This window comes from Maylandia zebra, linkage group LG3 (assembly GCF_041146795.1).
Source record: "Maylandia zebra isolate NMK-2024a linkage group LG3, Mzebra_GT3a, whole genome shotgun sequence".
In the NCBI taxonomy this organism is placed as follows: domain Eukaryota; kingdom Metazoa; phylum Chordata; class Actinopteri; order Cichliformes; family Cichlidae; genus Maylandia; species Maylandia zebra.
In genome coordinates this window covers 22,550,991-22,692,650 of record NC_135169.1, presented here as the reverse complement: position 1 = coordinate 22,692,650, position 141,660 = coordinate 22,550,991, and the positions used below count along the sequence as shown (strand labels likewise).

General features: G+C 39.0%; 11 protein-coding genes and 1 long non-coding RNA gene across 20 annotated transcripts in view; 8 read left to right on the top strand and 4 right to left on the bottom strand.

Moving 5' to 3' along the window:
* Nucleotides 1-13,704, top strand: part of LOC101473094 (GRB2-associated-binding protein 1) — a 22,693-nt gene extending 8,989 nt beyond the window's left edge. For both annotated transcript variants that reach the window (XM_004570109.3, XM_076881005.1), the window contains 12 exons: nt 549-677; nt 1,658-1,823; nt 2,729-2,921; nt 4,510-5,189; nt 7,387-7,469; nt 7,605-7,714; nt 8,511-8,800; nt 9,161-9,232; nt 10,685-10,781; nt 11,244-11,373; nt 11,658-11,792; nt 12,081-13,704. In XM_004570109.3, the coding sequence (XP_004570166.3) occupies nt 549-677; nt 1,658-1,823; nt 2,729-2,921; nt 4,510-5,189; nt 7,387-7,469; nt 7,605-7,714; nt 8,511-8,800; nt 9,161-9,232; nt 10,685-10,781; nt 11,244-11,373; nt 11,658-11,792; nt 12,081-12,266 (2,271 nt within the window). In that variant the 3' untranslated portion in view covers nt 12,267-13,704. The remainder of the gene's footprint in view (nt 1-548; nt 678-1,657; nt 1,824-2,728; nt 2,922-4,509; nt 5,190-7,386; nt 7,470-7,604; nt 7,715-8,510; nt 8,801-9,160; nt 9,233-10,684; nt 10,782-11,243; nt 11,374-11,657; nt 11,793-12,080) is intronic.
* Nucleotides 13,705-31,641: 17,937 nt separating this feature from the next.
* LOC101472798 (uncharacterized) lies at nt 31,642-36,622 on the top strand. Its single transcript, XM_004570108.4, has 4 exons — nt 31,642-31,693; nt 34,883-34,938; nt 35,046-35,405; nt 35,525-36,622. Exons 1-4 carry the CDS (start codon nt 31,683-31,685, stop codon nt 35,785-35,787), a joined length of 690 nt encoding a protein of 229 aa, XP_004570165.2. The 5' UTR covers nt 31,642-31,682; the 3' UTR covers nt 35,788-36,622.
* Nucleotides 36,623-45,540: 8,918 nt separating this feature from the next.
* On the bottom strand, nt 45,541-48,344 carry LOC143415689 (uncharacterized). The gene is made up of 4 exons (XR_013096119.1): nt 48,160-48,344; nt 47,051-47,106; nt 46,600-46,953; nt 45,541-46,305 (listed from the first exon to the last, which is right to left on the bottom strand). It is a non-coding gene; the product is annotated as an uncharacterized LOC143415689 (long non-coding RNA).
* A 10,705-nt stretch (nt 48,345-59,049) lies between these two features.
* On the top strand, nt 59,050-63,602 carry LOC105941375 (protein NLRC3). The gene is made up of 6 exons (XM_024799093.2): nt 59,050-59,208; nt 59,304-61,089; nt 61,211-61,384; nt 61,476-61,649; nt 61,787-61,833; nt 62,834-63,602. The coding sequence occupies exons 1-6, from the start codon at nt 59,172-59,174 to the stop codon at nt 63,373-63,375; spliced, it is 2,760 nt and encodes a 919-aa protein (XP_024654861.2). The 5' UTR covers nt 59,050-59,171; the 3' UTR covers nt 63,376-63,602.
* Nucleotides 63,603-83,496: 19,894 nt separating this feature from the next.
* LOC143415682 (uncharacterized) lies at nt 83,497-87,115 on the top strand. 3 transcript variants are annotated; one of them, XR_013096118.1, is made up of 4 exons: nt 83,497-83,550; nt 85,337-85,392; nt 85,500-85,859; nt 86,034-87,115. XR_013096118.1 is itself a non-coding variant. In XM_076881052.1 (3 exons), exons 2-3 carry the CDS (start codon nt 85,344-85,346, stop codon nt 85,874-85,876), a joined length of 426 nt encoding a protein of 141 aa, XP_076737167.1. In that variant the 5' UTR covers nt 83,497-83,550; nt 85,337-85,343; the 3' UTR covers nt 85,877-87,115. The 3 variants fall into 3 exon arrangements, 1 of the variants encoding a protein (XP_076737167.1); XR_013096114.1 differs by having other exon boundaries at nt 86,031-87,115; XM_076881052.1 differs by having other exon boundaries at nt 85,500-87,115.
* Nucleotide 87,116: 1 nt separating this feature from the next.
* Nucleotides 87,117-90,903, bottom strand: LOC143415666 (uncharacterized). Of its 2 annotated transcripts, none has more exons than XM_076881020.1 (4): nt 90,699-90,903; nt 88,975-89,030; nt 88,508-88,867; nt 87,117-87,759 (listed from the first exon to the last, which is right to left on the bottom strand). In XM_076881020.1, the coding sequence occupies exons 1-4, from the start codon at nt 90,731-90,733 to the stop codon at nt 87,632-87,634; spliced, it is 579 nt and encodes a 192-aa protein (XP_076737135.1). In that variant the 5' UTR covers nt 90,734-90,903; the 3' UTR covers nt 87,117-87,631. The 2 variants fall into 2 exon arrangements, with proteins under 2 accessions (XP_076737135.1, XP_076737140.1); XM_076881025.1 differs by having other exon boundaries at nt 90,723-90,902.
* LOC143415673 (uncharacterized) lies at nt 90,801-97,081 on the top strand. 3 transcript variants are annotated; one of them, XM_076881042.1, is made up of 4 exons: nt 90,801-90,975; nt 94,065-94,228; nt 95,819-96,105; nt 96,257-97,081. In XM_076881042.1, the coding sequence occupies exons 1-4, from the start codon at nt 90,938-90,940 to the stop codon at nt 96,278-96,280; spliced, it is 513 nt and encodes a 170-aa protein (XP_076737157.1). In that variant the 5' UTR covers nt 90,801-90,937; the 3' UTR covers nt 96,281-97,081. The 3 variants fall into 3 exon arrangements, with proteins under 3 accessions (XP_076737157.1, XP_076737154.1, XP_076737149.1); XM_076881039.1 differs by having other exon boundaries at nt 90,801-91,080; nt 96,260-97,081; XM_076881034.1 differs by having other exon boundaries at nt 90,801-91,080.
* Nucleotides 97,082-99,631: 2,550 nt separating this feature from the next.
* On the bottom strand, nt 99,632-105,282 carry LOC101470977 (uncharacterized). The gene is made up of 4 exons (XM_004570106.3): nt 105,047-105,282; nt 101,934-101,989; nt 101,467-101,826; nt 99,632-100,612 (listed from the first exon to the last, which is right to left on the bottom strand). The coding sequence occupies exons 1-4, from the start codon at nt 105,265-105,267 to the stop codon at nt 100,419-100,421; spliced, it is 831 nt and encodes a 276-aa protein (XP_004570163.3). The 5' UTR covers nt 105,268-105,282; the 3' UTR covers nt 99,632-100,418.
* Nucleotides 105,283-110,242: 4,960 nt separating this feature from the next.
* Nucleotides 110,243-113,838, top strand: LOC106675405 (uncharacterized). Of its 2 annotated transcripts, XM_024801635.2 has the most exons (7): nt 110,243-110,395; nt 110,960-111,104; nt 111,427-111,476; nt 111,587-111,937; nt 112,022-112,108; nt 113,227-113,295; nt 113,571-113,838. In XM_024801635.2, the coding sequence occupies exons 3-7, from the start codon at nt 111,434-111,436 to the stop codon at nt 113,702-113,704; spliced, it is 684 nt and encodes a 227-aa protein (XP_024657403.2). In that variant the 5' UTR covers nt 110,243-110,395; nt 110,960-111,104; nt 111,427-111,433; the 3' UTR covers nt 113,705-113,838. The 2 variants fall into 2 exon arrangements, with proteins under 2 accessions (XP_024657403.2, XP_076738792.1); XM_076882677.1 differs by lacking the exon at nt 110,960-111,104 and having other exon boundaries at nt 110,259-110,395.
* Nucleotides 113,839-117,274: 3,436 nt separating this feature from the next.
* Nucleotides 117,275-122,830, top strand: LOC101470688 (uncharacterized). 2 transcript variants are annotated; one of them, XM_012924372.4, is made up of 10 exons: nt 117,275-117,434; nt 117,704-117,772; nt 119,114-119,194; nt 119,298-119,419; nt 119,741-119,790; nt 119,901-120,251; nt 120,332-120,418; nt 120,790-120,867; nt 121,008-121,137; nt 121,229-122,830. In XM_012924372.4, exons 5-10 carry the CDS (start codon nt 119,748-119,750, stop codon nt 121,239-121,241), a joined length of 702 nt encoding a protein of 233 aa, XP_012779826.3. In that variant the 5' UTR covers nt 117,275-117,434; nt 117,704-117,772; nt 119,114-119,194; nt 119,298-119,419; nt 119,741-119,747; the 3' UTR covers nt 121,242-122,830. The 2 variants fall into 2 exon arrangements, with proteins under 2 accessions (XP_012779826.3, XP_076737102.1); XM_076880987.1 differs by having other exon boundaries at nt 118,651-119,194.
* A 5,254-nt stretch (nt 122,831-128,084) lies between these two features.
* On the bottom strand, nt 128,085-129,603 carry LOC143417036 (uncharacterized). The gene is made up of 3 exons (XM_076882676.1): nt 129,513-129,603; nt 129,046-129,405; nt 128,085-128,479 (listed from the first exon to the last, which is right to left on the bottom strand). The coding sequence occupies exons 1-2, from the start codon at nt 129,559-129,561 to the stop codon at nt 129,059-129,061; spliced, it is 396 nt and encodes a 131-aa protein (XP_076738791.1). The 5' UTR covers nt 129,562-129,603; the 3' UTR covers nt 128,085-128,479; nt 129,046-129,058.
* Nucleotides 129,604-137,345: 7,742 nt separating this feature from the next.
* Nucleotides 137,346-138,390, top strand: LOC143417035 (uncharacterized). The gene is made up of 3 exons (XM_076882675.1): nt 137,346-137,515; nt 137,623-137,982; nt 138,155-138,390. The coding sequence occupies exons 1-3, from the start codon at nt 137,467-137,469 to the stop codon at nt 138,373-138,375; spliced, it is 630 nt and encodes a 209-aa protein (XP_076738790.1). The 5' UTR covers nt 137,346-137,466; the 3' UTR covers nt 138,376-138,390.
* Nucleotides 138,391-141,660: the final 3,270 nt, after the last annotated feature.

Below are 141,660 nucleotides of genomic sequence, written 5' to 3'. Positions count from 1 at the left end.
GTCCCTGTACTGTTATGAAATTTAAATCCTTATTTATGCTCTGCTTCACACCTTTAAAAAAATATCATGACTTCTCTTTCACACTCTGCCTACACACTAATGGCACAAATGCACTGGTTGTGAGTCATGTCTGAAGTATGAGATGCCTTCCTGTGGATCATTTGTTGGAGATAGACCCTACCTGTAATGCCCAACACCTGATGCCAAACGACCGGAGACAAGTGTCAAACATTTAGCAGTTCAGTGGACGTAGGCGTGTGTGTGATGTTTAGTTAGCATTCAAATTCACTGAAGTGTAAAACTTAGGACATGGAGGAAGACAACAGTATTGCGTTTAATGAGTTTGTGTAACGGAAGAAGGACAGAAAAAAAAAACTTCATATAATCAATAACTCACTCAGGAAGAAGACTGAAGTTCAAAGTCCAAAGTAAAAGTCTCAAAAAGATCTCAGCAGTTGGCACACAGGGGTTGAGTGCTTGCATCTTGTCCTGAGATTATTTTTACACATAAAAACCTTTTTTAGTAATAAATCTTTTACTCTGTCTAGGCCTGGAAGAGGCGCTGGTTTGTGCTGCGAAGCGGTCGACTGAGTGGAGAGCCGGACGTTCTGCAATACTACAAGAACCCGCATTCCCGTCGGCCAATCAGGAACATCAATCTGAATCTGTGCGAACAGGTGAGATGACAGATATATTACTATCTCACCTAATGTTGGATTTATGTCTTTAAACATTTTTTTTTTGTAAATATGATCTTATTTGCAAAATAAAGAGAGAGTGTGGCAACACAGATTTTGGTAATAAAATCAGTTCCTGAATTTTCTTTATGAGAAAAGAGAAAATTTCTCTTATTTCAACTTTGACTGATCTTCTTTTCAAGTTTCTTTCTTTGAGCAGTGCAAGACTTGTAGCACAGAACTACTAATTATTAGATTACACCGAATCACACACTGTGAAAGTCACAACACTAACATTGGTTTGGTAATAATACTAAAAAGATTGTGTTGGCATGGCCACACATGTCTTGTGTGCAGCATAAAATGTGATTTATTTAAGGTGGTTTCTGCTGAATGATCTTCCTTTGACACATCGGAACATTGCAGTAAAGTCGAACTTTGATAGTCTGTCCACAGGGGACGAATTCTTGGCGCACAACCTTGGGATTGTCAGAAAATAGATCATTGTTGTGTTCCTGACCTGGTGCAATCAATTCAGGTCTGGACATTGGGGACACTTTGATTAAAAATTGCTGTTGGGCCAGTGATCATTAGCATAATGGTTGAATTACTTTGACACGGACTGTGATATTTTGTTTTTGGGAAAGTTTGAAATTACAAATCCGCATGCCTGAGTGTCTTCTAAGATGCAATCCAAACATAGCATGTGTGTTGGGACTCGACGGCCCATAGGGGAAGGTTGACCAAATTTAAATTAGGTATGATTTTTCACTTTTTGAGAGACACAGGGAACTTTATGATCACATCTCATAATTTATTTTTTTTCTTTCAAATTCTTTTTGTTTGTTAAATGCCAATTGAATGTATGTATATCATGTACATAGATACTCAACTATGTAAACACTTACACTTAATAAATCCTAAGGGTTGCTTGACTGTTTGACAGTAACAAGTCTGCTCCATTTCTGCCTCTCCGTCAGGTGGATGCTGGCCTTTCTTTCACAAAAAAGGAGCTAGAGAGCAGCTTTGTTTTTGACCTCAGGACAGAAGAGAGGATCTGGTACTTGGTGGCTGAGTCTGAAGAGGACATGAACCGCTGGGTGACATCCATCTGCCTGCTCTGTGGCTTCAACCCTACTGATGATGGTATGCTAAATATCCAATTATTAGACAAGTGAAAAATGCTCCGTGTACCTTTCTTGTTTTGCATTTGAAGTGGATGTTTGCCTGCGTGGGCTGTGGTTGAGTCAGTGTGAAAAGTAGGAGGAGGAGAGAACATGCATAAAGAAAAGTAGACAAGTATGCCTTCACGATTGTGGCTGCCATTGACTCAGACCTGTACAGCAATACATTTAAACAATATAAATATTATGATATTGTTATAGCAGCTTGCCCTTGTACATTTGAACTTTGTGTTCACACGTGAAATGGATCCTTTGAGTTAAACAGTCTTATTTGTGTTTATAATAGATGGATGTTTTATCAGAGGTTTCATATTCTGAATAAATTTGATATAACAAATATAAATTTGATTTTTTGATATAAATTTGATATGATACAATGCAACAAATCAGTTATTTTTTTTCCATATGTTGACTGTAAAATCAATGGTTTCTTTGTAATTAACATAGATCTCTTTAGGATTAAAGTTATAGAAAAAAACATGTAAAAGAGCTTCTGTAAATTCACACATGAAGTAAGTCACCGCTTTACTAAACATCTATTGTAATGCAATATAGTTTTTGCATCATCAATACTGCACCACACTCCAGTTTATTAAGGTTTTCCAATGTTTTGCTCAGATAATCAACAAATGTATGTTAATATATAACATATAAATGATAAATATATTGGTAGCATTTCAATAAAATGCACTTCAGCACAACAGGAAGAATAACAAACTGCTGGTAAAATATGCATTAAAAGTATTGAAGTGGCGTGCCTAATAAACTGACATGACAAATACTGGCTGAGCTTTGGGACCTTTGAACAGATTGTCTATAAGGTTTTTAATTCCTGAATTAGCTGATTTATTTTCTTTCATTGTACAGTTCCAGAAAGACCTCTTGTCTCCTCCTCCACCTCTGCAACATCTATGACCCCAGTCAGTCACACCACCACCATCTCTACGATGACAGGGTTAGTCCCACCACCATATGACCCGGTGAGTGTGCGGCACATGGAGCCTGACCGGAATTCAGAGGAGGATTACCTGTGGTTATCACAATGCCAGAGTCACATCAGGTAAATAAATGAACACAAAGATACAATAAGACAAAAAAAGCCTAGTCATTAATGTCTTAAAGCTCATTTTCCCAGCTTAGTCTTAGACCAAACATGTTTTCTAGGAGGTTCAGGCTTAATCCATGCCTGCTAAACTCTACATCTCAATTAAGATAGATTAAGTTACAATAGGTTACGGCCAGATTTTTTTTTCACCTAAGTCTAAATGATTTCCAACTACTTAGTAAAGGTTATCTGGTGAATTTGTCTGTAAACAATTTAATCCTCTTTTAAGGATAGTTTTAAAATATCATAGAAAGATATTTTTCTGAAGATTTAACTTTAATTAAATAAGCAAACATGTCATAGATGGAATATCTCCAACATGTAGTGGATGGAAAAATCGAGATACAGAACACTTGAAACAAACCTGATGGATATTGTATATATAGTATATTGTATGTATACAATTACAATATTGTTAGGGTTTTCTAACTAGACATCGCGAATGTATGAGGGGACATGATTGTGCAATTGAGGGCCATTGCTCATGAAATGACTTGTCAATAACTGAGTAAAAAATTCCCAGCTTCATCATCCTTTTCTACTTCAGTGCATTAGGACCATAATCTACAAGTTAATCTTCCATTCAGTATCACTTGAAACTCACGATCGAGACACTAAACTCATCAGGAAACTACTGAAGGTCATAGATTAAGGGATCTTATGGCCATTTTCCCATAGATTTCTATGCACCCAGAAGTCTTTTTGCATTAATTAAGTTATTTAACTTTGAAGGTATACTTAGAATTCCTAATGTGTTAATAAATCCTGTTGTTAGCAATATCATTTAAGGTAACAGAGCAGCGAATTAACTTTAGACGTCTTCTGAAGCCTTTAGAATTTCGCTAAAATTTTAACCTCATAGAAAGATTTGCAGTTTCTGTAAAAACTGAGTTAAAATGCCAAAATGAGTCCAGAATCTATACTTAAACTCTAACAAAACTAATAAAAACACAATGATAGAAAACAGAATTATAAAAGACAGCCTGTCAGATCTGCAAGCTTTGTTTAATATATCTAGTTAGTTTTTGTTTTAGTCATATTATTGCTCAAAACAAAATCCTAAAAATGCAAAAAAAACTTTTCCACTCTGACTCCAGTTCCACTCCAGTTCAGACTAAAGAGAACCAGCTGAAGATAAATCAGCGAAACTACCAGAGTTACAGGTTCAGACGTGTTGACTCTAAGAAAGGGGATTTGAGATTTATCTTGGATCACACCCACGGAAAAGGTTGACTTCATGAAACTTCATGGGAGAGTTCCTCAGAACAGCACAATAAAACCTATTTTCCTCCTCAGTTGGAAAATGTTTGATCTTTCCAGACACGTTTAGTTGTTGAGGTTTGAACCCAAAGCCTTGAGTGGACTATGATGGGAAAAATCAACAATAATTGTAATGCAAAGAAAACCTTTCTATTTTATTCGTCTTTGTTTTTGACCAAAATAAACAGATAAACTATACAACTTAATAAGGAAAAAAAAAAAGAAAAAACAAACTCTTTTTATTCAAGTATTTTTGTTGATATCTCTCTCTTTCTTTTTGTAGGGCTCCTTTAGGGTCATCCACATCTCTTGAAACTGACTACAATGACAACCTTTACCCGCCTCCCTCTGCAACCTCCTCCTCTTCTTCTTCTTCTTCCTCTCCTTCCCTCCTCCCCAGCAGCCTTCCAAATCCATCCTACTCCTCTTCCTCCTCTTCTTCTGGCTTTAGAGTGGTCCCTTGGACAGTCACTGCAATGTCGAGCCCTCTCAGCCAGTCTTTAGATGCCAGCACAACCCCTGACTCCCAGAATCGAGCTGGCAGACCCCGCTGTCACCCCTCTCCGCATCCCAGAAAGCACTCCCTGGATTTTCACCTTCGTCCAGTAGCAATACCTCTCAGTGATAATGTGCACTCCAATGTGCATCCAAGCACACACTCATCCACCACTAGTGGTTACCAGATCCCACGTCCAGTATGCACTTCACAACCGCCGCCCCCTCGCCGCCCATCTTCTACCCCTAGTGTGGACTCCCTAACCCAAGCAGAGCTTCATGCCTCCACCCCTACTCCTCCTCCGCGCCCACCAAAACCTCCTGGCATTGCAGCCCAAGGAGAAAGCTCAAAGCTTGCCACACTCCCCCGAACTGCCTCAGAGCCAGAGAGGAGGGATGAGAGTGTGGATGGAGGAGGACATCTGCCAAGGAGCAACACCGTCACTACACCAGGATGCATGCATACAAGTAAGGAGACAATACTGTCCTGACATTGATAATTCAAACAAATAATCCTTCAGATTTCAATGCCAAAACCAACATTTCATTCATTAGATTTTTTATTTTTCACACATTCAACAAATCAGATTTAGGGAGTTCTTTAAGGAGCCTTTGAGATGCCAGTTGATGCATTTTATTTCCTCTTGATTAACGTCAATACACACAACACCTGAATATGAATAAACATAATGTGCAAATAACAGACGAGAAGATGTTTCTGTCTGTCTGCAATCTGAGTCCCACTGAGCTGTCAGTTTGAGCTGGCATTGATTACACATGGGTACCTAATCTTTGTACAGAGCCAAAGACAGACAAAATGAACCTGGTAGTTTTCATGTGAACATTTCTTTTCTTCAGTCTTATATAGTGACCAGCAGAAGTCTTGATCTAGTTATCTCTTATCTGGTATCCACATGTTCGGGCTATAACAATAGCTCTAAAAATGTAGTTGTTGTCAAAACAAGTCGACCTTCTGGCTGGTGTGTTCCATGCTGCATTTGGATTCAACCAGGCTCGCTGTTTTTGACATTTTATAGTCCTTGTGCTAAGCCAATCTATAAGTTCTAGCTGTAGAACTAAAGATAAATCAGTGCCAGTGTAAGGCATTGATTTAGCTGCCAAAATGCTTTACCGTGTGTACCATGTTTAGTGGATATTAATCAGCTGTATGTAACTTAGGCTGCAATTTAAAGCAGGATAGGTTTTACACAGCAGGTTCATTAAGGTTTTATTGCTGCTGCAGGAAACTTGTGATGTAAAAGAGACTTTATGAATCTGGAGACTGACAGCGTTGGATGGTAATTCTCAGTTGGTTCTTCAGATCTTTTTGTTTTAATTGCCATTATGCAAACTTGTAATGATCCAGGTTTCATTATGTTTTATTGTAGCTGACTTTTAAAACTAAACAGTTTTAAAATTTGTTGCTCTAAACAAAGTTACTGTGATGTCACTTCTGGATTTGCTGGCTCTTACTTTGAAGGCTTTTGGTGTTTCGAAACCTGATATGAGGAGTGAGATGTAGATATGACTGAAACCCTATGGAAGATTGTGATCTCATGCTTTTTTTTCATCAGTTGAACATAAATTTAATGCTGTATTCAGAGAGATAGAGATAGACCTCCCTTAATTTAACAAACAAGTCAGGCTGTTTTACCACTAATTGCCCTGCTAGTTATTAAAAATAACGCAGCTTTAATGCACGTCACTGGATTCATTTTTCAAACCAGAAGACAATGTTCTTGTTCTTCATGAATTTTATTGAGATAGCATTTTTTTTCTACACTTCTAAAACACCAACCACTAACATTTTTACCATTTTACATTTGTCATTAATTTAATCATCAAAGTGTCAGATTCAGAGTAATAATCCCACAAAAGGTGCAAACTAATGAAAACTGGTTCACATGAGAACACCTTCTGGTACCAGCTGTGCCTACTTAGTAATATTCAGAGACAAGTTCATGCACATTAATGTTGTACTCAGTTCAATGCTAAATCATTTTAGGAGGCTGCAATCACTGTTTGCTATCTGATTTTTAAACCTCGTACCTGAGGGAGATTATGCAGAGCTAAGAAGCTTTGTTGTGCAGAGCTAGCAGTTCTGAGGGATTATATTGTTACAGCTGAAACTGTTTGTGCATGATTGCTCCATAATTTGATTCATTAATCAAACGTGAACTTTGCCCAACAACAGCAGAAGGAGATTTCTTTTCTTTTGTTTTTTTTAATCCACATTCTCTTTCCAGTTCTATGAAGTTTCCATCATAAAGAAACAGCTGCTTTCAAGTATATCTAAGATAGATTCATGCAAGCTCAGACTTGTTATTTCATGCATGTGGTTGTCCCACCTTCTTAGATTACCCGCCATGCGTATTCAGTTTCACATTTGGTCAAACCCACTGTACAAATGCTGTTTGTGTAAATGCGTGTCAGCAGAAGTCTACGATCTGCAAAGGTATACAAGTAGTTGGCAGTTTACTGGAAGAGCTTTGCCATTGGAAAGAAAATCACTTTCACTTTCACATCTGTAGACAAAAAACAAAAAAAACAACAAAAAAAAAACAGCAAGAAACAAATAAATAGAAAGCCAAAACAAGTTTGTCTGTTATCATTGAACAGAGGATTGAGCTACTCATGGATTTTGTCTCAATACTTTCTGTTTCAGGTAGCGACTCTTTTTACATCCCTCGGTCTTTGTCTGACAGAGCAAGCATGTTTGATTTCAGTGAGAGCTTCAACAGCTATTTTGTAAGTTGAAACCTCCAAAATAAAATAAATGTTAACTTTGAACGACTATTCTATCTTTTATCTCTTTCTGTTTTATCATGGATTTATAATTTTACAATGAAAAACAACCTGCATTCTTGATCCATTCTTTCTCAGTTTAACAAAGGCATGGTCCCTCTGGGTAGTGTCTGTTCTGAAGATGATGATGTGGATGAAAATTATGTTCCCATGAGCGCTGCCACCTCTGAGCCACCGGTTGCACCCAGGTCTGTAAGAATTACGACACGTAAAATAAAGATTTCTTTCTTAAAATCAGCCTCTCAAATTGTCATCTGCATGATGAAGCTGTTTTAGGTCCTCTCTCTTTAAGATCCCACTTCGTGAAATTCCACTTTCTTCTAATAGGCTGCCCCTTACTTTGTAGTACTCAAGTGGATGAATTGGCCAAATCTGGCACATTTACATAGTTCATGAGCCCTTAGTAGACTATCAATCAAAGACGCACAGACACACAAACAACTTAATGTGAAAAAAAATACAGGTATGACAATATTTCAAAAACATATTTGTATTGTGTTGAAGAGCTATCAAATGAAGATGAACACAGTTCAAGGTGCAAGGAGTTGATGTAACCTTTATTTAACAAAGCAAGTCATAAAGACTGCTTTGTTAAATAGCAGTCTTTATTAACAAATAAAAGCCTCCCAAGCAAACACACACTGAAAAAAAAACACACACCTGCTGATAAAACACTAACCCCTGGTGGTGGCTTGATGTCAATCAAAATTTTCAGAGAGTTGTTACAAAAGGCACCTTTAATCTTTGGACTAAAACACAAGCTAACATCACCTCACATGTAAGGAACTACTTATAACTATTAGTAACTACTTCCCTCACATGTGCTGTACCAATGTACTAGTAATGTGACGTGACAATAAATTTGATTGATTTGATAAACCTAATGACAGCCAATGCTGTGATGAAAAGAACATCTGGGACATTTGAAATTGGAATTTACAATTCAGTAACGTTAATTTCTGATTAATTTTATTCTTCTTCCAGAGTGCCTCCACCCTCAGACCCCTCTGCCCAGCTCCAAGAAGGCAACTACGTCCCTATGACCCCTCTGACATCTTCATTTCCTACACACCCCACCACTGTCATGACCGACATGGCATCTCTCGGGAGGCAGGTGCCTCCCCCTGCGCACATGGGTTTCCGTAACTCCGCCCTGACTCCCCTTGCTCCTCTCACTCCGCCGCTCAGGAGAAATACCATGAACACTTCTGCTGGAGGCGAACAAGAAGCCGTGCCCCCTCCGATCCACCGCAACCTGAAACCACAACGGAGAGGTTAGCGGAAACTTAGTGGGAAATTAAGTTTTGTGTTAAATTTAGTATCATTCTACTGTGAGAGCTGGAAGCTGTAACAGAGCCTTGATGTAAAAAAATAGAAAAAAAAGAAAAAAAAAGAAAAACTCCTTACCTTGAATTAAATAATGTTCCCTTTAAAATATTTTGTATTTTCAAGCATTTTGGTGATTTGTAAAATTCACCTAAATAACCACAAGCATATTTCTAAGGAAATGAACTAGAGTTTAAAAACCAGATTCTGTCTGTTCATAGTAAGCATTAATGTAGCATTAGCTGAGTTGCTGTTGCAGCACTCTTTGGTAAATGCCATCTGTTTTGCGGTGTTGCGTGTCTCTGCAGGGGTTTGTGCCAATCAGCCGGTGGACAGAAATGAGAGCCAAACTCCTGAGGAGCTGACAAATAAAACAAGAGGTACAAACTACAACACACATTTACATCAACACTTAGTTTTCTCTTGATATTTAAGACAATATTAAAATGATATGGCTGAATAATAATGAAAACAAATAGAAAAATCAAAATTTTGCCAAATATTTAAAATTCTAGATATAAAATATTTGCTAAGCATCAAAAAGTAAACATTTTGCATGATCAGCGAACAGTCCAGCAGAGGTGGAAGACGTAAAAGAAGCTTTAAAAAATGATTCAAAGTGTACAGGTGTAATCACACCAGCAGAAGCTGATGCATCTACTGAAGCAAGTAAATGCAATAAAATATCTGAACCTTAGAAGCCATGAAAAACACTGGTGAAAGGGGCTTTCCATCAGAGCTTCTTGTAATTACTTCCCACTTCATGATTCCTCTTTTTGCTTTTACTCAGCTTGTCTTGTTCTGTAAAATCACATTTTGTTGTTTGTGCTGACAACTGATTTTTTTCTTTTAAATTGTGGTTTGAAGACAATACACCCACTTATAAAATGAAACAGTTTTCAAACTTTGACCCTAAGCTTTCTGTTCCTGAAACACTTGGCTGTTTCTCCTCTGTGGTGACTCTTTCTCTCCCCCCCCACCCCCTCAATATATGTCATTTCATTTTGTTTTAATTATTCACCTGCTCCCACTTTGCTCAACAAGCCTGCACTACAAGAGCACGACAGCCACACACACAGCGACACGAACCAGCTGCTGCTTATAGAAACGTTCACATTAAATTTTAAAGTCTTCACAGTCAGGAAACTGTTTCTGGACACGCAAGGAAAAATCCCCCACCTGATTTTACTTCCTATAAAAACTTTATTCTGTTTTTAATTACAATAATAAACATTAAAAGCCAACATTAAAAGTATTACAAGGATGCTTTGGCACCGTTTACAGTTTTTAGTTGTTTTCAAAGAGTGGTTTGTCCAGATAAAAGCAAAATTTCTGTCAAATTTGTCATATATGTGACTGCTGGCTGGGTCACACATTAGATAGTAATCTGTCTTTGTTTTTTTTCCTCAGCCTGCAGGTCTGCGTCAGCCTGCTTTCAGTTGGTCAATACAGCAATAAAACAATGAAGTACACGTTTTCACTCAAATCTCCCAAATTCAACAGCTGAACTGAAAAAAAAGGGGGTTTGAAATGACTCAGCAACTGAGGAAGACAATGAATATATTTAAAAAATCAGACCTCAGGTCTTACTTTTTTATGTTAAACTGTGAAATTTTTCAAACTCGAGGCTTAAAATGAACAATGCAATGCTCTTTTTTTTTTACTGCTGACTAAACAGCTCTAATCACAGATATAAAGGAAGGACAAGTGGAAATACAGTTTTCTTGTTCTCATATCCTGAAAACAAGCAGCCCCTATTTGAGCTAAGCCTTACATTATTTCAAACTGTAATAAGTAAAGCCGCCCTTTTCTCCCCATCTTTTGTCACCCAGTAAAACCAGCTCCTCTGGACATCTCTTCAGTGCAGCAGGACTGGCAGGAAGTCCCCCCTCCAGTGCGCTCGCCTGTAACACGGACCTTCACCCGTGGGTATGTTTGTTTGCGTGACATGATCACGTTTACTGCAAGGTCAACAGAAAACTACAGAACACAAATTTACTGCCTGGAACGCTTTCAGAGTAAGAGAGAGGAAGGATGTGTTAATAGCTGAGCAGCAATCTACTGCCACCCTGTGGTGCTTAAGGGTTACTACAAGGACTTTTAGATCATCTTACAACAGCAAGATGTTGTAATTTAAGTTAATAAAAGAAGAATGGAGTAGAATCAGTAAATATAAATACTAATTAACAGTAAGTAGTTACTCTGTAGTAAAAACTACAAAGTAAAAGTTTTCTTTACTCAGCCATCAATAGAATAAATATTGATTGATTTGTCTGACCAACAATCTATAAGTCAGCAAAATTGAGATGAAGTTTTGCTTTAAAAGCAAAAACTACCTAATCTTAAATCATCATGTAAGATTCATTTTATATTTATGTGTTTGTGTGACAGACCCTCCAGTCGTCGGACGGTCACGCCGAGCTCTGCTCACAGCTCTTCACCGTCCTCTGATTCCGATGACCCAGATGACAACTATGTTGCAATGATGACCTCTAGCCTCAGTTTCAGTGCCGGCGAGCAGGTAAAACACACACATCTCCCCTGTTTTGTTCCATTTTTTCACAATGTTCCAACTATTCTTGCTTTCTTTTTCCCCATTTATTCTTCTTCATCTTTTATTCTTATTATATTGAAAACATTTGGCTCATGTTTTGTTATTTGGGGCATTGTTTCCCTTCTTTCTTTGAAATATATTCTAATACCTGATTGTGAGTACCTTCCATCTCTCTATCATGTCTTAACATTTTTTTCTTTCTTCTAGATTTCATAACTCCTTTACTAAACTCTCTACGTTACGGTTTACAGTCTCTGAGACTTATGATGCACCGAGCTTCAGAGGGCGGAGTCAACAGCCCTGTGTTACGACGAGCCAGAGATGACAAGCAGGTGGAGTACCTGGACCTTGACCTCCACACTGGACAATCAACACCAAGCAGACAGGTAAACCATCTCTCGCTGTTTCACTCTGTCATTCCACATGAGTCATAACATTCAATTAAATGTGCTTTTATTTCTTTTACTGTTATACTATATAGCATATGCATTATTTAATTAATAATTTGTCATCAGATATAAATAATACATTTTGACTGTGATCATTTTGTCTGACCACCAGAGGGCACCAATGGATTACTTTCGTTTTTCCGAGTAAATAATCTAAAAAACCCCAAAAACCCCAAACTCCCAAAAATCATATAAATCTTTCTCATTGTGTTTCTGTGCAACCAGAAACGCTGCACTGGAGAAGGTTTAACCGGGGGCAGTGAGCACGCTGGAGACGGCGAGGATCAAGCACGAGGCCAGCGTACACGTGTGGACTATGCAGTGGTGGACCCCAAAAGGACCAAGGCCCTGAGGAGCACGCGAGAAGCACGGCATGCCGGGAGGATGTCTACGGAGAAGAATAAATTATGAAAAACGCACAAACACACACACAAAGTTCAAAACGTGCTTCTTATCCAGGAAAAGAATAAATATAACTGCAATCCATTGGTGGACAAAGTGACTGATGGACTGTTATAATCTTAGAATCATTACGTTAATATCAAGTATCTACTTAGGAAAGTATTCACATCCTCAGACTGTTTGGCAGATCTGTTAAAATGAGCTTGGGGCATGCAGGAACCATCTACAGCCCAGTATATCAGCTGATATACATCCCACTGGTAAATATCGTATAGGGCTCATATTTAAGTTTCAGCACAGCTAGAAGCCACTTCACTTAAATACACAACAGATTACTCTGGATTTTTTTTTTTTTTTAACAAAGGTATGTTGATGATGTGAATGCCTTGATTGGCAGGTCTTGCAGTTAGTCATACAAAGCTGTTGTCATTAAAACATGAATATCAGATAGTTTAACTAAGTTATTATATAAAATGTACAGTAGTTTATAGTAACAGTTCCTTTTTTTATTTCCTCTCCACACTACAAAACCACACCACACTACCATATTTTATTATTTAGTTATTTTATATAAAATGAAAAATTTTCCTTGGTTATTAAAACCTTCAAATACCCAGAAATCAAAGTCACATTTGCAGAAATAAAGGACATGACCCTGTTCTCTAAGATGACTTTCAGTGGCAGCGTAGAAACCCTTAGAAAAGGCAAATATTCTTTGAATTTTAGAGTTTAAATCACCAGCAGGCATTTGAAGATAAAAAAATCTAAAAATAGAAATGTATGTTAAGCAACACAATGTCATATTAATATGCGCGAATGATCTGTCAAAGGATGGTGATGATTCGACACAAAACTGCCCCTTTCAAAACCACAGGTCGACTTGTCAGAGTTTTTGGAAAGCCCGTTTTTACTGAATGGAAAACACCACACTTTGAATAGAAGGCAGGGCAATGAGGAAATGCAGTCTTACTCAGATCCTACATAAGCAAAAAAGAATATAACAGCTGCTTCTCTAGAGCACTGGAACTTCTTCATCTACTTCTATTCAAAACAGGTGACAACATCACTTATTTCTCCAGGGTAGTTTTTGCTGCACCGTAATATAAGTAAGATTTCAGTTTTGCTTTAAATCTACTGAGAAAAACTGTTTGACTTGTTTTGTGCTGTGATATTTTTTTAAGCCAAAAATCTCTGGTGACTTTAATTTTGTATGTCTATGTTAAGTTTCCCTAACGACATGCATTAGTTAGATTTGCTCCTCTGAGGGAGTGATAAACGTGGCGGGAAGTTTGTGTTTTCCTTGTGACTAACACACAGTTATTTTCCAGTGTATTCATCATCGCGATGTGAAGCCTTCTGTCAGATCCTGTCTGTCCAGATGATGGATATAATCTGTTAATGCTGATTTATGTGATCGTAGTAAGAATGGAATAAACACTATACATCACTAGCAGGGCCAGGGCCTGGTGTATTTTTCATTCATTTCCAAAGAACACAAAATTGTTCAAAAACTAAAACAGTGTTTTGACAATCAGGAGAAAATAACGACTCACTTTATCAAGTCCAAGTCTCAGTGAGATGCCATGTATTTGTATAATTCAAAGACAAGACACAGACAAAACCAGCGGGTGCACATTTTGCTGTAACCACTGCAGCTCCATATTCTGAAACTTCAAGATTAGCATACATGCTGCCATGATGGTGGCCTATTTTTGGAGTCAGAAGTAATCTTATTTGGATTGGAGGGTGGATTAGCAAGCTACCAGCTAATATTAGCAATGCTGGGTTAGCATGCTGCACCCACAAACTCCATGAGTTCATCAGGCACAAATAACAGACTTAGCCCATAGTAGATCATACTACAGTTTTACTCAAAAAAGATGAAATTGTTTGTGACAGTTTTACAGTGGCTTAATTTTTGCTCACTTTCTAATCACCCAGAATACCCTCTTTTTCACTCCCACTGTCACACTGTCAGTCATTAGGCTTGATCTACAGATGTTTTAGCCTTGAAGGGGTGGATTGTAAAAAATCAAAAAGGAGATAAAATCCACATTCCCGGGGGTGAGCTACTAGACATTTTAGTTATGTTTGCTTAATATACTTCAGTTAAAAAAAAAGAAAGAAAAGACAATAAGTGTGTGACAAATACAGAGTTTAGTAAACATACAGTACAAATGGGAAACTTTGCATCTTATAAAGAATGACCTTTTTTTGGCCATGTTTCTTTCACTCTTAGTCTGGGCTCTTGTTGTCATTGACCAACTTCCTGTTTCTGTTTTCCTGCACATTTTGCTCTGCGGAAATGCTGATGTGTGAAAGAAGTGGACTTACACAAAACTGCTACACTTACATTTGAATTAGGTGGCTTTGTAGCTATGTGTTATTAGCTGTGGTAGTATACAGTAGAAATACATTTTCATTTACATTTTCCCTGATAACAACTAATGTTAATTCTGATCATATGTTATTTGCATATCAAAATATTGACGTATGACAGTAAGTATGACGACAACAACAACCCAACAAACCTCATAGCTCAGAATATGCAAAATAATTATTCCGGATTTGAGAGTAGGTTTTTTTTAGTTTTAGTGTATTTCTGTAGTCTGTAGTAATATGGCCAATATAATGCTATTTTGATGATTCGTATTATATCAGATCTTACTGAAACACTTTGAATGGAAACCTCAAAGATAAGCAGTCTCAGATGAGTCATCGTCTGAGTAATGTGCTAGCCTTTCTTAGAACTCTGAAAAATATTGTTTGAACTTACAAAGGAAAACCACTGTATGTAATTTTGCTTAGGAAATGTTCACTGTTAAACTGGTTTCTCTTTTTGGTGTTTGAGAGGGAGTGTCAAACTAAATGTGACCGGCTGATGTCAGATAAGGAAAACAGTTTGCAGAAAAAGAAAGGAGCCGTGGAAGACACACTTGCTGCTGTAACAAGCATGTAAGCAAAGCAAGAGTTTATCGTGGAACTTATTAGCTGGCTGAAGGTTTCAGAGGGACTTGAGAAATTCTATTGAACAGAGAACATTTGGTAAGGGCTATATGATATGTCATGTGTAATATGTAAGTGAAGCTAGGACTATGTGTGGATGTCTGTGGAAACAAGTCACTGGTGCTTGTTGTAGTATTGTATAACAGCAAAATTAAAAAGCAGTGACTGTGTATTTATAATTAGACAACAGAATTTGAACTTTCTTTGTGGATTGTTAACAGTATTTTCAGTGTAATTATTCAGTGTTTTATAGTACTGTCATTATTATTCTGTGAACTACCATCATGTGTGTTCATTCACAGGGAGAAGACCATGTGTAGGAGCTTTCTCCTCATAATTCTGACTTCATGTTTCTGCGGTTAGTTGAACCTCCATGAGGACGCTGATTTAGTACCTTTGTGAATTTATATTTTACATAAACATTTAGTAATGGTTAGAACGGTTGTTTTTAATAGTTTAGCCATCATCATTCCCAGAGGAAAAATTGTGATAAACTCGAACTTTTTTGTCTGTCATCTTGCTAATGCCATGCAGTGGTTAAAAAATTTAGCTAGCATAGAATAGCCCAGATTTGAATTTCCACTGCCTGCAGTTACCTGAGCTGAAGGTTTTCTTCAACATGGACACTAGTTCTGATGAGCCTCAGCACGAGCAGTTTGCTGGACGTGTTCAGTGTGACAAAGACGCTCTGACGACAGGACGAGTCAGACTTCAGCTGTCCAGAGTTAGGAGTAACGACTCGGGCCGCTACCTCTGCAGGATGGCCACTCAGTTTGGAAAGAAGGTTAAAGAGTTCAGGCTCAACATCACTGGTAAGCTTTGTATGTGTGTGTGTGTGTACGACTACTATTCCTATTTCTGCTACTGGAGTAATGACATTTATTTACATATCACCTTTACAAAACTAAAAAAGGGCCGGAAAAACAAATTCATATTGAAAACACAAAACTTTAGAATACACAAATACCTATTTACAGTTAAAATAATGTAAATATAATAACCAGGCTTCAGGGTGAGAGAGGATTTTTTGTGTTAATGGAAATAATCAGGAAAGCAGGATTCCTTGATGGATCCCACATCTTCTCAAAGTTATAATCCACAGGGGGCACCTTGGAAGTCTGCAGAATCTGCAGTCCACTTGGAAAATGATGGAAGTCCAAATCCTTCTCAGAGTTATAATCTAACATGGCATTGATAATGATGATCATGATGATGATGAGGGAAATGGAGACAAATCCAAACCCTAATCCCCTTTAATCCAGATACTTTTCTCTTTAAAACTGTGTGTCAATTACAATAATCTCAATACAATCCCCCTTTTCACTAAACATACACTTTGAAAGTCAAACATTCAGAGATCATAGTGTACTCTATGTGGTCATTCACTCTCACATTCACTCTCATATCGTTCAAGGATGTTTCTACACAGGCTGTCTTCTAGACCCGAGTTACGCCTGTATCTAAAATAATTATTTTCTTTTCATACTTTTATTCTTAGTCATCCTTTTAGCCAAACTCAAACATCTTTATATTTACTAATTATGTTCTGATCATTATTGAGCATAATTAACTTTCACCATTTAACACTGTTTTTCTTGATCAAAAGTATAATGATGGTTTGGCAACACGGATCTTATCTTTTCAAACTAAGACATGAATAAAAAGTCTGCACACACAAAATCGGGACATTAGAATAGACATTATCACTGCTCAGACTAGATCTGTCTGCTAACATAAAGATACATTTTAAAGTGCGTCTTAAAACTTATTATTTTATTGTGGCTTTTGATTCAAACTAGTATGTTAATTCATGGCTATTTTTTTTTTGTTTGTTTCAAACAATTGTCATATTGTGTCCTGCCCTCCTTTTAACTGTTTCTTTTATTCTGTCTTATGCTCTTGCTCTGACCGACTGTGAAGCATTTTGATGTCATACTGCTTTTATGTTTTATTTAACTGCTTTCAAGTTGAGTTTGCCTCTCCAGCAATGGACATCTTTGGTCAAATCTACTTGTTTTTAAGTGTTAAAAATGAACTGAATTTGAAAATACATTTATTTGGTATATTCTTTCAGTAATCCTAATCAGTTGTATAATCAATACTTGTTTTTCACAGCAGCCACAGTGAAACCCAAGCCAGTGACAGCAACACGAGAACCAAACCGAAAACCTGAGAGAGGAGAAAGAAGCCTTTTTTCCAACTTGGCATTGGGTGCAGGATTGGCAGGATGTCTGGCAGCCTTTGTCATACCAATCATTTACCTCTTTACTCTATACAGACAGGGGACAACTTAAAGTATAAAACACAGTACACTCAGTCATACAATAGCTTCTGTAGACCTTGGTAGTGACTCTGCAGGGCTCTGGAACTTGGCTAGAGATCGTCTGATCACTGTCAGCGAGTTTATTGGATCTGGGTGATTGTCCTCCTGGGAGAGACCAATCTCATCAGGATGAAGACGATTACTTAGAAAAACTGCAGTAACACTTCACTCTCAAGGATTAAGTGGAAACAAAGAATGGAAGCAAAGTGCCTGCTCAAGAAAGTGCAATGAGGAACATACATGTTCTTCTGCTGCCCCCTGCTGCTCTGAAGAGAAATGCAGGAGCTCAGTGACAAGCGCTGAGCAGGTCCTTCTGAGCTTTTGAAAAAGGTTGGACATAAATCACAGAAGTCTCTGAATTCTCACAGTTTTCTACCTTATTAGTGTTACAGCTGAAATGTGAATTTAAAAAAAGAGTAACATCTATATTTAGTAAAATAAGAGAATACGGGTTTTTAATGACCTTTTATGTATTGTTGATAGTGACTCTGTTGTACTTTTATTACTGGATCTTAGTCCTGCATTTGACACACTGGAAAATAAGTTTGATTTTCCATGATTAACAATAAAATGTAGAAATCATGTAGGAGAGTCATGCCAGCAATTAAAACCGCTTCCTGTATCTCGTTAACCACACAAACACAAATGAGGAATACCTTACAATAATCATCAATCTTTCTTAGACTCAAACACATGGAAAGAGTGATCAGCAATCATTTTTGTCATTTCAAGTCACAATACCTAAATTTTTATTTTATTGTTGTTAAGGAAAGAAAGTTTACCTCATTTTTTCATGTTAATTTCAGTCAGGTTACGCTATAAAATTAGATCACAGTCTTAAGATAATTGTGGATCTGGGTCATTGTCTGAAAACAGTTTTTTTAAAAATGAGGCTTGGGGGGAAAATGTGACAGTGATATTGAGGCAAGTTGAGTCAGTGGCTGGAATATAACCCCAAAGAGTTTATGTAGACTATGTGCCTAGAAACGTCTGCGTTTAAGTGTTCATTTCCAGTATTCCACAGAAAAGCTAAAGATGGCCAGACAGTGCAAAAGATAAAGGCTTTGCATTCTTAGATGATCTAAACAGAGCAGCAATGCTCTGCAGCAATTGATGGAAATGAAACTGAGCTCCATACACATATTAGTCTTCCCAAGGGAGTATGTAGTTGGTTCTGTTTGTTTTTCTGATTGTTAGCAGTCTAGCTCGACAGTTGTCAGTATTATATTATATCACATTATTTTGTGATGGTAGATACCAATAAGTTTGAGTGGTTTTGATTTTGGTGAAAATGAGGTCAACATAAAGATCACACCAAATGTGAAAATCAGTATAAAAGTTTATGTTACCCACAATGTTTTATGAATTGTCTTCAAACTTCACAATATAATATGCTTCTGGGGACATGAGTACCTAGGACACCTGAACATTTGACCTGGACCCTTGTTAGCAGTCTACCATGGAAAAAAAAACTTTAAAGAAACCACAATGTCATTAGATATAGTATGAAATATCATACGAAAGAACATGGAGAGAGCTGCACAACACGCGTTATTTTACGCTACCCATTGCCTTTTGGGGGAGTGGTGTTCTGAGTCCTCTTGTCCATCTTGTAGCTAACACACTAAAATCACAATTTAATATTTACTGAAAATGTTTCTATAGTATGAACAGGAAACAAATGTATTTTTACCTTTATTGAACTGAAGGCTCAATAAAGTTTGAAATTATCTCAAGCCTTAATGTGCAGTTTTATTTACCCTTGTAGGGCCCATTTTACCCCAACATCGGGGCAAGTTGAGCCATGTGCCTAATGTTTTGATAGGTCATTGTTCTAAAAGCAAGGTGTTTGATAACTGGACTGGTTCTTATATAGTGTCTTTGTCACTACTCAAAGAGTTTTATCCAACTTGCCTCATTCACAAAAGCACTTTTTTCCCTTTAAGCGCAGTTTAACATTCACACTAATGCATCAGAGAGCAACTTGGGGTTACATCTCTTGCACACTGCAGCCAGGGATTGAACCACCAACCTTCCCATTGTTAGAGGACCTGCTCTACCCATGCTTTACAGAGTTCCTGTTTCACACAGTTAATTGGCTGAGTTCCCTTTTTTGTTTACATGGTCTGAAAAGGCATCACTGTATCACCAGCCCTGCAACTTTAGAAGCACACATTACAGACAGGTTTCACTCTATCCCACCTTTACCAGGTTTTGACAGAAACCTGGTAAAACACACATATTTGTGGTGAGACTCCGCAAGAGCCATTTAATTTGCGTATTTTGACACTTGTCCACTTGTGTTGAATTTTTGTAATACACTTCTGTATTTACAAACACTATTAAAACAGTCTATTTAAAATCCACAGATTGAAAGCATACATTCAGGAAGGCTGTGCATTTAAAAGGCCATAAGTATTGTCCAAAGAATCCAGTTGATGGATAAAACTTTGATCATGTTGTGAGGCATAACAAACACCCCCCCCCCCCCCCCCCCAAAAAAAAGCCACCGTCCCCATTGACACTTTAAAGTGAAAGGTGGGGCATTCGTAAGATTAGTGGCTGTTGCACCAAGCCTGGAAGTTCATACGTGTCCAGCTGATAGAGATCACGTCCTCTATCATTAGGCAAAGGTTCTTGCTCTGTGCAGCTCTGGAATAGCTTATTTCGCCATTCCCTCTTAAATAAAGGTGCATAAAACAAAGCACAGATGGCCAGTAAGATGGTTACAACTAGTGATGGCCAAATGAAGCTTTCCGAAGCACTGAAGCTTGTATTGAAAAACGGTTCATTACTCGAAGCTTTTCAACACAGTCCTCTCCGGTGACATCTGGTGGTGAAAATTTTGAAGAGCAGCTTGAATCTGCAAAATAAAACGGACTGCTCAATTATCACTGCTCACTCAAGAGTGGAGTTCTCTCTGATATTGGGCCACCGTTCCGTTGCTTTGAACATGTAATTAGTTTGTTTTCTCGATTGGGGGGCTGAAAAAAATGTAATGCGTATCTGCGTAATACATTTTGATCAATAAACTTTCCCTATTTAAACATGCACTATGGTGTGGCCTTTCTTTGCTCATAACTCCTTGATGTTGGTAAATACAATAAGTGAGCAATATATACATTATACATATGATAACACACAGCACATTATGGAGTATGCCCCTGCTGTGAAGTCCTGCCTCCATCTACTTGTCGTTTAATCACTGGACAGCTGGACAGGTTCATACAAAATATTAGATGAGGCCAATTGTCCTATACATATTTTTGACCTAGGAGTGGGATTGATTGTGAACTGGAAAGGGAAAATGCTTAGGGGGCTGAGTACGGCTGCATCGTCACTGATTTGTAGAATCATTTTTGATTCGATACAGGATCCGATTCAATTTGATTGGAATCTGGAAAGTTTTGCCTCAGTCAGAAATATTACAAGTCTGATCATTTAACAGTATATATCCATAATTTCGTATCTATTAAAAGAAAGCTGACACATGTGAGACTTAATTAGAGATGTAAACAGAGAGTTATGAAACCTGCAGCTGCAGAAGCCAGCGGGAAAAAAAAAGAGGCAAACACAGCGCGGACCCGACGACACATCAAAATCTGATTCTGACGCGTCGGGTCCGCGCTCTGTGTTCACGTTTGTATGCAGAATCCGTAAACCTGCTCCCAGTTACTGTTTTAGCTGCATGGTGTTTGACGACATGTTGTGAGGTTTAACCTGAGATGCTGGCGTTTCAGGCATAATAACGTTAATTTACAAATCGACACGGGATTTTAATGAATCAATATCACTTTATTCAATTTAGCATGGATTGTAATCAGAAAGGCGATAATCAAAACCCACCCCTAATCAAGAACTTGCAAAGTAAAAACATGATCAATGTAAGGTAGCCCTTTTGTTATTTACATTTAAAAAGAGGATTAGTGTTACTGTGCGCTGGCTGAGTCTGTTTCTTTTCTTAGAAATAGTTTCTCCTGCCCTGGAGAAAATCCACTTGCATGGAACAGAAGAGGCTGTGGAGTGCAGGAACTACACTGCAAGCTGGTAGATATGCAGGTATTCCTGGGTCCTGCAGACTATCACCTAAAAACAATAAACAAAATGATTTTCTAAACTGTAGCAATGTAATGTACGTATAGTGTCAAATACATTGTTGTAGTCTTCATTAGCTTTAATTCACATGGAAGTGTTCCTAAAGTCATATGCTGTAATGATATTTCCATTATGAAAACATGATTTTGGACATTTCAAGTTTTTCACTTCGGCAGATAAAATGAATTGAGCAAAATCAACTCAAAATATTCCCACACGCCAGAATGTCCTCTCTTCCTCGCTGGCTCCATATCTGTCAGTGGAATGATCACCTCTTCGCTCTCTGTCACCATCAACACACTCCACGAATCCCGTGGATGATTCACTTCCTTATATCCGTTTGAATCAGGTACCGAAGCAGTTACGTGCGTAATGAAGCTTCGGACGTCACTGGTCACGTGACTTTTGCCAAACGAAGCAAGCCTCGACACAGTGCTTCTGAACCAGTGTGTTGTTTTTTTCGACACACGCTCCGGAGCGTCAGCTTCAAGCGGGCCAACACTAGTTACAACTATTATCGCACCATAAGGGCTCACTGAGATCACGCAGTAGTAGTGGAAATAGAGTATATATAGTATATGTATAGAAGTTTGATCTATGATATTTAAAATAAAACTGACGAAAGAATAAAAAAAATAAACAGGCAAAATGTTCGATCCAGTGAACTGATGGTTGTAATATATGTGTAATTTATTGGCATGGTTCAGAGGCTTTTGGATAGTAATCCTGTAGCACCACCATCTGGCCAAAAGGGAGGTATTTAGTTGTTATTGAATAAATAAAAAGTAAAAGAGAGGGAGACAAAGTTTTAGGGGTGTCCAACTCCAGGGGCCCGTTCTTCGTACGTCGCTCACTACATCCAAGATCAAATGACACATCCAAGACCAAACCATCGCGCTAACCGTGAGCTCGCTAATCCGGTTCCCCGAACACACCTGCTGTTGACGATTAGTACGGCTGGACGCAGTAATGGGACATCACTGGGTGTCGTAAAAGGGGCTACGCATCGATAGTAGAAACATTGATCGGCAACCCGCTGATTGGTCAGCGAAAATGTCGAAGGAGCGCGCTCGGTATTTTCCGGCAGCAGAGCAAGAACTCTTGAGTGAGGGATTTCAGGAGTTTCAGAGTTTAATTAAAACGCAAGGGAACACTGCAAAGGCTGCAAAAGCAAGGAGAGAGGGCTGGCAGAAAGTTGCTGACAAATTAAACTCGTAAGTAATTTAATAATAACAATAATAATGGAGTGGGTTTATATAGCGCTTTTCAAGGCACCCAAAGCGCATGACAATGCCACTATTCAGTCACTCTCACATTCACACACTGGTGGAGGCAGCTACGGTTGTAGCCACGGCTGCCCTGGGGCAGACTGACAGAAGCCAGGCTGCCATATTGCGCCATCGGCCACTCTGGCAAACACCAGTAGGCGGTAGGGTAGATTTATCATATCACACTATATTATCCAATATTATATTACATTATATTATATTATAATATGTTATATTATATCCCCTTTCAGATTAGAGCCACAACAGGACCCACTAGAACATGGGAACAAGTAAAAGTAAAAGTAAAATATAAGAACATTCTACAGAATGGTAATATTTATCACTTATATTGCTTTTCGTCTCTTGGAAAGAGACCCTGGAATAATCTGTTTGTTTGTTCATAACAGCAACCAAGAAAAGGGCAGAGCAAAAAAAGACAGGTGGTGGTCCTGCACCCCCTCGTCAACAAGTTGGTTAAATAAATAATACCCTCACGGGAATATCGATATCTCTCTATGAGCACACTGTCGCGCTGAGCTAAAGGATCCTGTCTATTCCGCAATATACGCTGAGTTCTGAAAACTCTCCTTATCAATCTTGCACCTTCCGCAATGGGTTTCTCGCGTATACGGACAGGACATGGCTGCCACAGACTTCCCAAATCCACCTTCGCTTTTATAGCCGTGGTCTCCCATCTTGATTACACGAAGTAATTTGCAATTACTACTCTGAAATATGAATTACATCTGTAATAATCACATACATGTAATAGAATGTTAATAGTACATTTCCCTTTTTTAGGAAATGACCTGTATGTATCTGTGTGAAATCAATAAAAGGATCAAGTGCTGCATTATCTTTAGTTACATTGATAATATTTATTTATGGTGAAACAGTGGTGGAATATCGCTGTTGCTTTCGTATAAATGAAGCGGACATACCTGCGTGGCCGCGATCTAATCCTGTTTACATAAAGTAAACCTGCTCCCGAGCAGGTTTACGCTTACGGCTCTGTTGCTATGACAGCAAGTCCCGGATGAGCTTCGGGGAACCGAACGATCCAGGATCACGCAAAATCGTCAACAATCTAATCCAGCTAACTTACTTAGCGAGGTACGAAGAACGGGCCCCAGGCCTCAAGGGCCTCAAGGGCCGGTGTCCTGCAGATTTTAAATGTCAACACATTTAAATCAAATGATTATTTCACTACCAGGCCTCTGGAGAACTTCAAGACATGTTGAGGAGCTAATGTAGCCATTGAAATCAGCTGTGATGGATCAAGGACACATCTAAAACCTGCAGGATACAGGCCCTCGAGGCCTCGATTTGGACACCTCTGAGGGGGGGGGTTCTGCTTCTGCTTCTCAGTTGTGGCCCCATGTGTGCAGCTGAGGAGTGGTAGAAGGCACTTTCTGGTCCAGGTTATTCTTCCTCTGGACTTTCTTTTTTTCTTTTTTATTTATTTAACCTTTATTTAACCAGGATGATCCCATTGAGATTAAAAACCTCTTTTTCAAGGGAGACTTGGCTAAGATAGGCAGCAGCAAGTGTCTCACAGTTACAGAAATTACTCAATTAAATACAGGCAGCAACAAAACATATGCAAAAATAAATAAAAAATGAAATTCAATGAAATTCAAATAAATGAAAAAAAAAAAAACTTTGGTTAAAATGACAATCAATCCAATTTAAACAGTTGCATGTTATGGACTTGGCCTCAAGGATTCTTAGTTTAGATTTAAAAGCACTTAATGAAAGGAATTCAGTCATTTCCCAGTCGTTCTGCAGTTTCTTCCAAGCCAAGGGTGCTGAATGGACAAAAGCTCTTTTACCAAATTCAGTTTGGGCAAATGGAACAGAAATGATAATAATGGATTGGATTTATACAGCGCTTTACAATACCACTATTCATTCACTCTCACACACTGGTGGAGGCAGCTACAGTTGTAGCCACAGCTGCCCTGGGGCAGACTGACAGAAGCGAGGCTGCCATATCGCGCCATCGGCCCCTCTGGCCAAGACCAGTAGGCAAGTAGGGTAAAGTGTCTTGCCCAGGGACAGAACGACCAGGACAGAGAGCCCTGGGATCGAACTGGCGACCTTCCGGTTACAGATGCAATTCCCAACCCCCTGAGCCACGGTCGCCCATGAAAGCAACAAGTAACCATGTGGATGAAAAGAATACTGACCAGCATGCTTCACTGCAAGCAGGGACCATAAGAAGGTAGCAACCCAAGTATTGCCTCATATATAAAACTGTATAAATGAGAGTTCCTCTGACTTTCCAAAGCAGGTTATCCTACCTGAGAGTATTACTCACAGTGGTGAGTCTGAGATTTATAGTTAGTGATGAACCTGAGACAAGCATGATACACAGTATCAACCATTCAAAGACATTGAGCAGAAGCAGAAGAGGAAATTAGGACAATATCTGCATCTGTTGATTGAACCTAAATCTTGATCATATCCATCTTGGGTAACAAACTGCGCATATTAAGATGAACTATCTTCAACCCAGGTGAGTATTCAAATTGAGATGGTGTCTGACTACACTGGAGCTCAGGGCCTGGGTTAGGTTGCACATTACCAAATAAGAGCAGTAGTAAGACAATCAGAAGCCTCTGCTTTGTAACATTACTTATTGAGTTTGGCTTGTGAAATGTTGAAACAAAGCAACATTTTTTGATAACTAACTTTGTAATCGTACAAAGCAAGACAGTTTTGAAGGTGAAGTAAATCTTTGTGTAGATCAAATGATAAATTCATATTCTGTTCCAAATACAGTGTACAGGCTCAGGGTGATATCTAAAACCTGCAGCCATTGAGGCCTGGAGTTGGACACCCCTGCCTTAGGCAGTATCGTCAGAAGGCATAGCATGCATTTTCACAATTATGCAGATGACACCCAACTTTATCTATCCATCAAGCCAGACAGCACACACGAATTAGCTAAATTGCAGGAATGTCTTACAAACATAAAGACGTAGTTCATGCATTTATTACTTCTAGGCTTGACTACTGTAATTTGTTAATATCAAGATGTCCTAAAACCTCCCTGAAAAGCCTTCAGTTAATCCAAAATGCTCCAGCAAGAGTACTGACAGGGACTAGAAAGAGAGAGCATATTTCTCCTATACAGGCTTCCCTTCACTGGCTCCCTGTTAAATCCAGAACTGAATCCCAAATCAAATTAATTGAATTTATGTCTGTCACCCCCAGCTCAGCCTGCTGTCTTTTTGTCAGTACGACCATCTCCAAACCATACATAATGGTCATTCTCACAACCATCTCTTAAATCTTCGCTTTCAGTCTTGCTGCAATCCTGTCACAAATCACCCCCGTCCATATGTCCACCCACTCTCTGTCTTGCTTCTACTTACCCTACCTATTCTCACTACACTATTTAGTAGCATGTGGATCATGGACCATAGAGACTCCTGCCTTATTTCTTATCTATCAACCTCTAAGTCTTCATCGCAAACAAGAAGGGGTTTAGAGCAGATTCCTAATGTAAACCCACCCCCATCTTGAATCAATCTGCCACTCCTACTGTAAATCTCAACACTATCTTGCTCTCTATATACAGTATATGTCCTACATCACCTGCACATACTTTTCTGCCGCGCCTGACTTCTTTGTAGATTATCATAGTCCTTCATTCCTATATATGCATTTTCTAGCTTCACAAACTCTTTCTAACCTTATTCTCTATCAACAATCTCGAAGGAAACATCCCATTTGTAGTGTTCTTTCTCAGGATGAAAGCCATACAACTGCTTACTGAACATCACCTGTCTTAGCCCAACTTTCCTTATTCATCAGCTTCTCAAAGTATTCTGTTGATCCTCTTTCCACTATCTTTCAGAGTTGTTAGTACATTTCTGGCTCTATGCTTAATCACTCTTCAGCTTTTCATTTTCGTCTATAGTCACTTTTCAGCTTGATCTCTCTACCAAGCCAAAGAATACAAGTCCTTTTTTCTTCCTTAGTTTCCGTTTCAGCTGCATACATACATATATGCATCTCACTAAAAGGATTTCCTTTGCATTTGCCACCTCTCTTATTACAATATCGCTAGACTCCCAGTGCTCATGCCCACTTTTTCATCTCACTTTTTATTTTTTACTTTTTGTTTCACTTACCTCATCCTTTGAATACTTTCCTATACTTTCCCATCCATCCTTGTCCTCTTACAGCTAAAGATGATATGTGAAATACAGGTTTTCCACCTTTTTAGAAATTCCACAACCATCTATCCTTTTTAAATTCCCTTCTTAATTTGCATTACACCCACCCAACACTTCCTCATCACCCCTGTTCACTTCACCTACATGTCCACTGAAATCTGCTTGAAACACCAATTTCTCCCTGCCCACTGTTGACACTCTCTACCACTTCATGCAACTTTCAGAATTCTTCTTTATCCTCTCACTGATATCGAACTTGTGCAGCATACGCACTGCCTTCAACTTCAAACTCATGATCTTGTCTGACACATATAATCATCCTTCAAGATCAGCCTTATCAAGTTTCTCTTCCTATCTACACTATGGTAGAACATTTTGAATCAAGTGCTCCTGACATTCTTCCCTTCATCCAAGTCTTCTGTACACACAGTAGATATACCTTCATCTCTCCATGTGATCAGCCAGTCTCTCCTTTTACAAGTCATACTCCCCGCATTTAAAGTCCCTATTCTAACCTCTAAACTCCTAACGTTCTTCTCGCTCGCCCCCTCCTAGCATGCTCTCCCCAAATAGCATAGTCTCCAGCACCATGTTGGCCAACAGCACTAGAGACAGTCATAGTTAACCTGAGCCCTGAGCATTTTAGTACAGAGCCATTCTTTATGATCTGCATGTTTGAATTGACCATCATTTTATACTGGATGCCCGTCTTAATTCAACTCTATCCATTTATCTTAGCTTGGGGCCAGCAGCCCTACCTTCACTGACTGGTAGGGGACTCAATGGTACTGCACCACTGGATGCCAAAATCAAGAGACACACTTTTGAATATGGAGTGAAATTAAATCCCCTAAACTCTCCAGACTCTAATGAGCTAAGCTGAGGGATACAAACACCCAAATAAAACTGAAATTATTGTTATCTACAAAATTTTACATGACAGACTAAGGGAAATAATGTTAATCTCAGTAAACACTGAGATTCCCAACTTAAATAAGCATTTAACGAAGAAAATGTATTTACCTGAAATTCTAGTTCAGACCAGCCCATATATGATTAGGGTTAAACCTTAATTAACAGAAATCCAGCTACACATGAGCTAGATGACAATACTGTTAGCAATTTTAAACTGATGAGCCAGTATTACTTATAACTCTACTCAGTATCATGAGAATCCATCTTTTCACAGATCAGTGAACACTCAAACAGTACAAACAGGAAACTGCAAACTGTAGGTTACATAACCTGTAACCTACAGTTAGCTCTGTACAGCAGCTGTGGTCCACTCAAATGACCTGATGTAACATTTAAATCTGGTAAAATAAAAATAAATCACAGTATTACACATTAAACACAGCAAATTCCTTAATGTGTCCAAGCCTTTTACAATTTCCTGTTTATGCATTTTATTTGATAATAAAAGTGATTAAATGCATATCTACACACTAAAAAATGGTTGGTTAAAAATAACCCAATTTCACTTCGGAGGTGGGGTGCCCCCGGCCTCTCGGCCTGGGGCTCGGTCACTCAGGCACAGCTGGCTGCCGGCGGAGCTCACGGGCACGTCACTGCAACCCCCCTGGCTTCTGCTCCGCGGCTGCTGAGTGAGCCCTCATCTGGGACTCTCCTCAGCTCTTTCTGGGACAGTGGCGCAGCTGCCCCTCTGTTGGTCTTCCTTGGTCTCTTGTGTTCTGGGGGCCTCTGGATGTCTGGAGTTTTGATCTCCTCCATACCTGCTTCATGCCCTGGAGGACGGGGCTGTGGCCCCCCCACACCCTCTAGCAGATCATTACATGAAGGAACCTTTTAAAAAAACAAGCGCGTCCATGCTCACAGGTGTACACACGGGTGATCACACCCACAAACTACACCCTTTTTGGCTCCTACCTCAAAGCACACTGTGTTCTGTTGATCTTATGTGCTGCACAATAATGTTTAACATTTAGTATTTACTGTCATATTCCCATATATCATTGTGATGTTGTTTATTCTATTACTCTTGTTCTCTTCTGCTTGTTTTCTTTTTTCTTTCTCAGCAGGTGATCCAGGTGATTGATATATGCATTTTTTTTTCTTTTTTTCTTCTTTTTTTTCTTTTTCTGCTCATTCTGTTGGTTTTTGTTTTTTGCCCTTCTCCCCCGTCCCTCTTCTCAGCTGTTTCTCTTTCCCTCTTTCTTTCTCCCCTTCTCTCCCCCAGTCAAGTCTGTCCCATATTCAGTAAGTGAAAATAAAATAAACAGTAAAAGGTGAATCAAATGGACCATTATGGCAATGCTGGGATGGTCAATTTGGTAAAGTAAATCCGTTGGGCATCTTTCTCTGCCTTTAGACAACAATTCTTATGGCAAAAGAGCCAAACGGGACAGGCACAAAAAAAAAGGCCAAGGCCAGGAGAAGTATCTCGAGTCGCCTTCAGAGCTTCCTGTGAACAATCATGCCACTGTGCGATGCCACTGTGCGATGTGCAAAAGATACACATGTGGTAAATGCAGACTACAGATACCATGGCAGTGCCAGGATTGTGAGTGATTGCTGAAAATGTTGAATTGTACTCACTCACTTTTTATTATTATTTGTAAATATGTGTACAAATGGTTGGTTTTTTGTACTGTTTTTATCAATAAATCTCAGCAACAAAGGGCATACACCCATGTGTGTTGATTTCTCCCTAAGATGGCAAACTGAAACACTCCAAGTTGGTGACTTTTGGAGATTTATTTCCCTGGATGATTGACAATGCATCAAGATGAAACACAAAAGGAAGTGCACAGCTTTTAGCAGCTCCCCCACGCCCTCAATCACACACCCCCACTCCCCTCCCTCCAGAATTCCCAGGTAACAACCTAATATACATATGAATGACTAGCCAATTTAGCTTCCACTTGGCTGAAGCTAAAGCTTAGCTAAAAGCCATTTGGCTGCTCTCCGGGTTTTAAAGGTAGAAAAGCCAAATGGCAGTCCGTGGGGGTTTAAGTGTAAAGTAAAATTTCACAAATGTGTTGCAGTTGTTTGAATAATGTCAAGTTGTCTGTAATCCTGGAGCGGTGAGCTTGAACACTGTGCTTGACATTTTTTCAGAGAGGACAAAACAACAATGAAGCAGACCAGTGGTTGTGAATGTTTGCAATTAATTGTTAGGAGATGGACTATGTCAAGATCAAGTATCATGTTTCACACACTTTATACTGTCACAAGGTTGTAGAAACCTTTTTGCCAACTTCTTCATAGATTTACAACAAATGTTATTATTTATGCATCTATAGTGTGCATATGACTGAAGAAGTCACTTGGATGAGTGAGGAAACGTTTCTCCCACTGAAAACGCTACGTCCAGATGAACAGAAACAACCTTTCGGGATTTACTTACCTGGATGATTGAGCATGCATCGAGATATATAATGTGCATTCATTTGTTAAAGATGTATGTTGCCTATGTTGCTGTCGCCATCACAATCTAGCTAAGCAAGGGGATGTGCGTGCCCTTTGCGTGGTCTAGTGAACGAGGGGGAAAAAAGGGGTCAAAGTATTAGTGCTATCTATCTTTTTTTAAATCTAAATTGGACGAATAATATTTGCCTTTAAAGTTTAAAATGAAAATATGCTGTTATTACCATAGATAGTTTAGGGTAAATTAAATAATTAAATGAAATAGTTTAGATAGAATGGGTTCCTTTTTCTTTTCTTTTGACCTTTTTTCAACAAATGCAACACCGAGTCTAATGCTTTCTTTGTTCTAGATACAGTGATCTCTAAATTGTTTGTAAAACAGAGCAACTTCAACCTCATTTCAAATAATATATTTAAAAGATGATATCAAGCATTTTTAAGTAGAAATAACTATAGCTTTCTCCATCACAAGCTAGCTGGTGTTATCTGTACAAATGGCTCCAATGAGTAGGTAAAGATCTAGAATAAATCAGTAAATTGTAATTATTAAAAAAAAAAACTATGATTTTCAGACTGTTAGAATTCACTTTTTACTTACTGTTTTTTATTTCATAGTAGTGGTCCAGTGAAGTCTGATCTGGTCACAGTCTAGTTGAAAATGCCAGTTTGTGAAGAATGATGTGGCTTTTTCTGAGGCTTATCTTCAACCCAAGCAATTGGGTAATATTTTGACCCAATATCTCATCAAAGCTACCCAACCTAATTATTCAAGCCAGGGAGGCCATTAAAGAACCCAGCACATTGTCAACCCAACTCCTAAATCACAATTTTTGAACCCATTTTTGGTCAAACTAACCCAACTTGTTAACCTAAGGCTTTTACCCAGAAGTCGAGCTATGAAATTAACCCAGCATTTTTTAGTGTGTATGGGTATAGAATTCAGCAAACCATGTTTAGGTTTAAAACTTTAAATAACACATTGCTAAGTGTTAAAAGTAAGTCATGAGGAGTTGGACTCAAAACTAACACATTTTCTGTTCAACCAACGCAGTATAAACCACGAAGGCGTGTCGGCACCTGCAGGCAAAACATAAAAATCCACAGAGGTTGCGCAGTATCGCACAGAAGAAAGTGAGCTGCAGACTGAAGCACGGTGGTGATGAACATTTGGTAAGTTTCAAACAATTTCATTGAAGAGAAATTGTTTCATGAAATATTTACAGAATTACATAATTTATTTTGTTAGAATATTATTTTAATTAAAGTTTTAATTGTAGCTATTAGCTAAGTTTCAGCAAGGCAATCTTAACATTTCATCTTTGGAAAGTTAAAGATGATTAAAAAAAACAGGAATAGTTTAAGTACAAAATGAATGTTATTTTAGGAATGATAAAAAAAAGTGGTGGAATTTTCATTCATTTCATTAGATTTCATTCTTGGCCATGATGTGTGTAAAGAATAAAATAAACAACAGTGAGGGAAAAATCAAAAGAAATAATGTTGATGATAAACATGATGTATAGCTAATTTGCTTTGTATTAAAACATTATGACATTGATTTTAAATGCAAGGGTCAAACTGAACATATCTGAAAAACACTTGGATTGTCAGTACCCTTACAAAAAAAAACAGATTTACTTATTTATGTATACATATGTACCCAGATGATGATGTGAGGATCTATAAACATAATTATGTTGAGAGAGATCGTGGTCAGATTGGAAAACTGGCCTGACAGGAATGAACGAGAAAAAAAAAGTTAACTCAACAACATGACAGCTGGGTAGATTTACTGTTTCTCCTTCTCAGTTCTCCTTCAGTTCTTTTTCACATATCTGCTTTATATGTTTATATAAGCAGCTGTCCACTGAGACTTTTTTCTGTGTGGCTTTTACACAGTACATTGGGTAAAAAAGTATTCTGCCTCCACCTTAGACCTTTATCATATTAGTTAAGTAATATTTAAGATGAAGATAAATCTGATGTAATCATCAGATTACACATGCTTGCACACAACCACAGAGCGACATAGCTCTTTTAAAACTTTACAGTAGCCTTTGCATCAACCTTGAAGGAGCCTTTTTTAGTTTGCTCTTTAAGTGCATTTTGCTGCGGGTAAATATATCCTGCTATGGAGGGTGGAGGCTCATGTCGTGTTAAGAGCTTGATTAGCAACCACCAGCATGTTTTTAGCTAAAACTAAGCACAGGGAGAGCAAGTATTTTCATTAATGGAGGCTGACTTGTGTTTAATTCCCAAAACAAACTGTTTTATTTTGGCAAAACAAAGCAGCTCCCAGCTGTCAGTGCATTTAGCCTTAAATAGTCACTGAGCCTTGTGGAGTGTTTCATGAAAGCTCCAGTGATAATAAAAGGCATATGCCCCTATATACGCCCTCATCCACTAACCAACAACAAGTTTTAGTTGTGTTTGAAGACCTGTCACCACTTGTCCTATGCTGCTGTAAACACTGAAAGTACCTCATCTATCACTTTGGACACGTCCACACTTAATGCTATTCTTGAAAATATCCAATACATGGTGAGCTGAAGTTTTTTACTCTTACATTTGTTCATTTGTGTGTATGTTTGGTGGTGATGTTATAGGTTTGAAGGTAGTGTGTGTGTGTGTGTGTGTGTGGGGGGGGGGGGGGGGGGTCTTTTTGTCTTTGTTCTTGTGGTGACCTCTTCTGGTTAATATGCATTGAAAACCTAGAAAGATCACAGGTGTGCTCATTAATGGGTTTCCTTTTAGCAAAATTGCCACTGAGAGAGGAATGTGATGGACAAAATCTGTTGATCAGTTTTGATGTGACTCCCCCACCTCATGCAAAGTTCTTATCCTCTGAGTCATTTTCACACCAAACCACCTACATAGGAAAGAGCGACATTTTGTAATATTAACTGCCAATAATCCTTCACCTTTAATTAAAATACAGCTGGAAAACTATTCATTTCTAAGTGACAGAAAATGTTTTTTTTTCTTCATTTTTCGGTCTAAATATTACATATCCAGAAAATCTATTATGTTCAACAATACAACTTATCTGCAGAAACTCATCCAGAAAGAATGAAGGATTTGAGTCGTCTTCCATTGGTGTTAAAAAAAAGAACAGATATACTTCCGGGAAGGACGATGTATTTACTGCCTGTGTATTATATTTCCAAAGTATGCTCAGGATTAAAGCCCTTAACAACTTACCTTATGCACTGCAGTCAGGTGTTCAGCAAAAGAGACTATTATAAAATTTTCATTCTAAAAAATTAATGCTCATTGTTTTAAGTAAACTTTTCATTGTTATTAAATGTGTAGCTGTCAATAGTGTGAATGATTGTTTCAAAGTGAAAATAAAGAGTGACTAATGGCGATTTATTAAAATAAAACAGAAAAGAAAAGAAACACACATCAAGGTCACATCCTAATGGTTTTTCTTTTTCTTTTTTTTTTTTCAAATAAAATTTGATGCTGTTGTGTTGACAAAATATTAAACTCCATTCACGGTAGCTTATCCAAAACAGAGTGACTTTGTGACTCATATGTTTTTCAATCTGTCACCCTGAAAATTTCACATGTGACTGGATGAATGAAGGTGGGGGTGTTAGTCAGCAGCATTAGTGGGGGTCCAGGCAACTGTACTTCCTCAGCTAAACACCTATCTTAGGCTTCTATAACTATATATGAAATTAAGTCTGGTTTAGCAATAAAAAAGTTGAACACCACCACTGCTGATTTGTTACTCCAACTAAAATCCAAATCAGTTATTTGGTTAACATAAGTGTAGTGCTTCTGGATCAGTCATATAACCCTGGCTAATGAGGACACTGACTTTCGACCGGATGAGTCTATATAGGGCAGGTTTTGGAAGTAATCATCATATCTCTTTAACACTGAAAGACGCCACTCAAAAGTTTTTCAACCCTTAAGTCACACGTATATGAAATCAAGCATCTAGCCATAGAGTCTGCCTTTAAAAGCATTTGTGAAACAATGGTTTGTTCTAAAGAGCTTCTGTAATAAGATCCCATCGTTGCAACAATTCAGTTGGTGAAATTTCTTATCTCCTACAAATTCCACTCAAACTGTTCTACGTGGCATATGTTTCCATTGCATAGCAGCTCTTGCTGGTGTAGTATTTGGTAGGCTCAGTATGTTTCTTGATTGTAGTTTAAAAGCATGATGTACGGGAATTCTAAAAAATTTAAATAAATAGAAACATGATAAACTTAAGTGAGCTTTCTTTTTTTAGAGGATACTATCATGTTTTTTCCAATCAGGATCATAAACCAGATCAGATATTGTCATGAGTGATGTCTTGAGTCAGACTGTAGATTTTCTTTCTTGCTCTGTCTCCTCTCACAGGGAGAAGATGATCTGCAGGATCCTGCTACTCATCATCCTCACCTCATGTGTCTCTGGTTCGTTTACAGCTTCACTTTATGAACTCCAAATAAAGCTCAACAACAGATTTGTTCCAGTTCTCAGTGTGTCTGCTCCTCTCTTTCCCTCTCTGTCTCCTCAACAGGATCATTTGTAGTCAATGTGACACAGACCTGCTATCAGGCAGAGGAGAACCACAACATCACACTGGAGTGGACGTTCACCACCAAACCTAACAGATCCACCAAAACTCTCAACGTCCTCTGTGAACTGATAACTGAGCGTACAGATTCAGTCCTGTATCGTGTTCAAGAAGGTGTTGAGGTGTCAGAGTCTCAGGATGAAAAGTTTTCAGGACGAGTTGAGAGTGACAAAGACGCCCTCAGAGAAGGACGAATCAGACTTCAACTGTTTAGACTCAGGACTGATGACTCGGGTCTGTACCTGTGTGAACTGAACACAGATTATGGCTTTGGCTCAGCCAGATGTAGACTCAGCATCAGTGGTAAGTTTTTTAGTGGAATGAGTATCAAATTTGACCTGAACCTTGGGATAATTTACTTTGGTTGATATGTAGACTAACTATTCACATTAAAGAAATGCATCTTGTGTCCTTTTTGTTAGCTTCGGATGACCCCAAACGTCCAAGTCCAACAGTGAACACACAACCAGAGAGTCGAGGATGGCTCAACCTGTATCCTTTACTTATACTGCCAGCAGCAGCTTTATTGATCAAACTCTGTTATAAAATCATAAAACGAAAACATAACCTAAATCTAAACAGTCACCGCCTAGGCAGCGAATGCAGTGAAGCAGTAGTCAACTTGAATAATTCAGATGCCACTCACCTTGCTGCTTCATTAGAAGCCACGTCCATCATCTTCTGAGTGTGGACATGACTTCCCTGAACTCCAAAGATTGTCATGTTAACAGCTGGGTCTGCAGTGGAAGATTTGTGGGAGCATCAACCTCAGTGAGAGCTGAGAAACACTGTCTGCAGTCTGCAGCCATCATCAAAAACACTGATGGAAACATTCAAAGCTCTTGTCACGTATATCATTAATAATATTTCCTTCCTCTTTTGGTTCTAACATTTGTTTTTGTTAGATATGGTATGAGGAATCTTTAATTTTTGTCCATTAGCATCCAGAGTGATTGAAATCACTTGTTGTTCTCCCATCAGCTGTTATAAATTATTACTGGTTAAAATGTGCCTGAACTCAAGTTGTTAAAGGAATTCTAAGTGTTACAGTGAACTCCTAATAATTTGACTATGGATCACCATAGGTAGAATTTACTTTTTCTAACGTTAATGTTTATGTGTATATATTGTAAACAAGTCCTTATTTATATGAAAGAAGTTATGATTCTTCTGTATATGTGTGTGTCCAAATCATTTTATCAAAGGGTCAGACGATCTTAAAGAGGTCTATAATACCAAGTGTAATCTAACATGTTTGGTACTATTACTTTACAAGGTGTATTACAAGAAGGACAGGAGTTTGATAATTATTTAAAATATATAAAACACTGAATGTGTACATATAAAGCAACAAAGTTGTTTACGCCAACTCTTAATCGTAACATTATTCTACTTAAAGAATATTTAGTTGGCGTTGAAATGACTTTTTCTCTCTCAGCACTGAAAATCTAACACTTGATTCTGCTGAGTTTTTCTGCTATCAGCTTCTGTCTCTGCTTTCATAAAATAAAATGATCGATCTTTTTGATCAACAACACAAACAATGGTGGTGACACTTTCTGTCGAAAAACACTGCGGCATGATGGGAACAGCTGCAGTTGTTTACATAAATCAGGGGTGTTGAACTCCAGGTTTTGAGGGCCGGTGTCCTGCAGGTTTTAGATCTCACCCTGGGTCAACACACCTGAATCACATGATTAGTTCATTACCAGGCCTCTGGAGAACCACTTTAACTGGTTTTGAACTGGTTCTAACTGGTTATAGTTGTTGTCAGCCAGTTGTGGCAGATGACTGCCCCTCCCTGAGCCTGGTTCTGCAGAAGGTTTCTCCCACTTTAAAGTAGTGATGGGCAGATGAAGCTTCATGAAGCACTGAAGCTTTTCATCCAATTGGTTCATCCCAGCGCAAAGCTTCTTGAAGCTTCATTTGCTCTAGTAGGACACCTACTGGACGTAAAAATATTAGTTGGCATGAATTTGAAGTGTGTGGCCTTTTGCACACAGCCTGTAAATGTCAACAACAAAAGGAGTGTGTAAAACATGTATATTGTAGTGATGGCAGTATACTGTGTATATTTATACTGGCAGTATGGAAAATGATCATTTGGAAATGCTTAAAATGGAAATAATCATTTACTGTGAGGTGAGGTGTGGTTGGGGTATGGACAGTGGTTGTGCTCTTGTAACGTTGAGGTATGGACAGCTACACACTGAGGCGTCAGTCCTGCCCATATTCTATTCAGTAAAAACTAAATTTTCACTGCTTTTATAACCTTTAGTGGGGAGAGCATAGCTAGGATTTAATGATTTAACAAATCTTTTGAATCCTTTGTCCTCCACAATGCTAAATGGCTGGGAGTCCTCAATCACCATGCTGACCAGGTCTTCATCTATTTGAGATTGTTCTCCTGAGGAAAGACAATAAAACAAAGCACAAATATAAATATCACACACGTAACTTATTACAGCTGTATAATATTGTTATATCATTTAGTAACATTACAGCATGCTATATTATGATGGCATTTGATGGCTCACCTGGTCTTGCTCCACAATCGGTGTCCCCCTTATTCTCATGCAAAGCTCTGTAGTGCCTAAGCATGGATGAGGTGTTGTTGCTATATCCCAGCTCCCTGGCACATAGCAAACACTTCACCTTGTACAAAAGTAAAGCTGCTTAACATAAATTGTATTGCACCATCAGTATTATGAAAATACATCTTCTGTAGAAATTTACATACCTTGTTGGGAGGAATAGGATCAAAATGTTCCCACACAGGGGAGGACATCCTCCTCTTCTTAGCTGGCTCCATTCTCTCCTGACTTTCTCTCCTCACTCTCATAAACCTCCAAACTGTCTCCAAACTCTCACTAACCCCAACTCTCCATCAAACACCTACATTTTGAATGAAGTCTGAGGGGTTTATATCTCAGTCATAGCTCACGGCAAAATTCGAACCACTTCATGAACCAGTCACGTGGTACAGCCGGGCAGCGAGGCTTCGGACGTCATCATTTTCAGCTCCTCCCATAAATGAAGCAAGCCTCGATACGCACATCGCGGAAACGCCCCCTCCATTACTCGACACAAGCTTCGAAGCCTCGATACAGAACGTCACATCACTACTTTAAAGGGAGTTTTACGTTTCCATTGTGACAAAGTACATGCTCAAAGGGGGTTTAGTTGAGTGTGAGCTCACTTTGTATTATTTTATTATACTATACAGCACATTGAAGCAACTGTTGTTGTGATTTGGCGCTGTATAAATACAACTGAACTGTACTGAACTTTGCAACACCTCATAACAAACTCCTGACGTTGTAGTGAAATTTCAAATTTATGAAAATTTTAAAGATTACAACACAGAAGGTAAAAAAGATTAGTCTTAAGTTGTCAGTTTTGTTAACTTTACATTTAGACCAAAAAAATCGTCATACTTTTTTTTTAATACAAAAGATCCATCACCAAATGGTCTTGGAATTGTCGGCCAGAATGGCGGTAAACTTAGCAAGCTGCCTCACATGGTAAGTCACAAGCACAATGATGACAACTAAAATGGTATTTATTGTTAACTTTTACAGACAACTTTAAAAAGACTAGTAATAGAAGCTTGTAAAACTGAGTACATTCAGGACAATAAAAATCGCTGTGAAGAGCAGTTAGAGTACTTAGCTTCCACCAAGGAAATAAAAAGGATGCAAGAGTTCTGTTTGTGAAAAGTGGTTTGTGGGGACACACAACAGAATATGAATGACAGAGTGAATAACACAAACAGGTCTCCTCCCGGTGGGACATACCCAGAATACCTCATCCACCCCGGGAGGCATCCTTGTCAGATGCCCAAACCATCTCAACTGGTTCCTTTCTATTCGGAAGAGCAGCGGCTCTACTCTGAGCCCCTCCCAGATGGCCGAACTTCTTACGCTATCTCTAAGGGAGAGGCCAGCCACCCTTCACGATCTCGTTCTTTTGGTCACTGTCCACAGCTCGTGACCATACGTGAGGGTAGGGGCGTAGATTGACTGGTAAATTGAGAGCTTCTTTTTAACACTTAGCTCGAGGGACCAGTGCAGCATCACTACCTCTCTTTGAGGCAGTCCAAAAGTCTTTTTCATGGCCTCTCCAAGCTCCTCCCACACACTCCCATGTGCAGTTATGGCCAAACTTATGTTCAAACATGGTGCTCGTCATGGCCAAACTGTGGTTTGCACAGAAGTCCAACAACAACACACAACTTGGTTCAGATCCGCGAGGCCGTTCCTCCCAATCACACCCCTCCAGGTCTCACTGCTGTTGCCCACATGAGCATTGAAGTCGGCCAGTAGGACAACACAGTCCCTAGGCGGAGCACCCTCCAGCACCCCAACGGGAACTCCAACAAGACTGAGTACTTTAAACCTCTACTAGGCGCATAACCACAGACCCATTCCCCAACCTGAAGCCAAGGAAACAAAACCTCTCATCCACTAGGAGAAACCCCAACGTACAGACAGCAAGCCAAGGGGATACTAGGATACCCGCCCCAGCCCACCGCCTCTCACTCCAGTACCTGGACTCTGTCTCAGTCTTGCAACTCCAGACTGAGATAGAGTCCAGCCCCTCTCCAGGATACTGGTTCCAGAGCCCAAATTATGGATTGCGGTGAGCCTGACTATATCTAGCCGGTACCTTGCAACCTCAAAATGCAATAACTTCTCCACCAGAGAGGTGACATTACTTGTCCCAATTGCTAGTATTGTTAGTCCGTCACACAATGCACCCCAGCCCTACAGGGCCTCCTGTGTGTGAACTGAACAAATCCAAAATGCATGCAAAACTGATAAAATACGAAGCCCATTTGCTTTTTTATACATACTTATCCTAAATGTTTACGTTAAGACCAGAGTGGTGGCATATTATGAAAAGAGCCTGCTTAAGATAAGATAAGATAAGATAAGATAAGATAAGATAAGATAAGATAAGATAAGATAAGATAAGATAAGATAAGATAAGATAAAACTTTATTAATCCCTCAGGTGGGTTCCTCTGGGAAATTCAGTTTCCAAAAGCACAGCACCGAAAGAAGTTACAACAGGTAAGGGAGCACAACGTGAGCAGAATATTATATATACACGCACATATATAAATACAGATACATATATACTTGCAGCAACAAAAATATAATATTCCAGAAACACACTTTGCTGATCTGATCAGCTGTTCATAACACTTCCTACGTTGGAATAGACGTCAGCACAAACTATTGCATGTCCGCCATGAACTGCCCGAAACCAGAAGTGACGTCATTTTTGCGGAAATGTAGTTTTTTACCATCAGGGCCTCAGGGCCTATACTGGTGCTTGTAAAAGTTATGTTTGACTTTATGACTTTCTGTGTCGCTTCTGGGATGCTTAGGACTCATATTGCACTGCTGGGAATAGTTTATTTTGATGCATATGCTGCTTTTTTGCAAATTTGCACTATAATATTTATTTTCGTTTTTCCTGCAGTATATAAAAATTGGTGTATTTCAAAAATAAAACTATGAAGACACTCAAAATAAATTTCCTGTGGTGGGAAACTATTTTGTGCAACTTTTTTGTATTTACAGTTTTGAGGGATAAGCCTCTTAAATTTCTCTAACTAGAAATATATGTTAGAAAAACAAAAACGATTTTCAATTTTTTTGTAGTTTATTGCACTTTTTTGCAATTTATGTAATTACTATGCACTTAATGCATACATATTATTAAAATTTAGGCTGGAATGGTTGTATTGATGTATAGCAACTTGAAATGCTCCCACAAATGGCTCCACAGCATGTAAAAATATAATATAAGCTCTGGCGGACTTGGTTCTATGGTAGGTCTTAAAGGGTTAAAAGGCCAAATAGGACCAGATTGATTATAATGCAGGTACAATAAAACAGATGATGAACACAGGGTGAGGATACTGCTTTTGAGCCATGAGGCCTGGGTCACATCAACACCAAATGTCAGGAGAGGAACTGGCACCGGGAGTCTCCCCACAGCCAGGAAGCTAACCTCCGGTACCTTCTCAGTTTCACCTGGACTACAGCTCTCGTTCCCCTTTTCAGTCTCGTGGGGGCGGGAGTCCCGGTGGGTTGTGCAAAGTAGCACGCACTTAGTTGAGGAACACACAAAAGGAGGAGGGAAAGTTTTTCTGTAGCTGTCCCAGCTGTCACAGTAGCTCTCCATTGAACCTTTAATGTTTATCAGTGTATCCCAAGCATAAATAAAAGCAGCAGAAGCAAAGTCAGAACACAAAAGAATCATTCTCAACTTTTATAGTTTCATGTATGTTTAGCATTTATGGATAGCTGTTTTATCCTATACATTGTTAAAGGTATGCAGTCTTGAGACACTGGGCGTAGAAACAGCTGTTATGTCGCTTGACTGTCAAAAAGACAACTTAGAAGGACATGAAGTGAGCATGGAAGGAGCTGCTGCTTTTTTGGATTCAACAGACATGCTCAACAGTTTTGGTTTGCATTTTGAAGGCTGACAGAGATAGATAAACCTGCATCAGATTAATCTGAATTTGTTATATGCCACAGTTAACTCACTGTTCAGTGGTTTTCCACTACATTTTCAGGAAGTTTCTTAACTGTTTCTGCTGCCAAAGAATCAGTTTGTAACACAATAAGGAGAATTCTTGAATAGATTATATTAACGGACCAATAGGTTCAACTATAGGAGCACAGTGGTGTGTTTAAATAAGACACATAGAGAGGAATTTAACTGGAAAGAACCAACTGGCTTTTGTAAACCAAACCATAGGTTTGACAACCACAGGTTTTGGGCATTTTACACAACTGTGGAAACAAAAATTTTACATTTTTTAAAAAATGAAACTAAATAAATAAATAAAATAAAATAAAAACACATTAAACTGCTAATATAGAGACTTGGCCGAGTGTTAGTTCTCAGTTCTCGATTCTGGGTGCACCCTGGTAACCTGACTCTTAAGCCGTTATAGAAAACAAGTTACTTAAATTCAATTTTCATTCAAATGAAGATCTCACACACCATTCACATATGGAGAATATTCTACACAGCAGTCTATAGTGTATGTGACTAAAAACCTGAAACAATTCAGTTGTGCTTGATTTTAATAAAACACTGGTAATAATACTTGGATCAGAAATGGGATGAGCTCTTAAAAAGCTGGTAGTGGACTGAGTGAAGGGTTACAGGACAGTTTTACTACTGTGTCACAGCGATCGAGCCAACTCTGACAACATTTCCTCCTTTTATTCCAAGGAAAGGAGAGTTTCAGTTTCACACAATCTTACAATGAGAACAGCACACGTTAAATTGGGCATTAACTGGTGCTCAGGGACTGTGCAGACCAGCTCTGTCAGGTGGCCCTGTACATCTTCAACCTGAGCCTGAGCCTGGAGAGGGTTCCTGAACTGTGGAAGACTTCCTGTGTGGTTCCGGTGCCAAAAATCGCACACCCCAGGGAGCCCAACCACTTCAGGCCTGTTGCCTTGACTTCTCATCTGATGAAGACCATGGAAAGGCTCATCCTGCATCACCTTCAGCCACTGGTGGGCTCAGTGTTGGACCCCCTGCAGTTCACCTACCGTTCTGGAATTGGGGTGGATGACGCTGTCATCTACCTGGTACACCGATCCCTCTCTCCCTAGAGCAGGCGGGGAGCACTGTGAGGATCATATTTTTTGACTTCTCCAGTGCTTTCAACATCATCCAACCCGCACTACTGAGAGGGAAGCTGGAGGGAGCCGGAGTAGGCAAACAGCTGACTGCATGGACCATCGACTACCTTACCAACAGACCACAGTATGTGAGGCTCCATGACTGTGTGTCCGAGGTGGTAATCTGCAGCACGGGGGCACCACAGGGCATGGTTCTCTCACCTTTCCTGTTCAGCCTTTACACTTCAGACTTCTGTTATAATTCGGACGATTGCCATCTAAAGAAGTTCTCAGATGATACAGCCATCATTGGATGCGTATCAGACGGGAATGATCAGGAATACAGGGGGGTCATCAGTGACTTTGTTGGCTGGTGTGAGACCAACGTACTCCAAATCAACGCGGCAAGACAAAGGAGATGATCATAGACTTCAGGAGGAAGTCACCCCCTACAACACCGGTGAACATCCAAGGGAAAGACATTGAGATAGTGGACTCTTATAAGTACCTGGGTGTTCACCTCAACAATAAACTGGACTGGACTACAAATACAGACATCCAGAGTCGACTCCACCTGCTGAGGAGACTGAGGTCCTTCGGAGTCTGCAGGACTCTGTTAAGGACATTCTATGACACTGTGGTAGCATCTGCCCTTTTCTATGCAGTGGCCTGCTGGGAGAGTGGGTGCACGGACAGGGACAGGAGCAGGATTGACAAACTGGTGCGGAGGTTTAGCTCCGTGCTGGGATGTCCCCTGGAGTCTGTGGAGGTGGTTGGTGAGGGGAGGATGTTAGTAAAGCTGACATCCATCATGAACAACCCACATCACCCACTGCATGAGTATGTGAGTGGGCTGAGCAGCTCCTTTAGTCAGAGAGTGAAACACCCTCGCTGCAGGAAGGAGCGCTTTCGCAGATAATTCGTCCCAACAGCAGTTAGACTCTATAACTCCTCAATCACGATGTCATAAGTCACTGGACACTGTGAACATCCACGGTCACCACTTCATGCATAATGGACCTTCCATGACCTTCCAAGCTATATAGTTTATGTCTTCCATATTTCCAACTATATCCATAATCACATACTGTGTATGCTACCATTGTATATAGTGTATTATCTTGCTTTTTTTCATTGATAGCTTAATTGTATTTTTGTATTTCCTTCATATATCTGTACCTGAGCTGAGGTGATGCAAAAATTTCCCCGTTGTGGGATCAATAAAGTCTTATCTTATCTTATCTTATCTTATCTTATCTTATCTTATCTTATCTTATTTCAAACATAAGTAAAGAACTGAGTCATTCAAACTGTCATGACAAACATTTGTGAGATTAAAGGCATATTCCTACAAAAGCCTTGGCAACCAGGTCACTAACCCAAATACCTATCGTGTCCACGCCTTTCAGTTGCAAAGCTGACACTAAGCCTGTTCATTAAATATAAAATGATCAAAAATTAATGAGAATAATCAATAATTAAAGCAGTATTTGAATTATAATTTTGCTGAAAGTTTCATGTCATCTAGGTCTGATTCGATAATTCAGAGGTAACAAGTGAAAATATAATTAATAGGAATAAAAACTAAAAAAAACATATAAAACATTGCACGGCCACGCTGTGCTAATTATATATTTTAAAAAATAAATGTAGAGGTGGGAATTGCAATTAATATAAATCTCAAAGTGTTCACAACATTCCTGAACAGAAATAGGCCTCTGCACCTGGGGTGAGGGTGTGGCCATGAAAACAATGTGACATGCCATTGGATGTTGGGACACATAATAACATGACGCTAAGCATCGGCCAATGAATGTGAACTAACAACCACAAGGTATGGCTGCACTGTAGGAAAAAATCTTAATATAAAAGCATTTTACAGTTTTGTTCTGTTCTTCTAGAATATCATTAAAGTTACGTAAATAGACTGTGATTTCACATTTCAAATGTAAATTAACATTACATCACTGTAATGTAATAAAACATAATTTTCATGATTATTAAATGTATCTGTCTGTACATATGCATATTTAGATTGTTAAAATACATTCACAAATGTATCATGATTGAAAGATTGAACTTTTGAATTCAAATGTAGTGCTATGGAAAAGTATATAACATGATTCCTATAAGCTTGTGTTACATCACATAAGTATTATTATCACTGAAATTTAGGGCCATTGTGGCTCAAGAGTTGGCAGTTCACCTTGTAATCAGAAGGTTGCAGGTTCAAGCCCCGGCTCGGGCACTCTTGGTATTGTGTCTGTGGTCTAGACTCTTCGCCTACTGTTGATGTCCAGAGGGGCCAATGGTGCGATATGGCAGCCTCTCCTCTGTCAGTCTGTCCCAGGGCATGCAATCCATTATTATTTAAACCAACTGTTAACTGTATATTTCTGTACATTTACGTATTATGATTCATATTGCCACATTCATTGACCTTGCTTATAGGTAATTTCATTGTTTGATCACGTTAAAATGTAATGTCTAAAAGCACTTGGAAAAGGCAGAATCCCATGTAAAATTAGCGCAACAAACTGTATTACTGGGAATAACTGTATTTTTATGAGGAAGTTATTTTCTGTTATTTTACGGTAGTATTTTGGCGCCCCAGCTGCCGGAATATTACTGTTTTTTAAAGATGTTTTTTTTTAACAGTGCAGTCACTCAGCTCAACAACATCACAAATCACTTCATTAAGTTTTTCTCGTCACAGTGATCTTTGATACACAACATCTAAATAGCTGTCAAAATGCTTCAATTAATGGGAATCAGAAAGATTGGAAGTGTCTTTAATTAATTCCTGAATCTTAAAATGCATATAATACTGACTTTGATAAATAGCATTGCATGGCATACAGGACAAAAACAAAACAAAACAGAAAAGATGTTGCATACATTCACGCGCACGGCCAAGTTACAGTTACTGTGCAGCCTGCAGACAGCGTTTCTCAGCTCACACACTCCCAACAATGTTTTTAAAGAAGGAGGCTGCTCATTGTTAAGTTATGCTGAAGTTTAAATCATTAAATGGCAGTTACATCATTTAAACTTACAATAATATGAACATAAAACATGAATGTCATATTACAAAGTCGTTTCCTGACACTTGAAACATTCACACTCTTGGGTGGTTTGTCTTCAGGTTTTCTCACTTGAGTTTTCGACTAATGCTCTGACAATTAAGGCTGTTAGAAATGGCTCCAAGAGAGTTCTCTTAGTCCTGGTTTCAGTTTAGGTCAGTTCAGTTTTATTTATGTATCGCCAAGTCGCAAAAGTCACCTCAAGGCACTTTAGTTTCTCTCAGTACTTAGAGACAGTAGGAGTAGAGAAAACCGGTCTGGCTGGTTGTGTAGAGAAAAGTATGCACATCATTGAAGACCTACATAAAACCTTTATGCCTTCTGAGTCGATTATGGCGTCTGCAGGCAGAGAAGAGCACAACCAGTAGAGGTACCAGTCCCAGAAAAGGGTAGAGGGTGGCTCTTTCCCATCTGTCTGATTGGGTACTCCAAATTGATCTCTTGTGTTGGGAATGAACAGCTGCTGGTGCAAAGGACAGAAAAATGTAGGTGATTAGTCTGTCAAAGAGAATAATTTTATCATTAATGGTAGTTGTAAAAGTAATTATTTGCTTCACTGCCTAAATATATATGCAAGACGACTGACAGGATCTACTGATACACATACATATTATTAGTTGGTTTCTAAAAATCAAATGAGATGAATTCACACTGTTTTATTTACTTTGCAATTGCTTTGCAATGTTGTTGTTTTGTTTTTTTATATATGCATTTTTGGACTGTTCTGGATTGAATTCACCTTTTGTTGACTTACCAGTGACATTGAGTTGACAGCTCTCAACGTGAAAGTGATAACCTGTGCTCACCTCACACAGGTACAGACCCGAGTCATCAGTCCTGAGTCTGGACAGTTGAAGTCTGATTCGTCCTTCTCTGAAGGCGTCTTTGTCACTCTGGACTCGTCCTGAAAACCTTTTATTCTGAGACTCTGACACCTCAACACCTTGACGAAAATGATATAAGACTGAGGCTTTATCATCATCTTCCTTTTCACAGATGATGGAAAGAAAATTGGAGGGGGTATTAGTTGCAGTTTTGAATGTCCACTCCAGGGTGACAGTCCCACTCTCCACTGCATGATAGGAGGTCTGTGTCGCATTCAATGATTCTGTTGAGGAGATATATCGGAGCAGACACACTGAGAACTGGAACAAATCTGTTGTTGAGCTTTATTTGGAGTTCATAAAGTGAAGCTGTAAACTAACCAGAGACACATGAGGGGAGGATGACGAGCAGCAGGATCCTGCAGATCATCTTCTCCCTGTGAGAGGAGACAGATTGATTTTATTCATTCCTTGCAACTGTTGATCTTGTTCATTATCCTGTTAGGAAACCCAAGCACTAGAAAACAATTTACTGTTACTGAAGATATAAAAAAAAAACAAAAAAACATGTAATGAACCAACTAAGTTACTCACAGCATGTTTGGAAAAGTAAGAAAAGGTCTTTTTTTTTTTTTGAGCTAAAGACATTAAAAACAGTCACAGCTTTATTCCTGTCCGCTGTGCAGAGATATAAACAGAACAAAAGGTGACTCCATAATTTCTATTTCATAGGGCATTTTAGGGCATCACCTAGAATGTATAGTCTCCTGAAAGGGCTGTTAAGAGATATGTTGGAATAGTAAATTGTTATCTCCTGTCTCCCTTTCTCAACCACTTTAACTAGAGCCAGATGGAAAATCTTGCACGTTGCAGGACTGGTTATTAGGAGAATTTGTAAGGACTTGAACAGAGAACAGACATCTGTTATTGTTTCTCTGTTCAGAACAGTGAACAGAGAACTGTAGTGCAGATGTAATACAAATGTGTAACAACATAAACAATAGCATAGAAGAAACAGACTGAAATGGAACAGATACATTCAAGTAACAGCAATATTAGATACAGCACAACATTGTAGGTGAATTCAAAAACAATTAAAACACCAGTTACCCGAATTTAGGACAAATAGGCATAGACTGCACAAACATGGGAGGTCTGAGTCCTCTTTTAGACTGGGGTCATTGGTGGCCTTAAGACCATAAATCCATACTCACATATTTACAGATTTAGGTTTAAGTTGAAAGCCAATGATATGAAGTACAAAGAGAAAGGTTTTAGTGAACTAGAAGTAGAAAGTAGCATAAGATAAAATAAGATAGAAGTACAAAAATGTAGTTGAAAAACAATAAATGTCAGCTGGATCTCAATTAGTGGTCCACACAAAACACAAAGCCAATTTAGACCCAACGCAGCAGCCTTCACTGCAGAAGCTGAAGGTACAAATAGACTGCAAGAAAAAACAACACAGAAAATATCACTGTTTAACTTACAATTGCTTTGGAAACCGGATTTTGAGAATCAACCCTGGACTTAGAGCCGCACAGATATCAAGGCGCTGCTGATGCTTCAGCTCCGGTACAGTAAAGAGATCCTGAGGACAGATCTATATCCTGAGAAGTATGAAGAAGGAGTTAAAGAAGCATAGTAAAAGATCAACTGCGTACTCCTGCTGTTTCCTCTTATGTCAGGTAGTGTCAGGTCTTCAGTAATCCTGAGGCAGTGAAGCCCCGCCTTCTGTTTAAGTTGGCAACAAGTCAACTATTCAGATGACGTACCAGATTCCACAAAGGTCAAAATTTTAATTTCTCCCTCATCATCCATCCATTTGCTTATCCTTTTCAGGGTCGCTGGAGCCTATCCCAGCTGTCATAGGGCGAGAGGCAGGGTACACCCTGGACAGGTTGCCAGTCTGTCGCAGGGCCAACACACAGGGACAGACAACCATTCACACTCACATTCACACCTAGTGACAATTTGGATTATCCAATTAACCTATCCCCACAAGCTGCATGTCTTTGGACCGTGGGAGGAAGCCGGAGTACCCGGAGGGAACCCACGCAAACACAGGGAGAACATGCAAACTCCACACAGAAAGACCCCGGCCTGATGTTGGAATTGAACTCAGGACCTTCTTGCTGTGCGGCAACAGTGCTAACCACCGTGCTACCGTGCACCCTCATCGAGTCTTAATAATTTCCCAGGTCTTGAAATATCAGAAATTCATTTTTGAATTCCCCTAAGTCTCTGTGAGTTTGTTTACTAAGACTTTGGATCTTATTTTTATAAGGCTTGCCTCTTGTTAACATGCTGAGTAATACTGAATATAATTTAACACATTTAAGACCAGAATGAGCTGTAACGCAAACAGGATTTAAGGGTTGGGTTGAGAATATTATTAATAGAAGCTGTCAGGAGGAGCTAAAGTTTACCTTCGTTATATTTCATTTGCATATGACTGGAATGCAGTTTGTGAAGTTATGTTACATTCAAGTGTTCAAATAGCGTACCTTCCCACCCAGTATTACGCCAGCAAGATGAGTCACTGCGTCATTGTGATCGTCATCAAAAGAAAGCCTTCGACTTGTTTTCTTGGTGCCTGGGTTTGAGGTGCTCATAAATCACCATGTGCTAAAATCCATTTGTCCTTTAAACGTTTAAAGAATCCTCCAGCATGTGACAGCTCAGGCTGATTAGTCTAGACTGATTCAGTTTTGGTCATTAAAGAAAGACGTTGTGTGAAGTTAACTTGGCTTTAAGAATCCAAGCTTCATGTCATGTTCTCTTGATTTTTGTTGTAAGTCTTCATATTGTGGCCTTTGAAATTTTTGATTCATATGTGTTGAGGTTTGAATGTTTATTTTATCTTATACTCTTGTATTCCATGTCTTTAGTCTCTGTTGCATTTCATTTCTTGAGTTATTGTTTTTGCAGAATTTCAATTTGTTGTTTTGTTCTCATCTCTGATTGTTTTGCAGTCTTGGACTTTGATGTTTCTGGATTTGCGGTTAGCAATAATGGAGACAAGACTGACTGAATGCAGGGAGGAGACACAGAGACAGGCCAAGAAAAGAAATGAAAGGGAACTGATTAAACTAAACAAGGAATTAAAAACGAAACACCTAGATCACTGGTCTAGGCACTTGGGAAAAATACTAAACATCAGAGGACTAAGGAAAATAAAAAGTATCACATACAACTCCAGAAACAAATCACAAATCCACAATATTAAAAAGTACAAGGCAGAAACCCTGAGATCCTAATAGTTACTAGTAAGACTGGATATAGTGTAGCTCTTTGTAATGGGTATCTTCCTGCGTTGTCTCTGAGAAGATACAGCAGTTGATCAGATGGAGTCCAGTCATTTATTCAGTTTGTACAGGTATTCCCACAGCACAGGAATGAACACTTTGTATGCTTTGTGTAGAAATAATACACAACAATAAGCAACATTCATATTAATATTACAGATTACATGGGTTTATACAACAGCCTGCTAAAACCAGGAGAAACCTGGTGTTAAACCAACTAACACCTACTGCTGTTACTACATGATTGAATGCAATCCAACATTTCCATCTGCTGGTTATAATGGTTAACAGCAGAGCAAATTTGCAGCTGCGGCTTTATGTTTTGTCAAGCTTCTTTATGATAGTTGTTCTTGGACTGTAGGTTCCTGTCAGTACTGATGGGTTTTTACCATAAGAAGCTCAGCATCTGTACATCTGCTATAGGATTTTGTATCCTCTCTTCATTTCTGAAAACAACTAAAAGTATTGCAAACAGTGCCAGCAGAGCTGCCAACACTCCCATTAAAATGTAGAAACCGGTCATTCCTCCAATGTCTGTTGTCGTTTTTGTTGTTGGTCTGTGAGGTTGGAGCTGATCAGCAGCTGCTGTAAGAACATGGAGACACTAACGTTAATGATCAGAATCAAAATGATAACAGTTCAGCTCACAGTGATAGAGTTACGGATCACAATAAAATAATAATGATCTCCAAAAAATAATAACTTTAATGTGTAGAATAAAACAGAAACTGAAGGGGATAATCCTCCTTCCATAATTTATAAAATGAAGCTCCTGTTTTATTCAGTTTGAGTTCAGATCTAGCCTTCAATGTTTAGACGAATACATGAAAGAGTTTTGTGTTTAACTGGTCCATCAAAGTTTGAATAATAATCTGCAGGTTTTCATACATCATTCCAGACATAAACATGATAAACCAATTATTTTTTAAAAATGCAATATTTTAACTAAATAAAGATACCAGTTATGTTGAGTCGACATCTTCCAACACTGAAGCCATAATCAGTGTTCACCTCACACAGGTACAGACCCGAGTCATCAGTCCTGAGTCTGGACAGTTGAAGTCTGATTCGTCCTTCTCTGAGGGCGTCTTTGTCACTCTGGACTCGTCCTGAAAACTTTGCATCCTGAGACTCTGACACCTCAACTCCTTGACGAACCTGATACAGGATTGACGATTTATCACTAATGAAGAGTTCACAGATGATGTTGAGAGTTTGGGTGGATCTGTCAGGTTTGGTGGTGAACGTCCACTCCAGTGTGATGTTGTGGTTCTCCTCTGCCTGATAGCAGGTCTGTGTCACATTGACTACAAATGATCCTGTTGAGGAGACAGAGAGGGAAAGAGAGGAGCAGACACACTGAGAACTGGAACAAATCTGTTGTTGAGCTTTATTTGGAGTTCATAAAGTGAAGCTGTAAACTAACCAGAGACACATGAGGTGAGGATGATGAGCAGCAGGATCCTGCAGACCATCTTCTCCCTGTGAGTGACACAGCAAAAATGAAAATCTACTTCATTCACTGATGACAATATCTAATCCTGTTCATGATCCTTATTACACAGACTCACCAAAACTACAAGAACTACAACCACGGCAACAGAAGCATCTAGAAGAAAAACCTGCAGTGTTCAGAGCTGAAAAAATGCTTTTTTCTGATACAAGGTAGTGATGTGGTTCATTTTCTAAATAGATGGAAAAAATTTAATCTGTTTCTCTGAACATCTCCTCACAAACAAATGCGATGCTGCTACAGAAAGAAATGAATGAATTTATTTTTAAAAAGGTAAAATACAAACTCTGCAGTGTCCTCTTCTTTCAGATGAGTCAGCTCTGCTGCATCTCCATAAGAATTTGGAAATCTGTAGTTTCACTTTCACATTTAGGTGAGATTTTGCCAGTTTAATCTTACCCTACTTCTTATCATGATAGTGCAATATTCATAGATGCCACATGATGGAGCTAAGTGCTCATCTCATCCAACGGAAGTGTGGTTTCTTTTTATTTGATTTTTTTTTATTACAGTTTTTCTCCATTGGTGATATGTTTTGGAGGGAATGATCATTAGACTGAGAATCAACTAATCAGTTTAGATCTACAAGATCTATTCATTTGGAAAATGTGCTAAATGTGGGCTAACTGTATAACTGTAGGCTACTTGTACTTAATCATTTGCAAAGATGCACTGAGACAATTGAGACATGTACTAAGGCATTTGCCATTTGATAAAATGAATGAGAAATGCCATTCTGTTGTGAACATTTGCCAAGAGGTTTGGAGGTTTGTCCATGTTATTTTGAGAATGTAATTTCTGTTTCAAGAAATGAGCCAAAAAAATGGAGAAAAAGTGTAAATCAAGAATTGAATTCAAAATCCTGCTCCTCCCATACAAGGTCAAACACTATGTCAGTTTTTGAGAGCAGGGCTCTGAGATGTAACTTAGCCAGTTATTAGTTTCAATTTTTCTTTAATACCACAGGACTCTATGCTTCCCCTCACATTTCACATTTCATTTTTCTGTTAAAACTTTCTGACTTTCTGTTTAAAAAGACATCAATTTAGACATCAATAAAAAATGTCTGTATGCGCAGAAAAAAATATTTCGAAAACTAAAAAAGGGTTTAATCTATAAGTGAGGTTGCTGTGTGATATTTGTTGTGTTTGATTTTGATCTGTTTTGTACTATCAAGTTATTGTTCTGGGGTAAAGGTTATAAATTGTGATGTAGCTTTAACTGGGTATCGTAACAGCAGTTTTTCACCCATTGTGTGTTTCTGTGTTTGTTTATTGTCTTTAAAAGTCACTTTCTATTATATGACTTTTTATAAAGTGTACCAAGCTTTTTGATTGCACTTAAAAATGACCGCTAAACAACATGTTTTTAGTTCATAGAGTTGGTGGCATTTGGTTCATTTGGATTGTTTGATTGTTGTTAGATGATTAAACAACTATAACAATAGTATTATAGTATGGTGTACACATGGACTGAAAGGATTTTAACATATTAATAAAGATCTGTGAGGGAAAGGTCATTTTCAAATATATACATATACATATTATATTTTTCATGTTGAAAAGCTTTTATCTGATCAACAGGCTCAGAGGAGGGTTTGATCCACTATTTAATCTTAACATCTGCCTTCACTCATAAAAATGCTCCAAACGAATAACTACAACATTTCTATAAACGTACTGAAAGCATAACCAAAAGGAGAAATGAACTGAAGCTGAAGTGAACACAGAAAGAGAAACAAACTAATGTGACATGATCCGAGGAAGCCAGGTGTGGCAGCTGTGTTTGCATATGCAGTGAAACTACACTTCTACCAGTTTACTGTAGGTACTGATGAAACAGACAGGTACCGAGTGAAAGAAGAAGACATAGCAGACGTATGTATTTCATCTTTTTATTGATTTCATTGTAATTCTGTGTTTTCTTTCCTGCTGTGATGTGGATGATGGGTCAGCTTGCTTCCTGTGAAATTAGTTCAATATTTGAGTTACTACATATTATTAAGTTGAGCTAAGACCAAACCAATTGATTATACATGATAATGTTCTCCTCTGTAACGGGACCCTGACACAGAACATTTAAGAACCTTTGCTCTGGACAGAGAAGACTGAGGGAGACCACCCTGTGCACTGTCTCTGTGTCTGTTGGTTGGACTGAACCATGAATTTGGTCTTTTGTATATTGAGACACGAGTTATTTAAGTATATGATGGCCTTAAGTACTTTGACACAACCTGTTAATGCCACGGCCTCTGGTGATGATCTCTTTTAGTAATTTATCATGTTTCTGATTCAGAGAGTTGGATCAGTCATGGTAGTGAAACAGGACAGAATATTCAAAACTTTTTAGGGCTGCAGACTCGCACAGTCCTCAAAACAACTGTTATTATAGATTAATATGCTGCACATCATTTATGTAACTAAATCATCAATATTTTGCAGTTCAAACATTTCACTTGATAAGAAATTCAGTAGCCAGTGGCAGGAAACTCATCAAAATATCAGAACAAAGTAGTGAGACTATGAACTTGTTTAACCAGTCGAGCGGTGTAGGCATGTAAAATCATCAGTACAGTGAGCACCTGTATTCAAATTATTAGTATCTAAGAGAAAAACAAGGAAGTGAGGTACAGTATAAAACACATTGAATGTGGACATTTGGTGAGCTTTAATTTATTTTATGTTTCTGTTAAGAATGTGCAGATGAAACTGATTTCTTATTTCTGGGGTATGACAACTTTTTCATTAAATTATTATTTGAAGATGTTTAAAGCCGGTTGGAGCGGTAACTATTTTTAAATCCCGGTAGCACTGCAACCACCTAAGCTAGCACAATAATTTTTTTTGCATATGAAACCGGAGGAGTTGTACTTACATCTTATACCATCAGCTTGTCCTCGGTCACAGTTTCCTTCAACATATACCTTTGCAAAAACTGCATAAAAAGCACTTGCAGCAACAAAAGCATAATATTCCAGAAAGAGGCTTTGCCGATCCGATCAGCTGTTTGTAACACTTCCTACGCCCATCAGCGTGAACTATCGCATGTCCGCAATGACCTGCCCGAAACAGGAAGTGATGTCATTTTGCGAAAATGTGGGGTTTTTTTTACCATCAGGGCCTTATGAGCCTATACTTGTGTTTTTAAAAGTTATCTTTAACTTTATGACTTTCTGTGTCGTCTCTGGGATGCTTAGGACTCATATTGCACTGCTGGAAATAGTTTATTTTGATGCATATGCTGTTTTTTTTGCAAATTTGCACTATAGTATTTATTTTGTTTTATTCCTGCAGTATATAAAAATTGGTGTATTTCAAAAATAAAACTATGAAGACACTTAAAATAAATTTCCTGTGGTGGGAAACTAGTTTGTGCAACTTTTTTGTATTTACAGTTTTGAGGGATAAGCCTCTTAAATTTCTGTAACTAGAAATATATGTTAAAAAAACAAAAACAATTTTCAATTTTTTTGTAGTTTATTGCATTTTTTTGCAATTTTATGTAATTACTATGCACTTAATGCAGACATATTATTAAAATTTGGGCTATAATGGTTATATTGATGTGTATCAACTTGAAATGCTCCCAAAAAAGGCACTGCAGCATGTAAAAATATAATATAAGCTCTGGCGGACTTGGTTCTATGGTAGGTCTTAAAGGGTTAAATCCTGCTGCGGTTACACACAGTCAACAGTTTCTCTTTGGTTAGTTAAAGATTTGAAAGAAAATAATAAATGAATAAAAGAAAAAATATTTTAAATAGTCTCAAACTCTTCAAACACTGAGTGGAAAAAAAGAGGCCTTAATAGAAAAACAACAACAAAACAGGAACAGGTCATATCGTGGTGCAGACAGAGTGACGGAAATACAGGAAGTCTGGACCAGATCTCAGTTTAAAGGAATCTGATTCTTTGGGTTTTACCCGACAGATGAACAGAAAATAATGCTAATTTGAACAGGTTTAGTTCAGTGTCCTGAGAAAAAGGTTCTTTGGATCTGTTAATTTTAAAGCCTGGAGGAACCTGTAAGAACAATGAAACAGATGAAATATTTATTCACAAGTTTAACCTTTACTGTTTTACAAAGAACAAGAAAGACGGTTATGTAAAATTTAGCCTTTTGAACGTATTACTCCAGATCTCTTATTTGACAAAAATATTATATTATATTATATTATATTATATTATATTATATTATATTATATTATATTATATTATATTATATTATATTATATTATATTAAACACATTAGTACCTTCATATCAATCAAAAATCTCAATAAACAGAAATGAAGCAGAATTATTCTCACTTTTCTCTTTCATCAGGTGACTGCAGGTGTTAAAAAACATGGAAAGGTATCACACTCAACACCTCACATTAGATTCACTGCTACAAGAACAAATACAGAAAATATTTCCTTCATGCAGTAACTATACAACACATCTGTCTACAAGATAATCATCTGTTCTTTCTTATGTTATCAGTTTATTTTAACCCAGCACTGTTAGCAAACACTAAATGCTTTTATTTTGTTTCATTTAACACAAACATAATAAAAAATCTGCAGCTGTTATTATAAATTGTTGTACTACAGCAACTCATTGAGATCCAGTCGACATGACAGTAACTGATCCATCTCATCTGAAAGGAGACAAAACTCTGAAAACTGCAAAGACGTTTTTTACACAGCCTGAAATGTAACAGTTTAAAACTAGACAGACTAAAGAGGACAGAAATCATTCAGTGTGAAGAGCTTCAGACTTTATAGGCTTGTTGTTATATATATTCCTCTAACTGATGTTATTCCTCAGACCAAACTCTCCCAAACCTGAGCCTGAGCCTGAGCCTGGACTCAGCTCTGTGACTATGAGGGAAAGATCCAGTCTACAGGGAGTCCGTCCTGACTTTAAAAACAGGAAACTGTCTCCTGATGAGAAGTAAGATTTAACTGAATGTTAAACGTATCTTACAGCTGTCCACTTCAACTTGCCTTCCATGAATAATAAGTGAGAGTTCTTCTTCTTCTTCTTCTTCTTCTTCTTCTTCTTCTTCTTCTTCTTCTTCTTCTTCTTCTTCTTATGATTATTATTAATATTCACCTGGTAATTGGTCAAAGGATGACTTAATCTACTTTAAAGGAACAAAATCTGTTGCTGCTGAGGAGTAAGACAAAAGTTAAATTTACCTTATTACTGTTAATACAACTGCCCTTAGTCCTGAAGTTTAAGAGCTCCTGGACATTTTATTCATTCATTCTTCATTCACTCATTTCTTTTCACTGTGTTCTGTTGATCTTATGTGCTGCACAATAATGTTTAATATTTAGTATTTACTGTCATATTCCCATATATCATTGTGATGTTGTTTATTCTATTACTCTTGTTCTCTTCTGCTTGTTTTCTTTTTTCTTTCTCAACAGGTGATCCAGGTGATCGATATTGTCATGATCCGGAGTCTGCGACTCCGTGTTTATGTTTAGTTTATTAGTATTCTGTGGTTTTGGTTACCTTGGGTGTTTGTACTCTTCTGTTTCATGGTTCATGTTCCTATGTTCTATGTCCCCCAGTCTGTGTTAAGTTGGTGTGTTATGTCATTGCGTGTATGTGTTTCCTGTTTTATTGTGAAGGTCTGCGTCTTATGTGAGTGTTTTCAGTTTGTCTCCCTAGTCTCGTCACGTAATCACTCCCAGCTGTGTTCTCCACCTGTGTGTAATCTCCCTGTGTTCTCTGAGTGTATTTAAGTTGTCTCTTCTGTCTTGGTAGTTGCTGGTTCGTCTGTGTTGTTTCCCCTCGGTCTCCCTGCGTCTCTCCGTATGTATTTCCCCGGACCTCCCTGCATCTTCGTTTCTGGTTTGTGTTGTTAGTTTACCCAGTTTAGGTTTCCGGTTTCTTGTTTTCCCACCAGTGCTGTTTGTACCCACCTTGTAAATAAATATTCACCTGCACCAGAGCTGCCGCCTTTTGGGTCCTTTCTACAACTCCACACGGCTCGCCCCGGCAAACCGTGACAGATATATGCTTTTTTTTTTTTTTTTTTTCCTGCCCATTCTGTTGGTTTTTGTTTTTTGCCCTTCTCCCCCGTCCCTCTTCTCAGCTGTTTCTCTTTCCCTCTTTCTTTCTCCCCTTCTTTCCTCCAGTCAAGTCTGTCCCGTATTCAGCAAGTGAAAATTAAATAAACAATAAAAGGTGAATCAAATGGACCATTACGGCAAGGCTGGGATGGTCAATTTGGTAAAGTAAATCCGTTGGGCATCTTTCTTTGCCTTTAGACAACAATTCTGATGGCAAAAGAGCCAAACGGGACAGGCAAAAAAAAAAAAAAAAAAAAAGAGAACCTTCACAGACATTAATTCATTCATTCAATTTACAGGCTGTGCTAACTTTTCTTTAATTTTTCATTCATTTAATAATGCTGCTGTGGTCTCGTACACCAAGGCTCGTAATTTAGTGATCAGTGTAATCAGTTTAAAGGAATCAAGCTAAATCAACTTAGTAATAAAATATTCAAAGAAAATCATCTTGTATCTATGTACAAAATGGTTACAGTTTCTTCATGATGTCTCCACAGAGCTGATCAGGAGAGTTCAGATGTTTCAAGTCTTCAGCATCAAACTGATCTGGACTCAGTATTTAAGGTTTGAACATGTACACCAAACTCTGTTTGTAATTATTTTAAATTTGCATTTTTTAGAGTATCAACGATATTAACGTGTCTGACAGGAAAAGAAATCCAATACTCGTCATATAATAATGGCAAAATTCAACACAATTCTTGTTAAATCAAAGTTTCAAAGTGCTGAACAATAAGAAAACTTACAATGGAAATTAAAAAGAATTTAAAATGCAAAAGAATGAGCAAGAACGAAAACCACACACATTATTAAATCCTGAAAAGGATTTGATAAAACCATTAGCAGCTAAATATTCATTTTGGAACAGCTGATTAAAATATAAAGAATAAAGACAGAGTAGAGCCCAGAGGCAGGAGAGAGAAACAGATCATTGAGACCTTGATCAAAGCAATCTCAGGATTATGATGCGAAGAGAAGGCAGATTGAAATTTTAAAAAGATCTGATTGTTTCTAATATCATGAACTAAGTGGCAACAGATTGATAAAATTTATACTGTAGAGATAAAATTGGGGGATCAAAACAGGCTTTCATGAACTCCTGTGTAGACAGGCCATTTATGTACACATGCATATAACAATTTATTATCTTTTTTTATTTTTAGAAATGACAAAGAGTGTTATTCAGAATGTTGTAAGGAAAAGTATTTTAAGAAAAATGATGTTATGAAACGATGAAATGTTGAAATTCTATTTTTTTTTTCCTCTGATGGGAGTTTGTTTTCAATTTTGTTTTAAATTGTTACTTCCTTATTTTTCTACACTTTCTTTGTTCAATTGAAAAGAAGCACAAAATATATCTGTAAAAAATTATTTTTTAGTATGAAAATCTGATTTTTCATTAATTTAGATTGTGTCATTTATTTTCCAGATACTGGAGGGAAACATTATCACGTTTGTGAAGAACGAGCTAAAGAAGCTGCAGAATGATCTGAATCCAGATTATTCAGAGTGTCAGAGGGATGAAGAGGAGGTGTTGGACAGTGAGGAAGAGAAGCAGAGAAGGAGCAGCAGAGAGGCATTTCTGAAACTTGCAGTTAACTTCCTGAGAATAATGAAACAGGAGGAGCTGGCTGACTGTCTGCAGAGCAGTGAGAGGATTTCTCTTCATAAATTCATTCTTTACAGGAATGAAATTGTCACATTTTCTATAATCATAACACATGTTTCTGTTGCTTTCCTGTAGAAAATTCTGATCCACTTTGTGAGAATACATTTAAATGTAACCTAAAGAAGAAGTTCCAGTGTGTCTTTGAGGGGATTGCTAAACCAGGAACCCAAACCACTCTAAATGAGATCTACACAGAGCTCTATATCACAGAGGGAGGGACCGGAGAGGTCAACACTGAACATGAGGTCAGACAGATTGAAATGTTTTCCTGGAAACCAAATAGACCAGAAACAACAATCAGGTGTGAAGACATCTTTAAAGCTTCGACTGAAAGAGACAAACCAATCAGAACAGTTCTGACCAAAGGAGTGGCTGGCATCGGGAAAACATTCCTGACACAAAAGTTCACTTTGGACTGGACTGAAGACAAGACCAACCAGGACATCCAGTTCATTTTTCCATTCCCATTCAGAGAGCTGAATTTACTGAGGGATAAAAAGTTCAGCTTAGTGGGACTTATTCATCACTTCTTCACTGAAATCAAAGAAGCAGGAATCTGTAACTTTAAAAAGTTCAAAGTTGTGTTCATCTTTGATGGTCTGGATGAGTGTCGACTTCCTCTGAACTTCCACATCACTGAGATCCTCACTGATGTTACAGAGTCCACATCAGTGGATGTGCTGCTGACAAACCTCATCAGAGGAAAGTTGCTTCCTTCTGCTCACATCTGGATAACCACACGACCTGCAGCAGCCAATCAGATCCCTGCTGAGTATATAGACATGGTTACAGAGGTCAGAGGGTTCACTGACCCACAGAAGGAAGAGTACTTCAGGAAGAGACTCAGAGACAAGGAAGAGGCCAACACCATAATCTCTCACATCAAGACATCACGAAGCCTCCACATCATGTGTCACATCCCAATCTTCTGCTGGATCACTGGTAAAGTTCTTGAGAGTTTGTTAAAAACCAAACAGGCTGGAGGAAAGCTGCCCAAGACACTGACTGAGATGTACATTCACTTCCTGGTGGTTCAGACCAAACTGAAGAACATCAAGCATGATGGAGGAGCTGAGACAGATCCTCTCTGGAGTCCAGAGAGCAGGAAGATGATTGAAGCACTGGGGAAACTGGCTTTTGAGCAGCTGCAGAAGGGAAACCTGATCTTCTATGAATCAGACCTGACAGAGTGTGACATTAATGTCAGAGAAGCCTCAGTGTACTCAGGAGTGTTCACACAGATCTTTAAAGAGGAGAAAGGGCTGTACCAAGATAGGGTGTTCTGCTTCATTCATCTGAGCATTCAGGAGTTTCTAGCTGCTCTTCATGCCCATCTGACATTCACCAACTCTGGTATCAACCTGCTGGAAGAGGAACAAACAGTCTCAGTGCATGTTTCTGAAAGCCACTTCTACCAGAGTGCAGTGAACAAGGCCTTACAGAGTTCAAATGGACACTTGGATTTGTTTCTTCGCTTCCTCCTTGGTCTTTCAATGCCATCCAACCAGGAACTCCTACAAGGCCTATTGACACCGACAGGAAGCAGTTCACAAACAAATCAGGAAATAATCCAGTACACCAAGAATCAGATCAACCAGAATCCCTCTCCAGAGAAAAGCATCAATCTCTTCCACTGTTTAAATGAATTGAATGATGACTCTATAGTGAAGGAGATCCAACGTCGCCTTAATTCAGGAAACCTTTTTATGTTTAATCTTTCCCATGCTCAGTGGTCAGCTCTGGTCTTCATCTTACTGTCATCAGAAACAAATCTCAATTTTCTTGACCTGAAAACATACTCAGCTTCAGCAGAAGCTCTTCTGGGACTGCTGCCAGTGGTCAAAATCTGCAAAAAAGCTCTGTGAGTATGCAACTACCACTAAGCAAGTTAGTGGGAGTTTTCAATCAGTGCTACTTTCAAGAGTTTAGTCAGCTTAAATATTAAAAGGATGTCTTCTATTCTCTCATTAATACATTTCCAGGCTGAGTGGCTGTAACCTCACACAGACAAGTTGTGAAGCTCTGTCCTCAGTTCTCAGTGCTACGTCCTCTAGACTGATAGAGCTGGACATGAGTAACAACAATTTGCAGGATTTAGGAGTGAAGCGACTGTGTGCAGCACTCGGGAGTCCACAATGTGCACTTCAAATTCTCAGGTGAAATCAGAAACAACAAATTACAGTCAAATATATTTTAAAAAGAGTAGTTTTCTCTGCCAGTGTGACATGTGCTGTTTTGTGTTTGCAGGCTGTCCGGCTGTCAGATCACAGAGGAGGGCTGTGCTTCACTGGCTTCGGCTCTGAAGTCAAATCCCTCACACCTGAGAGAGCTGGACCTGAGCTACAATCATCCAGGAGACTCAGGAATAAAGCTGCTGTCTCCTCTACGGGAGGATCCCTGCTGGAGACTGGACACCCTTAGGTAAAGAGTCAAGTTTGTGCAGGAAAAATACCATAATAATGAAAATACATTTTGCTTTTGTGAAGGAAAAAAGTTGAAAACGTCTGGTTTTTCAAGCTAAAAGCGTTTGTGCTTTTCTTTGTCTTTACTAATTTCAGAATGGATCCTCATGGAGACCAGTGGATGAAAACGGGTCTAAAGAAATGTAAGTGTGTTTTATGTTAGTTCCTACTGTCATGTAACAAATTCCTTTATATTTAAATCCAATTTGCTCCACTCCAGCTTATACATTACATGCATCTCGTTCCTTTGTGTCCTGGAAGGTAGAGTTATTTTGCTAACACAATAAAAAAAAATACATAATACTACGACAATAAAAGTACAGCAACATATTAAATATCCACTTTCACATGGCTGTAGCACATCACCCATGAATCAGAAAGTTGGTGGTTTGATCTCTGGCTACTACAATCTGCGTGTCAAAGTATTCTTAGGGATAATACTGAACCACAAGTTGCTCTGTGATGCATCCATCTGAGTGTGACTGTGTGCAAACATTAGGAAAAAAACACATCTAGGCATAGAAAAATGTGCTTTATGAATGTGCATAACGGGAATGAGGCATGTTATAAAATGTTTTGAGTTCTCAAAAGAGCAGAAAAGTGCTATTGATGACCCAGCTTGCAACAAAGATACTGTTTGCCCAGTGAGGGGCAGTTCTTGAGTATTTAGAGGTTTTTTGGGGAGACCAACACAAAATGTGCAGGACATAAGATGAAGGCTATTACAGTTCAATTGATTTTCATGTTTACACCACCTAAAAGGAAATTTGGACCACAAATTTCTAACATAAGAGAAGAAAAAAGTGAAAAGTGCTTATAAAATCATAAGTTATAGTTATTATAGCAATTAAAAAATGCCAGGTATAAGAGAGCACAATGTGATCCCATGTGTTATGAAAGTTTCATAGTGTATCCTTTGATGTGGATTCAGTAGTGTTCAGGTGTGTAGTTTTATATCTTCATATTTTGTTTGTTTTAGGCTACTTTTCAGTTACGTATTGTAGAAATTTGTTCATGTCCAGTTAATTCTCCAGTACATTACATTCCACAATGTGTGTTGACAACAGGCCATTTGCTGTCCTAGTTTTATTTGAGGTTTCATTGTTTATTGCAGTAATAACAGTGTTTGCCTTGTTCTTTTAGATTTCTGTGGGCTGACAGTGGATGTGAACACAGTCCACCGCAATCTTAAACTGTCTGACAACAATAGGAAGGTGGTGCACATGAAAGAGGACCAGCTCTATCCTGATCATCCTGACAGATTTGATAGTCCTCAGCTGATGTGTACTAACAGTCTGACTGGTCGTTCTTACTGGGAAGTTGAACACAGTGGAGAGGTTCATATTGCTGTGACTTACAAAGAAATAAAAAGGAAAGGAAACAGTGATGACAACAGGTTTGGAAGGACTGATGAATCCTGGTCTCTGTACTGTGATGATACAGATTATTTCGCAATGCACAATTACACATCAACAGCCATTAGTGTTCCCTGCTCATCTGCCCCTCACAAGGTTGCAGTATATGTGGACTGTGATGTTGGCACTGTGTCCTTCTACAAGGTCTTCCCAGATATGCTGTACCACCTCCACACTTTCAACACCACATTCACTGAAGCCATTTACCCTGGGTTTAGAGTTAGGTTTCTTGACTCCCATATCTACATCTGTCCTGACTCAGAAAACTGAACCTCTGCTGCTACTCTAGAGAGAATTCTGATATTGGTAAAACAGTTTTTTTTAATTTCATCTTGATGCATGCTCAAATATCCAGGTAAGTAAATTTCCAAAAGTTGATTTTGTTCATCTAGATGTAGCGTTTCAGTGGGAGAAACGTTTTGTCACTCATTCAAGTGACTTCTTCAGTCTCAGCTGACTGCAGGTTTCCCCAGTCTTATAAACAGTACAGCTTTAAAAAAAAAAAAAAAAAAAAAAAAAAAAAAAAAAAAAAAAAAATATATATATATATATATATATATATATATATATATATATATATATATATATATATAAAACACCCACCACGCCCCTGCGGGCGGTTTATCCTTAAAGCTCGGGTCCTCTACCAGAGGCCTGGGAGCTTGAGGGTCCTGCGCAGTATCTTAGCTGTTCCCAGGACTGCGCTCTTCTGGACAGAGATCTCCGATGTTATTCCCGGGATCTGCTGGAGCCACTCTCCTAGCTTGGGAGTCACCGCACCTAGTGCTCCGAATATATATATATATATATATATTATTGACAAGTAAATAAACAATCGCTGGCACCCAAAATACCACTGGTTGTTCCTCTGGCCATTGCAAACCTGCTGTTTTTTTAATTACAATTGATATTATTGGTATATATATTGGTATATGTTTTTTACCTGAAAGTGTATGTATGGTATATGTCGACTCTAATTTATCAACTTCCCTGGAAATAAAACATGTTTTCTTTTCCATAGTGTCAGATGTGTTGTAAAGACAGGCTGTGAACCTATGTTTGTCACATTTAAATCCAAGTTTTCCTGGCACAAGGCTTAGGCATCAGAGGCACACACACATCTCTTATAAACTGTAGACACTGATAAACAGCCATTTAAAATTGCATAAAAAAATTGAAAAAAAACCCCACTTTAATTACCAAGAGGATATAAAGATTTTCAGTTATGATGTATAATTAAACAGTTTCCCAGTTTTCGTCAGTGGCTAATTGGGAAAGTCTGGCATGTTAACCACCTTAATACGACTCTGTAGGTCAGAATGCAATAATGAGTCAGTGCGTTCAGTGTCCTCTCAGTCCAAAATAAACGGTTAAAAAAGAAATAAGCTACTATGTGTAAATTTGCACACTAGCTTAATATAATATTTAGCTCCACAAAGCACCTTTTTTAGATTTACTCTTTGAATTTAAATAGTGAAAGACCAGTCACCTTCCACTTCCACAGTCTGTAATTAATCTGAGAAAAAGGCAGATCAATGTTAGGTCACATGTTAAGCCCTCACAGCAGTAAATACGGAACAAAATTTGTCACGATAAAACAAATGTCCTTTTTATCCACACAAACAGTGAAGTGTAGAAATGTTGATCACACAGATGATTATCTTAAATAAACAACTCAGAAAGGCCTGTCATACTGGTTTCTGAGCATGCTGCTGTCCTGATTCGTGATGTTGAGAGCCAAAACAAAATACCAGAGGCCCAGGAGGATGCAATCAAACAGATGAGTTTATTGAACACACACGCGTGGGAAGATGCACACTGCAAATCATCAGATGTAGATCTCCGCCCAAAAATACACTTCAGATTGCTTTTATAACGTCAGGGTTGGTTAACGCCCCTTCTCGCGTTGTACAAGAATATAAATTGTATTTTAAGAACATCGTTTGCATGTTTTATAGACAATGAGCAATCTTAAGAGATAAATGTAGACACTGAAGTTCCCCTCTCTAGCATCTTCTCCAAATATGGCGATGGATTCAGGCTCTGACGTTTGCCATGGACTGGTCCTCCTAAGCAAACTCAGATGCAACAATAAGCCGGATACATTCAGGCCTTCACTCAAGCCTGTTTCTAGATTATATGGATTATATGTGTTTTGTAGGCGTGTATGCAGTTTTAACCTTCTATAGCTCCAAGTCACTCACACAATAGATTGTCCGGACATCGCGCCGAACAAAGCTTACAACCTCCAATTAATTGACCGAGCTCCAACTCTTTAATAAGCACAAAATGCAATGTGTATAAAATGGTCTTAGCTGTACCTGTAATAAAAAGGTTAATGTAATACCAACAGCTTCAATGAATGTTTTACTGAAATGATGATTAATTTGATTAATGCAATGATAATAATGATGAGTATGAGTAGCAGTAAAATATTTCCCTTATTCCACACTGCCATCATGTGTACATTGGATGCTGCTGTCAGTTGTTTATTGTGTAGATCCTGAAGGAACTAAAAATTTACTGACATTTCCATTAATGCACGACAAAATGAGAGGGAACACGGATGTGTGCAGAGCGCTGGTTGGAAGTGACCTTAAAGTGATAGTTTCTGGTTTGCAGGAATCTTCATTATCTCAACGTCAGTTCTGACTCGGCACGGTGGTTAGCACTGTTGCCGCACAGCAAGAAGGTCCTGAGTTCAATTCCAACATCAGGCCGGGGTCTTTCTGTGTGGAGTTTGCATGTTCTCCCTGTGTTTGCGTGGGTTCCCTCCGGGTACTCCGGCTTCCTCCCACCGTCCAAAGACATGCAGCTTGTGGGGATAGGTTAATTGGATAATCCAAATTGTCACTAGGTATGAATGTGAGTGCGAATGGTTGTCTGTCCCTGTGTGTTGGCCCTGCGACAGACTGGCGACCTGTCCAGGGTGTACCCCGCCTCTCGCCCTATGACAGCTGGGATAGGCTCCAGTGCCCCCCGCGACCCTGAAAAGGATAAGCGGAAGCGGATGGATGGATGGACAGTTCTGACTCATCTGATGTCACTGTCACACTCACTGCAGAGGTGAGAAAGGAAAGAAGAGCTCCAGTTAATGAAAACTCCTCTTTGTGATTGTTTTGTTCAGATTAAGTTACCTTTCTAATAATTTAAATGTAGAAACTCATCACAGATCCAGAAAAACATGAATATCTTCACCCTGTGTGAGCTCACAGTTTCCTCCTGAAGTCCAAATGTGTACTTCAGAATTATTTCGGGGGGGATTTCTAATGTTGAATATTTGTATACATCTGTATACATCTCTCAGTTAACTGTCAATGTATTTGAGCTGCAGATTCTTTAAACAGCTTCTGGTTCCATCAACACTTCATTAGTCTGTGTTCACCTAAATGCACCTTCTAAAACTAAATACCTGCTGAAGACTCTCATGTTGACACAACCTAAACTGCAGCTTGTTTACTGATGATTTATGGACTCAAGTAAACAATACAGTGTTTCCTTTAGAGTTAGCAACCACAGATTTTATTCAAACAAATGTTGATGGAAAAATGTAGTAAAACATTTGATGATCCTGACTGTGAGCGTGTTATTCAGGCAGTGAGAAGCTGCAGATTATTCACAGCTGATGAAAACCAATTTTACTGCAGCATTTGAAACATTACAGAACAACGACAATCTGATAGTCCCTGGACAAAGGTGTAAACACACTAACAATGAAAGCAACAGCAGAAATGACGTGAGCCAGGAGAGAGATGGAGATAAGACTGCCAGACACGCAGCGTAAAAACCAACATCACTCAGACTGCAGGTGCAGTAACAGCAGAGTCGTCTGCAGCGCTGAAACTCACCCAGAAAAACAAACAGGTATTTTGTTTCAATAATGTTTCACTGTTTTCTGATTTTATAGCTACTTTAACCCTGTTTAACCTGGTGAACATCTATAAATGCATAAAAATAAGATGTGGTTCAAAAACGCAAAGTATATTTGATCTATCTATTAGGGGTGCAACGATACACAAAATTTAAGGTTCGGTTCGATACTCTGGTGTCACGGTTCAATATTTTTTCGATACAAAAAATGTTCATGCCATTTTAATTTGTCATTTATTAAAATTATAAATATATATTTTAACTCAAAAGTACAGTTTTTAAATTTAATGTTCCTGAAACAACAAAGGGATAAAATAATAAATCTATTTGATTGAGAAATCACTCATCTTTGGAAAAGAGAGTTTATTACAGAGAAATGGCTCTTTCCAAAATAAAAGCTATACTATACGCTTCTTCTGGGCTATATTCTCAGCAGCATATTAAACATATCAGGTCCCCATAAGGAGAATCATGTGCTAACGGCTGTCTAAATGACTCGGGTAAAGTTTGTAGCATGCGTGCTTGTTGTTTTTGTCTGCTTTCACTTGTCTTTGCACTAGGATGATGTCGGAGTAAATGTGCAGTCATATTCGTTGTGTTCCCACTAGTGCTATCAGCGCTAATCTCGTTGAAATGACATTAAGGCCACAACACGGCAAATCTCCATTAACGAGTTAATTGCCCCGTGCGTGGGGCTGGACAGCGTCAACACGTTAACGAGCAAACTGCGCTAAAGCACTACTTCCCATCAATATAACTGAGCATTGGGAGGCACATCCGACATACTGTTTTACTTTTGTCCATCAGGGTCATACTTCACATGAAAACCAAAATAGTTCCAAACGCCAGATCTGAATGAGGGTAGGGGAGGTTCAATTTCGGGTAGCAATGAGGCAGATCAAATTAAAACATTTCCAGCCCATAAGAGAGAATATATGACTGCAATTCTAAGCTTTTTTGACCTCAACCCTGGAGATACCTATTTTAACACTTTTCTGTATCATTAAGGACATTTTTTTCAACTTTTGACAACAAAAGGGACAAAAAATCAGCTTTAAATTAAAATTTTCCTTCTTCTAGTTGTACTGACTGACCTTTGATCCCATGTATTGATGACTCCTCACCTCTGTCTCCTCTCACAGGGAGAAGATGATCTGCAGGATCCTGCTGCTCATCATCCTCACCTCATGTGTCTCTGGTTAGTTTACAGCTTCACTTTATGAACTCCAAATAAAGCTCAACAACAGATTTGTTCCAGTTCTCAGTGTGTCTGCTCCTCTCTTTCCCTCTCTGTCTCCTCAACAGGATCATTTGTAGTCAATGTGACACAGACCTGCTATTAGGCAGAGGAGAACCACAACATCACACTGGAGTGGACGTTCACACCCACAGCTGAGAGCTTTTCCATCATCTGCGAAAAAGAAGATGATAATGCAATCTGGGTCTTCTATCATGTTCATGAAGAATCTCAGGATGAAAAGTTTTCAGGACGAGTCCAGAGTGACAAAGACGCCCTCAGAGAAGGACGAATCAGACTTCAACTGTCCAGACTCAAGACTGATGACTCGGGTCTGTGTGAGGTGAACACGTGTTATTGTGTTTTCATATCTGCCAGTTGTCGACTCAATGTAACCGGTAAGGTTTTTATTGGACTTTTAAAAACTATAATTAAACAGATGTGCTGAGAACTGATTTTTCTTTTTCATTTATGTATCTATTTTATTTTATTTTATTTAAAAGACCATTAGGCCTTATATATTAGAAATGTGTTTGAATGTTTTAACTCCAAGAAATTTACTTCATTTTCATACAACAGCTACTGACCAACTCCAGTCTCAGAGTGCAGAAAGTTGGGGAAGGGATAAACAAAGTAACTCACAATACAAAATGTTAAAAGCATTTTTCTTTGTTAAATAATTTTAATAGCTCTCCTTTGAGAAATATTTTGTAATTGTTAAGTTTTATTAAGTTATTAACCTGCAAACATTGTCATCAATGTGAAAATTATTCCGTTCAGGAAACAAAATCTTTTTGAAATTATATTTTATACAAGTATTTCTAAAATGTCCCATTCAGACATTTGTGGTCACACTAGCTTGTAATGTAGTGTGGTGGACCACTGGAGGGCTCCACTCACACCCAGTTCTCAGGAAGTGTTGTTGCTGTGTTTTGGAGGGAAAGTGTTCAGTTCTGTGGTGATGAGTAATAAACGAGCAGTGTTTATCGAGAGCTCTCGTGTCGTCTGTGTTTACCTCCACATTGGTGACCCCTGACTCGAACATGCTGCAGTCCGATGGTGGCGCCGACTCCACTCTGGATGCATCAGCAGCCGCCAGCTCTCTGCCTCCGGCTTCAGCTACGTTTGCTGTGGCGCTCGAGCTGCCGGACTTTTGGCTTCACGATCCCCCGTCGTGGTTTGTGCACGTGGAGGCTCAGTTCGCCCTTCGTGGCATCTCGGCTGACGACACGAAATATCACCATGTGGTGGCTGTAACTGTCCCTGAGACAGTTAAAATAAAGTTGGTTATTTCATGTTTCTGTGATAGATTCATGCTTAATTTAGTTCATTTATTTACAAGATAAGATGATAAAAGTGTAACATTAATTAAAAAACATGTCTAAAATATGTGATTACAAAATATGGGTTTGTTAAATATGTAAAGTGCTGTAAAGTTTGTATGAGGTAAAGTTTGTAATTGTCACATGACCAGAGTTTGGTTGAGAGCACAACCATGGCATTGTGGAGCTAGCATGGATACATGGCTACCGATGCATCTACAGCCTCAGCGTTAATGTTATTCTGCATGTGGTCCAAGAGGCGCACACGGTATGGTTTCATGTATATTGTTTGTATAATGTTGCATACGTGTTCTACACTGGTAATGAGAGGACATTTTTGTGATATCCATTATTGTGCATTTTTTCTGTTCTGCTTGCACAAGACTGTTTATGGACACTGATATGAGAGACTGATAAGCTCAAAACATTTATATTGTAAACTTTGTGTTTCTTCAGTTTTCACCGTGTCTGAAGACAATAAGAGTGAGAGAGAGAGAGAGAGAGAGAGAGAAATAAATTTCCGAAGACATCAGTATGATGCGTGGCCATTCTTTGTTGGACCCCTGTAGTTACAGTGAAAACGTACCGCCAACGTGGCTGGAAGTTCGACGTTAGAAGAAATGCATGTTCCAGAATAAGAAAAGAAGAAACGTTCTTGACAGCGCAGTGTGTGTGGTTCGAGAACACAGCGGAAAAGAGGCTTGCAAACTTAAAAAGAGGAAACACCATTATTGGCGCTTTGGACGGCAACGACCACGACTTCACCAATAGAGGGCGACATTGACCATCATAAACTACAGCTCTGCAAATCTCTGCCGCTGCACACAGCAAGAACTGTAAAATCCCTGGCGGTCTTCAAGGAAAAGATAACGGCTCTTCAGTCAGCGCCAGGTTGGGCTGTGATATATCCATAACTTCATGGAGAGGTTTGGAGTTTGGAGAGGTCTATTAAAATAATAATTTATTTTGTATGAGAAAGGTACTGAGTTAAAGGTAACCAACCTGTCATTATAGCCAAACTGTTCCCTTTTATTTTACAAGTGGTGTTGTTTAAAGTGTTCTAATAATGTTTAAGAGTTCAACTTAAAAGAAGAATAACAAGGGGTGTAGTTAAGCAAATTGTTGCAAGAATCAGATTGTACTGAGAATTGTATATTTGCCAGGATCGCATATACATATAGCAACAACTTGTTTATGCAGCAGGTCTGCTGAAACATGTACAATGTCAGTAAACACAGAAAAATCATATATTGAAGAATGCAGAGAACAAATTGATTCCCTTAAGGAAGAGCTAAGTAGATTGAATGAACAATTGAAATTACAGACTGGTGATGTTGAAAGGGAGAAATTGGAGTTACTCATAGGTGCTATTCATGCTAAAATAGAAATCCAACAGATAATGTTGAAGAAGCCTGCCTCTAATACTTCAAGACTAGAGCCCAGGAAATCCTCAAGGGAGCGAGAGTTAACGCCCAAAATGCTAGAACTTAAGCAACAAGAGTTCTCTCAGAAGGAGAGTAAATTTATCAAACTATATGAAAGCTGGAAAGAACGAGTTAAAGCTACACGTTCCAAACTTAAAGATGAGTGCTCTGACCAGAGCACTCATCACCCATCATGTCAGCACTCAGCTGACATGATGGATACTGTCGAAGGGCTAGAGTCACAAGTGAAAAATACATATGAAGATATGAGATCGCAGTCAGCCCCTTCTACTGAGACTAGAAGAAAAATTGATTCCTGCACAGCAGTAACAGCGGACTTGATGAGAATACTTAGAGTACGTATGAGTGAAGTGGGGCAAGAAGAGTTTGATGCTAAGGCAGAAAATGCGAGACTTCACATGGTGCTAGACAGAGAATATGCTCAGTCAATATTTGGGACTACAATCTCCCGACCTTCTGTACGTAGCTGCCGCTCAAGCTGTTTATCGGAGCAGCAAAGCATCAATGTAAAAAAGGCAGAGTGCGCTGCACAGCTTGCCGCGAAGCAGGCTGAGATAGAGATGGAGGAGGCTATTGCTACACAAAGGCAAGAGCTTAAAAGACTAGAAAATCAGCGAGATCTTCAGGTAATAACTGCAAAGCTAAAGGCTTATTCTCAAGCAGATTCAAGTGAAGCCTGTGGAGAAGACAAAAGCGCACACAGTGCGGTAGTCAGTTGTCCTCCATTAGCTCCTGAAGAAATCATACCAGAGCAAACCTACAAGAATAATAACAATAAACAACCAAACAATAATAACAATGGGTCATTGTTAATGCAAGCCTTGCATGACACAATGGTCCTCACCAGACTTCCTGCACCTGAGCCCCCAGTCTTCTCAGGGGACCCACTTAAGTTCTTAGAGTGGAGCACTAGTTTCAAAGCTTTGATAGAGCGGCGATGCACAAATCCAGCTGACAGGTTGTTCTACCTACGCAAATACATCAGTGGAGAAGCACGGTCTGTATTGGAGGGAAGCTTTTACAGAAAGGATGATGAAGCATATGACCAAGCTTGGGAAGCTCTGAATGCTCGGTATGGCCACCCCTTTATAATTCAGCGTGCATTTAGGGAAAAACTGAACAACTGGCCAAAGATTGGTTCAAGAGAGTCGCTTAAACTGAGACAATTCAGTGATTTTCTGACAGCCTGCAGCAATGCTATGCCATACATCAAAGAACTGCAGGTGTTAAATGACTGTGAAGAGAATCAAAAATTGCTCCAAAAACTTCCTGACTGGGTGACTTCTCGCTGGAATCGTCGCGTCACAGTGCAGTTACGGCAAAAAGAAGAATATCCAAGCTTCAAACAATTTGCTGATTTTGTTGCACAAGAAGCGGAAGTTGCATGCAATCCTGTAACATCATTTCATGCCTTGAAACACACTGAAGAAAGGTCAGCTAGAGACATAAAGCGTCCAAAGGCTAATGCATACATCACAAATGTGAAAGCATCAGAGAGAACAACCACACGATACAGCGGAGTGGAGAACAATTCAAATGAGCCTGATATAGAAAGAAAAGCAAATGCTTTGCCATCAAACTCAGTCACATGTATTTGCTGTGGAGAAAGCCATTCTATTCACAAATGCCAGACCTTTGCTAAAATGTCCGTGGAGAACAAAAGAAAGTTCATACCTGACAATAACCTGTGCTTTGGTTGTCTCAGAAGAGGACACAATTCAAAAGACTGTAAGCGCAAGGCGACTTGTGGGGTTTGTAAAAAACATCATCCAACAGCTCTTCACGAAGACCGTCCAAAGACTCCAGTGAACACATCATCACATAGAATGCAGGCAGAAGAAAACATATCTGCACTTTCTTGTTGCATGGACAGAGGAGATGGTGGGAGCACATCCATGATCGTGCCTGTGTGGGTTTCTTCAACCACCACTCCAGAGAGAGAGACCTTAGTGTATGCTCTATTAGATACACAGAGTAGCAACACTTTTGTAGATCAAGGGGTATGTGAGGAGATGGGGATGAGTTTAGAGCCAGTGAAGTTAAAGCTAACCACTATGATGGGAAGAGATTCCATTGTTCAGAGCGAAAGAGTTAGTGGGCTCAGAGTTAGAGGGTTTTCCTCCAAAAGCTTTATCAACTTGCCACTTGCCTATACCAGAGACTTCATCCCACTTGAACGTTCACACATTCCCACCTCTGAAACTGCCAAAAGATGGGAACATCTAATCAGAATAGCACAGGAGATGCCTGAGTTAATGGATTGCAAGGTCGGGCTGTTAATAGGCTACGACTGTCCTAGAGCACTGGCACCACGGCAAGTAATCGTGGGAGGTGACGAAGAGCCATATGCAATCAAGACAGACCTGGGCTGGAGCATTGTTGGCAGTTCACAAAAAATGGCAACATCAGCAGAAGTGACAGGCCTGTGCCATCGCTTATCTGTTAAGGAACTTCCACCCTTGACACCAGCCACCATCATCAGAGTGCTTGAGTCAGACTTCAAAGACACAGCTCCTGGAGAAAAGAGCATATCACAAGATGACATACAGTTCATGCAACTGCTAAATGAGAAAATACACCAGAATGCTGATGGGCACCTAGAGATGCCACTTCCCTTTAACCCTTTAAGACCTACCATAGAACCAAGTCCGCCAGAGCTTATATTATATTTTTACATGCTGTGGAGCCATTTTTGGGAGCATTTCAAGTTGCTATACATCAATACAACCATTATAGCCCAAACTTTAATAATATGTCTGCATTAGGTGCATAGTAATTACATAAATTGCAAAAAAGTGCAATAAACTACAAAAAAATTGAAAATCGTTTTTGTTTTTTTAACATATATTTCTAGTTAGAGAAATTTAAGAGGCTTATCCCTCAAAACTGTAAATACAAAAAAGTTGCACAAACTAGTTTCCCACCACAGGAAATTTATTTTAAGTGTCTTCATAGTTTTATTTTTGAAATACACCAATTTTTATATACTGCAGGAAAAACGAAAATAAATATTATAGTGCAAATTTGCAAAATAACAGCATATGCATCAAAATAAACTATTTCCAGCAGTGCAATATGAGTCCTAAGCATCCCAGAAACGACACAGAAAGTCATAAACTCAAACATAACTTTTAAAAACACAAGTATAGGCTCATAAGGCCCCGATCGTAAAAAACTACATTTCCGCAAAATGACGTCACTTCCGGTTTCGGGCAGGTCATGCGGTCATGTGATAGTTCGCGCTGATGGACGTAGGAAGTGTTACAAACAGCTGATCGGATCGGCGAAGCGTGTTTCTGGAATATCATGTTTTTGTTGCTGCAAGTGATTTTTATGCAGTTTTTGCAAAGCTATATGTGGAAGGAAACTGTGACCTAGGACAAGCTGATGGCATAAGATGTAAGTACAACTCCTCCAGTTTCATATGCAAAAAAAATGATTGCGCTAGCTTACGTGGTTGCAGAGCTACCGGGATTTAAAAATAGTTACGCAAAACAGAGCGTGCCCGCTCCGATCGGCTGTAAAGGGTTAAGGCACGCCCTCAGCTGCCAGAAAATAAGCGTCTGGCTCTGGTGCGACTTAAGCACCTGAAAGGGAAGTTTGAGAAAAATCCCAAATTTAAGGACGATTATGTAAGGTTCATGGACAATGTCTTCAAGGACGGTGATGCTGAAAGAGCTGAAGATGATCCCAGAGAAGGAAATATGTGGTATATTCCACATCAAGGCATCTATCACCCGAGAAAACTGGAAAAAATCAGGGTTGTGTTTGACTGCTCTGCAAAGTACAGTGGCACAGCTCTGAATGATCACCTCTTGACTGGACCTGATCTCATTAACAGTTTGACTGGAGTACTCTGCCGATTTCGCCAACACCCAATTGCAATCATCTGTGATGTAGAGAAGATGTTTCACAGATTTCATGTAAACAGAGAGGACAGAAATTACTTGCGATTCCTGTGGTGGGAAAATGGTGAAACAAACACAGAGCCAAAAGAATATCGCATGAAAGTCCATCTTTTCGGGGCCGCATCCTCACCAGGCTGCGCAAATTATGCAATGAAGTATCTTGCGAGCCAAAATGAAAGGGAACATCCCACAGCAGCCAACTTCATCAGAAGTAGTTTCTATGTTGATGATGGGCTAATCAGTGTAAAAACTGTGAATGCAGCCATTGAACTAGTGAGAGATGTGCGGAAGGTGTGTGCAAAGGCAAGACTAAGGCTCCACAAGTTCATATCCAACAACAGAGAAGTCCTGGAGTCAATTCCACATAGTGAACGAGCTAGTGGAGCCCAGGATGTGGACATCAGTCATCGTGAACTCCCAGTTCAGACTGTGTTGGGAGTAAGGTGGAGTGTAAGCAGTGACACCTTCTCCTTTAAAGTTGCCCTGGAGGAGAAACCAGTAACACGACGGGGAATTCTGTCCATTATAGCCTCTGTGTTTGACCCATTAGGCTTCTTGGCTCCTTTCCTTCTAATAGGAAAGAAAATTCTACAGGAAATGTGTCTAAAGAGCATTGGATGGGATGAGCCACTGCCTGGTGAATTGAAGCCACAATGGGAGAGTTGGGTCACTGATCTGAAGAACCTGCAGAGACTCCAAATCCCAAGATGCTTTGTACCTGAAAGCCTTGGGAAAGTCCAGAGAATAGAACTCCACCACTTTTCAGATGCGAGCAATCGTGGGTATGGTCAGTGCTTATATGTTCGGGTGATGAGTGAAGACCAAGTGCATTGCTCCTTAGTCATGGGCAAAGCGAGAGTTGCACCCACAAGAGTTGTAACCATACCAAGGCTGGAATTAACAGCAGCAGTGGTGTCCTCAGCAGTCAGCAGAATGCTAAAAGAGGAACTGGAGCTCAAAATTGACCAAGAGTATTTCTGGACTGATTCACAGGTGGTTTTGGGCTACATTAACAACGAAGCTCGCAGATTTCACGTTTTTGTTGCTAATAGAGTGCAAAGAATCAGAGAAGCAACTGATCCTGCACAGTGGCACTATGTTGACACCAATCAAAATCCAGCGGATCACGCTTCCAGAGGCCTCACAGTAGCGGAACTGATCAATTCAAATTGGCTCATTGGACCTCATTTCCTGTGGGAAAGAGAGTTTGTCACACCAGACTCAACTCCAGACCTTCTGGTAGGTGATCCAGAGGTCAAAACGACACAAATACTACAAACAAAGGTAGTAGAGGACAGGAACTTCTTGGAGAGACTCAAAAGGCTCTCAAAATGGCATACAGCAGTAAATGTAGTTGCTAGGATTCAGCAACTAGCCAAAAGAGCCAGAATACAACTAGGAAATAGAAAACTATCGAAAGAGGGTGAAAGGCTCAATAAACCATCCACTCTTGAACGCCCTATACATAAATTAGTGGTCCTAATAGAAAGTAACTAGAATGTTCCAGTGGAACTTCTTTAAAACTGTGTATGGGATGGTTAAAGTATTAGGATTGACTTGCAAGTTTATCACAATTAAGTACTGTTTGGTTCTGTAAATTCCTAGATTTATTCAAATTATTTACAGATTTCATAAATCATAGTAATTTGGTGGGAGTGTAACTGTCCCTGAGACAGTTAAAATAAAGTTGGTTATTTCATGTTTCTGTGATAGATTCATGCTTAATTTAGTTCATTTATTTACAAGGTAAGATGATAAAAGTGTAACATTAATTAAAAAACATGTCTAAAATATGTGATTACAAAATATGGGTTTGTTAAATATGTAAAGTTCTGTAAAGTTTGTATGAGGTAAAGTTTGTATGAGGTAAAGTTTGTAATTGTCACATGACCAGAGTTTGGTTGAGAGCACAACCATGGCATTGTGGAGCTAGCATGGATACATGGCTACCGATGCATCTACAGCCTCAGCATTAATGTTATTCTGCATGTGGTCCAAGAGGCGCACACGGTATGGTTTCATGTATATTGTTTGTATAATGTTGCATACGTGTTCTACACTGGTAATGAGAGGACATTTTTGTGATATCCATTTGTGGCGGAGGCGGGGCCCCGGGCGCGGCTGCAGGGGAGGAGTGGTGCAGTGGGCTCAACGGGGCGGTACGGGAGATGCTGGTAAGAACAGCTGACGGTGATTATGGACTGACGATGGTTTTTCCCTCCCCTGTTTTATAGTGAGAGGGAGAGCGGTGGCGAGAGGAAGAGAACGACACACGTCAGCTGGGAACGAGCTGTCAGTCTATGTGAAAAGCATAAACCTGTGAAACGTGTGAATAAATGTGGAACTTGGCAATAACAACCTGCGTGTGCGTGTACCTGTGCCTCGTGTATTCCACACCATTATTGTGCATTTTTTCTGTTCTGCTTGCACAAGACTGTTTATGGACACTGATATGAGAGACTGATAAGCTCAAAACATTTATGTTGTAAACTTTGTGTTTCTTCAGTTTTCACGGTGTCTGAAGACAATAAGAGTGAGAGAGAGAGAGAGAGAAATAAATTTCCGAAGACATTAGTATGATGCGTGGCCATTCTTTGTTGGACCCCTGTAGTTACAGTGGCTTCTCTCGACCCACTAGCCACCCATCGTGTGTTGACTCTCCTCCGGGACCCACCCACCCGAGGGAAGTACGCCGCCCTTAAGGAGCTGCTTCTTCGGCGCTATGCCCTCACGAACGCAGAGCGAGCCGAGAAGCTCCTCTCCCTCTCAGGCCTGGGTGGCGGTACGGCTCTCGAACTGATGGAGCACATGCTATCCTTTCTCGGACCGGACGACGGGGGATTACTCTTCGCCCACATCTTCCTTCGACAGCTGCCGGCGGCCGTGAGAGCCGGCCTCGCCAACTCTCCGCTTCTGGGCACGAAGGATTATCGCTCCCTGGCTGAGGACGCGGATCGTATTCTCCTGGCTACCCGCTGGCCTGAGGCAGTGCCTCTGGCGTCCACTACAGCAGCAGCAGTGGCCAGGGCATTTTTGTCAACGTGGGTTTCGCGTTTCGGTCCCCCCGCCGACATTACCTCAGACAGGGGCCCCCAGTTCGTTTCCAAGCTTTGGTCTGCCATGGCTGACGGCCTGGGGGTCAAGGTCCACCGCACCACTGCGTACCACCCGCAGGCCAACGAGATGTGCGAACGTTTCCACCGGTCGCTTAAGGCCACGTTCCGTGCTTCTCTCACAGATGGCAACTGGGTTGACCGCCTTCCATGGGTTTTACTGGGGTTGCGCTGCGCGGTTAAAGAAGACCTTGGGGTTTCCCCGGCTGAACTTGTCCTTGGTCAGCCCCTCCGGGTCCCCGGGGAATTCTTGCCTGAGAGCCCACCCCCGTGCTTCGCTCCCTCTGTGCTGTCTCTCCGTCCCCCAAGAGACTCGTTTTCTCTTCCTGGCCCAGTGCACCATTGTGTGCCTGACACCTTTGTTCCGAGGTCGTTGGACTCTTCGCAGTTTGTTTTTGTCAGGCATGACGCTCATAGGCCTCCGCTGCGTCCACTGTATGACGGCCCCTTTTGGGTTATTCAACCGGGCCGGAAGCATTTCCTTTTGGATTTTGGGGGTCAGCAGGAGGCTGTTTCTATTGACAGACTTAAACCAGCACATGTGCTTCTGGATGACCAGGTGGTGCCGGCTCAGGCCCCCCGCCGTGGCCGCCTGCCTTCCACTGGACTGGACAACCCTGCTTCTTCCTCTGGGAGCGCCCCCCACCTGGCGGGGCCCGAGCTATCTTCAGTTTTTCCTGACCGCCCGTGCCAGCCTGGCCCTCAGGCTCGTTTCCCCTCCGCCAGCTCTCCACCTCCCCGGTTCAGCCGTTCTGGACGTTTAATTAAAGCAAGGGTTCTGGACTGGGGGATGACCCTACTGGGTGTTCGGGGGGGGGGCATGTGTGGTGGACCACTGGAGGGCTCCACTCACACCCAGTTCTCAGGAAGTGTTGTTGCTGTGTTTTGGAGGGAAAGTGTTCAGTTCTGTGGTGATGAGTAATAAACGAGCAGTGTTTATCGAGAGCTCTCGTGTCGTCTGTGTTTACCTCCACAGTAGAATAAAAACAGAACAAGCTTTATTTTATCAATTCTTCTCAGTCTATAGATTCTTTTTTTCAGTCAAAGGGACACAAATAACAGCTGCTGTCTGTTTACCTGCTGGAGTTTAGATTGAGTAATTTAAGAATGCAGCATCTTTTAGGGACCTTGTACTTGAATGTGCACACACAACAAGTCAGTAGTTAAACATGGTTAGATTATTTAAATATCAAATGATGATCAGATGAACAGACCATTACCAAAGTGGTGTCTCTGTTCCTGAAGTTTTACATCTCATAATGTTTAAATGACCGGCTTCACGGTTAATTTGTTATTTTTGAAACACATTGGAACACACTCACTCATGTGAAACACATAGTAGCTGGGATTTAAAACATTGCATTTAGTTTTTTTTAAAAGCAAACTCACTCTGCTTTTAGAAAAGGATTAACTGTGATTAGAACTGTGGTTAAAACTCTGAGGAGCAGCTAAAATCTTTCCTTCTTCAACATGTCCCTTTTGAGTTAAATGTAAACATCTAACACCTTTGAATCTGTGGAGTAAACATGCCCTGAGAAATATGCCATTGTGTTGTGCTGCCTGTGTTTAAGATGGACACACCCTGTGCACAGGCGCGTTACCAGGATGTCCATAAATGGTCAAAAAGAAGCCTTCAACTTGTTTGTGATGTCTGTGTGTAACATGTGCTTGTTAATGCACCAGTGCTACAATTTGTTTTCCAATATGAGTCATCTCACCCCACATTAGCTCATCATGGTATGAATGCCATTTTACTTCAAATAAATGACTGACTGAGAAAAGCAGAGGGACCTTTAGTCCAATGGGAAAGAAACAACAACAACACAGATTTGTTAGTGGAAGCTTTTTTTTTTTTTTTATTAACCTAAATAAAGTTAAACATAACACATTAAATCACTCACTTAAACAAATAAACTCAGCTTAATATACTAAACCACAGATTTATATAGATTTCATTTGGTTTTGCTATTAAGATCATACATCATGATTTTTTTAACGCGCTGATGCATACTGGTCACTGGAGTGGACAGCTACTAAAACGTACATATCTCTTTAATGCACTGGTTTCTATGGTGGAACTGCATATTAGCCTTTAGAGTGCTCTCTGCTGCCATACTCCATTGAGGTCAATTCAGTGTTCAGTTAGTGCAACTGCAAGTAAATTTCCTCGGAATCAAAGATGGCAGACAAACTGCCACCCCTGCCGACCACTGCTTGCATATCCTGTCAATCCTTCTATGCTAGAAGATACCAACAGGTAAAAAAATATATGACAATATGCAGTAACATCTGGGAAGGATATTATCTGTTTGGAATAAGAAATTGTTATGTCTAATATGTAGAAAACTACGATAAACCATGTGTCCAATAAAGTGGACATCATGCATTACCCACTATATTTTTTTAACATAAGTCATAAGTTGCTTCACTGTTTCTTGGGACTGTTTGGTTATAAGTAAGCATATAATTGTTACATTTAAAAGCTACTCATTTAAAATATATATTTCTGTGCAGATCAGCTATAGTTTGAGTTACTATAATAATTATTTTATCATATTTTGTAGACTTCAAATGCAGCAAAGAATAAGGCAGCGTACAGAATAGTCCAGGAAATTCCATCCAGCTCCAGTGATGATGATTTCATTGATGAGTGCAGTGATGATGAGTTCAGTGATAAGTCCAGTGATGATGAGTGGCTGCCAGAAAAGAACAGAGACATAGGAGCTACTTATGATGTAGACACAGACAGTCAGGGTACAGAAAGTGAGAATGATGAGGCCCAGGATGAAGAGGAAGGTCAGCATGATCAGGGAGCTGTGATGAGCACATGACACCTGACCATACTGAAGCCCGCAAAAATGTTTGGAAAGTCTAAAACAATGACTTTGATGGAGACGTGCCTCCTATCTAGGAGAGTGGAAATTTAATGTGGAGGGGATGGATCCCATAGATTTCTTCAGACATCTGTTTCCAGTGGATCTATGACCATATAACACCAACTTGTATGCTCTACAAAAAGGGAAAGAAACTTTGTCAGTAACAGGAGAAGAGATGCAGGTTTTTTAGGGATCAACCTGATCATGGGGTACATTCGGTATCCTAGGGCACGAATGTACTGGTCTAGTGAGGACGGTCTTCGTCTTGGAATAGTTGCAAGTGCCATGTCTGTAAACAGATGTGAGCAAATCCTGAGATACCTGCACTTTGTAGATAACTTGACTTACCAGCCAGCAAACACAAACAGGCTCTTCAAAATAAGACCAATTCTATGTGCTCTTAAGGAGACATTCAAGGCAGCAGCAGACCCTGATGAATTTCAGTCAGTAGATGAGCAGATAATTCCTTTCAAAGGCCTACTGTCAAGGGAGTTCAACTTTTTTTTCATGTCTTGAGAAGAATAAAAACACTTAAGAAAAAAATCTCGACCAAGGCTTTCATAATTCATGCATCAGAGGGTTAAATAAATAATTTCACATTTTGAGCAAAAAGTCATCACTTTGTTTGTAATGAAATGTATTTTCAAGATAATTGTATCTGTGTTTTTGTGATGTCATGAGCACTTGTGTTTTGGTTTGTTTATGTAACCATGGAGATTAAAAGCCGTTAAGTTGTTTGTAGTGAAATGCATTTTCAAGATAATTGTATCTGTGTTTTTGTGATGTGATGAGCACTTGTGTTTTGGTTTGTTTATGTAACCATGGAGATTATTCAGAGGTTTGTATCATACTGATTCCTCCAAGCTAAGATAATCATTATATTTACCTGTCAGTCAAGTATCCTGGCCCAACCCAAGCCTCTCAGAGACTGTTGTTAAAGAGATGTTAGAGATACTGAAGAGAACCTGTCAATAATCGAAAACTACACAACTGTGACATCTGAGCTCCATTTTCATGTTTCAGTTTCCATAATGAAACTAAAATGTGGTTCTTGACCATAAAAATGTTCAGATAGTAAACAATAAATTGAATTCTGTTAAGGCTACATTCCACTTTATTTACAGGCAGGCTAAATGTCTAAATTATAAAATTTAAGCAATAACATATAACTTTGTATCAGTTAAAAACTACTTTCTTTCGTTGTTAAATTCAAGGTCATTTAGTTTAAAATGAATTGTTGGTTGCTGAAAGTTGTTTACATAGTCCGGAGTGTAGTTGCCTCTTAAAAAACTGCATTTGTCATTATCCAGGGGTTTGGGCTTGAATTCCTTTAAAACTGCCTATAATAATTACTTTTATTTATTGTCTAGGTTCTCTATATTTTATGTTGTCTGTGTATTCAGTTCTTGTGATAAGGTAGTTCTGCAGTAATTGTAACAATAGTTGTTACAATAGCTGTTATAATTTTGTCCTTTTGTCTCTTTCTCTTGATTGTCTGCATCTGTGTTATGTGTAAAAATAGTCCTGTCATTCCCTCACTCTGTCATAGCATCTGTTGACCCTACTGTGTGTGTTCCTTGTTATTACTTCCGAAGATTTGTTAATTTGTTAATTTCCTGGGTGTGTGGTTTGTTGGCCTTTTGGTAGTCTTCACTGACGGACATCGGTCAAAATAAAGCCTTGTGTTTACCTCTAACCCTACATTTGGGTTCATTAACATCCAGTTTGCTGCAGCCTGTTCGAAGAAAAGTTCACAGATGACTACTGACCTCACCTGAAGAGACTATAAGACTAAATCATATGAAACACGATGAAGGACACATAGTGCTTGTGGCAAGCAGGTTGACAAAGAATAGAACAAAAGCCCACAAACATCCAAAAGAAAACTGGAGGCTGGAGAACTATTCCTGAACACCTAAAAGAAATTATTTGTGTTTCAATAAACTTCTGTACCTATTTCACATTTAATATTTCTTGTGGCGAAATGTAAAAGAATGAGGAGTGGCTCAAGACTTTTGCACAGTGCTGTAGTATAAGGTATGGCTCTCTCTTTTAGTAAATGTTATGTCAATAAACTAAATGTGGTAAAACTAGACATTGAAGTATCAGCGCATGTATATAGAAGATTTAGATTATAGATGGGATGCAGTGATGTCATCTACCACATGATCATCTTAGCTATAAATCAGTGACTTTTAAACCTCATTCTGGTCACCTTGTTAACTGCAAGCAGGTATAATCAGGGAAATTTATTATAACATTTCTGTGATCATAATGTCAGATTTTATCACTTCTCGTATGTTGATGCAACAGCTGTCTTAATTCAAACTATAATGATGATCAGATGAAAAGTCTGCTTTTTTCCCATGTTATCTTATTCAGGCCTACAGCCCAGTGCTAATTCAGGTTTTTCCTGCTGAACTTTTTTTTCTTTCTTCTTTTGGCAAAGACCACATAACCTTTGAGCTGTAGCCAAAAGTGAAAGTTTAAAGAGAAATGAAGTCAAGTTTGAACAAGTAGTGAGGTGATGATTGGCTGATCAGCAAACCGGAGGCAGATCACTCCGCCTATTGTGAGGCAATATAAAAGCAGGAGTCAGAGTAAACTGCAACACTGGAAGGACTTGTTAAAGATAATAAACAGTTTGCAAATGAAAGAAGAGGAGAACACTGCTGTATGTATTATATATTTTAATGTATTTTTTTCTCCTTCTGGTCTGTTTTTATGTTTATTTGTATCAATTATCCATACAACATGAACCTGAATGCATGCAATGCCAGTGTGTCATATTTGAAACAGACAGTGTTTTGTGAGTTTTTGAGACTTCTACATCATCTGTGTATTTTTTTCCCCTCTGAGAAATCTAAATATTTGCACAATATATTTTTAAGCAATTAAAAAAATGTCAGATGCAGCAAATATGATACAAATTAAAAGCCAAAAATGAAAATGAAAATTTCTATTTTTTCTTTAATGCGTTTGTTTGTTTGTTTGTTTGTTTTTTCCACTATGGTTCATTAAAATCTTGAACCAGAAATTTCTGGCGATTATTTCATGGTTGACGTTTTACATGGTTAGACAATCATTTTCTCAAGCAGTGAGGTATGAAAGGTTAATTTATCATCACTTTGATTTGAATACAAAAACATACACAATCAGGCAGTCAGACTTTTAAAAACTTTAAATTCAATTTCCAAGTGTAGGAAGGACTAGGGAAGAGTAAAAAAAAGAGGATTGAGAGGTGTGGGATTTTTGCAGCTTGGCAAACCTCACCACGTTGTAGGCTAGCCAAGAAATATATTATTTCAATTTTTTTTCACTGTTGGAGGTGTTCCAACAGGATAAACAGCAGCCACTAAAAGAGCAGCACAATTAATATAGACACACAGAGGCAGACTTCAAACTCCCAGAACAAAAACTGCAGAAAGCTGCAGGAGTCAGTGTGTGTCAAAATATGTCAAATGTTACAAACACTGCCATAGCCAATGATCTTACAGTGATTTAGAAGATTTGACCAACCAAAAATTAATTTTGAAAAATCTTTTTAATAAATTCTGAAAGTTTGTCTGGGTACAAATTCCGGAAATGGCTAAAAGTTTGCTAAAAAGCGTCAGTTTCACAGTGATTGAACATGCTGCAAATGTAAACTTTAAAGATAAAATATCATCACTGTGTGAAAATTATTCTTATTCTATTCAAATTTCAGGTGGATATTGTGAACCCGCTAAGAAGAGCACATTAAAATATAAAATATGCATCTCTGTTGTCATAAGATGGTCTTATCTAACAGGTCCGACCTTATGCTTAACTAAAATATAAGTAATTAGTAAAAACAAACATAGCAAGGTAAAGGGCAGAGCCAGTTAACTTTATAATATCCTCATCCACCTAACAAGAAAAGTATGTGGCTGCTTGACACAAGCTATCCATGCCAAATAAAAGTTAACAAAATTCTGATTAACTGGTAAGGTTTGACTAATTAATACAAAGAGTCTAGTTATAAAATAACCAATATCCAAAAAAACATTTGTTCTACATTAACTGCTGCTTTTTTTTTTAAAACAATGGTTGGTGGCTTATTGTGCTGTAAGCTAGTAATCAATATAGTATACTGTGGTGTAGTAAATACTTATAGAAAAGCTATTTATATGTTAACTTGCGTTCAATTCCCCTTTTGTATCTTAATGTGACAGAAAAACATCTTGTCAGCCCTGAAAACTTTAAAATGTCAAATATTTTCAGAATAAATTAAAGTGCAGGTTTGTCTTCTGGTTGCTTCCATTGCAGTGGTTGTCGTTCATGTAGTTTTGGTCAGTCAGTGTAAAAATCAGGATCATGAACAGGATCAGATGTTGTAATGAGTGAATGAAGTCAGACTGTAGATTTGTTTTCTTCTAGCTGTACTGACTGACCTTTGACCTCATGTGTTGATGACTCTTCACCTCTGTCTCCTCTCACAGGGAGAAGATGATCTGCAGGATCCTGCTGCTCATCATCCTCACCTCATGTGTCTCTGGTTAGTTTACAGCTTCACTTTATGAACTCCAAATAAAGCTCAACAACAGATTTGTTCCAGTTCTCAGTGTGTCTGCTCCTCTCTTTCCCTCTCTGTCTCCTCAACAGGATCATTTGTAGTCAATGTGACACAGACCTGCTATCAGGCAGAGGAGAACCACAACATCACACTGGAGTGGACGTTCACCACCAAACCTGACAGATCCTGGACCTACATCTTCATCCTCTGTAACCTGATAACTGAGGATAAACTCTCAGTCCTGTATCACGTTCATGAAGGTGTTGAGGTGTCAGAGTCTCAGGATGAAAAGTTTTCAGGACGAGTCCAGAGTGACAAAGACGCCCTCAGAGAAGGACGAATCAGACTTCAACTGTTTAGACTCAGGACTGATGACTCGGGTCTGTACCTGTGTGAGGTCAACACTGATTATGGCTTCAGTGTTGGAATATGTCGACTAAACGTCACCGGTGAGATTATGCAGTAAAACATTTATATCATGTTTAGCAGTACTTTGCATAAATAGAAATGCTCTCTTTGTCCTTTACAAATTTGTTGTGAAATGAATTCTAATATTTGTTCTTTAAAAAAACAAACAAAAAAACCCTTAAATAAATCAAATTTGTTTGGTCTCTCTGCAGCAGTGCCGGATTGTCCTGAATGTGAGAGAAAACCGGAGACATCAAACACAGAAATTCAACAATTCACAGGTGTCTACTGTGGACTGTCAGCAGTTGTGCTACTTTTCTGCTGCTTTTCTTTCATTTACTATCTGCATAGAAAACAGAATTTTTACTCAAAGCTCAGTGATGCATGTCAGTCAGTTTCCAGATGATCAGTAGAAACAGTCTGACATGTTTTCCTTTAAGTGCTCTTTGCAAGTGTTACATGTAGGGCCAGAAATCGAAAAATTTCCAAGTCAATCTTTTTTTTAAATGACATTTAAAATGTCATGGCCATGAGATACAAGCTCTGATGTATTTCAGTATACAAACCTTCAAAGTTGTATTTTGCACAGGTGATATTAAACTGTCAATGGTGAGACATCCCTTTTCCCAGAGTTGAACATCATAAAGTTAAGACTCGTATAAGCTAAAAAACTGCAATGATTCAATGAAATCTGTTTAACATCCTGATGGATGTACTCATGTAGATTCAAGCTGATAAAAACTGCATTTTAGTTGTTATATAACAGAGAGTGCATTAGGACACATGCTGGTCTGAGAATAAGTGTCATGATACACAATAATGGACATCAAATGGAAGTTTTTTATCCTCTGTTTTTTGTTTGTTTGTTTATTTAAGACACATCATCATATTGTCACTCATCAGACAGATGATGAAATGTGCACTGTGTTCACTTTACGGTAATCATGCAGGGAAACACCTCTACCTCACGCAGCACGTGCAGATATAAATTCAGTGTTTAATGTTTTTACTGTTGTAATGTTGAAAGGATTCAGATTAATCATGTTAACAATGATGACGATCTGACGTGTTGTAAACTGTCATGGAGTTGTGTGTAGCAAAGGACATTATACTTAATATTATGTACATATCATGTAAATGTACACAACAGACATCTCTACAGGTTCACTTATATCTGTGTTAAATTTAGAGTTAAACACAGCTGGTAGAGCTCCTATAGCTCTCAGTCCAATGTACAAAAATGTCTGTCCCAAAATCTCTTGAAGTAAAGGTTTAATGACTTATTTTGTAAAAAGAAGTCAGACTGTTTGTGTTTCATTTATTGTTTCCTCCATATAATACAAAAAACACAGAAAGCCGTAAGTGCTGCTACTTGCTGCAGTCTAACATAAAGAAATGGTTCTCCCTTTAAGTTTTTCCTCTAGCTGATCAGAGGCCACTGTTTGGTGAAGGGCATCAACATGTTTAACATAAATGTATATGGAATTGATTTACACTGAAAATTAAGCTGTAGAATATCTGGATTTCAGCTAATAATGTTTGTTTTAATACATAATAGATTTATATATAGTACACGGAGGGAACCTACGCAAACATGGGGAGAACATGCAAACTCCACACAGAAAGGCAATTATATATATATATATATATATATATATATATATATATATATATATATATATATTTATAATACTTCCTTATGTTTTTGGTTTTTTTGTCAGAAAACATTCAGATTGAAAGTAGCAACATAAAACATAGGAGATGAAGTAGTTCATTTTAAAAGAGGACTTTCTATCTTATGTTTTCTAAAAGACTACACAAGACTCTGAACGGCAATAATGATCAAAAATATCATGCCACTAACTATTAAAAATGCACTCTCTAAAACTCCCAGAACAATTTTAATTTGATCCCAGTAGTTCTTATTTCGACTTTCAGCACCTGCAAGAAGAAAAAACAGATGAACTTAGAATCCTCTTGATCAAAACCTTCCCATATCACAGCCTCGCACTTCCGGCCTTCTTGGTCTTCGAAGGACCCGGCCAACGTAGACCAAGAAGGCCGGGTCCTCCGAAGGATGCAGCCTATGAATTGGCAATTAGCTGTTATGTCCCTCTGAGTCACTGATTCTGTCACTATTAAGCTAGTCTATAAGTTAGTTTATTAGCCGGAGCCAACCAACCACATAATGTAATGCTCTGTACTGACAGAAGATGGTGCTACTACTACTGAATTACTTATTTCTTAAATTCAGCTTAACAGACAGTGTTACATCTATCTCATTTTTTGAGAGCATGGCTGAATGATGTAAATTATCCTTTATATTTGTAGTGTTTCATGTCCTCTTTAACAGAGAGAATAACACAAGGGGATACGATGGAGGAAAACACTCAGGTGGCTTCTTAAACTCCATAAATACAAATACCAAGAATAACTAAAATATAACTATAACTAGAGTTTAAAAATAAAGTTAAATAAAGAAACTACATACAAATAAAATTAAGAAGCAAATAGAAAACCCTTCATTTGGAGCTATTTTTCAGCCATGACTAGACTCATAAACAACTGTAGAGTAAATTTTACAGGACATAAACAAATTAAAAAATCAGACAAATAAAAGAAATCTCCACATACTGCTCAGTGTGACACTGATAATTATCCTTTAAAAAAGGTGAAATAAATAACTTACCAGAAACACTGACTCTGCATCTGGCAGAACTGAACCTGTAATCAGTGTTGACCTCACACAGGTACAGACCCGAGTCATCAGTCCTGAGTCTGGACAGCTGAAGTCTGATTCGTCCTTCTCTGAGGGCGTCTTTGTCACTCTGGACTCGTCCTGAAAACCTTTTATTCTGAGACTCTGACACCTCAACACCATGAATGACACGATACAGGACAAAGTGTTCATGGCGAGCAATAAGGCAACAAATGATGTTGAGAGTTTTGGTGGATCTGTCAGGTTTGGTGGTGAACGTCCACTCCAGTGTGATGTTGTGGTTCTCCTCTGCCTGATAGCAGGTCTGTGTCACATTGACTACAAATGATCCTGTTGAGGAGACAGAGAGGGAAAGAGAGGAGCAGACACACTGAGAACTGGAACAAATCTGTTGTTGAGCTTTATTTGGAGTTCATAAAGTGAAGCTGTAAACTAACCAGAGACACATGAGGTGAGGATGATGAGCAGCAGGATCCTGCAGCTCATCTTCTCCCTGTGAGAGGAGACAGAGGTGAAGCGTCATCAACACATGGGATCAAAGGTCAGTCAGTACAGCTAGAAGAAGGAAAATCTACAGTCTGACTTCATTCACTCGTCACAACATCTGATCCTGTTCATGATCCTGATTTTTACAGTGAAAGCTCTTCTTCTGATGCTGGTTGCCTTCTGTTTTCTGTCAGGATGATCCCACACTGCTTCAACAAGTTTGAGATCCTCTGGAGTGGTCAAGCCATGACTGACTGTGTGAAATGTATGCATTTCTACCGAGCTGTACTTTTAAGGCTAAAGAAGCTGCCAGTCTGATTTTTTTCCAGATTTTATTTCATAGTGTACAAAATCTGAACGTATCTGAATCGGCATTCATAATTGCATCAATTTTGACTGGCTGAAATACATCCCCAAACTAGGACTCGACATTTACAAACGATTTATAGATGACTGTAGAGACTCGCTGTTGTACCACTCTCCTTACCTCTTCTTTATATACGGATCATGAATTGAACTAAATGTTTTAAATTTGGTATAATAACTCTATAAGACCTATTGCTACTGCATCCCATTTCTTGTGAAGCAGGGGAAGTGAGTTCATTCAAAGAGTGGCTGGGCTCTCCCTCAAAGATATGGGGAGGTCAGTAATTCAAGAGGGACTCAGAGTAGAGTTGCTAATCCTACACATTGAAAGGAGACAGTTGAGGTAGTTTGGGCATCTAATTAGGATGCCTCCTGGACGCTTCTAAGGTTTCTAGGTGAAGTGTTTCGGCATTTCCTACCACTAAGAGGCTCCGGGGCAGACCCATGGCTTATTGCTGACATTAGGCTTAGGAACAGCTCGGTGTCCCCATGGATGAGCACAAAGATTGTTGGGCTGACGGAGGTCTGGGTTTCCCCGCATAGAGTTTTGAGCCCACAACATGAACACAGATAGCAGTAAAGGGTGGATGCATGGATGACTGTGTAAGTTAGTGTACCCCGAGACTGTTCTACCTGTTACAGTTTCTTAAGAAATTATTCTTGCTAAATGTCTCAGTTAGATCTGGTAATGTCTCCAATATTCTGACAAATTTCAGTCTGGGAAGTTCCCATCAATATTATGAAAGCAGCAAAAACATCTAAGTTTCTTTTTTTCTTCCTTTTATTTTTTTAATGACTGTGATACTTAATTTGGGCCCTGTGGCAAATAATAACTGGATAAATAGATAAATAGTCCAGTTTATTATACTGGAATTAGATGAGTTAGTGAGCTTTTACTGTGAATGAGAAAGAACCCAGGTATTGTCTCATTTAGGGCTTATTGCTCTCTGCTGCAAATATTAAACACTCAGTGCTGTCTGCGTTAAGCTGCAGAAAATAGTTTGCCATCCAGCCATTAATTGCCTTAAGACAATCCATTAGAATGGATAGTTTATCCAGTTCACAAGGTTTAAAGTGCTACATACAGATAATAGGAAAATAATTTAAAACTACTACTAATAAGGTGTAATGACAAGATCTATAATAAGAATAACAAAGGTCTTAAAACAGATCCTTGCAGAACACCACATGAAAATTCAGTTACATCTGACCAAAGGTTTTCCACTGAGAGAAAGTAAGGTTCCCTGCCAAGAAATCCCTACTATAAATCTGCTGTTCTTTTTTTGCACTTAAAAATATAAATACTAACATAAACAACTGGAGAGATACATACTCCTGCTGCATCCTCTTCTTTGAGTTGGTATCTGTTTCCAAAAACAACCTCCAGCTCTGTTATGCATCTTCAGTCCGCCCAAACTGCCCAAAGACACCAAGTTGATATGCAGTGTTACTTTTTATGCTGTATACATAAACAAGTAGCTGGCTGCTCACAGATAGGCATTTTGGCATCAGTCTCTGTGGTTTCATTTTTAACATAGAGTGAACACTATGTTATCATCTCTGCACATTCAGCAGTTTAACAACAGGTAAGGATGTGGATTTTTTTTTAATGAGGTTAGGATAAGTTAATGCATTACACTAGAAATGCATGAACTCTTCTGGTTCACCTTTGTAAAGGGATTGATTTACAGGTGAGTTTACTGCAATGATATTTTCATAATCTATAACTCAGACTACATCTCGATTTCAAATGTCAGCATTTATTTTTCCATCTTCAACTTACAGAAAAAAAAATGTCAAGTATTGTTCACAATCCTTTCAGATACTTTAAATAATTCAGGTGAAATGAGGTTTAAACTGTTTGTGTTTCATGTCTGTACAGTTAGTAACAGTTCTGTAATAGTTTAAGTGCACAATAAGAAATGCAATATTGTTCATTTGGGTTCCTTTAGGTCTTCAGAGCTTCTAGAAACACTTCTACAAAGAAGCTGCAGTTTACATTCTACCATAGTCAGAGTCTCCATCTGTTTATCTTTAGAAATTACATTTGGATCAACACAGATGATTTGAGTGTGTATAGATCCTGAAGCACTTTAAATAATCTGTAGCCAAAGTATATCTGTGTTTAATTGAGTTGCTATTACAAAAGAAAAGAAAAATATATCACTGAAGATTAAATGTGTGAAGGAAATCTGCACTTTTTTGTGTGTTAGCACCAATTTCTGACAGCAAGAAGGCTGTGAATTAGAGATATCAAATTATTCTTATCTCCCTAAATACAGAAATGTGTTCAGTATACACAGCTATCACGCCCTCTGGTCATGACTTATTAACTGGGAGGACGAGAAATCCTTCTAGTTTCAACTACCTTTACTTGATACAGAACGAACTGTATTCATGTTTAAACTGTCATTATTACCCATATTCATGTTATCTATGCAGTAAACTGAAGCATCGCTTCCTTTTCCTGAGAGTTCATAACACATTATAAAAACTTTACACCTACAATTTACTTGTAATCAGCAAGAAAACATGGTGCAGATAAGGTACACATAACAGAGAACTCTCCAGACTCTCAGCTTTAATTGTGACAGTTCTTTCTTCATTTCCTCAACAAGGAGGTTTGTTGTCAAACGGATTTCAAACATCAAAAAGGCAGAGGAGGAGGAGACCATTAACATCAGTTTGGACAGTCGGATCCAAACAGATATCTCTCTCATCAATGGGATTTGTTTTTACCAGTTGGATAAAATTTTATATAAAATGATAAAAGGTGTTGAGGACTCCCTACACACAGTCTGCAGGATGGGTTCAGTGTGACAGAGACACTCTGGGGGGAAGAAGAGTCAGACTTCGTCTGCCCGGAGTCACAGCTCAAGTCTCTGGAAAATATCCACTCCTTAAACCATTAACAACCAAGTGGTCGAGCACATAAGACATTTCCCATTGCTTTTTTCTTGGTGGAGTAGTTAAAGGGTTAAGCTAACTGTCTGCACTCATAAATAAAGATTTACCAGAGAGAGAAGACCATAATAAAATCATCTGTCTATGCCATTATCTGCAGATGAGTCAGAAGGGAAAAAACTACTAGGTGAAACTGTGCACCCTAAAGCCTGAGATTATACTTCACAGCTCTCACAAGTATTTGTTGACTTTAGTGCAGGACAATGTCACAGTTTTGTTTTATATTATCTGTGATGGTGTATAGGAATTTCTTTTACTTATGTATTAATCACATTATTTTATTGTATGATACCTTGGTGCCACTGGATTCTAACACGTCTCACACTCATGCAGTTAGACAGATGGTGGGGGTCTAGTAAGGATGTTGGGGGGAAGCAGACAGCTCCACAGGAAGAGTCTTTTGTGTCTTTGAGGACTCTGTGAGGTAGCAAGGGAGTGTGAACCTTAAGGTGTGAAACAGCTGTGTACTGTATTTTGTTCCTGGAGAAGGTTTTTAACTGAGAGCCATGCTAGGCTCAGGGAGACTCTGCTGACCGTCTGCCCCGCGGTCATGTAGGCTCTCCACAAGCTTGGTTTGTCTGTTCTTTGTTTTTGATTAAAGAATGTTAGCTACCGCTCACCGCTCATCTGCAGGCTTTATTTAAAGGGAAACTTCCACAACAATGGCTAACTAAGACAGCACATCCTGCACAGCTCACTAGCAACCAAGAGATAGGAAATCATTCACCCCCACACCTACAACCATTTATGGATTAGCAGTGGCTCTAACATTGAAAGAACACTCATGCAAGCATAGGAATAGAGAGGTTAGATAGATTAGATTAGATAAAACTTTATTAATCCCTTGGGTGGGTTCCTCTGGGAAATTCGGTTCCCAAATAGCACGGCACCAACAGAAGTTACAGAATGTGAGCAGAAATATACTATATATACACATATATAAATCCAGGACATATATAAATACAGAGAATACAAAAGGGATAAATAGGAATAAGAATACAAAGGAATTGCACATTTCAAATATTGAACTCTATTGCACTGTTGGATATTAACAAAAAGTATTGCACAAAAGGTAATTGCACAGTGAAGTGAAGAGGCACTACAGCTTAGTTGTTCCCCCCTCCTTTGTCCTCCTGTTTCCCCTCCCTCTCCCCTCCAGAGAGGAGTTAAACAGTCTGATGGCGTGTGGGGCAAAGGAGTTTTTAAGTCTGTTGGTTCTTGTCTTTGGGAGAAGCAACCTGTCACTGAACAGACTCCTCTGGAATAGCATGCAAAGGCTGCATGGAAATGCAACACTGCTAACTATTGAAGCACAACAAGTCAAAAATATTCAACAAAGAATTAAATACCACGAATTAAAGATAGGCAGTTTATCAAATTTATTAGATTTTTCTTTTGTTTAACCAATTTTAAACTTTCTTTCTTCTTGGAATGATTCATCTGATATCAAATAAAAGTTCTGAAATATCTTAAAACAGGCGCAAAACACGAACATCAAGGCATCAAGCTGTTTGCCTGAATTTGAGCAAAGTAAGACCACTTCTTGCATGTGTAGCCCTGACAATGCTGTTTGTTAACATAAAGTATCCAGTGCTTCTGACTCTCTTTAGTCTCTGTACAGCTCTTCAGACTGTGGCATTGTAAAGAAACCACGGCAGACCCAATGACGTTTTCGTGCTTTTCAGCATCTTTACTGACTTGCTTTCATCAGCGGTTGTCATTTCCACACGGCTGGAGCACAAACACCAACAGCAACAATAACCAGGACCCAGTGCAGACTTTTTATGTCGGTGAGGCATGATTGCAGATGCCGTGCAGTTGCATCCACCTCCCCTGCAGCAGCAGCGCAGACCACGCCCCACCACAGGCATAAAAGTATGTTTGACGTTATTTTGATAAGTGGTGTAAACTGACATTGTGAACTGCTAAACAGCACGTTTTAAAATAAGAAAAAGATTAAAGATTAAAAAGCAGAGAAGCTGACCAGTTTCTGTAACTCCCTCTGTTTTACTGCTTTTATCATTTTCATTTGACTATTACAGCCACGTCATGATAGTGGTATGGCAATTCAGTGCTGTTTTGCATTTTAATTTTTGCTGAAGGAGAATTCAGGACAGGTGATTTACACAGCAGGTGCCAGGACAGCTGACCTGGTTGAGTCAGCAGTCTGTGCACTGCAGGCTAACACCCATCTGTGTAGCGGCCTGGGTTGAAGTCTTTCAAAGTGTTTAATGTCTGTGGAAAACAACATTATACTGACACTGATAACTCTGTGTCCAACTGTGAAAGATTTACTGCATTACATGAAAGTGTGACATTACGGTTTTGCTGAAGTTTTATAGGAATTTGTTTTAGATTATGTATCAGTGCTTTATCTCCACTTATTGTATACTGTCTCTTTCAATCCTGCAGTGCAACACTAGTATGGAATCAGCATCAATTCAGCTAAACCCTAGAAATTTGTTTAAGTAAAATACCCCATGCTGTGCAGTTATGCTGCAAAAGATGTAGGCTGCTGGGGATTCCCGTGATGCATTGAGTATTTCTTCTTCAGTCACCTTTCTCACTCAGTATGTGTTAACAGACCTCTCTGCACTGAATCATATCTGTTATTAATCTCTGTCTCTCTTCCACAGCATGTCTTTATCCTGTCTTCCTTCTCTCACCCCAACCAGTCGCAGCAGATGGCCCCGCCCCTCCCTGAGCCTGGTTCTGCTGGAGATTTCTTCCTGTTAAAAGGGAGTTTTTCCTTCCTACTGTCGCCAAAGTGCTTGCTCATAGGGGGTCATATGATTGTTGGGTTTTTCTCTGTATGTATTATTGTACGATCTACTGTACAATATAAAGCGCCTTGAGGCGACTGTTCTTGTGATTTGGCGGCATTTAAATAAAACAACTTGAATTGAATTGAATTATTCCAGTTATGATTGGATGCGACAGTGTGACTCAATGTCCAGTTGTATCCCTGAGAGTGTACTGGAGGAGGTTGTGTTTCTGAAACAGAAGGTCCACAAATGAAAAATGTCTGTTTTGTGAAAGTGAAGTATGATCTAAAAAGTGTCAAGTATCCGAATGATGACTAATAACCATAGCTGGCAACTCAGTCCAGTTTTTTTTTTTTTTTTTCATTGCATTGACTAAATTACAAAAAATTGCTTATATCTATTTTAACACTGCAGGATTGTTTCTTGTTTCCCTCAGTAACACTACATTTAGTAGGAAATTAGAAGAGTTTATTTTTAATTCTGTCATGCTGACAGAATGACATTAAATGACAGTAGAACATCCTTCAACATAATGAATGAAACAGCAAACAGATCAATAGAAAATACTGTTTTTCCACATGAAATCACACATTACTTAAAGCAAATTATGCTGTACTTAAAATTACAGTATAATCATATCAGATTTGTTCCAGTTCTCAGTGTGTCTGCTCCTCTCTTTCCCTCTCTGTCTCCTCAACAGGATCATTTGTAGTCAATGTGACACAGACCTGCTATCAGGCAGAGGAGAACCACAACATCACACTGGAGTGGACGTTTACCACCAGACCTGATGGATCCACAAACTCTGTTTCCATCAGGTGTCAACACAAGACTAATTTTAAAACCTTTGGCTTCTATCATGTGTCCAATGGTGTTGAAGTGTCAGCATCTTCAACTGTCCAGACTCAGGACGATGACTCGGGTCTGTACCTGTGTGAGGTACTGATCATGGTGCTGGTTATGAGAGCTGTCGCCTCAGCATCACAGGTAAATTACTAAGGAGTATTTGTATTATTTTCTTTTTTCTTCTTTAAATATAATTTCACCACTGAGGATAATAAGGCCATTACTGCTTTTCATAACAGATGCATAATATATATTTTAATGGCAACACATGTCTCTGTGTTTTTTACAACAGCAGCTGATCAACGTCAGAGACTGACACTGTCAAGCATGAGCTTGTACGTTGGTCTGGGGCTGGGAGTAGCTGCTGTAGTTTCTGTGATTATTGGAAAGGAGAAAAAGCCACAAAACCCAGCAGGGAGTGCCTTAGAGACACAACCCTTCAGGACTAAGGAGACTTTTTCTGAAGGACCCGCTTCCTATGAGGACACATCATTTCAGATGTACTTATAGACATGAACCTCTCTCCCAATAACATCTGTTTGAAATGTCAGACAGCAGTTTATGATCTAAAACAGAAAACTGTAGTTTTTCTGTTTCATTATGTTTGTGCCACACTTGGTTTGACTGTTACATAACTAGTAATAATAATGATGGATTGCATTTATATATTCGAGAACCTCAAAGCGCTGTACAATGCCACTATTCATTCACTCTCACATTCACACACTGGTGGAGGCAAGCTACAGTTGTAGCCACAGCTGCCCCAACTACAGCTGTTTCCTCCGATGTGTAAAGAATGAAACAATGATCAAACATTTACTGTTTTATTATAAATTTCATTACATCTTTGACGTTCTCATTTAACCCCCATATTACTGTTTTAAGTAATGTTAATTTTAAACTTGTTTTGAGAGATCAAGGAATTCTTGCATGTCCTAACTGACATGGATATGGTTTGGTTAGTGTTGCTTTTTTATTTTGTTTGATATTTATTGTGTTGTTTAGGGTGTTTTACTGAAGCAGTTTGCAATAAGTTCCATAAAATAATAATAAGTTATTATTAATACTACTACTACTACTAATAATAATAATAATATATTTGATTGGATACAGTGAAGTGGTGAGCTTATAGCACCATCATCTGGCCAAGAGGGTGAATTTCACTTAGTTCCATAAGTGGAGGAAAATACTTATTTTCATGGATATTTTTCTTTCCCTATAAAACAAATCTATCCATGCCTAAATCATTTTGATGAAATTCTTGTTGCTGTTATGCTCCTCCTCCATAATGCATAAAGAACTGTATGTTGTATCTTCATGCAGGAACAACGTCTCATATTGACCTCAGAATCTGTTTCCAGACATGATTTGTGTCCTGCAGGCAGCGTCTTGAAATCTGAGTGTGGTTCAAAGTTTAGACTGGATTTAAAACAAGAAGAAAGCATCGGGCATGAGATATGAAATTCCTCCAGTTCACGAACTCCAGGGCCCTGTTTCAGGAAGCCGGTTTAGAAAACTCAGAGTGAAAAACGATACTCAGGGTTGAGTAACCCCGAACTGTCCAACTCGGAATATTCGGTTTCAGAAAGGCTGATAACAATTAGTTCAATCAACGCGGAGTTGCGTCAACCCCAAGTGAAGCGCGCGGACGAGGATACATAAAGCCCTGATAAGCGGAGCACAGATTAAGCGAGTCACCATGGAGACGGAGGGAAAGAAGGCGCGGTCAATGTATTTCACAGCGCTTGAGGTCGAAAGCCAGACCAACATGCAGTTGTGAGTAATACTCCACAGATTATATGAGTTTACAGTAGAACAGCAATGTTGTTTATTTCTTTACTACAGGAAAATAATGAAGAAACATTGACAGCTGTTACAGAGGAGGAAGCAACAGAGACACTTTATGAGGTTTACATCTTTTAATACTTTGTGTACAGGAAATACAGGCGACCAATAAAGCCAGTTGAACAAAAAATCTGTTTATTCTTCTTTCAACATGTTGAGGTGATGGGTCAAAAGAAATGATTGTGACATATGGTGTCTCTGACTGCGCTTCCATCTTGTATGTCCGTGGGAGGGTCAGGATGTTCATGGTTTGGATCACTGCTGATGTTTGGTTCAGAAGGACAGTGTTCTCCTCTAATTGTGGCAATGTTGTGAAGAATCACACATGCCACAATAATGTCACATGCCCTTTCTGGGGTGACCCTGAGTCTTTGCAGGCACTGGAACCGGGCCTTAAGCATTCCGATAGTCATTTCAATTCTGGCTCTTGTCCTGCAATTAGCCAGATTATATCGCTGCTGTGGGCCCGGTTCAGGGTCAGAGTAAGGGGTAAGCAAATAGGGTAAACATGGATACCCCCTATCACCAAGCAAGTAGCCAGTGAACTCTCCTAAGACAGAAGGATACACTTCAGTTCAAATGTCCCTGAAGCAATTGGTCTTTATATATTTTAAAGTATTTTCAACTCACCATGTCCAAATTTTGTGCTCAGTGTACATTCACGGAATATTTGTGAGTCATGGACAGAGCCTGGCCACTTGGCTTCCACATTTGTGATAATGTTGGCAGCATCACATATGATCTTCACAGTGCAGAGAACACAAATTAGCATCCATTACTATAATGAAATAATTTGTTAGTTTGACATGCTACAGGGAACTATGTACCTGTACATTAATGCTGTGGAAAGACTTCCTGTTCACATAGTCTCCTTCATTTACTGAAGGAGCAATGATTGGAATGTGAGTGCCATCTATACAGCCAATCACGCCTGGGAACCGTGACAATAAATGTAAAATTTAAGTAGTAGTTCAAGTATCACCACATCATGAATTAAGTTTTGGTCATCCTGATACCTGCAATTTTGTGGCATCCCTCTTTGATATATCTTGTGGGTCTATGACCGGGGAACACCACAAACGAGTACAGGAGACGTTTCAGTGCAACTGTAACATTCCTGACTGCCCGACAGACGGTAGCCTTGGAAACGTGCTCAGCGTCACCAATATTATACAGAAAGCTCCCGTTTGCAAAAAACCGAAGTGCAATACAAATAATATGTAATGAACTGAGAGCATGTCCGCGATGTGTCACATGCGTAATATATGGCCTGAGGATGTTATCCAAATAAATTATAGATTGTGCTGAAAAACGGTGACATTCACACAGAAAATCATCAGGAAATGATAAAATGTCCAAACGCGCTCTGATCACTCTCTCCTGGCGGAGAGCTCTGCAGAGAATTTGGGCTTCACGATCTACTGGCTCTTCAAGGAAGGAGCACGCCATGTCTGACACTTCCTACTGTCAGGTTTCCGACAAAGGGGCGGAGACAGTCAGGGTTAGTTGTAGTAAACCTGCTAGGGGGCAGGTTAGCTTCACGGAGTGTGTCGTCATAGTGACTCACTGAGGCTTCATCTGAACTCGCTTTCTGAAACCGAAAACCCAGAGTTTTCGTTAACTCAGGGTATACTTACTCAGTTTTTCCACTAAACCGGCTTCCTGAAACAGGGCCCAGCTCAAAGAAATCGAGTTCATCAGCCTGTGTGTGTTGATTTGAGAGAGAAATGAAATAAAAGCAGCAGCAGCCGCCTGCTGCCACAGCTTTAGTTTGAGTTTGTTGAAACCATAAGTTACATTTTAGGAACAGAAACCTGCAGCAGACTTTTACACTTTTTTATTTCTGCTTCTAAAGTATTTTTAAAACCATAAGCAATGAAACACTGAACCATCTGCTCACCTGAGACCCTTGTTTATGGAATATGCATGTATCAAAGTTTAATAACAAAGCCTAACTCTTGTATGCGCATAAAGAAATGACTATTTTCTCACTGCATGTTTGTTATTGCAAATCTTGTAAACTCTGTTATTAATAAAGTTTATTGCTGTTTGTAAAAACAAGGGTCGTGACAGTGTGCTCCTTAAAGGAACACATACACGTTGAGGAAACAGGAAGCAAATGAAGTGTGTTATCTGCCGTAACAAAGTCCAGTCCCTACTGTCAGGATTAAATAACAGCACATTTCCTTCTTTGGTCTTGTTGAGTCCAGGCACTTGTTAAAGTTTAACCACTGAATACAGCTGATAGGAAAACAGCACATTTATAGGCTAAATCCTCTGGTGGATTAAAGGCTGTACAAACTGAAGAGAGCAAAAGTTTTTTTTTGTTTTCTTTTTAAAGTTCCCATTTGGTGGCAGGATGAGTGTCCAGCTTAGAAATAATAAACAGGACACACATGGGAGCATAACCTACCCCATCATCCTTTCTGCAGTGATACATGAGCACATAATATGCACTTCATATCACAATGAGGCTTTCTGATACTTCAAACATGCATTACACAGTCTTGGATTCTTGAACCTCAGGTTTTCTGCCTGATGGCTCCCTCCAAGTCCTGCTTTTAGTTTCTCTTGGTGCAAAACGACACCACAAAGCTCCTGTTAAACATTTAAATGAAATTTTGGTATCTTCTCAGCCGAGTACGACATCTTAAGGCACAGAAGCGATTAACCAGTAAAACTGCAAAGCCAAGTAAAGCTGCCAGTTCGAATCCCAGTGAAGTGTAGAGGACCATCCTTTGCATCCAGGTGTGTGCTGATGGACTCAAAGTTGATCCCTGAGGTTTGGAACGAACAGCAGCTGCTGCAAAGGAGAGAAAAATTAAGAGAGAATATTTTAATATCATTGGTAGCTGTTAGCAGTTCCTGTTCTGAAAACATCATAAAGAAAGAAACAACAAAAAACTTTGATAACAACTGGAGCACAAAGAACTCGATGAACAATAAGATTACTGACAGGCCCTGCTGCTCTCTTATATTGCAGAATTGGTAAATATGAAGTTAAAGGGAACCAACAAGTTAACTGTATATCAGTACAGTGACATATAACCCCTTTAACCTGGGGGGTCGAACTCAAGGGCCGGTGTCCTGCAGGTTTTAGATAACACCATGGGTCAACACACCTGAATCAAATGATTACTTCATTACCAGGCCTCTGGAGAATTATAAGACATGTTGGGGAGGTAATTTAGCCATTTAAATCAGCTGTGTTGGATCAAAGACACATCTAAAACCTGCAGGACACCGGCCCTCGAGGCCTGGAGTTCGACACCTGTGCCTTGAACATTGGAAATTGCCTTTTCTACTCTTTTGTCCAGCTTTGAAAAGGCAAAAAAAAAAAAACGTTCAAGGTTCTGACATGCAGACACAGTATCCTTCAGATAGAAAAAAAATACAGCTATTTGCAGACTTTATGCTTTCAAGATTTACATTACTTCGATCTTTAAAGCACAGGCAGGAGGAACTTCATCTAATTTTAAATCTTTATAAAAACTATTTGTACTGCTTTTATATATTTATGCTATTTTTAAAGAAGTGTTATTCGAATGTATATTTAGAATAAAAACAGATTGTATTATTTGTTTTAGGAAAACAAATATTCTTTGTTGGTTTCTGAATGTCAAGATGGAGTAATTCGTACTGCTTTAATCTTCTTACCACGTATGCTGAGTCGACAGTAGTCAAAGCCATAATCATACTCGGTTTTCACCTCACACAGGTACAGACCCGAGTCATCAGTCCTGAGTCTGGACAGTTGAAGTCTGATTCGTCCTTCTCTGAGGGCGTCTTTGTCACTCTGGACTCGTCCTGAAAACTTTGCATCCTGAGACTCTGACACCTCAACACCACTGGACACATGATAGAAGCCTGAGGTTTCATAATTAGTCATCTGTTGACAGATGATGGAAACAGAGTTTGTGGAGTTGTCAGGTTTGGTGGTGAACGTCCACTCCAGTGTGATGTTGTGGTTCTCCTCTGCCTGATAGGAGGTCTGTGTCACATTGACTACAAATGATCCTGTTGAGGAGACAGAGAGGGAAAGAGAGGAGCAGACACACTGAGAACTGGAACAAATTTGTTGTTGAGCTTTATTTGGAGTTCATAAAGTGAAGCTGTAAACTAACCAGAGACACATGAGGTGAGGATGATGAGCAGCAGGATCCTGCAGATCATCTTCTCCCTGTGAGGGGAGACAGAGGTGAAGAGTCCTCAACACATGAGGTCAAAGGTCAGTCAGTACAGCTAGAAGAAGGAAAATCTACAGTCTGACTTCATTCACTAATCACAACATCTGATCCTGTTCATGATCTTGTTAGAAGTAACGTTAACTCGGTCACCAAGTGCTGAAAAAAATATTTAGTCTTTTTACTTCAGTAGAAGTCAGAATCCTGCTTATGCAACCATGACGGGTGTGGCTTATGACTCAGCTGCAGGGATGGGGTGGAGCAGCAGGTTCAGGGTGTGGTTTCAGGGGAGGCTGACCCACATAGCTGTTTATCATCACTTGGTCATTCATTCTGTATTTCAGTAGGTTAACAGAACCTGACAGGATTGGTGTGTGAAGCAACAAAGGTAGCAAACGCTGCAAATAAATATAGCTCGACTTTGACTTCGGTGTGTCCTTCAGGTCCTTCTTGTTAAAGTAACATGTTAGCATCAAAAAACAAATCCAGGACAAAGATTATTACAAAAAAAGTCATCAAAACAAAGCACTTGAGGTAGGTTTGGAAAAGTAAAAATATATCAACACGTTCTAGCTTTGGCTTCTCAAGTTCATAGAGACTCAAACAGCCACAGAGCTATTATAATGTCACTCACCACAGCTGTGCAACACTAAGCATCATTCCCTTCAGCCTCTGGGAGAAAAAAAGTTACTATGGCCTTAGTCCGCGCCCAGTACATAGTAGGGATCGGCAGATAGATCGAAATATTAATATTAATAGTATCCATGTCGACACTGGTATTGGTGTCAGATCGATATGAATGTGGTGCAATCGATACTGTCTTTTCTCTTTTCTTCGTTCAGTGCGTTGGTCCCATTTCAAAGTGATCGGTCATCACGGAGGCCCTCTAGTGATGAGTGAATAACTTTTATGCTTAAAAAAAATATATTTAAATTATAAGCAAAACTTAGCTGTGATGAGGATTGGGAAAGCTGGGACTTATGTGTCAGAGGTAACCAATTCAAAAATCATCATTAGGCCGTAACACAGTGAGTTACATCCGCCGACAGGTACAGTGGGAGGATGACATCAGGAAGGGGGTAAGGGTAGCCCAAACTAGAAAACAGCTTATCCCTAAATCAGGGCCCATTTATTCTAGCGGGCAGTGTTAATGCAGATAAGGGGAAGACACCCTGGGTTAGACAGACTCACTTTGTAGCATAAGGCAGGTGCCTTATGCTACAAAGTGAGCATAAGCACAACAATCATATGACCTCCTATGAGCAAGTGTTTTGGCAACAGTGGGAAGGAAAAACTCCCTTTTAACAGGAAGAAACCTCCAGCAGAAACAGGCTCAGGGAGGGGCGGGGCCATCTGCTGCGACTATTTGACAAGCTGTAAAAGACACCAAGAGATTAATAATAACTAATAATTCTCATCAATAACACAGACATGAGTTCATCAGGCCTCTCTGTGTTGATTTGACAGGCAAATGAAATGAAAGCAGCAGCAGCAGCAGCAGGCTGCTGCCAAAGCTTTAGTTTGACTCTGTAGAAATCCAAAGTTATATTTTAGCAGCAGAAACCTGCAGCACAACCTTAGACTTTTCTTTTATTTCTGCTTCTAAATTATTTTTAAAACCATAACAACTGAAAAACAGTTGCTCGCTCTTTCTCTGTGGAGTTTGCATGCCCCCTCCTCCCCTCACCTCACACTGGATTCCTCTCAGTTCTTAAAAAGATTAGTATTTTTTTCCTCTAATATTAAAGGATAACAGATGCATATACATAAACAAAAGACTATTTTCTCACTGCATGATTGTTATTGCAAATTTGTAAACCACATTATTACTAAAGTTTATTCCCGTTCTTGCTTCACATCTTGGTGTCGACACAAAAGGGTAATGGCTGTGTGCTTTTTAATGCAACGCGTACAGTTTTAGGAAACAGGAAGTGAATGAAATGTTTCATCTACTGTACTAAAGGCACATTTCCTTCTTTGGTCTTGTTGACTCTGATTATTGAATACAGCTGCTGGGAGAACAACATATTTATATGGGGAAAAGAAAAATGTCTTTTCACTCTAGCTGCGGTCCTTCTCCCACAAATCACCTCTGACACTCGTCTCCACCCACTCCACCCTTCCTGCACGCACTTCCTCGCTTCTCTTGTCTTTCGCTTTGGATGGTATTTAAAACTCATCTGCCTTCACTGTTACACCCGCCTCCTTCTCATTCACACACACGTACTCTGACTTACTTCTACTGGCTTTCTTTCAACTTCTAGCCAGAGCATCCCTCCACCTCTCCAGGCTTCTTCCACCTGCTCTCTACTCTCACTACAAATCACTATATGTGATCTGCAAACATCACAGTCCACGGACACTATTGCCTGACCTCATCTGTCAGCCTCTTCATCATCACTGCATTCAAGAAGCTCTTTCTTGGCATGAAGCCTGCTGCTCACTGATCATCAACAACTTTTTCCCATATCTTCACGGTGTGGCTCATCAGCTTGAGCCACCTGTACTTACTTGGGCTCTGCACATCACCCTTGCTCTTGGAAAATCAGCACCAGCACATTTGTTCCATGATTGTGTTCAACAGTCAGTTCAAAAACTCCACTGCTCTCTCTCTTTCTCTCTCTCTCTCTCTCTGCCAGATATCACACCTGCACAGGTTTGCCATCTGGGCCACATGCACTTCCACTCTCCATCCCCTTCACAGCTGCCCTCACTTCCTCTTTATTAACACTTTGCATTTCCTGGATCACCAACCGTCATCCATCACTCCTCCCCCACCTCTCTCTCATTTTTCTTCATTCTCCTCAAAGTACCCCATCCAACCTCTTCAACACACCACCTTCACTCGCAGGCACATTTCCACCTCTATCCTCAATCCAAACCTGTTGCACATCCTTTCCTCATCGATGTAAGTCCTTTTTTTCTCTCCTTACTGAGACGATCCAACCGTTTAATGAATGAATGAAAAGACAGCATCCTTCAGAGCAGAAGTACAAGACACTGCAGGTGAAAATGACCAAGAAATCACTGAGAAAAAGCGCTTACCCGCTTACCCTGCGATGACTGTGGACAGGGCACCGTGGGAATAAAACTCTGGCGCTGCTGAGCGAGTGAAGCACGGAGCTACATCCTCACACATGAAAAAAGGAAACACACAAATGTAGCACAAAAACGAACTCCGTGCTCCTATGATTTCCTCTCTCAGATATACCGCTGTCGTCTTCAGTGAGCCCGGGGCAGTGAAGCCCCGCCCTCTATAAACGTTGCCATCCATCGACCAATCAAGTCATTCTTAACTAATTCGACTGAGTTTTTATTTCTTTTTTCCTCTTTTTTTCCTCCGCTTTTCTTGATATTCCGGTTATTTGGATATCACAAATTCAATTCATTTTTGTCCAAACTCACTGTTAAGCTTATTTTGTATAACAGATACATGAGCTAAAAGTTTATTTTTTATGATCTTTTTTTCGGTGACGCTGGAGAGGCAACTTTTTACACAGTTTTTACACATCGGGGAAGACAACGCGTGCCCTCGTGTACATCTGATTTATCCATGTGCTTGTATTCCTGTATAGGTGAAAGGGTTAACTGTTGTTATTAACGAGGAAGAGTTCAGGTTGCCTTTGTCAGTGTTGTTTGGGCATCAAGCGGAATGGTCGGGACTGACGTGATCTATTACGATTCAGCTGTTTTCAAGGGCACTAGGAAAACATCCACACCCACAATGTTTGTCTAGTGTGCGTGAGACAAATAACAGATCTGGCTGATCAAACCGGTGTTCTGACAAACCTTCTACTTTGGCAAAACCTACCGTAAGTAGTTTATGCACATTTCTGCAGTCACAGAGGAATTCCAGCACAAATATAAGTAGGTATGACGGTTTGCCACTTAACGTTGCCCATCAGAGTATGCTTGAAGCTTATATTCTTAAAGCCAGGGTGGTTTGCCACTTAATTTTACCCGTTAAAGTATGCTTGTAGGTAACATTCACAAAGGTAGCATGGTTTGGCACTTAATTTTAGCTGTTAAAGTGTGTTTCTAGCTCATATTCACAAAGGTAGGACAATTTGCCACTAAATTTTAGCTGTTAAAGTATGCTTGTAGGTCACATTGACAAAGGTAGGATGGTTTGGCACTGAATTAATTTCATGAATTAATTTCAGAAACAACGGGTAGGATGGATTCCCAGAACACCAGCCGTTCAAATGCCAGTTTCCATCGTAATTGGGAAACAGTATGTGTAGTGATGGTGGCCCCTAGAGACAAAGCACATACAAACTTCAAAACACAGCTACCTAGATCATTTAAATTACACAATTGAAAGCATACTTGTATGGTTTGTGTATTTATACACAAGCACTCATATATATTCAAATAATTTTTAAAAAAAATGTTCATTTACCTGTTACTACCACACACCAAAATCTGGTCTTTGGTACTTGCTGGCTTGTGTAGCCACTAGGTAGCAAAAGCTCAACACTGCACCCAGCATCCTGGAGCACTTCTGTTGTGTTTTGTACGTGTTTTGGAGTTTGTACGTGCTTCAGGGTTTGTACATGTGTTCAAGTTTGTACGTGCTTTGTCTCTAGGGGCCACCATAAATATACTTTTATTTATTCACTCCACATAAAACGTAATAAGTAAGTCATATCTCAAAAACGAACTATTCACAGTTCAACTTTTAACTATTTCAATTTTCAGCTTCTTCCTTTTAAATAAATTTAAGAGCCATTTCGTTCACGACTTACACATCACTAATGTGAAGTTAACTGGCTGTAACCGGTTTCAATTCCTTTTCCCCTTATTTTTCAGGTACTTTGGGTTTTTAATCAAACTAATTCTTCGATGTTTTTTGTTTGATTTTATTTACTATCTTTTTTTTTTAAATTTAGTCTCTAGTGTTAGACAGTTTTGCAGTTTTGAATTTCTTGTTTGTGTTTTTAGTTTACTTTACTCTTAGGTTTTGATTTGTTTTTGCTCTGTTAAATTCCCTTAAGCTGTACTAACAATGAGACTGTGTCGTGTTTGGAAATACGGCTCCAAAGTATAGTTGGAAACACCCAGGTCACGTGATTGTGGTTAATTGCGGTTTTGGTGCACTCCACCACAAATTCGCCAGGTGGCCTCGCTTACCTGCTGCTTCCAAGCAGGTGAGGCGCCTGCAGGATTAACATCTTGGCTGATACTTGTTGCTACTGAATGGATGTTTTTGATGCTTCTATTTATAACAAGCGGCAACACGCCCGGATTTAATCGCGACAGTCCATTTCACACTGACCAACAGCTTTTCAACCTCACACATTCAGAGGTTGTTCAAGTAGGATAAAGAAACTTCATTATTGTTATTATTATTAGTAGTAGTTATTATATATTACTGCTCTGGAAGCCATATCTGGTGACATGGGCATGATTTATTCAGATTGAACCTGCATGTATGAGATTTCACGTTACAACAGTTGGAATAATAAAAAAATATAATAATATTAATATTTTCTTGAGAGTTAGTACGAAGTAGACCATGTGCAATTAATGGATTTTTTTCTTGCTTTTTTGCAGGATGAATCGTCCTTCAGTTTCTGACTGAGCCGTATGTGGAGGAAACTCAAACATTAAGTGCAGCTGGCTGAAGCAGAATCAGCATGGACTTAGTTTCCTGTTAGAGGATCCAACACGAGGATCGGGGTCAGGAGAAGGGATGTCAGGGTTAAATAGTTTATTCTTCATAGAAATGATGCTGGACATGGGGTGTATATGCATGGGGTGTGTGTGTGTGGTAGAAGAAAATGTCCAGTGTACGGTAAGCCGCAGAGTCAGCAATTAAATCGGAGCTGGAAAGGCAACAGGTCTTGTGACTGTAATTAACTTCTTCACCACCAGGTGGTACTGCTGGGTTTCCCAACACACTTTATAGAGCATTTTCTATTGAAAGTAGGAACAATAGAGAAAAATAGAACTGAGAAATGTCTGCCTCTTTTATTGTGACATTGAAAGTTTCTTTTCAGATCATTTAATAAATTTACAGCACAGAGCACATCTCTCTCTCTCTCTCCGTGCCAATATTTATTTAATGACATTCTGGGTTTCAGGGATTGAACAGTCTGTATTGATCTTTACAATCCACAGCAAAAACAATAATGAGATCAGATATTGTTTTATTCCTTACATGTGTGTGCGGCGTTAAACCCCCCCCCCCAAAAAAAAAAAAAAACAAACCTCTGGTTCATAAAAGAAAAGGTTATTCCCCGTGCCTCGCCTGCCTGGAAGCAGCAGGTACACCACATGTTGAAACTTGAGTGAAGTCCCAATACCGCAATTAGCCATGCTTACATGACGTGTGTTTCGACCCGACCACACCTTGGAGCAGTGTTTCCAAACATCTGAGCTTAGAAAGCTCAACACAGTGTGGAAATGTCATTACTGAGCGCCCCACCCAAACTCAGCTCAATAGTGAAGCTAGTGCTTCATTACAAGCTCTTGTAATGCTCTCTTGTATCAAATCCTGCCTCTGCTACACTGACTGTAGTCTATCTATCTATCTATCTATCTATCTATCTATCTATCTATCTATCTATCTATCTATCTATCTATCTATCTATCTATCTATCTAGATATAGATATAATATAGATGTTATAAACATTGTTTATTTGAAGCTGAAATTGAGGTTGTATCCGTCTCAGAGTTTCCATCAGTACAAACAGAATGGTCTAGTTTGTCATGCATACAGACACCAACAGGAATTTTGCTTCAGCAATTACACAACAGCTTCAAAGCAAATTGGTGACAGCAGCGCTTACAGTGCACATGACTGCAGCCTCCTCAGGCACTAGTATAAGGGACTGGCGACTCCTCAAGTATCTATGTTGTGTTTCAAGTGTGTGACCTTCACTGTCTGTGTGTGTAAAAATTGCTCCATGCTGTGAATGTAAGAACCCCAACATGAAATATAAGATGAGATATTGTCATCACTCTGAGTTTGTTGGAACACCTTTTACCCTCCTCTCTGTGCCTTCAGTCATTTGCTGGGGAATCCAGAGACACGACAAAGAGTCAGGTACTGGTTTTAGTTTTACTGCCATGTTAGATGCAGGTTTGCGATGGTGGGGTCACGGTCTGGTATCAGGTATTGAGCTGGAGGTCAGCTGAGTTTTCTTAGTGAACCACTTGTTGTAGTCAAATGTTGTGAACATGAATAAAAATCTTGTCGGTGTGATTCTTGACTTTTTAGTTAACAGGACCCAAAGAGTCCAGCTAAATAGAGTCCTGTCCAACCAGGTCTGCTCCTCGACAGGGATTTGTGCACTCACCCTTATCATTTATCCTATATACAAATGTATACAAATATATGTTAGAGTAAGTTTGAAAATAGGGCCATTTTAAAGTATGCAGACAACTTTCAGGCTGCTCCAGGAAAATAGATCCAGCCACGGCCCAGTGCTTGCTGAGTTTGTCAAATGCCGTGATTAGTCCTACATTCAGTTGAGCAACACTAAGTGTAAGACTAAAGACATGATCATTAATAAAAAAAACAACAAGCAAAAAAACAACAAGCATACACCCAAAGTCACTTTTATTGAAATTCAGATTGTGGCGTGTGTTCAGTGTCATAAATATCCTTGAACAGTTATTGATTCAAAGCTTCATTTTAAAGCAAACTGAAAACAAGAAGCGCTCTCATGTTTGAGAAGGCTTTCTTGTTTCTACGTTGATAAAACCACAATGATTTTATTTATATCTACTCTTCATTGGATCTGCTTTATGTTTTTCTTTGGTGGCTTAAGAGGCTGATAAAGTGCGTAACAATTTGTCAGCTGCTCGGATCCAGTTTTACTGCTGTGTTCACTGGTACAGTGGAGTTATTGACCTTTAACTAAAACTGAAAGAAGAGATGAAACATAAACAAAGACATGAGCGGTCATTTACCACTAATGCCTCACCTCACTGATAGGAGAAGTGCTGAGTATATGTTATCTTATGTTCTCGTGGCTTGAAAGTAAAGCCAACTGAATACAAATCTACTGAGAGGGGAAGCGACAAGAGTTTGCATTTGATTCTCGAGTAGGCTTTGTTGTGTTCCTTTTTCATTTAAACAATGCACCTGTTATTTTATGTGCATGGTTTATTTATTTATCTATAAAATGTCTTTAAGTGTAGGTAGTAAAGTAGCAGGTCCAAAAAAATGGCATCTCTGTTTTACTGTAATGTAAATGTTTAGTCACAGTCTGTAAAGCAGGGTGTGACTGGAATGAGCAGTTTGGACACTTTGTGTTTGTCACGTGTCTGAATAGACAGGTTTAACAGTGAGCTGAAGCGTCTTCTTTATCTGAAATATTCAGGCGGTTGTTTGTTCTTTCAGCTTATTAAATCAAAGTGGACACATTGCGGGTCACTCTCCTACAAACAAGTAAGTAGACTTTAAAACATCCTGTGTGAACGTGTGTGCTTTTGTTGTTTACTTTTTGATGCAGGCGCCTTTTAAAAAAAGACCGTATGTTATGTGGGCAAACCATGATCAGTTTCAAGCAGCGTCACAAAAGCAAATAGCTACCATGACAGAAGAAGCAGGACAGAGACAGGAAAGCAGCTTTTAGTTTGCTCATGTGATGCAAAACAAGAAACACCACAAGAAAACAGCGGCACAGTGGTGTCTACAGTGCTACTAATGCTTAGGCTATAATAATAACAATAATAATAATAATAATAGTATCTCTATTACTATTATTGCGTGACTATTTGACAAGCTGTAAAAGACACCAAGAGATTAATAATAACTAATAATTAAATGCAGGAGGTGTATAAACACAGTGAGCAAAACAGAGGTGACTGAAGAAGAAACATGCAATGCATCATGGGAATCCCACGGCAGCCTAGGCCTACTGCTCCATAACTAAGAGAGGATTCAGGGTCACCTTATCCTGTCCGGTCTGATGAGCTAAACTTGCTTTTCTTTTCTTTTTTCCTTTTACAGGTCATTGTAATACAGGTGCATTACAGTGTCACTTTAGCCCACCCAGTAAAGTCAACAGGAAAACTTTACATGCTCTTCCGTGTTCGTAGAGAGGAGCTCATGGTTCGTAGAGACAGCTGCCAGAGACGGAGAAACGCAAGAACAGGTAGAAAACTAAGCCTAAAAACATCTAAACATGTTATTGGAGTAATACTGAAAACACACTTCACTCTGATGTCAACAGACCATTTTAAATCTCGTAGCTGAAACATGCGCAGAATTATGATCATGGTTTGGATCATAGACGTACATTAATTCATGTGCTGGTGAGCTGCACAGAAACGGTGTCTGTGTGCACTCTGTGTGGGGAAATCACTCAGTGGTTTTTAAGCTGGTGAAAAATGTGAAATATTTCACTTTTATTTTTATTGTCTTTTTAAAAAAAAAGATATTTATTAAAACGTTCTTCCTCTGATTCATTCTGACAGAGAGAAGATGATCAGGATCCTTCTGTTTCTCGGCCTGACGTCCTCTGTCTGTGAGTGTCCACATTTAGACACAGTTATATTTCGGTAAATTCAAATAAATAAATAAATAAATAAAAAGGATAAATGAACACACAATAATGAGGTGGCGTCTTCTCAACAGGGACGTTTGTTTTGAAAAGGACTGCGACTGTCTTTGAGGCCAAGGAGGACGACAACATCACCATCAGATTGGACAGTCAGCTCCAAGCTGACGTGTCTCTGGCTGACGTGATGTGTGTTTTCCACTCAGACGTCACTAAGATTTTGTTTAAAATGATCAGAGGAGTGGAGGACTCTGAGTCTCAGCATGAGCAGTTTGCAGGACGAGTTCAGACTGACAGAGATGCTCTGAGAGGAGGACGAATCAGACTTCATCTGTCCAGAGTCACAGCTGAAGACTCTGGAAGCTACAGGTGTGACGTGGCTGCCGACTACGACGACAGCCTGAAGAGATGGAGGCTCGAGACAAATGGTAAGTTGACTCCTGTATCTCTTTACGACTGGGCTGTATTTATATTGCAGATGAACAAACATTAATTCAGATTTTCATCCTCAGAAAATTTTGTTTTGAGTGTGGGTCGAACCTCTGATGGAAACAGCACTTATGTCTTACTCAGACCTCTGATATTTGGACTACCAAAAGGTAAATCACCAATCTTTATCCACAGTTCTGAGTACCCTTTTTAACACATCACACTTTAGTCGTCTAAAAGGTTTGGTGTTCAAAATTTACAGTGAATTGTGGAATTATTCTGTCAGGGGCTGGGTCTGTGACCCAGCAATTTGAGTGCTTTTTGTAAATGTGTGTTTTATTATAAATATATGTGTAGTTCTGTAGGTTTTAGATGAGTGTATTCTAGTTTAGGTCCATCTAGGTCCTCTTCTGTAAGTCTGTTCTGGTCTTCTCTAGGTAGTTCGTCATGTATTTGTTGTCTGCGTATTTCATGTTGTCTGGTTTGTGATGTCATGCCAGCGTCTCTGTGTTTCCTGTTGTATTTTGGAAGTCTAGTGTTCCCTTGTTCAGTGTGCTTAGTTTTATAGTTCCCCTGTGGTGTCATTATGTTCATTAGTGTCAGCTGTTTCCCCATGTGTTTCCACTTCCTCTGATCATCCCTTGTGTGTGTTTAGCCTGTCTTTGTCAGAACGTCTGTGTTACCACGCCGAGTCATAGAAATCATAGTCTCTATAGTTGTCTCTATGTTTCGTCACAGTTGTCTTTTAGTTTTCCCAGTATGGGTTCCAGTTTAGTTGTTGCTCCTGTTTTTGCCTTTGTTCATGTTTACCAGCCTAAATAAAACAGCTCGCTTTTGGTTCAAGTCTCCGCTCCGTCTTCTTCTCTGTCTGGATTTGGGTCCACTGCTTCACTACCCCGCCGTGACATATTTAAGTTAAAATTGTCTGAACTTCATCACATTTGTGATAGCTGCCATGCAATCAAACAAGCATGTAATGAACACAGGGCGACATCTCACGGGAAATACATGTTATAGATATATAATTTTAAATAACATGATGTACATTATGCAATCATTTATCGTTTAGGCAGAATTTCTTATTCATAATCAAGTTTTTCATGCTTTATTAATCAAAACAAAGAATAACAACTTACTTTTTTTCAGTGAATAGATGCATGTCATTTTGATTGATGTATTTGGTTTTGTCTTTTTATTACATCTACTTTTGAACCTAGTTTATTATTATTATTATTTCTGTTTCTATTGTTTAAGTTTTCCTGTTTCTACCTTTGTTTTATCTGGACAGGTTTTGCGTCTCTGCACATGATTGCGAGGAAAATAAAGGTGGACGACAAAAATAAAGTTTTGATTGCAGGTGATACTGAAGTTAATTCAGGACTTCCTTTGAAAGACGGTGGTGGGTTTACTCATTGATCAACTGCAAAAAGATTTGCCAACTGTGACATCACAGAGCTTTCTTGCTGCACAACAAGCCCAATTCTTACCCTTAAAGTCTAAATACAATGTTTAGTTTCCAGATTTGTTCCTTTTTGTGTTTCACAATTGGCTGATTTCTGTGCCTGTACTGTTACGTCCCTTTTGTTGGCTTTGATAAAATTGTTTATTTTATGGTCTGTTTTCTCCACGCAGGTCCAAAGCCAGCAGAAGAAAGGGCATGTCATGAAATAATCTCATTATTTGTTCTAATGGCATTTTTAAATGTGGCAACTGCAGGAGTTGTAGTACTTTTCATAAGAGGTCTTTGTAACCTGTTACGATGGTAAGGTACACTGGCAAACTTTGGATAGAAATGGTTGACTCATTTGTCCTCGTTTGATTTAGTCTGACTGTCCTGTTTATTGTTACAGTTCAACACCACATGGAAACGTCCACACTGTAATAAAACGACTTAAATCAACAGTGACTTCCCTGCCTGTTAATGTTGTGAATTTAATTTAATTTAATTCTACTGCTGTGCTTAAAAAATAAATACAAAAATAAAAAATATAAGTAAAAGAAAAGGAATCTTTGCACCTGTAAGATTTCCTTCAAATGAGGAAAAAACAGAAAAGTCATATGTGATGTTACAACACTGATTCTTAGCTCTAAGTCAAACAAATTATTTTAGAAAAAAACATAATAGACCCAGTGAGTTATGGTGTCCATTTCCCAAATACATTACATACTTTTTTTTCTTTAAAATATATGTAAGTAAAGCAGATCATGGAGTCAGCAGTTTCAAATTATACTGCATGCACTCTTTTGTCACTGACTTTGCAGTACTTTAAAAGGATCCCAGAACAGAAACACTGATCTTAACCACCCCAGCGCTGCAATTGCACTATAATTTTAGGCTGGGTTGTTGAGTAGTATTATCTTTTTGTAATTGATTGATTTTGAGAATAAGATCTACATTGAAAGAATGACATGTAAATATTATTTTACATGTGTTATTTTCCCTTCTGAACAGACACAGTTTGTTGAACAATATGTTTAAAATCCAACAACACTACATCAGATGTGACACTCAGATACCCGTTGGATGCTGGGACAGGAAACCATTTTTTAAGATCCCCAGAAAACACAAAGTATCTCTTTGAGGTCCAACCCTACCTTCATTGTTCATTCTTATTTTGTCATGCCTGGCAATGCCAATAAACTTGCCAATGCTTCAGGATTCACTGTCACATAACAAACAGGTGGCAACAGTACCCACAGTACACATGTCCAGAAACCAGTATGACAGGACTCCAAGGCCTGTGGTGCAGGGCTGTGTCCAACTTTTTATGAGCAAGATTCTGTTTGTGGACTGTGCAATTATAAACCTACAGAGAATGATAACACAAGGTCAACAACGGGGCTCATCTAAGTCCATGTTATTCTTGAAATTTAGATTGTATTCTCTGAATGAACAATTAAAAAAACATAATACTAAATAACAGACACTCCATTTTCTTCATAAATGATCATTTTAAATGTAAGAAACTTAAACTTAGCTTTTAAACAGCCCTGCTAAGATTGGCAACCCGTCCAGGGTTTACCTTGCCTCACCACAGGCTTACCCATATAGTCATTTGATTTTGGGGTTGTTTGGGTTTTCTTTGTATTTTTGTAGGTTCTTTACCTTACAATATAAAGCACCTTGTTGCTCGTATTTGGTGCTATATAAATAAAACTGAATTACACTGAATAGGGCCTATCCAAGCTACCCTCATGACCCTGGTATGGACAAGTGGAAGAGAATGAAGTTCTAAAACATGAAATGTAACAACATAAAAATATCTCCCTCCTGCCCTAAGACAATAAATCAATAAACTGGGCCATTTTCCAGTTGAATGGAAAATAAATTCAGTCATTACATTGAATAAAAGAATTCTCAATATCCATATAAAGGAACAAAGAACAATTCAAGATAGAAACAAAACAAAATGGCATAATAGCTATAATTAAAATTTAATAAACATGTATCTATCTTGTTTATTAAAGAAGAGCATCTATTTGACAAGAATACTGATGCTGTAGTTGGAAATGAATCATATATAAGTCTCTATTCCACCAAACTGCTTCCTGGATTTCAATTAACATTAAGTGATTGATTTCTGTATGACTTTATCAGTATCTCACATTGTTGGATTTAACCTAATCTTTTTTGCACTGCTGCTTCAGTTCATTGAGGTTTGCTGACATTTGTGTATGTACAGCTTGCTTGAGGTCCCGCTACACAGTCGAGGTCTTGTCTGATTGGGCCACTGCAGCCTCTTGATTCATTGCTGGTGTGTTTGGGATCATCACCCTGTTTAAGCCAAGTTTTAGCTTTTGGACAGATGTCTTTACATTTGGCTGTAGAATACTTTGTTACACAGGAGAGTGCATGGCTGATTCAGTGACTACAGAGTGCACAGATTCAGTGGCTGAACAACAAGCCCAAATCATTCCCTTTCACCACCGCACAGGCAGTTGGTATGATTTGTTTGTGTTGGTTTGGTTTTCTCTGAACATGGGGCTATCAGTTGCGGAGAAATATCCCCACTTTGGTCTTATTTGTCCAAAAAGCATTGTTCATGTGTTTTGTCCAACTTTGCAAACCTAGCTGTGTGGCTGTGTTCTTTTTAGAGATGGGAGGCTTTCTCCTGGAAATCCTTCCAACCATCCACACAGTTTCTCAGGGCATTGCATGATCTGACTCTTGGGAAAATTGTCTTGATGGACCTGTGTGGTCCTCCTCATGTGGGTCCAGTTAGGTTTTTGTTGTGTGATTTTTTTGCTCCTGCCTTATGTTATGTTTACATTAACACCAGTGCATTTGGGTTTTTTGTCTTGCTTTCCGAGCCTCACATTTGGATCCCACTCTGCCTGCTACACAGCGGAGCCTCGACGATAAGTGTATGACAGTGAGTGCTCAATACTTCTAAAGATGATCAAAAGAAAAAGACAAAAGACATAGAGAGGAGGGAAAATGTCTTTTCACAAAATTAGATTTTATTTATTTCAAAGTGATGTCATTAAATATAAAGTGGTACAGCAGCTTATACAAAAGAAAAAGTCATGAGACCACAATACATAGTCAAAATGCTGGGTTTGCCTATGTAGGTACTCAGTTAATTGTAGTCTAACGACGATACCTGTTTCTAAACTTAACTCTGTATTATTAATGTTTACGTTGGTGAAACACTGCAGTTTATGGTCACAGTGTTCAGGTTAAAATCCAATGTGATTGTGTGTTTGTTGAAGTGATTCAGAATATGATTTTTTCAACCTTATTAACATCAACCTCATATCCTCATGCTGATTTCTGGAAATTCAGAGCTAACATATTACATTTAGACACCAATTCTGCCTGATGTTTTGTTTTTGTTTTGTTTTTTTAATGTTGATTCTGATGTTTCCAGGCTTCTGGTATTAAGAGTTAAAATAAATAAAGAAGCCATTTTTAAAGTGAGTTGAGTTCATTTCAGGACATGTTTGAGCAGTGTGTGGTTCTTCTTTAATAACTCAGTGTTGCAGTCACATGTTAACAAGTGAAAGAAAAGAAAGATTGTTTACGCATTTGCTTCTTTTGTCACTTTAACCCCCGATGTCCTTACTCTTGTTTTTGCAGACATTTGGAGTTATAAATTATATAAATATAAATCATTATGTGAAAATAATTTCCTTACAAAGTTTTTAAACAGTTTTTGGATCCAAAAACACTTTATTAGCCTGTGATGATCCAAATAAACCTCCTAAAATAACAAGTGAGACTCTGACACTTAAATAAAGTGCGCAACAGCTTGTCAGCTGATCTGATCCAGCTTTTACTGACATGAGTCATTGTGCTTTAAGTCAAAATGAAAGTGAAACTAAAACACACACGGCAACAAACAAGAAGAAAAAAAACCCAACAGATGAATGCTGACTGGCCAGTATATCAGGAGTCTTGTACACAAGTTATGTTGTGTTATTATAGAACTGAAGCAAAACGACGCGTTGAAGCGAATAAAAAGCTACCAACGGGAAGAAGAGGAGACAACAGAAGTATGAACTTGATCTTTTAGTATGTTTTGCTGTGTTTCTGTGTCATTCTTCCTTGTTTTGTACTGCAGTTGATATTTATTTATCATTATTACGTTTTTATCTCTTTCTTAAAATGCCTTTGTAAAGTAGCAGGACTAAAATGTTACATGTCCGATAATGAACACGTTTGATCACAGTCTGTAAAGAGGATGTGACTGGGATTAACAGTTTGAACACTTCGTGGTATTCTGCTTCATCCGAAACATTCAGAGTGTTGTTTGTTCTTCCAGCTGATCATCAGTTGATATAATTGATGTGATAGAAAGTGGACAGATCGCCGATCGCTCTCTTACAAACAAGTAAGTTGACGTTAAAACATCCTGTGTGAACATGTGTGCTCCTGTTGTTTACTTTCTGTTGCACTCACTGTTTAAATACGCTACGTGGGCTCATTTTCATCAGATTGGAAACAGGATGAAAAACAAAACAAAACAAATATCTCACAGAAAAAGGACAGAGAAAGACAAACAGCTTTTAGTTGGTTCATGTGATACAAAACATGAAAACCCAAAGGGGGTTTTATGAAAGTGCGCAACATGAAGTAAATAGCGGCATAGCGGTGTTTACAGTGTCAATAAGAGTTTATAATAATAATAATAATAATAATAATAATAATAATAATAATAATAATAATAATAATAATGATTTAGTTGTTGTTGTTGTTGTCAAAAACACGAGGCTTGTGGCTTTTCCTATCATAAAAAACAGAAAACTGAATGTTTATGTGCAAAATAAAAGACACGCATCAGATGGAAGATGCAACGCGCGTTCGCGTACATATAAAAGGCACTGTTTTTGTCCGCTAGAGTGGGATTTTCACGGCATATTCTGCACCAAATCTCTGTGCGTTCATCATTTGCCTCCTGCAACCACTTTTCCGAGAATACGCGCTTCTTTTGTGGTTTGGACTCCTTCTGACATTTCTTTGGAGGTGGAGGAACACCAGAGTAATTGCTTAAAGGAGCTTCTTCGACATCTTTAAGAGTTCTAAACAAATGTCTGTCCTCCTCCAGAAAATCTTATGTACGCAAACACGCGTTGCAACTTCTTATCTGGTGCGCGTCTTTTATTTTGACAGCGAATGCGCACCTGCGGATATGTGCACCTCTGAAAATAGAAAACTATATTAACCATTTAACAATCCATCCATCCATTCGCTTCCGCTTATCCTTTTCAGGGTCGCGGGGGGTGCTGGAGCCTATCCCAGCTGTCATAGGGCGAGAGGCGGGGTACACCCTGGACAGGTCGCCAGTCTGTCGCAGGGCCAACACACAGGGACAGACAACCATTCGCACTCACATTCACTCGCACATTCACACCATTCACACAATGGCAATTTGGATTTTCCAATTAACCTATCCCCTCAAGCTGCATGTCTTTGGACGGTGGGAGGAAGCCGGAGTACCCGGAGGGAACCCACGCAAACACGGGGAGAACATGCAAACTCCACACAGAAAGACCCCGGCCTGATGGTGGATTTGAATTCAGGACCTTCTTGCTGTGCGGCAACAGTGCTAACCACCGTGCCACCGTGCTGCCAAACCATTTAACAAATTGTTTAAAAAAAATCAACAAAATAAATCAAAATGAATCTGAATCTGTCTAAAAAGTTCATTAAATATATTTTTGTGAAATTTCAGGAAGGAGATTTAAACCGACAGTGAGTAGTGACCTTGATTGTCCCTTTGAGGCCTTCTGAATTTACTTCATTTAATTTTCTGGTGAGCACCGATCGTTGTTGCCTAATGTTCAGTTTTGTTGTCTGTGAGGTGTGATGAAATGAAAATCAATAACACTGATATTTTTTCTTTTTAAATTTCACAGGTCACTAAGTGTAATGCACCCAGTAAAGTCAACAGGAAAACTTTACATGCTCTTCCGTGTTCGTAGAGAGGAGCTCATGGTTCGTAGAGACAGCTGCCAGAGACGGAGAAACGCAAGAACAGGTAGAAAACTAAGCCTAAAAACATCTAAACATGTTATTGGAGTAATACTGAAAACACACTTCACTCTGATGTCAACAGACCATTTTAAATCTCGTAGCTGAAACATGCGCAGAATTATGATCATGGTTTGGATCATAGACGTACATTAATTCATGTGCTGGTGAGCTGCACAGAAACGGTGTCTGTGTGCACTCTGTGTGGGGAAATCACTCAGTGGTTTTTAAGCTGGTGAAAAATGTGAAATATTTCACTTTTATTTTTATTGTCTTTTTAAAAAAAAGATATTTATTAAAACGTTCTTCCTCTGATTCATTCTGACAGAGAGAAGATGATCAGGATCCTTCTGTTTCTCGGCCTGGCGTCCTCTGTCTGTGAGTGTCCACATTTAGACACAGTTATCTTTCGGTAAATTCAAATAAATAAATAAATAAATAAAAAGGATAAATGAACACACAATAATGAGGTGGTGTCTTCTCAACAGGGACGTTTGTTTTGAAAAGGACTGCGACTGTCTTTGAGGCCAAGGAGGACGACAACATCACCATCAGATTGGACAGTCAGCTCCAAGCTGACGTGTCTCTGGCTGACGTGATGTGTGTTTTCCACTCAGACGTCACTAAGATTTTGTTTAAAATGATCAGAGGAGTGGAGGACTCTGAGTCTCAGCATGAGCAGTTTGCAGGACGAGTTCAGACTGACAGAGACGCTCTGAGAGGAGGACGAATCAGACTTCATCTGTCCAGAGTCACAGCTGAAGACTCTGGAAGCTACAGGTGTGACGTGGCTGCCGACTACGACGACAGCCTGAAGAGATGGAGGCTCGAGACAAATGGTAAGTTGACTCCTGTATCTCTTTAGGACTGGGCTGTATTTATATTGCAGATGAACAAACATTCAGATTTTCATCCTCAGAAAACTTTGTTTTGAGTGTGGGTCGAACTTCTGATGGAGACAGCAGTGATGTCTCACTCAAACCTCCAATGTTTGGACCACCAAAAGGTAAATCAGATCTGAGGAGCTGCATTCAGAGAGTGTTTCAATAAATTTTATTTTTATTCGTCTAAAAAGTTCAGTGTCATAAATTTATAGTAAATTGTGGAATTATTTAATTTAAAAATGTCTAGTCTTCATTACGGTTGTGATAACCTCCACAATGATTTGCACTGACAGGAAAAGTTATAGAAAAAACTATAGAAATGTAATAAAGATAAAACTTAAAGTAACATTCAAATATTTATTTTGGTGTGGAACATTTCTCATCCATAAAGAAGATGGTCAGAAATATTTTTGTAAAACACATCAATTAAAACAATAACTTCCATTTTTCACTGAATAAATCAATATGTCACAATTTAGTTTTCTCTTTTCAGGTTTTGCGTCTCTGTACATGAATGTGAGGAAAATAAAGGTGGACAAAATGAAGATTTTGAGTGCAGGTGATGCTGAAGGTAATTCAGGAAAATGATGCAGGTTTGGGGCACATACAGTACAAGCCATGCATGTGTTACAGAAAGTAGAGGTTACAGCATGCAGGGTGAGAACTCATTACTGTATGTACTGTTTTCAAAAACAATCCTTTGTTTTCTAGATCCACAACTGGCGGGAAGAAAGACAAGTCAGGAGGAAACGGTGCTGTTTGTTCTGGCTGTAGTTTTAATTATTGCAAATGCAGGAACCATCGTACTTTCAATAAAATTTCTTCATGATGGTTTAAAACGGTACGTTGGCAAACTTTTATTGCATCTACATGTTTGACTATGTCTGCATTTGATTTTGCCTGACTGTGGTGTTGTGTGTTGTATATTACAGATCAACAACATGATGAAACACCGCTACTGTGTCCCTGACCAAATGAGTCAAACCAACAACGACTTTCTTACCTGCTCCAGTTGTGCTAATGTTAAAAACAAACTAACAAATAAACAACAGCAAAAAAAAGCTCACTATAAGAAAATTACACTTAGAAGATGAAAAAAAGACCAAAAAAAAAATCAGATGTTAAAATGCTGATTCTTTGCTTTCGAAAATCTTTTTCAGTATTTGTGTCTTTTCTAAATTGAGCCTTTGAACTAAGAGTTGATAGAAATGATATTTCAGAAGCAAATAATTCTACATTTAGTGATTTAGGGTTTAATTTCCTCATATATAATGCATATGCAGTATGATGTATTTTTCTCACTTAAAAATACTCAAATGAAGATCAGTGTATATCATGGGGATAACAGCTGTGGGGTTTAAGGAAGAAAGAACAGATGTAATTTTCTGTACCATCACTTCAAAGTCCTTCTTCTCTGTACCTATTACCACATTGTGTTCATATGCAGAGAGAAATAACTTACTTGTTATCAAAAGGAGGCAGCACGGTGGCACGGTGTTTAGCACTGTTGCCTCACAGCAAGAAGGTCCTGAGTTCAATTCCAACATCAGGCCGGGGTCTTTCTGTGTGGAGTTTGCATGTTCTCCCCGTGTTTGCGTGGGTTCTCTCCGGGTACTCCGGCTTCCTCCCACCGTCCAAAGACATGCAGCTTGTGGGGATAGGTTAATTGGATAATCCAAATTGCCACTAGGTGTGAATGTGAGTGCGAATGGTTGTCTGTCCTTGTGTGTTAGCCCTGCGGCAGACTGGCGACCTGTCCAGGGTGTACCCCGCCTCTCGCCCTATGACAGCTGGGATAGGCTCCAGCGCCCCCCGCGACCCTGAAAAGGATAAGCGGTAGCGAATGGATGGATGGATGGTTATCAAAAGGGAATTTGATATATAGTTTCATCAGTTAAATTGCACAAAGCATATTGTACAGCGGCCATGAACGGCACTAATGCTAACTTTATTTGAAACATCTTGTCTGTAGATATTTTGATTCTGTTCTTGAAATAATATTTTGACTTTTAGAAATGTTGTCTTATTCTCAAAATGAAAAACGTAAAAAAGAAAAGTTGTCAGTCAAGTCCCCACAGTGCTGCGTGGTAGACTGCTGCAACAGCTGCCAGCACAAGTGTTCTTAAGCTTCCTGTTTTTCTGGTTCTTTTTGTCACACTCTTGGCAGTCAAGACTCTTTGCTAGATCATCACTCTGGCAGTGCATATCCTGTTTGCTTTGAAGTGAACACAACATGGTTTCAGAGCTGAAGCTAACTGGAGAACTAAGCAGCTATCAGAGATCAATGATATGAACAAAACTGGGGAACAGAATCCGCATTGCAGTTTGATGTGAATCATGGACAAGGCACTGCACCCACACTTCCTGGACTATGGTGTGAACAATTTTTTGAGTGGACAGAGACATTAATCTGAGAGGCAAGAAGAAAGGTGGAGGGATTCTACGGTTTCTCAATATAAAGAGCTTTAATAATTTGGCATTTATAACACAATGATTTCCCTGCTTTTGGATTAAATAAAGCATATTTTATCTCACCTTATTTTTTATTCGGTGAATAAACTCAAAGACAGGAAGCAGCATTAACTGTTAATAATGATTACAGTTTAAAAACCAAGTGCAGTCAAAAGGAAGCATGCGTGTGAGCTGTGAAAGACCTTTTCCAAGTGGGACTTCACTGTATAAGAGTATCATATGGTCATACTGATGCATAAACAGAAAATAAATCCTTGTATCTCCTACTATTAAGTAAACATAACAAGATTGTAATATTTTTCCTTAGTTTACAACATTAGTGTCTAATTTCTAAAGAAATAAAGCACCTCTTATTGTTATATTGTTGCCCCAAGTAAAATAAAGTATTTTTTTTACAGAGAGCATTGACTTGCTCTTGCTTTAGTGTACAGGTTGTGCACCAAAAGCACACAGTATTGTTCTTAAATGGGTCTTAAAGGGGGCATGAAAGCTCCACAGGCTAATTCACACCATTGAGCCATGCTCTAAATAACTGGCACAGATATAACTCGGTCTATGAAGCTAGATTTAAGAAAAGGGTGCTTGAAGTTCAAGTTTTAAAAACAAGTTTAGCACCATATTGTGCTAGTAAAGAACGAGACATCACCAGTTTGGCTCGTTCTTTACTAGCTAATAGACTTACATTAGTTTATGTTAGCTAAATCTTATCCAAAAGATCAGATTAAACACACAGACATACAAAGATGTATTTGCCCTTTTATAGATCTGTATCTGCGCACTGTTTAGTATAGACACACAGATGCTTTTTTTTGTCATGCAGCTCCTGCTTTCGACGCTTGAGTTTAAGTTCAGTGAAGTTTGGCTCTCGTCAATTAAATTTCTTATTTAGCCACAGCAATATATTGCGTTCGCTTCTTAACCTCATAACTTTGAGCCATCCACCTTTGGCAAAATATGTTTTTAGTGTGTGTTTATGTAAGTCTTTTATCAAGTAAAGAATTATTTTTCCTTCTATTGATGAGGATTGTATGCTGTGAGAAATTAGGAGCTGTGAGAAATCAGCAAATGAAATTTAGGAGAAGAGGTTCCAGGGATAAGATCAAATATTGGATTTTCTGATCTGCTACAGAGGTGATAAAGATTATGTCTAAATAGTCACATTTTATTAACACATTGTATAGAGAATGTTTTACTTACATGTTTGTAGCAAACCTGCACTGATCCATCTGTGCCATTTACCCCCTTATCTTCTTATGCTGAGGGTTGGTATGTCGATGATAGTTGTCGTTTTTTTGTTCTTTGCCCACCTTTGCGTGGTAATGACTGCACAATGTTAGAAAGAAGCCCCAAATAATCAGATGACCCCGGTATGCATAGGGAATTTGCGATGGTGAAAAGAAAAACCTCCCTTTTAACAGGAAGAGACACCAGTTCAGGGAGGGGCCAACCACGGTGAGGGAAAATAGAAGGAATACCTAACTTTATTTTGTTTTAATCAAATAAAAAATATTTTCACTTAATCTGTACTCTTTTTGTTGCCATATATTCAGTTCCTACATGCCTGTTGTATTTTGTGTTAGAGTACTTGGCGATAGAAGAGCAGATGGAAGAATGATGCAACCTACAACAGCAATGCTCAGTAGCTAGTGGATCTGAGAGCAGAACACAACAACCTCCCTGAACAGGGTCCAGTAACCATCACAGTGGCAGACATCCAAGAAAGGATCTCTAGTATGAAGAGTTGGACAGCACCAGGCCCTGACATGATTCGTGCCTACTGGCTGAAGAAGCTGAATGCACTCCATGAGCATCTGGCAGCACAAATGAACCAGCTGCTAGTTGACAAGAGAATGGATAACTGGAGACCGGATGGTCCTGATCCTCAAGGACCCCCAGAAGGGACCGGTCCCATCCAACTACCAACCAGTAACCGGCCTCAGTACCACATGGAAGCTCCTGTCACACATCATAGCAGCAAAGATGAACAGGCATATAGGTCAATAAATGAGCAGGGCAGAGAAAGGGATTGGCAAGAATACCAGAGGCCCAAAACACCAGCTACTGGAAGACAGAGCAGTCAGCCAAGACTGCAAGACCAGACTGACCAACCTGTGCACTGCCTGGATTGACTACAAGAAAGCCTATGCCCCACACCTGGATCCTGGAATGCCTAGACCTATACAAGAGCAACAGGACCCTAAGAGCCTTCATCAGGAAATCAATGGGCATGTGGCGGACAACACTAGAGGTCAATTTTAAGTCCATAGCACAAGTCACCATCAAGTGTGGGATCTACCAAGGAGATGCTCTGTCCCCACTGCTGTTCTGCATAGGCCTGAACTCCCTCAGTGAGATCATTGACAAGACAAACTACGGGTACAGACTACAGAATGGAGCAGTTGTCATCCACCTCCTGTACATGGACGACATCAAGCTGTATGCAAAGAGTGAACAAGACATCGATTCACTGATCCACACTACCAGGCTATACAGCAATGACATCGGAATGGGCATAGAGGACAGCTATAAGTATCTGGGGATACATAGGTAAATGGGAACCATGAAGAGGCAGCTAGGAAAGCTGCAACTACCAAGTACCTGCAGAGGGTCAGGCAAGTCCTGAGCAGTCAGCTGAATGGTAAGAACAAGCTCCGGGCTATCAACACCTACACCCTGCCCGTGATCAAGTACCCTGCTGAGATAATAAGCTGGCCAAAGGAGGAGATAGAGACCCTGAGGCTGTATGCTAAACAGAAGGAAGGAGAAAATGTTGTAACTGGAAACCTGGTTGTATAAATGTTGTATAAATTTGAGACATGAGACTTGATGCAGCCATCCTTTAACTCTGTTTTTTGGGTTTTAATGGAAATAATTATTCATGGATTCAGTTAAAACCGAACAGAATCAGTAACAGAAACATTCTCCTGTTTATTAGAAAAGATTTTGATAGTTTATGGAGCAACACATGAGTGTGGTTAAGTTTGTTTTTAGGAAAAACAAAGAGGTCGTCACTTGAATTTACCTTTGACAGAAAATATTTTCTGATGCTCTGAATTCTTTAAAATGTGAAATATTTTCAGAGGAAATCAAAGTGCAGTTTTTTTCTTCTGGTTGCATATCACCATCTCTCTTTCCTCTCTCTCTGCTTTGCTGGTTTATTGTAAACACCAGATGGGAAAGTCACATCAACACACAAATAGTTTGCTCAACAGGAGTTTTCTACTTTTTTTTTTTCTTTTGCCCAGTGGCACTTTTGAACATCTGGGCTAATGCTAAATCAGACATCATCAGATTTAATGAGGAGGTTGAAGACTGATTCTGGTGTGTGACTGTGACCATCTGCGGAAGAGGTGCAAGTGGGATGGTGGTTCACTGGTGTGTACTGTAAACTCACAGCAAGAAGGTTCTTGTTCCACCTCCTGTTTGTAGTTTTGCTAGTCTTGATTTAAAAATACCAGCGTTATTTCATTTAAGGAGCTGACTTGAGCTGTCCAGTGCACTGCCAAAAATATAATTTAAGATAATATTATTGTATCTCTGAACCATGTACAGTTTTATGACTCAATAACACAGAAAATTCTTTGGCCTGAGGTAAAAAGTCAGATAAGAATGTGAAAGAACTACAAAATGAAGACAGACTGAAGAAGAAAGAAGAAAAGGGAATGTTTTTGTTTTTTTTACTGGTGAGCTTATTGCACCATCATCTGTCCAAGAGGAAGAATGTTAGTTCCATAACTTGAAGAAAAAAAAAAAACATACACAACCGGTCCAAAATTTGGACACACCTTTACAATTTAATGTTGTTTCTTTAATTTCACAACTATTTACATTGTAGATTCTCATTGACACATCAAAAGTATGAATGAACACACATGGAGTTATGTAGTAAACAAAAAACTGTGAAATCACTCAAAACATGTTTTATATTTCAGATTCTTTAAAATAGCCTCTCTTTGCTTTGATTACTCTCTCAGTGAGCTTCATGAGGTCGTCACCTGAATTGGTTTTCCAACAGTCTTGAAGGAGTTCCCAGAGGTGCTGAGCACTCAATGGTCCATTTGCCTTCACTCTGCGGTCCATCTCATCCCAAACCATCTTGATTGGGTTTAGGCCTAGTGTGAGCCAGTTTCGTCATAGCGCTTGATAGTTTTTGCAACTGCACTTGGGGACACATTCAAATTTTTTGCAATTTGCTGGACTGACTGACCTTCAGTTTTTAAAGTAATGATTGACTGTTGTTTCTCTTTACTCAGCTGATTGGTTCTTGCCGTAATACGAATTCTAACAGTTGTCAAATACGGCTGTCAGCTGTGTACCAGCCTGACTTCTGCACAACACAACTGATGGTCCCAACCCAGTTATGAAAGCAAGAAATTCCAGAAATGACCCCTGACAAGGCATACCTGTGAAGTGAAAAAAACATTTCAGGTGACATGTCTGTGAAGGGTCTCAGTTATCCAGGTCATCGTAGTCTAAGGAGCTTGGAAAGAAAAAGAGTCTGGACTTCTTTAAGTTGCTTGAAGAAGTTTCACCTCTCATCCGAGAAGCTTCTTCAGTTCTAGGGTCAAATGGTGGAGAGTCTCAGATTTAAGCCCTGTGGGAGTGTCCCCCCCCAAAGAAGGACAAAAGGACCCCCTGAAGATCCTTTACCTAATCACAGGAGCCAAGGTGTGAAAACGGGTGTGGGTCACAATCAGCCAGGGTTTCGGGTGAGCTCATTGTGAAACCTAGCCCCACCCTCTCATGTGATTTCCTGAGGTCAGATGGCCCTCCTCTGTTCAAAGATGTCTTTGAACGACACCAACTGTCTCCCATCTATAAACCAGTTTTGGGATCCCTTCCCAGACGCCTTAACACCCACTCACACCCTGGGCCATCTGACCTCAGGAAATCACACGATATGGTTTCTTTCCAAGCTCCTTAGACCACTTCAGGTGACTACATCATAAAGAGAAGGTGTGTCCGGACCTTTGACTGGAAGTAAGATATAACACAGACACACACACACACACACACATTATGAAGATCTAGTCTGTAAACTTTCCTTCAGAATTTCTGAGCAGCATGAAAATAAAGCTGCAGACATAAAATCTGCTGTTGAGATTTTCTAAACACAGTAAAAAAACAAGTCCTCTTTATAGCGGTTGGATTATTTCTGTAAGTTGATGAAGCTGAAGTTGGAATTATGCAGTCCAGTCATTTATTTCATTGGTGCAGGTATTCACACAGCACATGAATGAACAGCAGCTTTGGGTTTTACACACTTTGTAAGCTGTGTAAAAAGAATAACCAATAATAAACAAAATTTACATTAATATTACAGATGAAACTGGTTCACTCATTTCTGTGTTAAACCAGCTAACTCAAATCTCTCCTGCTGTTACATCAACAATGTCATCTGGTGGTTACGAGTTTAGAGCAGAGTAAACTTGTGTCTGAAGCTTTATGTTTTGTGATGAATCTTTCTGATAGATGTGTGGACTGTAGGTTCCTGTCAGTACTGATGGGATGTTACTATAAGAAGCTCAGCATCTGTACTTCTGCTACAGGGTTCTGCATCCTGGTTTTATTTCTGAAATAAAATAAAAGTATAACAAACACAGCCAGCAGAGCTGCTGACACTCCCATTGAAATGTAGAAACCAATCATTCCCCCATTTTCTGCTGTTGAGTTTGTTGTTGGTCTCTGAGGTTGGAGCTGGTCAGAAACTGCTGTAAATGACATGAAGATATTAACATTAAACATCAGAATTAAACTGATAATAGTTCAGTTCATAGTGTTAGTTAGAGATCATATAACAAAAATCTCATAATAATAACTTTAATGTATAGAATAAAACAGCCCTTAGTTTGTAAACTCTGTTAAGGCTACTTCATGGACTATGTAAAAGACAGAGGTAGCCACGATGACATTACATCATCTATTGTTTAGTGAAGGCCTGTTACGAAGCATTGATCTGAGTGTTTTTACCGTCGCCATCCTGATTTTTTTCAGATTTGGACATGAGGAGCGAGAGGCAAATCTGACTGAGAAACTGTATAATTCTCCTTACCAGGTTTAGCCTGCTATGTTAAGACGAACAGGCAAAAATTTTAGGAGATTAACTGGTGAAACAAGTTTAAGGCTAGAGTAGCTGACTGATAATCTGCAGGTTTCATCTTTCAGAGGATGACATTTCTTTGACTGAGATGTTTTCATACATCATCCTAGACATAAACATCATAAACAAATTGACTGTAAACCACTTAATAAAAAAAGTTTAACTAAATCAGGTTACCAGTCACGTTGAGTCAATATCTTCCAACACTGAAGCCATAATCAGTGTTGACCTCACACAGGTACAGACCCGAGTCATCAGTCCTGAGTCTGGACAGCTGCAGTCTGATTCGTCCTTCTCTGAGGGCGTCTTTGTCACTCTGGACTCGTCCTGAAAACTTTGCATCCTGAGACTCTGACACCTCAACACCTTCATGGACATGATGCAGGACTGAGACTTTATCATTGATGAAGAGTTCAAAGAGGATGTTGAGAGTTTTGTTGGATCTGTCAGGTCTGGTGGTGAACGTCCACTCCAGTGTGATGTTGTGGTTCTCCTCTGCCTGATAGCAGGTCTGTGTCACATTGACTACAAATGATCCTGTTGAGGAGACAGAGAGGGAAAGAGAGGAGCAGACACACTGAGAACTGGAACAAATCTGTTGTTAAGCTTTATTTGGAGTTCATAAAGTGAAGCTGTAAACTAACCAGAGACACATGAGGTGAGGATGATGAGCAGCAGGATCCTGCAGATCATCTTCTCCCTGTGAGAGGAGACAGAGGTGAAGAGTCATCAACACATGAGGTCAAAGGTCAGTCAGTACAGCTAGAAGAAAAATCTGCAGTCATACTTTATTCACTCATTACAACTTCTGATCCTGTTTGTGATCCTGATAGGAATAAACTGAATATATGAACAAGACTGATGAAATAAATATGCAAACTCTTTATTTTGGCTTTTACTTTTGGCTGCTTCCTTTTCATAAACAGTTACCACAGCAGGTAGTGCCTCATGTTTGATTTAGCAGAGTTCTCAATGTAAACGACTGAGCTACTGAAGCACAAACGATAGCAGAGTGATTGCCCCACCCAAACAGATGCTGCATGTGTAAATGGTGCCCTGCTTACTCAGCCTGGTCTCACAGCAAAATATGAAAATCACAAAAGAATCAATGCATAAAAAGGTTCGGAGACACAAATGGTTTTTTTTTTTTTTTTATGTGACTGTCAGTAATGTGAAAGTGATGTATTTCGGTAAGAAAGATATTTTTTGTCTGCAGCACGAGCCAGGTCTCAGAGTTACTGACTGATACTGACTGACAATGGTCAGTATCAGCACACAGATGAAAAACTGTGTCCAGTGAATGACAAATAATCTGTGTCCAGAAACACAAATCAGTTGCTATTATTTCATGAACTTCTGTGAATATCTTACCTTATCAGTATTTTGCACCTCACAGCCACAGAATCCAACTCTAAGTGGGAACAATTTATGTCAGGTACAGTCTGATTAATACAGTTCTGAGTATAACTGCACAGTAGTCAAGGCACTGCAAAGTCTTCCACTCCAGTATGAGACACAAATACAAGAAAAGAACAGACAAGATAACGTGCTCACTCCCACTGTTTTCTCTGTGCACACTTCATATTGTCTGTTCAATGAAATGTGCCACTTTACATACGAGGACTCCAGAAATTTGACGTCTATGCATACCAACCGACTGCTGTCATAGGTGTGTTTTAAACCACGTTTGTATTAGGTATACGCCACATGCCACATACCATATTCAACTGTTTCAGTTTTACTTCTATAGTGAGCAAATTTTAGTTCCACTCTGTGGCTGTTTTTAGTCACAAGATGACTCATTTCTGCCAACATGAAAATAAAAAAAATGCAAACAGACACAGGTAGTCTTTTTGCTATTGGCAAAATGAAAGATTTTACATAGAATAAGTTCTTCTTGTTATGGTAAATGGCCTGTATATAGCGCTTTTAATAGTCCCTAAGGACCCCAAAGCACTTTACATATCCAGTCGCACCCATTCACACACACTGGTGATGGCAAGCTACAATGGGGCGCACTGACAGAGGCGAGGCTGCTGGACACTGGCACCACCGGGCCCTCTGACCACCACCAGTAGGCAACGGGTGAAGCGTCTTGCCCAAGGACACAACGACCGAGACTGTCCGAGCCAGGGCTCGAACTGGCAACCTTCCGATTACAAGGCGAACTCCTAACTCTTGAGCCACAATCGCCCCATGTTAGTACTACAGACATGTTATTAAATCCAGTCCGAGCAGAAATATGAACAAAGTTGAAGTGATCGTTTGTCTAACTTCTTGAGCAACTTGTTACGTGAGTGTAGACAAATATTGTGGACATGAAAGCTGATTATTTGCACAAAACTTCATCTTTGTTAGAAATATTTAACCTCATTTGTTATATTTCCATCAGTATAACATTTCTGCAGCTGACATACTCTAATGAAACACTAGTTCATGTTAAAGGCGAGGGAAACTAGTGAAGGTTTACTGGAACGAAACAGAATGAAATAAAGAGCTTTTCACATCAAGTTCAGTTCAATAAATAATGAACTTTTTAAAAATATGTTGGGCTGAATAAAGGTGATCTCACCTTGGCTACGATTATATTTAGTTGTGTGTTAACAAGAAGAAAAGAAAAGATGAGTTCCTCATTTTTATTATGTTTTAGCATCCTGCTATTTCTTAGATTTGTTCAGAAAGTTGTATTGATTTTATTCTGTATGAGTCCCTGAGATGAATGATTGTGTACCTTCAAAAACAAAATAATTGATAGAGACTTTTAGGTTACTGATGTAACCTAAAATGCAGGTTGTTCCTGAAAGCTTTAATCTAATAAATAAACATATTAGTCCTTCTTCTGAAAGTCAGATTTTTTACATTTATTACAATCAGTAAAATTAAATTGTTGGACAACAAAATTCTCGATTAAATTTTTGCTGTATTTGTCAGCTGACCAGAGTCAATTCTCCTGCTGAGGTAATACCTCTAAGTTCATGTGAACAGTATTTGAAACAGGTCTGCTTGTAATGTTTCATTTAGCTTTTCTAATTGCATAAATGCTGTATAGCAGAAAGGATCAGTTATTGCTGTTAGTGGAACTTTGAGGAGGAACTATATGCTTTTGTCACATTGCCTTTTGTATTTGACTGGAATGCAGACTGCATTTTTTTACATCCAAGGTTACATCGCAGTCAACTTTCCTACAAACACATCACCCACCTGTGTGAATCATTCCACCATTCTTACATTAGTTACAACTGCATACCCTTCATAATGATTAGTCTATTTTTACCTTCTTTAGCTTTTATACTTTCATGCTTGTTTTTTTTAAATTTTTCATTTACCTTATGTTTTTATTTATTTGTTTTGTACTATTGTAAGGTGACCTTGAGGGTCTTGAAAGGCACCTATAAATAAAATATATAGTTATTATTATACTATTACAGTCAAAAATAGTCCTTAGCTTTTCTTGAACTCTGTAGTTTACGAGTGCCAAACTCTTATTTATCCTTTCAGTATTAAACAAAATAAACAGCTAAAAGCTCCAGTCGATCAAACGGAGTTTCAAAATGGTTGTCTGAAATGATGTCATGTTTTTGTACTTTCAGTCATTTTTGCAGTAAACCCGGTGCAGAGAACAGAATGAGGAAAGAGAAACATAATGTGAGGCTGACTGGCTTTAAGACCCCAATTTTAATGTCATGTTACGTCATTTTTATGTTTTTATTTTTTTTAGCTAATTTGAGGAGGTATAGAGACATGGCACAGAGCCTTTTGAATATTCTGGACAGTCATGGAATGAACATGAGGAGGGGGGAAATGGGAACCTAAATGAATGGGGACATTACACATGACTAACAGCAGAGACCAAATAAAACAGTAGGAGGGAAACATGCAAACAAGAGGAGATGATGGGAGACAAAGACATCACTAAAACACACAAAAGGCAAGGGAGACTTAAACACAGGGGACTTGAGATACTCGCTCACTGGAGACATGACACCATAACCAACATAGTGGGGAAGACACAGTGTGGCGGAGGTGTGGTCTCTGGCCTGCTGCAGTGGAGGAGTGACGCAGTGAGCTCGCAGAGCTGACAAGATAGGTGTGTGGCATGGAGTGTGTTGTGTTGGGCTCTTGAATAAAACTCCTGCTCAAGCAATAACGTGGAGCAACAACAATCTTTTAATATAGCTTCTTCTCGTGGCTGTTTACATACCCCCAATTTCCTGTTTAGTGGGTAAGTACTGCCGCCTAGTGGCACATGCATGTGCATCAATATAGATTACACCACAGAGTGAGGAGTAGGGATGGGTACTGGTATCGGTTCTGACATAAACGGTAGTAACCAGACCGAAAAGCAGCGCACATTTCGGTGCTTTTTTTTTTTCTTGAGGTGTCATACACTTTGGATTCCAGCCAATCATTTTACCTTTCCTTCTTTTTCTTTTTTTTTTGCCTGTCCCATTTGGCTCATTTTACCTTTCCAAGGATAGTAGGCGGGCCCAGGTAAGTACCTTCTTTTAGAGCAGAGCTACAGATTAAAAATGCCCAAGGCAAAGCGGCCAAAAGTCTTCCTGTACTTCACAGCAAAAGATGCAAACTCAGCAGCCTGCAACAAGTGCTTTAAGCTGATACTGTGCAAAGGAGGTAACACCTCGAATCTGATGAAACACCTGGCGATGCATAAAAGTCGAGAAATGCACCATATTTGATAGCTTTCTGCAAGACTGAGCACCAAACACATCTACTGCAGGTGTGGTGCCTGTTATCGGACCCAGAGTTAGCAACATCCCCCAAGAACCTGAAGAGGAGGGTCCTGGCCCCTAGCCCTGCCAGTGTAGCAGAAATGATGACGGATGATGATGATTGCAGCAGCCGTTCTTCTCTGGGTGAGTAGCTTAATGTTGTTCGTGTGTAATTTACGTTGAGTAGGCTAACCGCGTTATTACATTAATGCACGTAAGGTGAACTAGCAAACACCGTCGTAGTTACATGCAGCTTCCTGTTTGATAGAGTAATACCATATATACCCTAGAGCTGCAAAAAAGGCTAACATTGTTATCTTTTTACAAAAAAAAAAAAAACTAAACATGAGAGGTTTTAGGATAAAGTTTTCTGTTTTCCATTGTTGAAGCACTACTTCCAACTAAAGGAGGTATGTTGTATCAACAGAAAAGGCTAACTTGGTTATCATTTTCAGAAAAAAAGAGACTTCTAAAAATAAAAACACAAGAGGTTTTTGGACAAAGTTTGTGTTATCTATTTAAGCACTGGAACCATTTCAAAAGTACCGGTCTGGCACCGGTATCGGATAAAACCTAAACAATACCCATCCCTAGCGAGGAGTGTCTGCGTTCTGCGTCGATCATGGCCGAAACCGCACTTCTATTGCCAATAATAAATTAAGGACAATTCCTCTCACTTTCGAGAGTGTGTGTGTGTGTGCATGTTACAGGGTCCTGCGTCAGACACAGACATGGGAAGAACCTAGACAGACATGAACTAAATAGGGAACAGAACTCAATATCAACAGAACTATCTGAAAATTAAGTTATATAAAATAGAAGACAATAATACAAAAGGGCATGGCACTCAAAATGCTGAGTCAAAAGACCCATAACCATGACAAGGGATGCCATTAAATATCACATGTGGCACAGTTGCATCACATTTAAGCACTATTAAATTCACAACAAATGTGATACATGTTCCTTTTTATTTACAGACATACTGAAGTGATGCAAGTGATCCTCTAAAATAAACAACCTAGAAAGGACTTAGTACCTAAGAGATGGTCATACTGGTTTCTGAGTAAACTCATCATGTGTACTCAAGGTGCTTTTTTCATTCTTAGTTCTGCTGGATCCTGAGCAAGCAACTAGATCTGCATTTTAGTAACAGAGCTTCACGAAAAAGAGGAAGAAATAAAGAAACAAAGGTAGGAAGAAAATAGGTCCAGCTGACCCAAAAATCTCTACACAGAGAAGAGTTTTTCTGTTTGTTTTTTTGTTATTGTGTTACGCTATAAAGTAAATGTTTAATCAGAGACTGTAAAACACAACACGACTGAGTCCAACAGTTAAATAGTTTGTACACTTTGTGTGTATCGCAGTTTTTACTGACATTTAGCACTAGCATTGAGCTGCACCTTCGTCTTCATGTGAAACATTCAAACTTGTGTCTGTTCCTCCAGCTGAACATTAAATCATTTAGAAATCAGACTTCTTTTAGTTTGTTGATCTAATGCGAAGGTTTAACTGAATATGCACAAAAGGAAGCTGCACTTTGAGTCCCTTCAATGTAAACAATATTTCTGCTATTATATTAATATCATTATTGTCATTATTATGATGCACCTATTATTAGTATTATTATAATGTTGTTCTTGTTTAGGTACAGACACTGACAAAAACAAGTGATAATCTGTCCCAGAAAGTTGATTGTGGACGTAGTGTTTTCAGTGGGAGAAATGTTTTGTCACTCATTCAAGTGATCAACGGTGATGACAACTGGCATATTAATGATCAAGGAACTAACCTCATAGTCCATTGTTAGTCAGAGGTGCTAGTTTCAGTCATTGTGTAAATGTACTCTTCATAAGGTTGAGGAACTGCCTTAACTCTGTTGAATGCGGAGTTCACTGGAGCTTCACAGGCACTGCAATCCTCTTCCACTTCTTCATGATGACATCATGGAGCTGGTGGAGGTTAGAGACCTTGCGCTCTTCCACCTTCCATTTGAGGATGCCCAAAAGATGTGCAATAGAGTTTTAGTCTGGAGACATGCTTAGCCAGTCCAGTACTTTTACCCTCGGTTTATTTTTTAAAAGGCAGCGGAAATTTTGGAGGTGTGTTTTTGGATTACTATCATGTTGGAATACTGCCCTGTGGCCCAGTTTCTGAAGGGGAGGGATCATGCTTTGCTTGAGTATGTCACATGTTACAATTCAAGGTTCCCTCAATTAACTGTAACTCCCTAGTGCCAGCAGCACTCATGCAGCCCCATACAATGACATCCTACCACCATGCTTGACTGTAGGCCAGACACAGTTGTCTTTGGGATTGGGGGCCTATGGCCTAGTCCATCTTTATGTAGATCAGGAGTCCCCAATCCCAATCCAAGAGGGCCGGTGTCCCTGCAGGTTTTAGATGTGCCCTTGATCCATCACAGCTGATTTGAATGGATAAATTACCTTCTTGACATGTCCTGAAGTTCTCCAGAGGCCTGGGCATGAACTAATCATGTGATTCAGGTGTGTTGACCCAGGGTGATATCTAAAACCTGCAGGGACACAGGCCCTCATGGACTGGGATTGGGGACGCCTGATGTAGATCAACAATTCTTTTTCAGATTCTCAGAGAATTCTTTGCCACGATGCGCCATGTTAAACTTCCAGTGACCAGTATTAGAGAGTTTGAGAGCAATAACACAAAATTTAACACACTTGTTTCCCATTTGCACCTGAGACCTGGTAACACTAACGAGTCACATGACACCAAAAAGGGAAAATGGCTAATTGGGCACAATTTGGACATTTTAACTTAGGTTTTAGTCACTTTTGTTGCCAGCAGTTTAGGCAAAAAATGGCTGCATGTTTAGTTATTTTGAGGTGACATCAAATTTACACTGTTATACAAGCTGTGCACTGACTTTTTTACATTGTATCAAAGTGTCATATCTTCAATGTTGTCCCATGAAAAGATATAACAAAATATTGACAAAAATGTGAGGGATGTACTCACTTTTGTGAGATACTGTATAATTTTTTGTGAAATTTTAAGGAGGCTTGAAACATGACCACTGTGCACGTAACCTTGATGTTCTTTTAAAACTATGTGTTTTACCTGATTTATTTTTAAGTTGGACAATGTTCTGCTTTGTTACCTGTGATGTCTGATAATAATATACAACACTGATATTTTTTTACAGGTCAGTGTCTCACTGTAATGTACCCAGTAAGTTTAACAGGAAAACTTCCTCCTCACATGTTTTTTCACCTTTGCATAAAATTTTGTTAGAGACAAGTCCAAGAAAAGGCAAAGGTAAAAATATAAAAAAACAGGTTAAAAAAGATATGAAAGATAAAAACACTACACACTGATGTCAAGAGAGGGTTTTAAATGCTGTAGCTCAACACATGTACAGAATAACAATTATTAGCTGCACAGAAACAGTGGCAGGATATATTTTGTGTTTTTTAAGCAGAAGAAAAAATTTATTCTAAAAAAAAGTGAAATACTTTAGAGTTGTTAATGTTATCCTCTTAATTATAAAGATGTATATGTTCATGATTTTAAATGTGAACTGAGTTATTTACAGACAACTCAGTAGATGATTTCTCTCTAAAGAAAAACAAGAGAAATGTCAGCGCTTTAGGAAATACATTGTGAAGACAACGATTTTATTTACACTGAAGTGTGTTTATAGACGAAGGTGAAAGTATTCATGTAGTTTTGGTCAGTCAGTGTAATAATCAGCATAATGAACAGGATCAGATGTTGTAATGAGTGAATGAAGTCAGACTGTAGATTTTTCTTCTTCTAGCTGTACTGACTGACCTTTGACCTCATGTGTTGATGACTCTTCACCTCCATCTCCTCTCACAGGGAGAAGATGATCTGCAGGATCCTGCTGCTCATCATCCTCACCTCATGTGTCTCTGGTTCGTTTACAGCTTCACTTTATGAACTCCAAATAAAGCTCAACAACAGATTTGTTCCAGTTCTCAGTGTGTCTGCTCCTCTCTTTCCCTCTCTGTCTCCTCAACAGGATCATTTGTAGTCAATGTGACACAGACCTGCTATCAGGCAGAGGAGAACCACAACATCACACTGGAGTGGACGTTCACCACCAAACCTGACAGATCCACCAAAACTCTCAACATCCTCTGTGAACTCTTTATCAATGATAAACTCTCAGTCCTGCATCATGTCCATGAAGGTGTTGAGGTGTCAGAGTCTCAGGATGAAAAGTTTTCAGGACGAGTCCAGAGTGACAAAGACGCCCTCAGAGAAGGACGAATCAGACTGCAGCTGTCCAGACTCAGGACTGATGACTCGGGTCTGTACCTGTGTGAGGTCAACACTGATTATGGCTTCAGTGTTGGAAGATGTCGACTCAACGTAACTGGTAAGTTTATCATGATTAATATTAATATTATTATTACCATTATTTATTTACTAATTTATTTCTATATCACTGAGAGACTTGAATGAGTCCTGCTGAGAACTGTGGGTTTTTTTTAAGTCCAGATCATGAACACGAGCAAGTGTCAACAATTACATTTTATGCTTTTTTACAGCAGCTGCTGATCAGCTCCAACCACCGAGACCAACTCTGAGTTCAAGAGAAGAGAGTCGGGAAAGAACCTCAGTTTATATTGTACTGGGACTGACAGCAACAGCTCTAATGTGTGTCAGTCTGGCTGCTGTCAATCATTCTGTATTAAGGAAAAACAAAAAAAGAAAAGAACGAAGAAAAGAAACATTGGGTCTCCAGAGCTTTTTGGTAAGACATAATTAACCAGCAGATTCTCTTCATTTAACATCTGTTCAAGAGCCAGAAGATAAGGTAGTGCTATAAATGTAACATTTACATGTGACAGTTTAAATTAATAGAAATGTAATGATCAGTGTTGCTGTACATACTGTTTTTCTTCTGAAAATGATGACTTTCTTTCATTGTGCTGCTTCATTTTGTAAATTATTGTGTTTATGAGAAAATTGTTTCTGAGTTTCTTTGTCTAAATCTTTTTTTCAAAGCACCATACGTTTTCAAACATCTATTAACAAAGAAAAAACACACTTTACTGGCATCAGTTCTGTAAAGGACACATGTTCAGACCAAGTGAAAGACAAAAGATTCAATTCCAACAAGTCTAAACACTATATATCTCTGAGAAAACTGCAACTTTGAATTTCACAATACATGCTGATGACTTTGTGCTCAAATTTAACCAATAAGCTACACTATTATAATTAGGGGTGGACGATATATACGATATACAATAGAAACGATATAAATTTGGCCAACGATAGAGATTTTGACTATACCGCTCTATCGCGATAGCGCATGTTGATGATGTCATCAAGCTGCGCCTGTTTTGGTCGAAAGCATCGCAGCGGCTACAACCATTATCATCTGCAAATTATGCTGACAGTCATAGCAAAGAGATGAAGCACTTTTGAAATATGGGGAAAGCCAAAAACTGCGCTTCCTCCACTTCCGTAACATTGATTCATTAATGTTGAATTCTCTCGCAGCGGCTCTATTCCCATGTTGTTGCAGTATATTAATAACTAACCTTGTATTGTGGATGAATAATCTCAGTTGTTCTCCTGACTGAAGTTTGCCCCGTGTATAGCATCCTGCTATGCGATTGCATTTGTCCCTGACCACCAGAATCCCTCACGTTAAATTTTAATGAGTGGAAAAAAAAGTTGGCGTTCATCCTCCAGCTTCACTGTGCTAATGTTATGCTAACATAGCTGTGTCGCTAGCAATCACGTAGCACAACATTATATACCAGGTAGTCCAACTTCAGTAACCCCTCAAACGCCACTGCTGTTTAGTTTTCTGTCTTCGATTTTTGAGAAAATTAAAGGATTTTAAGTGTGCCTTATAGTGTGGAAAATACGTTATACAGAAGAAAAGAATATATCGCGATATATATCATTACCGCACATGCTTCAAATTATATCGCGATATGAATTTTAGGCCATATCGCCCAGCCCTAATTATAAGATTAGTAAGGTTAACTTTAACAGTAAATATGATAACAGTTATGTTTACATTTAGATTTATGTTTCTAACAAAGTAAATAATTTCACAGAGTCAGAGAACTTTAAAACATTGTGAGGTTTTCAAAGCTAAAAAAAAAGAAATCACACAAAACCTGGGAATAAAGTGTCATGGTTGGCTGTGTGGCAAGCAGGCAAGCAGGAGTGGTGGACCCAAAATGCAGGACTCAGACTCGAGGGATGAACTCAAAATACTCAGCTTTATTTGCTGGCACAGGAAAACAAGCATACAAAGCAAACTAAACTAAACTGGGAAACAACATAGACTCACAGGAAAAGATCCACAAAACATGAGGGTGAACTGACATTAACGACACAACAACAAGAACTAACTGACAGGGACTAAAATACACTGGCAGGCACATAAGGAAACGAGGAACAGGTGGGCACACAGCTGGGACTCATTAGGCTAGTAAGGACAAGGAAGTAAAACAGAATACACTATGAGACAAGACCTTCAAAATAAAACAGGAACTCCACAGGCAGAATTCAGAGACAATACTAACACAGTACAGAGGAAACAGGAGGAACATGAGGGCAGAACTAAACCTAAGAACTAGAAATCACAACCCAGAAGGACAAGAAATCTAGAAAAGCAAAACAGAACCCAATAAACAATAATATAGAATCAAAACACTGGGCCACAGGCCCAGGACTGTGACATAAAGATTGTCACAACAGTTTCGCCACTTCCTCCTTTTCCTCTTTTCAGACTCTACTCTTTTTTTAAGTGTCCACCAGGTGTACTCACAATTTTCCTATCTGCTGTCATTACCGCCCATCCACTCTCTATTTGATATTCCTCACATCCAAGGGCGTAGATTTGGTTTTGACATTGGTGGGGACGGATGATTCAACCACCAAACCCTGCCCTGTTTCTTTTTTTTTTTCCTATTTGTCTTTGCTTCTTGATAAAAAGAGGAGAAATATGCTTGCCTACATATGCTATTCTACATGCTTTTAAAACATTTAAAATTACAATTCAAAATTATAATAGTTTTATATGTGAATTATATAATGTTGAATTACTATTAAACAAATGACTGACTAAGTATTTAGACTTTAGTTTACTTCAGCCATATTCCATATAAATCAGGTATATCATACAAAAATACAAATAGCTTCAAATACAGTCATGACAATAAAAGAATATGACTTTAAGGACTTAACAACATTACTTCAGTTATAGGACACCAACATCTCTTATAAATTAGCATTAAGGGAACACTGAATGACCTGGTGGGTTTTATCCATAAAACGAATCATCTAAAATTACCACAAAGTAGGGCTGCACGATTAATCGATAGAAAATCGCGATCTCAATCAGAGGCGGAGCCAGACATTTGAAACAGGCTTAAGCTTAGCCCTAAAGGGTAGTATGCATGTGGGATTTTTTTATTTTTTTATTTTTATTTTTTTTTTTGGGGGGGGGGGGGGTAGAAATGACTGAAAGATTGATAGGCTCTGTTTTGAGTTTTGTTCAAAAAAGAATGACTTCATATAGGGAGAAATATATATCACATGTGCAGAACACCTTAAACTAGTTTTTTAATTAAGCAGCAAGGCAGAACAAAATCAGGGCTGTATCAAGACACGAGGACTACACCCCAATTCAACCAGACCCAAAACTGATCCAGAATTAAAACAGGACTACAACAGTTCAAAATCAGGACTACTGAGGATTTAACAAAAACAGAACCAGAATCAGAACTAGATGATAGTAGCACTAAAAATCATCATAGACTTGCGCTACACTTATTTTTTTAATTCTACCAAAGTACACTATTTAGATTGAGAAAAGTTTATATAATTATTTAGCCTTGTTGTGCAAACAAGCCTGCATAACTTAATAAATATAGAATTTGAAAAATAGCAAACCTAAAAAGAAACACTAGGTACGAGATACATGAGTACCTATGATACGGTGATACTTTTGGTAAACAACCATTTGACTAACATGTGTGTCTCACCTGCTCTTGTTCCACCTCTGATCTGTCCTCATTCTCCA

What these genes read in the sequence shown, in the direction of transcription:
- LOC105941375 (XM_024799093.2), top strand. Translation starts at nt 59,172, where the DNA reads ATGAAACAGGAGGAGCTGGCTGACTGTCTGCAGAGCA. An exon ending in TGTGCACTTCAAATTCTCAG is followed by an intron (nt 61,385 to 61,475) that starts GTGAAATCAGAA and finishes TTGTGTTTGCAG; the next exon opens with GCTGTCCGGCTGTCAGATCA. An exon ending in GAAAACGGGTCTAAAGAAAT is followed by an intron (nt 61,834 to 62,833) that starts GTAAGTGTGTTT and finishes TTGTTCTTTTAG; the next exon opens with ATTTCTGTGGGCTGACAGTG.
- LOC101470688 (XM_012924372.4), top strand. Translation starts at nt 119,748, where the DNA reads ATGATCAGGATCCTTCTGTTTCTCGGCCTGGCGTCCTCTGTCT. An exon ending in CGGCCTGGCGTCCTCTGTCT is followed by an intron (nt 119,791 to 119,900) that starts GTGAGTGTCCAC and finishes TCTTCTCAACAG; the next exon opens with GGACGTTTGTTTTGAAAAGG. An exon ending in AATGTTTGGACCACCAAAAG is followed by an intron (nt 120,419 to 120,789) that starts GTAAATCAGATC and finishes TTCTCTTTTCAG; the next exon opens with GTTTTGCGTCTCTGTACATG.
- LOC106675405 (XM_024801635.2), top strand. Translation starts at nt 111,434, where the DNA reads ATGATCAGGATCCTTCTGTTTCTCGGCCTGACGTCCTCTGTCT. An exon ending in CGGCCTGACGTCCTCTGTCT is followed by an intron (nt 111,477 to 111,586) that starts GTGAGTGTCCAC and finishes TCTTCTCAACAG; the next exon opens with GGACGTTTGTTTTGAAAAGG. An exon ending in ATGGAGGCTCGAGACAAATG is followed by an intron (nt 111,938 to 112,021) that starts GTAAGTTGACTC and finishes TTTCATCCTCAG; the next exon opens with AAAATTTTGTTTTGAGTGTG.
- LOC101472798 (XM_004570108.4), top strand. An exon ending in CCTCACCTCATGTGTCTCTG is followed by an intron (nt 34,939 to 35,045) that starts GTTCGTTTACAG and finishes TCTCCTCAACAG; the next exon opens with GATCATTTGTAGTCAATGTG. An exon ending in ATGTAGACTCAGCATCAGTG is followed by an intron (nt 35,406 to 35,524) that starts GTAAGTTTTTTA and finishes CCTTTTTGTTAG; the next exon opens with CTTCGGATGACCCCAAACGT.
- LOC101470977 (XM_004570106.3), bottom strand. Translation starts at nt 105,267, where the DNA reads ATGGATGGCAACGTTTATAGAGGGCGGGGCTTCACTGCCCCGGGCTCA. An exon ending in CTGTCCACAGTCATCGCAGG is followed by an intron (nt 101,990 to 105,046) that starts GTAAGCGGGTAA and finishes CTCCCCTCACAG; the next exon opens with GGAGAAGATGATCTGCAGGA. An exon ending in CTGTCGACTCAGCATACGTG is followed by an intron (nt 100,613 to 101,466) that starts GTAAGAAGATTA and finishes TCTCCTTTGCAG; the next exon opens with CAGCTGCTGTTCGTTCCAAA.
- LOC143415682 (XM_076881052.1), top strand. Translation starts at nt 85,344, where the DNA reads ATGATCTGCAGGATCCTGCTGCTCATCATCCTCACCTCATGTGTCTCT. An exon ending in CCTCACCTCATGTGTCTCTG is followed by an intron (nt 85,393 to 85,499) that starts GTTAGTTTACAG and finishes TCTCCTCAACAG; the next exon opens with GATCATTTGTAGTCAATGTG.
- LOC143417035 (XM_076882675.1), top strand. Translation starts at nt 137,467, where the DNA reads ATGATCTGCAGGATCCTGCTGCTCATCATCCTCACCTCATGTGTCTCT. An exon ending in CCTCACCTCATGTGTCTCTG is followed by an intron (nt 137,516 to 137,622) that starts GTTCGTTTACAG and finishes TCTCCTCAACAG; the next exon opens with GATCATTTGTAGTCAATGTG. An exon ending in ATGTCGACTCAACGTAACTG is followed by an intron (nt 137,983 to 138,154) that starts GTAAGTTTATCA and finishes GCTTTTTTACAG; the next exon opens with CAGCTGCTGATCAGCTCCAA.
- LOC143417036 (XM_076882676.1), bottom strand. Translation starts at nt 129,561, where the DNA reads ATGATCTGCAGGATCCTGCTGCTCATCATCCTCACCTCATGTGTCTCT. An exon ending in CCTCACCTCATGTGTCTCTG is followed by an intron (nt 129,406 to 129,512) that starts GTTAGTTTACAG and finishes TCTCCTCAACAG; the next exon opens with GATCATTTGTAGTCAATGTG.
- LOC143415666 (XM_076881020.1), bottom strand. Translation starts at nt 90,733, where the DNA reads ATGCAGCAGGAGTATGTATCTCTCCAGTTGTTTAT. An exon ending in CCTCACCTCATGTGTCTCTG is followed by an intron (nt 88,868 to 88,974) that starts GTTAGTTTACAG and finishes TCTCCTCAACAG; the next exon opens with GATCATTTGTAGTCAATGTG. An exon ending in ATGCAGAGTCAGTGTTTCTG is followed by an intron (nt 87,760 to 88,507) that starts GTAAGTTATTTA and finishes TTCTTCTTGCAG; the next exon opens with GTGCTGAAAGTCGAAATAAG.
- LOC143415673 (XM_076881034.1), top strand. Translation starts at nt 91,034, where the DNA reads ATGCATGAACTCTTCTGGTTCACCTTTGTAAAGGGATTGATTTACAG. An exon ending in GTAAAGGGATTGATTTACAG is followed by an intron (nt 91,081 to 94,064) that starts GTGAGTTTACTG and finishes TGCTTTCATCAG; the next exon opens with CGGTTGTCATTTCCACACGG. An exon ending in CTGTCGCCTCAGCATCACAG is followed by an intron (nt 96,106 to 96,256) that starts GTAAATTACTAA and finishes TTTTTACAACAG; the next exon opens with CAGCTGATCAACGTCAGAGA.